This window comes from Carassius gibelio, chromosome A22 (assembly GCF_023724105.1).
Source record: "Carassius gibelio isolate Cgi1373 ecotype wild population from Czech Republic chromosome A22, carGib1.2-hapl.c, whole genome shotgun sequence".
In the NCBI taxonomy this organism is placed as follows: domain Eukaryota; kingdom Metazoa; phylum Chordata; class Actinopteri; order Cypriniformes; family Cyprinidae; genus Carassius; species Carassius gibelio.
Window position 1 is genome coordinate 827915 of NC_068392.1, and position 129083 is coordinate 956997.

Sequence of the window (129083 nt, forward strand, 5' to 3'; positions counted from 1 at the left end):
TGCTAATCACCTGCTAATCATGCTTACAACATGCTAGGAAAATGCTAGTCACTTGCTAATCATCCTAACAGCATGTTAATAACTTTGCTAATCATGCTAGTCATTTGCTAGTCATGCTAGCAACATGCTACAGACATGCTAGTCATGATAGCAAACATGCTATTCACTTGTTAATTATGTTAACAACATGCTAGTAACTTTGCTAATCATGCTAGCAAAATGCTAGCCACTTGCTAGTCATGTTAACAAACATGCTAGAGACATGCTAGTCATACTAGCAACATACTAGTCACTTACTAATCATGTTAGCAACATGTTAGTCAATTGCTAGTAATGCTAACAACATGCTACAGACTCGCTAGTAATGCTAACAACATGCTACTCACTTGCTAGTCATGCTAAAAACATGCTAGTCACTTGCTAATCTTGCTAATAACGTGCTAGTCACTTGCTAATCATGCTAACAACATGCTAGAGACATGCTAGTAACTTGCTAATGACCTGCTAGTCACATGCTAGCTTCAATCTTTCTGGCTAGGCTTTTTCAAACCAACTTAAAGTTTGACCACAAACTTTACTATCTAGTTTATTTTAATATCTATACATTATAATTCATCATTTATCAAATATTTGACCTATACAAATATTATATAACACAATACAATATATTATTACCTAAAATACTATATATATTAACTGTAAGACACCAGACAGATAAAAATACTCCACAGATGAAGATGCAGCTTGTCATTGTCTATCTGTGTTGTATTTTTATGGTTGTGTTTGATGCAGCTGTTCTCTGATTCTCCTCTCTGATCTCTCACTCTGTTTCTGTCTCTCTCTCTCTCTCTCTCTCTCTCTCTCTCTCTCAGCCCGTCCTGAACCGTGCAGGTCTTCCTCAGGGCCCGTCCGATCAGAAGGTTGTGGTGGTGACGCTGGATGATTGCGATAGTTCGATGGCGCTGCGCTTCGGTCACGTGATTGGAAACTATTCATGCTCCGCCCAGGGCAGCCAGTCAGGATCCAAGAAGTAAGAGCGCGAGTCCGATAAGCGCTAATCACTGGTAATAGCGTGACTGTGTAATGTTACATTGTTTTGTGGCAGGTCTCTGGATCTGACGGGGCCGCTGCTGCTGGGCGGTGTTCCCAAACTTCCCGAGGAGTTTCCTGTCCGGAACCGGCAGTTCATCGGCTGCATGAAGGACCTGCGCATCGACCAGCAGCTCATCGACATGGCCGGATTCATCGCTAACAACGGAACGCTAGCCGGTGAGGAGCTATCAGTGATTCATTGCGCTTCCTGCAACATTGTTTTCCCTTCATTAATGCATTACGTTTTTTTTCCCAGGATGCTCGGCGAAGCGTCATTTCTGCAGCACTAACCCGTGTCTGAACGGCGGCAGCTGCGTGAATCTGTGGGGTTCATTCCGATGTGACTGTGCGCTGGGATTCGGAGGACGGAACTGTGAGAAAGGTGAGCGAGCGTCACGTGAGCATCTGTTAGCGGCGGATTGGTCAGTAACGACACCTGTCTGTTCGTCTGTCTGCAGTGATGCCCAACCCGCTGCGTTTCCATGGTAACGGGCTGTTGTCGTGGCGGGATCTGGCTGTCATAGTAACGGTTCCGTGGCACCTGGAGTTCATGTTCCGCACGCGGCAGCCGACAGCGACACTGATACACATCAGTTCAGCACAACAACACAACCTCACCATACAGGTGCCATTAAACACATACTTCAGATTCATACTGTTTTACAAATGAGGGCGTTGTTAAACAGAGGTTTCACCAGCTTGAGCTCTCACACAGATATAAAACACACACACGGCTGAGCAGTTTCAGCCGCATGTGCACAGATGTGTCTACAGTGCCTCCTGCTGGCTGTGTGTGATACGACACCTTACACACACTAAACTGCAGTTTTTGTTGTTATTATTTTAAAAGAAAAAACTAAATGTGTGGAGTTTTTTTCTATGTATTTATATTTCCTGTTGAAAGTTGGAGTGGGATATTGATAAAATAATTTATACTTCATTCAATATTTTATATGAATACACTGTAATCTTACATATTATAATATATATGAATGCTTCTAGAGCACATTTGATTGGACAGATGTTTGTGTAGTGCTGTAATCAATTCCCATTCCAGTTTATATTTAGAACACTTTTCATGATACAAAATGTTTCAAAGCAGCTGTACAACATATGTTTCTACAATATATTTAATAGTAGCTTATCAGAGGTGATGGTAGTTACCAAGGGGCAACAGGTATATAAAAAATAGCAGAGGACCTAGGACAGATTCTTGTGGCACCCCATATTCTACTGGTGATAATAAAGATGACTGCCTGTTTAAATAAACATAGTTGTAGAGATTGGACAGATAGGATCTAAACCATCTTAGAGCCTGCTCTTGAATACGTGTATAGTTTTGTAATCGATCTATGAGTATTTCATGATCTATGGTGTGTGTGTGTGTGTGCGTGTGTGTGTGTCAGCTGAGAGAGGGTTACATGTTGACATCGGTTCAGCGCGGCGAGGACTCCACCGTGTCTCGTGTTGATGATGTCACAGTGAGCGACGGCCAATGGCATCATGTGTTGCTGGAGCTGCGAGGCCCCGGGACGGGCATCATAACGGCAACGCTGAGCCTCGACCACGGCCTGTACACGGTCAGACACCATACGCTTGACCTCGCCTTTAAATATTCAAATCTATAGTACATTATAGCCTAATACAATTAAAATGTTTTATAAACACTTTTCTAATTTAAATGTATTAATGAATATAATATAAACATAATGGGTATGTGTGTGTGTAGTCGTCTATGGATCTGGACTCTAAGCTGAAGGGTGTTAAACTGAAGACTGTGAGTGTCGGCGGAAACACAGACAGCAGGAATAAAGTCATCAGTGGATTCAGAGGATGTGTTCAGGTGATCACCACACACACACACAAACAATCACTCACACACACACACTCACACACTCTAACACACACACACAGATATAGAATCATCACATGTGGTTGTCTGCAGGGTTTTCGTCTGGGTGACTCCGCCTCGGCTCCCGTGTTTCCCAGCATGCACCAGGCTGATGTGGTGAACGTGGAGTCGGGCTGCAGCCTGCCGAACCCCTGCGGATCGAACCCGTGTCCGGCTCACAGCGACTGTAGCGACGACTGGGACACACATTCCTGCAGATGCCACAGCGGTCCGTCTCATTATAGTGATCCACATGTGATCAGTTTCTGTTTTGTATGATCCGTTTTGATGCAAATTTTGGTTAGTTGTATTATTTACTTGATTGAATTGAGTTTTTGTATTGTTTACACATGATGACAGGTTACTACGGCAACAACTGCAGTGATGCCTGCTCTCTGAATCCCTGCGAGCACCAATCAGCATGCAGCAGGAAGTCAAGCTCCGCCCACGGATACACGTGTAACTGTCCCAGCAGCTACTTCGGCCAATACTGCGAGAAGAAGTACGAGTGTTTCCTGACTCATTCACTGCGCTCTGATGACGTGTGTGTTAACATGAGTGTGTGTGTGTGTGTGTGTGTGTGTGTGTGTGTGTGTGTGTGTGCGTGCTCAGGACGGATCTGCCATGTCCCCGCGGATGGTGGGGTGATAAGTCATGTGGTCCGTGTAACTGTGACACAGCTAAAGGATTCGACGCTGACTGTAACAAGACGAGCGGCGCGTGTCGCTGCAAGGTACGATCAGACTCCATTACTGTGTTTATAGCTACTGCTTTTAGTTTGAAAATATTTATCAAAACAGTATTTAATCATTTATATTTATATGTTTTTATTAAATTGTACCTTTTTTTATTATTTCGATTTTATATTATGTAATAAAATATTATTTATTTAGAATTTGTTGTTTAATAAATATTATATTATACAGTGTATCAAACAATATAAAAGTAAATAATTTAACAAAAATACAATATACAATTTATTAAACGATATAAAATTATAATAATGTATTGTTGTTTAATAAATTGTAACATTTGTATTATATTCTTATTTTAACATTTATTTTTTATCATATTCTAATTTTATATTCTTTAATAAACTTTAGTTTTATTATTTTAATCTTGTAATATTAACATTGTTTTTTAAATTGTTAAACAAAAATTTAATTATACATTATATAATTAATTATCTTTTATATTTAGTACATTTTTAACTCCACTAAACTGTAATGACATTTTTTTAGTAAATATAATTTATATTATTCTATTAGTTTTTTTATGTGGTTTAAGTTGTAAAAAAATTATTGTTTAAAATTGTAATGTTGTTTAATGAATTTATTTTTTTACTTTATTTTAATATTGTATTATCAAATGTATTTTATTTTAATATTGTTTACAATATTTTAGAATTGATTATTTGTATTATATTATTTTATTTGAATACTTGACTGCTAGAGTGTTAGTGGTGTTCCAAAGTGCAGTTGAATGTGTCTGAGCATCTGTTGTAATGCGTGTGATTCTGTGGTCAGGACAATCACTTCCGTCCTCCCTCGAGCGCGGTTTGTCTGCTGTGTGACTGCTACGCCGTGGGCTCGTTCTCGCGAGCGTGTGACCAGGACAGCGGTCAGTGTCCGTGTAAACCGGGTGTCATCGGGCGACAGTGTGACCGCTGTGATAACCCCTTCGCTGAGGTCTCGTCCAGCGGCTGTGAAGGTCAGACTCTCAAACACACGCTCTCTTTAGACTGTCATACGTGTCCCACAATCCCTAAGTAATGTGTGTGTGTGTGTGTGTGTGTGTTCAGTCATCTACAACAGCTGTCCGCAGGCCATCGAAGCAGGAATCTGGTGGCCGAGGACCAAGTTCGGTCTCCCAGCGGCCGTCTCGTGTCCGAAAGGATCCACCGGGACTGCGATCCGTCACTGTGACGAACACAAGGGCTGGCTGTCACCGAACCTCTTCAACTGTTCGTCTGTGAGCTTCAGTAATCTCAAGACACTGGTGAGAATCTCCCGCCTCACACACACTTAGAGCGATACAGCGTGATCCGCGCGTCCTCACCTGTGTCTTCATGCCTGCAGTCGGAGCGTTTGGCTCGTAACGCGTCTCTGATGGACTCCAGTAACGTCCAGCAGACGGCTGCACTGCTCTGTAACGCTACGAAGAGCTTGAGTCAGTTCTATGGCAGCGATGTGAAGATGGCGTATCACCTGATGCGTGCCATACTGCAGCACGAGAGCCGCCAGCAGGGCTTCAACCTCAGCGCCACGCAGGACGTCCTGTTCAACGAGGTACGTGCGCGCAGCTGCAGTGCTAACATGCTACAATTTTAAAATGTTGCACAGTTTGTTTTTGAGCAAAGAAACCATCCATATTTCAGTTAGCTTGCCATTTAAATAATGCATAAACAACACACAGTTTTTTTAAATTAAGAAAACTAATCTGCATTTTAAAAGTAACTAAAACTAAACTAAAAGTAGTGACTAACTACATTTTTTATCATTGCAAACAATATTTCCTAAATGTAACATTATGAATTCCTGTTTAACAAAGCATGTATGCGCAGTTTTATCACTAACGTGCTACAATTACTACGTTGCGCAATTTTTCTTAAGTAAGGAAACAATGCATACTTCAGTTATCTCATTATTTAGCACAGAATAATGTGTAACTAGTTATTTTTATTAAGAATACTAGCATTCTAAAAGTAATGTTTCTTAAGTATTTGCAAACTAAAATTAGTGATGCAACCAACTACATTTTTAGCTTCGCAAACAATTTTCTCTCAGATGTAGCATTAGGAAGTCCTGGGTAAAAACGTATGCATGTAGAGATTTAGCGCTGATACGCTACAATTAACGCATGTTGCGCAATTTTTTCAATATTATTAAATGCATTATTAATATGCGTTATTTATACATTTGTATACTTCAAACCCAATAATTTTTATTAGGAATACTAGTCTGAATTTAACAAATTGCGATTTTTAAGTTAGTTATGAACTTAAAGTAGTGATGCAAACTAAATTTTTAGCAATGTAAACAATTTTCTCTTTAAGACATCTGACAAATGTGACTGTTTCACTGAGTGAAAAATATAATTAATAATTATAACATCTTATTGTGATTTAATTGTTATTATTTTTTATCATGAGTTAAATAAATCCACTTAAAAAACAAAAGAAATGGGAATATTTGAGGATTTTATTTGAACCTTTTCACAAGATTTACAGGAAACAATTATTCGTTATTTTTATTAGGAATACTAGATGCATTTTTAAAAGTAATTGAAACAAGTTACGATATTCTGACTTTGTGATTGGTCGTTGTGGCAGCACCTGATGCACGTGGGCAGCACTATATTGTCGGCGGACACACGTGGACACTGGGAGCTAATTCAGCAGACGGAGGGCGGCTCGGCAACACTGCTGCGACAGTTTGAGGAGTATACGAACACGCTCGCGCAAAACATGAGGAAGACCTACCTGAGCCCCTTCACCATCGTCACGCCCAACATCGGTCTGTTTCATTCCTTCACTGATTTACATACACACACCCTCCATCCAAAGCAACCGCCCTCGTACAAAATGATTGATGTGCCAAGAGTGTTTCTGATTGGCTAAAGATTTGCAGGCCACACCCACTCCCTCTTTTAGTCAATAATATTCATTTATGATTTATCATATTACACATTCACTGATATCTGTCAAAGGTAGTAGTGACATTTTATTTGTGATATTTAAAAAAAGTAATATGCACTACTACTTTGACATTTCAATTTATTTTTTATTCCTGTTATTCCATAAATAAATTATATATACATATGTGTGTAGTCATATATAATTTAATTGTATATTTTTACAATTTATTTAATGATTTAGATAAGTAAATCCAGCAGGATCTTTGAGTTTCAGATTTGCTGAAATCTGTCAAATCGGCTGAAGAAATAAATTATAAAATATTTTTGTTTAAATTATTATTGGTATATGAATTATTATGTAATTTTTTTATATATTTAATATTATTTAGTTAATTAAGTCTAGCGAGACCTTTGATTTTCAGACTGGCAAAATGTACTGTAACAGTTTTATAGCTTAAAAATCAAGAGAAATAAGAGAAATATTTGTAGATTTTATTTGGACTTTCTACATTAACATCTTTTTGTTCATCTAAAAACTACTGTTTCTGTAAGTTAGCTAAAGTAGTGTTATTTGGTATGTTTTTTGTTGAATGTTATTTTAGTTTGCAACCCCGTTTTTAATCAGTAGTTTTCGTGCCGTCTCATTCCAGTCATCTCCATCGATCGTTTGGAGAAGATGAATTTCGCCGGAGCTAAACTGCCGCGCTATGAGTCTCTGCGCGGGCCACGCCCACTCGACCTGGAGACGGCCGTCACTCTTCCCGACTCGGTTTTCATCCCCGCCCCTGAGGGCAAAGGTCAGCGACACCACAGTGAGTCAATCGCAGAGTCCGGCAGAAACCACACCTCCAATCGGAAGAGACGGCATCCGGACGAGCGCGAGCAGGACGCCGTCGCCAGCGTCATCATCTTCCACAGCCTAGCGGCGCTGCTACCTGAGCGATACGACACCGACAAGAGGAGCCTCAGGTGAGACTAGACTAGACCAGACCAGACATTCACAGAACTCACTGATTGATGTAACATTATGTGTGTGTGTCCAGGGTTCCCAAGCGTCCGGTCATCAACACTCCTGTGGTCAGTATAACGGTTCATGATAACGAGGAGCTGCTGCAGCACACGCTGGATAAACCAATCACGGTGCAGTTCCGTCTGGTGACCACTGAGGAGCGCTCTAAACCCATCTGTGTGTTCTGGAACCACTCCATAGTGTGAGTACACACTCGTACGTGTGTGTAGCGTGTTTATATGAGGAGGTGTTTGTGAGTGAGCTTGTGTTGTGTGTGTGCAGTGCTGGCGGTCCGGGCGGCTGGTCTTCTAAGGGCTGTGAGGTGGTCTTCAGGAACAGCACACACATCAGCTGTCAGTGTTACCACATGACCAGCTTCGCTGTCCTCATGGACATCTCCCGCCGAGAGGTGACACAACTCAACCTACACAACACTAACCTGATCAGAATTACATTAGTAACAGAGGGTTGGTCTATATATGTATACTGTATACACACACACACACACACACACACACCAGGTACTTCCTGTTCACGTTCTAAGTACTTCCTGGCCTGGACTTGTTGTATCCTTTGAGTCAGATTGATGTTCTTAGTTTCTCAACAGATGGGCGTAAACGTTCCCTGTGTCATTCAATCAGATCATTTTTGAGGGTTGATATGCAGCAATCTGAGGCTGAACGGATCTTGTTCCTGATTTGAAGCGAGGCCGGCCGAGTTTGGATAAATGATTGTTGTCTTTCAGAACGGAGAGATCCTGCCGGTGAAGCTGATCACGTGGAGTTCGGTGGGTGTGACGCTGGGCTTCCTCTTCCTCACCATCGTCTTCCTCACCTGCCTCCGGGCCGCTAGCAGCAACAAGACTAGCATCATCAACAATGGCGCGGCCGCACTCTTCATCGCACACCTCGTCTTCATCCTGGGCATCAATCAGGCCGATAACCCGGTAACACTCACTTCCTGTCTGTCCGTGTGACGTGAGCATGTGGAATGGTGCGTGACGCCCATCTGTCTCCCTGCAGTTCCTGTGTACGGTGATGGCCATCCTGCTGCACTTCCTGTGGCTCTGTGTCTTCTCCTGGCTCTTCCTGGAGGGGCTGCACGTCTACCGCATGCTGAGCGAGCTGCGCGACATCAACTACGGCCCCATGCGCTTCTACTACCTGATTGGCTGGGGCGTGCCGGCCTTCATCACTGGTCTGGCAGTGGGACTGGACCCCGAGGGCTACGGGAACCCAGACTTCTGCTGGCTCTCGCTCTACGACACCCTCATCTGGAGTTTTGCGGGTCCCGTCGCGTTCGTTGTGTCGGTGAGTGTTTACGTCCGTTTGCATACTCCTCTTAGGATATGCAGATTTTGAACGTTTGTGTTTCTCTCTCAGATGAGTGTGTTCCTGTACATCATGGCATCGAGAGCATCGTGTTCACTCGAGAAGAGAGATGTGCCGGGGTGAGTCTCGTTCTCACTGAATCTTGAAGTGTGTGTGTGTTTGTTAAAGTGTGTGTGTGTGTGTGTGTGTGCAGGGCGGGTCTGCGGTCAGCGTGTGCCGTGCTGCTGCTGGTGACGGTGACGTGTCTGCTGGCGCTGCTGTCGGTCAACAGCGACATGATTCTCTTCCACTATCTGTTCGCCGGATTCTGCTGCATTCAGGTACCAGTGATGTCATCAGGCGTGAAGCTGCATGGCAACCGCTTAGCAACGCCCTTGGGTTCCGGTGTGATTGTGTGTGTTCGTGTTTCAGGGGCCGTTTCTGTTCTTCTGCCGCGTGGTGTTTAATAAAGAAGCGAGAGACGCCATGCGCTACTGCTGCAGCAAGAAACGCCCCGATCACATGATCAAGTCCAAACCATCCGTGAGTCTGAGAACAACACTGTTATAAACACCATCAGACTCAAAACAACAAATCACCATTAGTTTAGTTTGAGCTATAAATTGTAAACACTATTCAAAAATACAAAACTATACAAAGCTATGGAAAAATTAGGAGACCATATGTACATTTACATTCTGTAAAGGTCTGATAACATTCCTTAATTTGAGCTTTTTTTGTAGTTTGTTTTTTTACTGCAGAAAATAACAATTGGTCAAAATAACAAATGTTTTCATTTCACCAAACACTCTTCTGAAGTTAAAGAATTGGTAATGTGTGGAGTAAAAGTGAATATAAACAAGTCTGAAAACATCACATCACAACCAATTATTATTTTTTGACCAATAGTCAAAAAATGCTCTAAATGAGACATTTAAAAAAAAAAAAACAGCAGTTTACAGAAAAAAAAAGCTTTACTCAAACACATGAATATACATTTTTTCAAGAATCTTCAAGTTATCTCTTAATTTTTTCCAGAGCTATATATATATTTGCATTTAGATTTCATATATATTCATATTTAGATTTATTAATTTTATACATTCATATTATTGCACACTATTTGTGCATTTTTTTAATTATTTTTCAAATCATTTTTTATTTTACTTACCAATGACAAAATAATATAAAATTACTATTTTAACATTTTATTTGTCAAATGCACAATGCAGCATTACTGTACAAAAAAAAAAAATTTTTATTCATATTTTGTCATTATTATTAGTATTATATTACATATTATTTTATCTATACATATATGCATGATCTCTTCATCTGTCCGTCAGGCGTTTATCTGTAACAGTAATCTGGTGGACGGACGTCTGTATCATCTGCCGTTCGCTGAGTCCAGTGTGTCTCTGAACGGAACCCAGAGCAGCAAAACCCATCAGAACTACATGCCCTTCAGCCTCCGGTGCACGCACACACACACACACACACACACCAACTTACTCACTCACTCACTCAAACACACACACAATGCACACACAAACACACACACACACACACACACACCAACTTACTCACTCACTCAAACACACACACACACACATACCTACACACCAACTTACTCATTCAAACACACACACAATGCACACACACACACAGACTCACACACACACACTCATACACTTTCAGTCACACATTCAAGTACACACATATTGACAGATAATATTATCTATATTTTAAGAGAACAATGAGGTTCAAACAAGTAATCAAGCACTCATTAATTATTGTTATGTTTTAGAGAAGACGATCTGAACAGCAGTCACCTGAGTCTGAGTGAACACAACACACTGTTCAAAGACAAAGAGCAGATGGATGGTAAACACACACACACACACACACACACACACACACACACACACGTGTATGTCTCACAGTGAGCTCACTGTAACCTCCATGTGTGTAGATCAGGACTCAGACTCTGACAGCGATCTCTCGGAGCTGGAGGACGATCAGAGCGGCTCGTATGCATCCACACACTCGTCTGACAGCGAGGAAGATGAGGGAGAGTTCCCGCAGGAGGAATGCTGGGAGAATCTGGCCACCAGCGGCCCAATCAAACCTCCCGGTAAGACCTCAGACGGTTCACTGACTCTGTGCTTCTGTTAGCGTGTCTGACGTCTGTGTGTTCATCAGATGTGTGGGACAGTGAGACCGCAGCAGCAGACGAGCGTCCGAAGGTGCAGACACTGTCCAAACCAGAGCTCAGAGCAGAGGATCATGGGACAGAAAACCTGCTGCTGCTGCTGCCCAGTTTACCGAACTCTACCGCGCAGCTGCACAAAGGTCAGAACTATACTACTATTAACTATAATTATAACTACACTCATACCAATAATTATAACAATAACTAGAATGATAACTAGAAATATGATTAGCTATGTGCTTCTGCCCAGTTTAAAGTGTGTTCAATTTTAACGCGTGACCGTGTCGCGCAGGAATCCTGAAGAAGAAGCAGCTGTCGCCGATCGCAGAGAGGAACGCTATAAACCGCATCCACAACCAGCTGTCTGGAGACTCCGCCTCCTCACGGGGCCCCTCCTCCAGTGAGGGCCGAAGGGGCGGGGCTAGGCGGGATCGTCTGAATGGGGCGTCGACAAGCAGACTGAAGAAAATGCTCGACAACGACTCGTCTGAATCTGAGTGAGTGATTCACATCCACTGATCCGTACTCTCATTGTGACTGATTCATCAGTGGCATCGTTGTCAAATTTATATTACAAAATCACAATTTCAATGTTTACAATATTTTCTTAATTTCTTCACACCTTATAGTTTAGCATGATAGCTGTGTCATAATATAGTAACATTTTACGATGAAACTCTAGCAGTATTTGCTACATTGTATACAGGTATATTGTTTTATATAAGTGCACTATATTTATGCTGATAAATATATATCCAACTTTATAGATAGAGCTGTGTGATAAGTTTACATTTTGCTATATATCCAATTATACTATATATCCAACTTTATATAGAGAGCTGTGCGATAATAGTTTACATTTTACTATATATCTAATTATACTATATATCCAAATTTATATAAAGAGCTGTGCGATAATAGTTTACATTTTGCTATATATCTAATTATACTATATATCCAACTTTATATAAAGATATGTGCGATAATAGTTTACATTTTGCTATATATCCAATTATACTATATAAAGAGCTGTGCGATAATAGTTTACATTTTGCTATATATCCAATTATACTATATATCCAACTTTATATAAAGAGATGTGCGATAATAGTTTACATTTTGCTATATATCCAATTATACTATATATCCAACTTTATATAAAGATATGTGCGATAATAGTTTACATTTTGCTATATATCCAATTATACTATATAAAGAGCTGTGCGATAATAGTTTACATTTTGCTATATATCCAATTATACTATATATCCAAATTTATATATAGAGCTGTGCGATAATAGTTTACATTTTGCTATATATCTAATTATACTATATATCCAACTTTATATAAAGAGATGTGCGATAATAGTTTACATTTTGCTATATATCCAATTATACTATATATCCAACTTTATATAAAGATATGTGCGATAATAGTTTACATTTTGCTATATATCCAATTATACTATATAAAGAGCTGTGCGATAATAGTTTACATTTTGCTATATATCCAATTATACTATATATCCAAATTTATATAAAGAGATGTGCGATAATGGTTTACATTTGGATATATAGTATAATTAGATATATATCCAACTTTATATAAAGATATGTGCGATAATAGTTTACATTTTGCTATATATCTAATTATACTACAGTATTGTTCAAAATAATAGCAGTACAATGTGACTAACCAGAATAATCAAGGTTTTTCGTATATTTTTTTATTGCTTCGTGGCAAACAAGTTACCAGTAGGTTCAGTAGATTCTCAGAAAACAAATGAGACCCAGCATTCATGATATGCACGCTCTTAAGGCTGTGCAATTGGGCAATTAGTTGAATTAGTTGAAAGGGGTGTGTTCAAAAAAATAGCAGTGTGGCATTTAATCACTGAGGTCATCAATTTTGTGAAGAAACAGGTGTGAATCAGGTGGCCCCTATTTAAGGATGAAGCCAACACTTGTTGAACATGCATTTGAAAGCTGAGGAAAATGGGTCGTTCAAGACATTGTTCAGAAGAACAGCGTACTTTGATTAAAAAGTTGATTAGAGAGGGGAAAACCTATAAAGAGGTGCAAAAAATGATAGGCTGTTCTGCTAAAATGATCTCCAATGCCTTAAAATGGAGAGCAAAACCAGAGAGACGTGGAAGAAAACGGAAGACAACCATCAAAATGGATAGAAGAATAACCAGAATGGCAAAGGCTCAGCCAATGATCACCTCCAGGATGATCAAAGACAGTCTGGAGTTACCTGTAAGTACTGTGACAGTTAGAAGACGTCTGTGTGAAGCTAATCTATTTTCAAGAATCCCCCGCAAAGTCCCTCTGTTAAAAAAAAGGCATGTGCAGAAGAGGTTACAATTTGCCAAAGAACACATCAACTGGCCTAAAGAGAAATGGAGGAACATTTTGTGGACTGATGAGAGTAAAATTGTTCTTTTTGGGTCCAAGGGCCACAGGCAGTTTGTGAGACGACCCCCAAACTCTGAATTCAAGCCACAGTACACAGTGAAGACAGTGAAGCATGGAGGTGCAAGCATCATGATATGTGCATGTTTCTCCTACTATGGTGTTGGGCCTATTTATCGCATACCAGGGATCATGGATCAGTTTGCATATGTTAAAATACTTGAAGAGGTCATGTTGCCCTATGCTGAAGAGGACATGCCCTTGAAATGGTTGTTTCAACAAGACAATGACCCAAAACACACTAGTAAACGGGCAAAGTCTTGGTTCCAAACCAACAAAATTAATGTTATGGAGTGGCCAGCCCAATCTCCAGACCTTAATCCAATTGAGAACTTGTGGGGTGATATCAAAAATGCTGTTTCTGAAGCAAAACCAAGAAATGTGAATGAATTGTGGAATGTTGTTAAAGAATCATGGAGTGGAATAACAGCTGAGAGGTGCCACAAGTTGGTTGACTCCATGCCACACAGATGTCAAGCAGTTTTAAAAAACTGTGGTCATACAACTAAATATTAGTTTAGTGATTCACAGGATTGCTAAATCCCAGAAAAAAAAATGTTTGTACAAAATAGTTTTGAGTTTGTACAGTCAAAGGTAGACACTGCTATTTTTTTGAACACACCCCTTTCAACTAATTGCCCAATTGCACAGCCTTAAGAGCGTGCATATCATGAATGCTGGGTCTTGTTTGTTTTCTGACAATCTACTGAACCTACTGGTAACTTGTTTGCCACGTAGCAATAAAAAATATACTAAAAACCTTGATTATTCTGGTTAGTCACATTGTACTGCTATTATTTTGAACAATACTGTATATATCCAAATTTATATAAAGAGATGTGCGATAATGGTTTACATTTTGCTATATATCTAATTATACTATATATCCAACTTTATATAAAGATAATTGCGATAATAGTTTACATTTTGCTATATATCCAATTATACTATATATCCAACTTTATATAGAGAGCTGTGCGATAATATAGTAACATTTTGCTATATATGTAATTATACTATATATCCAAATTTATATACAGAGCTGTGCGATAAGTTAACATTTTGTGATGAAAAAATGTCGTGTCCATGAATCAAATATAGTTTATATACGACAGATGCATGTTTTTCTTGCAGATGCTGATGAGTGACGAGGGAATGAAGAGGCGAAGAACAATCGTCCTGTTTCTCTCCGTTTGATTTTTTCCCACATTTCACGCGACAGTTGATCTGATTCTCCGTGCCAAACGCAGATGAGAATTGGACGTTTTTTTTTACATTTTTGTTTACATACTTGAAGCAAAGCACTTTTTTTTTATTTCTTTCGTCCTCTTGCCGCATCGAAACCAACAAAGAGGTTTTGTAAATGAGTGAAAATTTCAGGGAATTTCCTCCATGAAGCTGAACTACTGCTGGACTGAGCTGCTGCTGCTTCTGAACGAGCGATAAATGAAGGAACGAATCACTGGACGAAGCATGAGAAGCAAACGACTCCTGATTCAAGCCTTTCACTCGTGTTCACGATGCCTTCTCCACCAGCAGGGCCTTTATTTCGTACCGTTGGAGGAGAGCAACACTTTTGATACTTGCTTTTTGTAAATTTTGGGGACATTTTTATACAAACTTTTAAAAAGACTGACATTTTATAGATTAGCAATGATGTAAATGTGAATTTTAACCTGTGTTGTACAGATCTAAAACACGCTAACCCACCCGAGCATTTCATCTGGATCACATCTGCATGGTTTATTACGCTTTCACTGCGTAGAAACGCAAACATTTTATCGTACGATGTGCTGCTTCAGTCTTCTGAGACTCTCCAGACAGGTCATTTTTGGACTTCTGATAACAAATCATGCTGTACAGTTTATACATATACGGTTCTTCGCTCTGTGCTTTATTCTGGAAGAGTGTTTAAGCCATGGGATAAACATTTAACATTGTAACTTTTTTTTTTTTCTCTAAAAGAGTTGCAAGATATAAACACGCATTTTAAATTCTGAGATGTTAACTTATAATGTTAAGATTCCTGATTGCATTTTTTATTACATGTCAGAAATAAAAAAAAAACATAATTGTGAAATATAAACTCAGAATTCTTTGAAAAAAAATTGAGATGTAAACTCCGAATTCAAACTCGAGATTGCAATTTTGAAAAAATTAAATCAGAATATTAAGATTAAAAAAATTGCAGTTATATTTTTTATACTATTGTTGAAACAAAACACAGAATTGCGAGAAATAATTTAAATTACTTTTTTTTTTTTTATTCCATGGTGGAAACAAAAAATATTTGTTCGATGTAAACAAGTTTCAATTGTGAATGCATATAACTCACAGTTTTGTTGGGAAAAAAAATATTTGTGAGATGTAAACTTGCAATTTGAAATTTGGGAGACAGACTCACGAGTGGAAAGAAAACCGTCTTGAACTGTGAGATGTAAACTCCACAACCGAATTTTAGGAAAGAAAGTCAGAGTTATGTTTCTATATGTTTTATTCTGTGGCAGAAACGGCCTTCCATTCTTTCTCCCTGATTTCTGTGTGACTGGAAACGCTGTAAAACACTGACCTGAAGTAAATCTGCTGTTTGTTTGTAATCAGTAACGTCTGATTGTTTACTGATGGAGCGTCTGAGATCCGTGTGAAAGGGTTGTTCTGGGTTTCCTCGAGGTGTTCAGGACTCTCTTCTGCTCCTCTCTCGTCTCTGAGCGTCTGCGGTGACGGCGTCTTTACGTCTGTAAGATCAAGAGACTTTAGACAATCACAACATCCAAAAACATTTGTCTTAAGATTCTTTCTGAATTTTAAACACAGCAATTTGCTTTTTTTCCCTCCATATTTCTCCAAATCCTTTCACACCCAAAAAACTCCCAACTTTTCATGTTTATCTAAAAAAAAAAGATTTTATAGTTTCTTAAAAAAAACGTATTTCTTAAAATTCTAATTAAAAACTATTTTTTTTCTCTTATCAAAAACCTTTACATTTTTTATTTTAAACTTAACAAAACTTTTTTCTCTCATAAAATTTTTTTAACTTTTATTTCTTAAACTTCTTATTAAAAAAAAATCTTACAAATATATTTTTTGATTGTAAAAAAAAATCCATAATATTAAACATCTCATAAATGTTTTTTCTCTCATAATTTTTTTTTATCTTCAAAAACTTTTCATTTTTATCTTCTCTAACTTCATACACAAAAAAAAAATATCCAAAAACGTTTAATTTTTTATTTCTGAAACTTCATGTTTTCTCATTAAAAAACGTATCTCTTAAGCTTCTCAGTGTTTTTCTCTTTAAAATACTTTAAAAATTAAAAAAATAATATAATATATAAACCTCTCATCAAAAAAAAAAAATTAAACCCCTTTTTTCCTCTTTAAAAAACGCATTTCTCAATTGTTTTTTTCATCAAGGAGCAACACAAGACAAATGCTATCTATCTATCTATTAGCATACAGTACCAGTCTTGGCCACCAGGTGTCACTATAGCATGACATCTAATGCTTACACTGCTTTATCCCTCAATATCACACTGACATGAAGGTTTTGCACATTGTAATCAAGACACAATCAGATTGCACCATTAATATAGCAATCGTTGTCATATGTAACAACTGCAGTTGTTTTTTATGAGAAAAGTTGCAATTTTTATTACTTAATTTTGTTAAAAAAAAAAAAAAAGATTTTGATGAGGAAAAAGTTTTGTTAAAGGGATTTTATTATTATTAAAAAAAGGGAGAAAAGTTTTTTGATCTGCGGTGCTGCAGCTGCTTTCTAAAACCCAGATGATCAGATTAATCCTGTGTGACAAGTTCGTATGAATTCAGATTTAAACTGGACAGAAAATACCTTCTGAAATTCATCATGAAACTTCCACAAAGCTCACGCGAGTCTTCTTCGATCATGATCTGAGTGTGAATCCCTATATGGTTTAAAGGTGCAGTAAGAGTTTCTGAGAAGTGCTATTGTTTCTTTGGAATAAGATGAAACACACCCTTACCTTTAAAGCTCCGCCCCCAGAATTATGAACACGCTATTCGCACAACCGGCACATCCGGGAACGTAACTGTCAATTTCGTCACCACCCCTTTTTAGGGGAAATAAACTAGATTTCCCATAGACTTCCATACAAATTAGCGGCAAAAGGCAACGTCTGTACACAGCTGGCAGGCCAGAATAACTTAAGAAATCCCTAAGCACTACACAACTAAAGGAGACTGTAACCATGGTATTCGTAATAAAATTGTAGTAGTACAACCAATAGTGATTAAAAACAATAATTCTGATCAACGTTACCAGAATAAAGTCGTAGCATTGTGTGATGGAAGTCATAAAATATCAAAAAATAAAGTAAAAGTATAGAAATATCTAACAACGTTTAACACTTTAATCTAACATATTGTCAGAGTACGGCTGAGACTTACCTCCACAAACCACAGAGCAGAAAGATTAATTTCCACTTTTAGTTTTCACTTGAAGAGCAAATAAATAAGATTGCGATAGATATGAAACGAAACTCAATTATTGTTTTTGTTAATTCAGACAAGTCTTATCACGATATTGATCTCAATATTAGTGACGTTACTGAAATTAAAGTTAAATTAACATAAATCGTTGTCATACTGTTTGTTTTGGAAAAGTCTCAATCTCAGAAATCGTACGTTACTGACAGTCACATGCACGCGCAACAGATTCACGTGCGCTGAACAAATATTTAAAATAAACTTGCATATAATAATTAAAAAACGCCCTATATATACACACAATTCAATCGGACAACCCATACCAAAAATAATAAACACCCTTCATATCAAGTCATTACAGTACTGTAATAAATACACTGTCTAACAAGAAAATCAAGTAACAACTCACCTCAATCTGTGGGATGATGTTTTGTCCTGATAATTGAAAATGCTAATATAATTCCACCATCGGATCACATTTAATACACTTTAATAATAATCAATGAAATATACAGAGTGAATCAGTGCAGTGTGGCAGTGAATTGGTCCAAATGATTTTATTAAAAAAGGTAATCTCAGGATAAATGTAAACCAGTTTAAACACCATCTAAAAATCAGCGGTTCAGTTCATCTGTAACACAAACTCGACTACGAGTAAAACGCTCGGTTCTAGAGGATCTGTGACGAGTGCTGAATATGACACGCGTGATCGGTTTCGTTCAGAGGCAGACAAGCTACTTTTGTCCATTTTTTACACACAAACGAGCTGCTTTCCTCAGCGTCTCAGGAGGAGCATGCAGGGAAATGAGTGTCAGTTCGAGTCCTCCAGGTTGCCGCACAGGCGGTCCATGATGCTTTGCAGGCTGGGCTGGACGATGCCCATCAGGGGTCTCTGGGAAGGGTCTCCGTTCCAGCAGGCCTCCATCAGCTGCCAGCACTCCTCGTCAAACGTGGACAGACGCTCGGGACGCGAGCCTGAAAGCAGCACACACACACAGAGTTTACCCAGAGTTCACAGCGACGCGTCAATGCGATCCGGCGACTGGCGCTCGTTACCTTTCTTGACGTTGGTCCACAGCTGGTCTTTACTGGAGCATTTCTCAAAGGCTTCTGGGAGTTTGACGGAGCCGGAGCAGAGATACCAGAAGAGGATCCCAAACGCGTACACGTCGACCGAATTATCGTACTTTCCTACGCGAAAAAAACCCAAGCACACGTACAATCAGAAACTGTAACTACAGTAAGGTTTTTCCAAATAAACTTCATATGCTGTCAATCATTTTCATGGACCAATATAAATGGTTTTTTTTTATAATAATAATAATGAAAAAAAAAAATCAATCGTCAATAAAGCATTAAATGCTAAAAAGCTAATTTAGGCATCACAACATTATAATGAACAGTATGGATAATCGTACTGCAAACTGCTGAAGACTGTTAGATTAAAAAATGAAAGTGACCTGTGAAGAGTTCTGGAGCCATGTGGATGGGCGTCCCCACAATACTGCCCGACATCATGGCCTCGGGTTTACAGAAGCCCAGGTCAGTGATCTTCGCCCGGTTCTGCTTGTCCAGCTACACAGAGGAACACAAACACACTTTATAATGCTTGATGAGGGGATGTGAAACGTTCTGGAGCACTATGAAGGGTTATGAAGGGCTACAAAGCATTACAGAGCGCTATGAAGCATTATTAAGTATTATGAAGCGCTATGAAGAGTTATAAATCATTATGAAGCACTATGAAAAGCTATAAAGTGTTATAGGCATTATGAAGGACTATGAAGGGTTATGGAAGGATATGAAGAAAAATTATGAAGTGCTATGTAGAGTAATAAATTATTATGAAGCGTTATGAAGAGTTATAAATCGTTATGAAGAGTTATAAATCATTATGAAGCGTTATGAAGCACTATGAAGAGTTATAAATCGTTATGAAGCGTTATGAAGAGTTATAAATCGTTATGAAGAGTTATAAATCATTAAGAAGCACTATGAAGTTATAAATCATTAAGAAGCACTATGAAGTTATAAATCGTTATGAAGCGTTATGAAGAGTTATAAATCGTTATGAAGAGTTATAAATCATTAAGAAGCATTATGAAGAGTTATCATTATGAAGCACTATGAAGAATTATAAATCATTAAGAAGCACTACGAAGAGTTATAAATCATTATGAAGCACTATGAAGTTATAAATCGTTATGAAGCGTTATGAAGAGTTATAAATCATTATGAAGAGTTATAAATCGTTATGAAGAGTTATAAATCGTTATGAAGAGTTATAAATCATTAAGAAGCACTATGAAGAGTTATAAATCATTATGAAGCATTATGAAGAGTTATCATTATGAACCATTATGAAGAGTTATAAATCATTATGAAGCACTATGAAGAGTTATAAATCGTTATGAAGAGTTATAAATCATTATGAAAAGCTATAAATCATTAAGAAGCACTACGAAGAGTTATAAATCATTATGAAGAGTTATGAAGTTATAAATCATTAAGAAGCACTATGAAGTGTTATACATCATTATGAAGCACTATGAAGAGTTATAAATCATTATAAATCTTTATGAAGAGTTATAAATCATAAAGCAGCAGTATGAGGAGTTATAAATCATTATGAAGCATTATGAATAGTTATCATTATGAAGCATTATGAAGAGTTATAAATCGTTATGAAGCGTTATGAAGAGTTATAAATCATGAAGAGCTATAAATCATTAAGAAGCACTACGAAGAGTTATAAATCATTATGAAGCACTACGAAGAGTTATAAATCATTATGAAGAGTTATAAATCATTAAGCACTATGAAGTGTTATAAATCATTATGAAGCAATATGAAGAGTTATAAATTGTTATGAAGCATTATGAAGAGTTATAAATCATTAAGCACTATGAAGTGTTATAAATCATTATGAAGCAATATGAAGAGTTATAAATCGTTATGAAGCATTATGAAGAATTATAAATCATTATGAAGAGTTATAAATCATTATGAAGAGCTATAAATCATTAAGAAGCGCTATGAAAAGATATAAAGCGTTATGAAGGACTGTTCCTTGGACAGAACAACCTCCTGGACAGCAACCAATCTGGCTTCAAAAGTGGCCACTCAACTGAGACTGCTCTGCTCTCGGTTACTGAAGCCCTGCGACTAGCAAGAGCAGCTTCAAAATCCTCAGTAATCATCTTACTGGACCTGTCTGCTGCTGCTTTCGACACTGTTAATCACCAGATTCTCCTGTCCACCCTCAGAAAGATGGGAATCTCTGGAACCGCACTGCTGTGGGTTAATTCCTACCTCTCTGACAGATCCTTCAGCGTGTCTTGGAGGGGTGATGTTTCAAAGTCACACCACCTTGCTACTGGGGTTCCTCAAGGCTCAGTACTTGGACCACTTCTCTTCTCCATCTACATGACATCTTTAGGATCTGTCATTCAGAAGCATGGCTTTTCTTATCACTGCTATGCTGATGACACCAAACTCTACTTCTCATTCCAGCCTGATGACCCGACGGTAGCTGCTCGCATTTCAGCCTGTCTGAGTGACATTTCTAGCTGGATGAATGACCATCACCTTCAGCTTAACCTTACAAAGACTGAACTCCTGGTGATTCCAGCTAACCCATTGATTCATCACAACTTCTCTATACAGCTGGGCTCGTCAACCATAACTCCTTCAAGGACAGCCAGAAACCTAGGAGTTGTGATGGATCATCAGTTAAGCTTCACTGACCACATTGCTACAACGACCCGGTCCTGCAGGTTTGCCTTATACAACATTAGGAAGATTAGACCCTTCCTGTCAGAGCAAGCCACACAACTTCTTGTCCAAGCTCTTGTTCTCTCCAGACTGGACTATTGTAATGCTCTCCTGGCTCTTCCTGCATGTACTGTCAAGCCTCTGCAAATGATCCAGAATGCAGCAGAAAGGGTTGTCTTCAATGAGCCAAAAAAAGCTCATGTTACTCCTCTCCTCATCAGGTTACACTGGCCACCAGCAGCTGCTCGCATCAAATTCAAGGTACTGATGCTGGCCTACAAGACGACCACTGGCACGGCACCAACTTACCTAAACTCACTGGTTAAATCTTATGTGTCCTCCAGAAGTTTGCGCTCTGCAAGTGAACGACTCCTTGTGGTGCCATCCCAAAGAAGTTCACAATCACTCTCACGGACCTTTTCCTGGACTGTGCCCAGCTGGTGGAATGACCTCCCAATCTCAATTCGTACAGCTGAGTCTTTACTCACTTTCAAGAAACATCTAAAGACTCATCTTTTTCGCCTGCACTTAACCTACTAACACCAGTACTTTTCCTTTTCTTGTCTTTTTCATTTAATTAAAAAAAAAAAAAAAAAAAATTTATATACACCTGGCTATGCATTCTATACTAGACTGAGACTTGTCATGGCACTTGTATACTGTTGTTGTTCTCTTGTTGACCTGACTGCTTCTATTGTTCTCATTTGTAAGTCGCTTTGGATAAAAGCGTCTGCTAAATGATTAAATGTAAATGTAAATGTATTAAGTATTATAAAGTGCTATGAAGGGTTATGAAAGGCTACAAAGCATTATAGAGTGCTATGAAGGACAATAAAGCATTATGAAATGTTATGGAGTGCTATGAAGGGCTATAAAGTGTATGAAATTAAAAATTGTGCATGGTCCCTTTTCAAATAAATGAAGGGTTATGAAGTGCTAAGAAGGGTTATGGAAGGATATAAAGAATTATGGAGCATTGTGAAGAGTTCTGAAGTATTGAGCAGATGTTAGACGCAGTTCCTCACCAGGACGTTCTTCAGCTTGATGTCGCGGTGTAAGAGACCCTGACCGTGCAGGAACCGAATCCCCTCCACCACGTCCAGAGCGATCTGAAGACGCTCTTTCAGAGATAGACCGGCCTGAGAGAGACAGACGGGTCAATCACAACCACAGACGGATGAGCACACAGACCGCCGGTGTGGTGATGGTACCTTCAGTCCGGTGTAGAGGTCTCTGTGCAACCGCTCCATGATCAGCAGAACCGCGACACTGGAGCCGCCGCTGTACGAGTGATCGATAACTGAGCCGTGGAGATTCACCAAACGATCGTGTTTAGGCAGAGACCTGACGGACACAAACAACTGCAATGATTAAACTATAATAAACACAAATACTACTGCTATCTGTATTGAATTAAAAAAAAACAATAAATGTAATGGAAATGACTGAACTCTAGTGTTGTTACCGTGTGTAGTGGAACTCGAGCGCGAGGTCGTTCCAGTGTTTGTCGTCCGGAGGAACGACTGACTTCAGGGCACACGGGTGACGTCCACCCCAGTTATCACACAGATACACCACACCGTACTGACCCCGGCCCAGCTCACGGCCCATCTTCGGCTTCCCTGAGGACACACACACGGACTCAGACTCACATCACACACACACACACACACACACCGTGTGATCCGCGCGTGTGTGTGTCTCACCGTGCAGCAGTATGTCTCGCAGCGATCGGCTCTCCAGTGACAGACGGGCGAGTCGAGGGGCGTGATCCTTCCTGACCCGCAACCACAGGTCTTCAGTTCGCTCCAGACGCCCCGTGTGACCCTCCTCCAGCTGCACACACACACTCACATCAGTATATACACACACACACACAATGTAAATGATTAATGAAGGACTCACCTGTCGGAGCGAGGCGGCGAAGGCCTCGTGGGAGCTGTTGAGTCTGGTCCTGAACTGAGAGCAGATGCTCTTGGCCAGTTTAGGGGCGCTCAGGCTCTCGATGGCGTCCTGCGCGACCTTGCGCTTCCACTCGGCCGTGACGGACGGAGGATTGACCCACGTGATGCGGTGGATGATCTGAGGAGACACGAGCGTCAGCCGCCGCACCACACACGCCAGCGCAGGGCATCATGGGTAACCTACCTGTTTGATCTGCTCCCAGAAGAGCCGGGTGACGGAGGAGCCCGAGTGGAAGGTGACCTCCACATGATATGCTGCGTTCAGGATCTGAGCAAACAGCAGACATTCACTACACACTGAAGCAACGCACGGGCGTCTGAGACAGTCAGTGTGTCCCTTTACCAGAGAGTTCCTAAATAAATCTGAACACCTCCATGTACTGTATGCAGTGTGTGCTTTACCTGTTTGAGGTGGTTGGAGGTGACGTTGCTGCAGGACTCCGGTGTGCTCTTCTCCAGGCTGCCCAGGCATCTCTCCAGCGTCCCCACGAAGCTCTCTCTCAGGTAGTCCACCGAGCTGGTCAGTTTATTAGCCACGGCCTGATTGAGACGCACCACGATCAGGTCCTGGATCTGACTGATGCACATCTTGATGTCCTTGGAGCTCACCGGCTCGCCGTTAGACGATATGATGATGTCTGAACACACACACACACACACACACTGATGTCATACACTGACCGCTCTATAGTAACAGGAAAGGCTAGTGCCGCTCATTATCACTGATGAATTCCATATGACACACAACAACAGAACAACTATCAGTGGACTTCCCCTCACACACACACAGAGTCGCATTTGACCACAGCAGATCCACACACACACAAGTAAAGGGGAAGTTAACATGCTGTAAACTGATCTTTGTGTGTGTGTCTCTTTAAATGCAAATGAGCTTCTGCTCCCCGCCCACTTTCCAGACGAGGGCGGGGCCTTTACAGAGGCTGCATTGGTTTCTATGGCAACAACAAACAAACTATGAACTGAACTCATATTTTGCCCATTAAAGCATGAACTAACGATGTAAACAAAAACCTTCATGAAATCTACAAGACTTATGTGCTAACTGAAAAAAAAAAAAATAAAAAAATAAAATTGAAAGAAAAACAAGACTACAATAAAACGCCTCCAAAAGTGAATAAAATACAAGAGAAATGGGCAATAAAATGAACTGAAAGTTAATTTCAGTTTCAGACACATGCTTTACTATTAAACGTGAAAGCTTTCTGAAAACCTGACAGTGAAATAATGAACCCAGACTAAAACTACACGGAAAACCAAACTCAAGTGATGAACGAGAAATATAAAACTATGGTTCTGTTTTTCTAATGAACAAATCTAAAGTAAAATTAAAAAAACTAAATTATCAATGATAAAAAATATTAAATGTTTCAGAAATCATCAACGATTTAAAACTTAAAAAAATGATGTAAAATGTATTACGTTTATTTTAATAAATTCTATTTATTAACATTTATTAAATGACCAATGATTTAAAACTATTAAACACTTTTAAAATTGAAGTTAAGCATGCTAAATTGATGTAAAATTTTAAATGTAATTTTGTTTTTCTACTAACTAAACTAAAACTGACAGAATGACAACTAATCTAAATAAACTACAATTATAAATTAAACATAAAAACGGAAGCTAAATGAATAACATTACGACATTCATTTAAGACTTTTTTTTCCTAATGAAAAAATCTACAGTTAAAAAAAAAAAAAAAAAAAAAAAAGAAATAAAAGCTAAATTCATGTAAAATTTTAAATGTGATTTAAATGTTTTTCTAATGAAAAAAAAACTAAACTAAAAATAGCCACAAAATGATTTAAAACAATAAAACTAACATAAAAATAGAAATAAAATCTAAAAACTTTATTTAACCTTAAGATTCACTAATGAAAACTAATCCAAACTGAAGTGAAACTGTACAGTAGACATGAATGCAGAAGAGCAGACTGAATGAACAGAGCAGCGTTGACCTCTGACCTGTGAACTGCAGGTTAGCGGCGTCCTCCAGCAGCTGCTCCTTCATGCAGCTCAGCGTCTCCACGATCATGTCCTTCATCTCCTCCTGCTTACGGTTAGCGATGGCCATCAGAGAGCTGTAGAGTTCTCCCTCCTTCTCACGCGTGTACTCCAGCCGCCGCGGCGTGATCTGAAGATCCCTCTGCATGTCGAACGCCTGACACGACATCACGCATATGTGAGGAACCATTAGCCACATGCTAGTCTCGTGATTATCATGCTAACAACATGCTAATCATGCTAGAAACATGCTATTGACATGCCAGTAACTTGCTAATCATGGTAACGACATGCTAGTCACTTGCTAATCATTCTAACAACATGCTATCGACATGCTAATCATGCTAGAAACATGTTATCGACATGCCAGTAACTTGCTCATTATACTAGCAACATGCTAGTCATGCTAGTTACTTGCTAATCATGCTAGCGACATGCTAGTCACTTGCTAATCATGCTAGCAACATGCTATTAACATGCTTATGCTAGAAACATTATATCGAAATCCCAGTAACTTGCTTATTATACTAGCAACATACTAGTAACTTGCTAGTCATGCTAGTTTCTTGCAAATAATGGTAGCGACATGGTAGTCACTTGCTTATCATGCTAGCTACATGCTATCAAAATGTAACTTTCTAATTATACTAACGACATGCTAGTCACTTACAAGTCATGGTATTACTTTCAAATCATAGTACTGACATGGTACATGCTAACAAAATGCTAGTCACTTACTAGTCATGCTAGCAACATGCTTATGCCAGCAACATGCTAATCTAGCTAATCATGTCAACAATATGTTAGTAACATGCTAATCATGCTATTAACATGTTATCAACATCTATCTCATCTATCTACACTTTATTTTACAACTGCTTTAAATTCTCAGGCTAGGCTTTCTTTTATCTAGTTGTAAAATATTACCAGAATGAATATGATAACACGTAGTACTAGTTTAACTACAGCTACTTGAAGTGAACTTTAACAAAAGAAAAAATATTTTTTATTTCAGCTAGTTGCTGCTTTTATTTCTATATTAATCTTCTAATTATCATTTCAGTTTAGTTTTTTTTTTTTAAGTTTAGTTTCTCATAAAAAAAATAATACATTTAAAAAGTTTTAAAATCACTGGTAATTTAATTTTCATTACTTGTTTTTATTGTATTTTCTAATAAAAATTTGAAAATCAAAATGCATCTGTAATTGCAACACAAAAGAAAAAAAAAGAAATGTAACCCTGTTTCTATTTATATGTGATATATCCCACATAAACTAAAAGACATTGACTGATTTATTTTATGCGCAAGTAGCAAGACTTGTTTTTTCAAAACATTTCTAAAACCAGAAACAACTACATTGTTTTATTGTTTCTGAAAGAAGTCTCTTCTGCTCTCCAAGGCTGTTCATTCGACACCGTAAAATAGAGTAAAAATAGTGAAATACTATTCTAATGTAAAATATCTGTTTTCTGTGTGAATCTCTGAAGGGGGTCGCACACTGGACAAGAAGCGCAGCATTGCATTGATTATATTACATTGTGCAATATTCGATCATATCGTGCAATGCTGTCGACAGCCACCGAGTGGATTTACCAGGTCACAACCATCACAACACACTTCAGGTCATTAAATAGTGGAGTAGTGGACCACAAAAGATGAAGACGTGGAGGAAGATCGCGTTTGTCATCGGTTTTTCAGTTAAGAATGTCTCATTTTCGATCTGAGGTAAAATGTTCAGTGACAGTCCTTGGAAACGTTAAGAAATAAGCATAGCATAGCTTTTATTGAGCAAACAAATCAGTATTAGTAGCTACAGCATTAGAAATGTTGAAATTGCTTATAATACAAAACAATTGATGAATGGCAATCTAGAATGCTAGTGATAATCTAGACTAAATGGTAAAACAGATTATTTTCATTAATTAATGTTCAAAGCTAAAATATTATCAATTAAAATATAACAATAAATGAAGTTAAAACTCATTCATCTTGCTGCTCAGAACTTGATACCTCGACTTGTCCTACATGTGGCGCGACGCGACGCTGCGCTTCTCGTCCGGTGTGCAACCGCCTTTAAACTGTCATTTATTTCTGTGATGTGCCGCTGTTAGTTAATGTGATGAGTAGACTGAAGTTGGGCTTAGGTGGTTGTGTGCTTGTAGCGTTTCCTTGGTTACTGATGTAAACAAAGCGCTTCTGAACACTGCAGTGGGCGGAGCTTAAAGTGTTTCCTTGGTTACCGCTGTAAACAAAGCAGCGCTGCACTTATGAACTTTAATATGCTTTATACAGAGACAAGCTGAACAGAAAAAAATGGCATCTAAACTTTTCTAAAGACAAAGATAAACTACCACTAACTGAAACTGGATTTGAATTGTCACATATCTGAATAGATTTTCAGTTAATCGTTTCATCCCTACTGAAACATGACTATATCAGTGGCCAGTGTGAGGCAGGGTTGACCGTGTTGATCAGAAGCAGTGTTGTGGTCACCTGGTTGATGAAGAGGTCGAGGCAGCGGCAGTGGACGGTGTTCAGCAGCGAGGCGGCCTCCACCTGATGGTTCTGCAGCAGCTGTCGAGTGAAGGGCCCGAGCACACGCTGCAAACGCTCCAGACTCTCTCCCACAACACTCTGCATCTTCCCAGGCGTCTGAGCCGGAGCGCCACAGGCACAGTTTCCCGCCGCAGCGGCCACCAGCTCCAGGGACAGCAGCTGTCTGTGCAGGGCCCCGGGGTCCGAGGAGCTGCTGGGGGCCCGGATGAAGCAGACGGGGAACGGCAGAGTCTCACGCACCTTCTGCAGGTCGCTCACCTGCTCGGCGCTCAGCGTGTCTGTACTGACGGCGTAGAGGATGATGGGAAGGATGCCGCGCTTGCAGTCCTCCAGAGCCTCCTCCACCGGCTGGACGCCGCGGCACGGGAGCACCATGACCTTCACCTCCTGGACACACACACACACACACACACACCACATGAGCGCACTTTCATATATTCAAATGTTTATGCACATTTTTACACTTCACTTGAAAGGATATGTTCTTCTTTTGCAAATATTCAGATTTCAAATATAAAAAAATAAAAAATCAGTGATTAAAAATGTAATTATGATATTATATTCATACTTATGAATTTCACATTTTCTAAAATATATATACGACTTTATCCCTTCAATTATGACAAAACAAAACAAAAAAAATTGATTGAACATTGAATTACACAACTGTTATGTTATTTCAGGAGATGAGATTTCCACATCAAAAACAATTTTAAGATGCTCTTATTTTGATACGTGAAGTAGTATAAATTAAATTTCAACAACTGAAATTGTAAAAAAAGTATGATTAAAGCAAAAAGTAGTGTAAAAACAAGAAATAAAATAAATTGCATTAAAACAGCACTTAGTACTTTGTGTGTTTTCGTTAAGTTTTTAAACCACTTAATATCCACGGTATTTCCAGACAATTATGTTTACAGAATAAAGATTTTAACACTTATTTTTACTTTTATTAATGTCATTGCATATTAAAAAGCAGTATATATTTTGTCTTGGGCCCGGAGCGAGGGAGCACTGAACACCGTGTGAAATCAGCTCGAGCAGGTGAGAAGTGTTTCTCCTCTGGGAATCTGTTCAAGAAATATTAGACAGGGCGGGTCGAAGTTCGACTGTAAGATTAATCCAAAGCGGGCGCGTCAGAGCGAGAATAAAGAGCGCTAGCACACGAGCACAATAGAGTCAGTCAGCGCCGTCTCTGACACAACAGCCATAGAGCGCTCGAGTCTCTCGGGAACAAAGATGGCCTGCAAACACAGCCGCCGGAGCCCATCAGACCTGAGCCCAACAAAGATCTGATTCACACACCTCGAGAGTGTGTGTGTGTGTGTGTGCGTGCTTTAGCAGGAATTTCACTGCCTACCATCAGCGAACGCTCGGGGACCCGCGGGCTAATTAACATCTCTGTGCTAACATGTGTGTGTGCGGATCGAAAACAGACGAGGTTTCATTTGAGCGCAGACGTGATTCTAGCAGATGTGTGTGACGGCAAACATTCAAACTGCAAGAGAGAATCATGCAGAAACTCCTGCCTGAGACAAACACACGGTTCGAGTCTGATCTGAGACCTCGGTCACACTTTGATTTTGTGCTGGTAATTACCATACACTTGTGACTTTTTTTTTAATTAGATCACATTTACCAAATTGACTCAAGTCACCTTTATTTATATATTGGTTTTAACAATACAGATATCTAAGTAGCTTTACAGTATCAAATAGAGAAATAGTGTGTTGGTAAATGCAGAAAGACAATAAGAAGTCAGATTTTTGCAGCCTAAAATGACTGATTTTGTTGTGGTTTTTCTTAAAATTTTCCAATATATTTGTGCCATTTCTTAATGTTTTGCAGTGAAAATATACCACAGACAACATTCTTCCAACACTGTTATGACTTTTCTAACTTCGAGACCCACTGTAGGTCTCCAGACTAACGTTTGAGGACACCAGCACTAGTGAATTAAGATCTACAGAAGGGGGCTCCTGAATCTGAATGCTTCTCACAAGATTTCACAGAGATGTTGATTCTGTGGCGAATTCAACTGCTTTCTTCACACTGTATCTCCCAGCGCTGTGTACATCAGTGTTGCGTGATCGAGATCAGCCCGTGAATTCAGTGATCGCAAAATCGCTAAATCCTGGAGGATCTGACTAAAGGGTTCTGACTTAAGATCCGAGTCTGATTTAAGGCTGCTCTGACTTTGACTAAAGCGATCCGAGTCTGATTTAAGTCTGATCTGACATTGACTAAAGCGATCCGAGTCTGATTTGAGGCTGATCTGATATTGACTAAAGTGATCAGATTCTGATTTGAGGCTGATATGACTTTGACCAAAGCGATCTGAGTCTGATTTGAGGCTGATCTGATATTGACTAAAGTGATCCGAGTCTGATTTGAGGCTGATCTGACTTTGACTAAAGCGATCCGAGTCTGATTTGAGGCTGATCTGACTTTGACTAAAGTGATTCGAGTCTGATTTGAGGCTGATCTGACTTTGACCAAAGCGATCTGAGTCTGATTTGAGGCTGATCTGACTTTGACTAAAGCGATCCGAGTCTGATTTGAGGCTGATCTGACTTTGACTAAAGTGATCAGATTCTGATTTGAGGCTGATATGACTTTGACCAAAGCGATCTGAGTCTGATTTGAGGCTGATCTGACATTGACTAAAGCGATCCGAGTCTGATTTAAGTCTGATCTGACATTGACTAAAGCGATCCGAGTCTGATTTAAGTCTGATCTGACATTGACTAAAGTGATCAGATTCTGATTTGAGGCTGATATGACTTTGACCAAAGCGATCTGAGTCTGATTTGAGGCTGATCTGACTTTGACTAAAGCGATCCGAGTCTGATTTGAGGCTGATCTGACTTTGACTAAAGTGATTCGAGTCTGATTTGAGGCTGATCTGACTTTGACTAAAGTCATCAGAGTCTGATTTGAGGCTGATCTGACTTTGACTAAAGTGATTCGAGTCTGATTTGAGGCTGATCTGACTTTGACTAAAGTGATCAGAGTCTGATTTGAGGCTGATCTGACTTTGAAGTGATCAGAAATGAAAATAATTGGAGTCTGATCTCCCACTGATCTGAGTACGAGTTGACTGATTTGTAACTGATCAGTGTGATATCAGACTTATCTAAGTGTTTTAGACCTGTTGGAGTCTGATTTGGCACTGATCTTAATTTAATTAATTAATTTAATCTATGACTTGACATTTGACAGTTTGATACTAGATTATCTAAGACCAGTTATCTAAGTGTTTTTAGAGTAACGGGAGTCTGATTTGCAACCAATCCAAGACCTTAATGAGTCTGATGAGAACTGATTTGACTCTGATTTGAGTTCTATCCAAGGCCTAGTCTGATTTGAGGCAAATTCAAACCCAATCTGATCTGAACGCTGACTCAAGTCCCAGTTGAAGTGGAGTCTGATTCAGGACAGATCTGAAACTAATCTGAGATTTTGATACCAGACTGATCTAAGTGTTTTTAGACTAAAAGGAAACTGATCTGAAATGGAGCCTGATTTGAGACGGATCCTATCTGATCTGACTCTGTTATGACACTGATTAAAACTGACCAGAGTTGAAAGCGTTTGCTCAGAGTTGGAATAGACTAATCAGAATCTAATATGAGTCTGATCTAAGAGATCTGAACCGGTCCAAACACTGAGCCCAGTTCAAACTCTTTTCAGTCATGAAACAAACAAACTAATGAAAGAAAGGAATCCAGCCGTGACTGAATCCACCAAGTATTTATAGGAAGGTCCCGGGATACAGTTTTCCCATCGCCATGGAGACACCCAGTGGCCTTGTTTCCAGTGCTGGTCATGTGAAGTGCACCAGACCCACAGAGCAGGGTTACATAAACACCAGGAAAGGAGAGAAGAGAAGCTGATTGATGTTCCTGCAAAAACAAACCCCTCATCTCACAGAAACAAATCACATTTGACTTTGTTTTTGAGAGAAACGATGTGAGCCCCGCCGCCCCTGACCTGCAGCAGTGGGTGATGGAGCGTGATCTCCAGCTCGGCCAATCGCTGCGCAGGATCCTCACATTCCTGGATCTCCAGGTCCTCGAGTGGAACCGTGTCCCAGCGTCCGCAGTGAGCCGCCAGCTGATGCACCAGCTCGTACTGTCCCGGCAGAGCCAGGCTCAAGCGTGTCTGACGGCCATGTGTGAAACACAGCTTCCTCCTCCTGCAGGCCCCGCCCTCTGGCCCACAGGCCCCGCCCACCTCCGAGCCCAGGGGGAGGAGCCTTTCTCCCAGCAGGCAGTTGAGCAGCTGGTACCGAGCCGAGCAGTCCTGGCCCAGGACGAGGATGTAGGGGACTCTACCGACCACATTCTGCAGATATTCCTCCTCGTGACGCGGGAGCGAGATGCAGCTGATCTGACCTGAGACACAGAGAGACACTGAAGATTAACATTCATCACCAGTCAGAAAACACAATCTAATATTGCTATATTTTTCAGCCTTTTACGATATTTGATATAAATCTGGATATTTATGTATTTTTTTCTGAAAATAGGTTTAAAATTGTATATTGTTCCCTCCATTTCTTCCAAAGAATCATTGTAAAAACAAAAAATCATTCAAGTAAAATAAAGTAATGTTTTTCATTAAACGAATGTAAGGAAGAATCATGTCTGAACACATTTTAAGGGAAATTTCAGCTATTTATATTATATTTTTTTACCAAAACTCTTTTCTTTTGTTATATTTAGTAGATATTCCAATAAAACTGGAAGCCCATCAGTTTGGTCCAACCCCCCCCCCCCCCCCCAAAAAGTTAAAACTCAAATTAATCACTGTATCAAAGTTTTAATTGATTCACAGAATGAATCAAACTTACTAACCTGTTTTTGATATTAAAGTTTAAGTAATTAAAAATAATAAAACTATCTTTATGAACTAAATGCACAAATAAAAAGCACATTAAATTCCCAATCAGGATTATTATACTTTAATAAAACCATAAAAAATATCTTTAGTTGAAATAACATTAAAATCAAATATAAAATATACATAGCCTATATAAAACAAATATAAATAAATATTTAAATATTCAGCTTGTTGCGAAGACAACATTTCTATTTTTTTTAGTTTAACAAAATAATTGGAACTGAAATTTAAAAATAAAACTATGCAGACAAAAAAAAAATGTAAAGGAAACTTGGGAAATACATCGCAAATATTAATAACTATAACAGTATAGTAAAACACTGCATATATATCTATGTGTGTGTGTGTGTGTGTGTGTATCTCTCAGGGATATGGAGAGCACCCCTGTCGGACGCTGATCAAGCCGAGCTGAAGTTAGCGAGCGTGGAGCTGTGCTGGAGAAAGCAGGCCCAGAACAACAAGCGCAGCAGCAGTGTGGAGTTATCTGTGTGTCCTGAGGCCTGCATCTCATGACCGTCTCTGAGCCGCTCACAGAGACGCCAGTCATTCAGGTTATTATTAGGAAGTGCTCATAATCCCAGCGCTGCTGAGTCACTGCCTTATACAACAGCCGCTCACCGCGCAATCTGTGCCGCACGCTATCAGCCCACAACCATGATTCATGCTGCGCCACACAGATCAACAACAATGAGTTTTTACCATTCATTAGTGCTAATTCGCAATTAAATTGTAACCAACAAAATGCTTAGTGCAAAAAAAAAAAATGGAAAAATGGAAATAAATAAATATTCTACCGTCTAATGTTGGTAGCCGTTGTTTTAACCCAGCCATGACTAACAAAAGTATACGATGTTATCAGCTCATTAAGAAATACTAAACATAGGGAGGTTCACCAATTTTCCACTTGGTACACTTTTTACTCCTGTTATCTCTCATCTAATTAATTTATCATTTGAACAGTGTTTTTCCTGCTGCATGGAAGCAATCCATTTTTAAATCTGGGGACTACAGACCAATCAACATAATGCCAGTATCCCAAAGATTGCAGAAAAGGTAGTTCTTGAACAACTGAGATCTTATCGCACTACAGCTAAGAGTGGTTTACTCTGTAACTCATTCTACTGAAACAGCTACTTTACATTTAACAGAGCAAATACTGTTACCGTAGCTAAAGTGGTAGAGCATTGCGTTGTCAAGCGCAAGGTTGGGGGTTCGAATCCCGGGGAGCACATGTTAGGAAAAACCGTTAGCCTGAATGCAATGTAAGTCGCTTTGGATAAAAGCGTCTGCTAAAATGCATAAATTAAATACAATCTAAACTTGGTGGAACAGTTGGTGCTATATTTTTAGATCAGCGCAAAGCCTTCGACGTGATTAATTACAACGTTCTTCGCTTTCTCTTATCCAAGTTACAATTTTCATCTGGGGCTTTAGCATGGATCTCCTCCTATTTATCAAATAGACAGCTATTTTAATTTAAAAAAATTAAAGGGGTTCCCTCTAATAACTTAAAGGTACAACGGGTGTTCCCCAAGGATCAATACTAGGCCCTTTATTGTTTAGTTACTGTTCTTTTTTTACTCTGATGGGATGTGTATAAGTATAACTGTATTGTACGTGTTTGTTGTTTTGTTCTTATGTTTATATTACATACCCAATGGACTACCATTGGGTATGTATTACCTCCCAATGGACTGCAGATGAAACTAAACATTGGGTAAATTCGATACGATGCATGAAATGGAAATATTTATGCATATGAAATTGCACATGGTCACTTTACAAATAAATGTTAATATATATATATACACACACACACACAAACGTGTAAGGTTGCTCATTTGCAATTAAACAATTAACATCGAAATTGCGCAAAAATAAATAAAATTATAAGATTGTTTTGTAGCATTTTGCACTTAAATGATTTAGAATTTTGAAATAAGCAATGAAATTACTCAAAAAAACATTTTATACGTTTATAAGTTAATAATTTGCAATTAAAAGTTTAACTACGTAATTGCCCAATTTAAAAAAATTATACATATATGAAAATTTAAAGTTGCTAACTCACAGTTAGGGTTGCAAAGGGGCAGAACATTTTTGGAAAATTCCTGTAAACTTTTCTAAAAGTTGAAAAAAAATTCTAAAAAGTTTCCAAAAATTTTAGAATGTTTCCGGAAATTTACCAGAAATGTTCTGCCTCTTTGCGAGTCTATTTGCAAGTACATTTATATCAAAGGAACTGTGCAAAAATAATATATATTTTATATATATATCCCCACGCACACACACCAAAATAAAATAATGCAAAAATAGCAAAATAATGCTAATGCTAAAAGTAAATACAGTTTTCTATACAGATTCAGAGCTGCACCGCAGGAATGTTACAGCATCAAAGACTTGAAGACATTGTTTACAGCAGATTGAAGCAGCGATGAAGCGCATGAGTGCTGTTTGTGATCATGAGCTCCTGCAGGATGTGTGTTTACATGCAGCTCATGAGGGCGTGGCCAAAGCTTCCTGCGCCGTGATTGGTCAGAACAAGCCTGAGCGCGAGACGAGCTCTGACAGGCCTGAGGATCGGGACGCACATCAGGATAAATCACAGTCCACAGAAACACGAAAATAAACATGTGGGCTCCAGGGAAAGGGCAGGGGTCACGTGAGACGGGTCAAAGGTCGCGCTGTGAGACGTCAGCGAGTCTGACATGAGACCAAGCACTGCTTCAGTCTCTTCTCTGCGGCTGATTAAAGCACACTCAATGATTTGATTGAGAAACCAGAGGAAACTTGCGTCAGACGAGCAAACTCCTTTACAGGAAAGAGGACAAACACACACTCTCACACACACCTAGACACACACTCTCTCTCCCACACACACACATACACCAAAGTAACTACACCGCACACACACCTGCTCATATTTCTAACACTAATTCCTCCACATGACACTGATGAGAAGTGAACCAAAAATGTGTTTACACGCCATCAAAATAATATCATAACAAAAGAGTCAAATATAATAAAGATTTTTCTCTTTGGGTTTGGTGTCAATATGAGAGTCGTGATTTTCTGATGTACATCTGACAGCAGAATCAATGCGAGTTCACAAGTGTGTGTGTGTGTGTGTGTGTGTGTGTGTGTGTCAGTGTCCTCATTAAAGCACTGTGGAGTATTTAGTTCTTGGTTGAGCTGAATGTGACTCTGTTCACGGCTGTTAAGCTGCTTATTTCTGCTCTAAATCCTGTTTGAGACATTTTCTGCTGTAAACTCCAAACCTGAGAAACACACACACACACACACACACACACACACACACACACACACACACAGAGAGAGAGAGAGAAACACACACACACACACACACACACACACACAAGCAGAGATCTCTGATAACCGATATTGACACTTTGATCCCTGGTTCACTGGTCATCTGATAACAGACCTACTGATTATTGACTCGATTCATATTTTTTTAAGTCTTTAAATCATGTTTAGAAATGTGTAGCTTTATTAGAGAGCAAACTAGGGAGCTACGGTTATATATCAGTCATATTTAACTAAATAACACAACACCATTAAACACACGGAAAATATTAATAAATAAATACTGAAATGCCTAAATAATAATTATAGATATTATGCTTTTATAATTTTAGTCACTTATTGTTATTAATATTATTTTATAATTATAGTTTATTTATTGATAATATTGATATTTCACCAAGTAGTTTATGTTTCAGGTTTGATGTGTTTTCGTGTATGGGGTGTATGTCTCGAGCTCCGGGTCTCTCTCTCACACACACACACACACACACACACACACACACACACACACACTCACCGGCGTCCGGGGCCCCGGGAGACGCGCTGCTGCACGCGTTACTGTGGTTCTGTCGGATCTCTCGGAAGAAGCTCACGGTCTCCTTCAGGTTCTTCTTCAGGAACACGTTGTGTTTGTTGTAGTGGCTGAAGGCTCGGGTCAGATCTCTGACCAGAGGGCTGTGTTTCTGCGGGTTCTCCATCCTGACCCGGGGCGAGTCCGCGTCACACATCCATCCGAGCTCCCGCGGGTTCTGCTGAGGCCCGATCACTGAGCCGAGCCGAGCCGAGACAACAACCGGCGGTGTGTGTGTGTGTGTGTGTGTCAGTGCATCAACACACACACACGCTCTCACACACACACGCGACAGCCGCCGCCCGGTAACCGGGCCGATATCGGCGCTCGGGAGGCTCGACGGATGCGGTTCGGATCGGTAGCACACACTCTGGCGGACTGGAGGCCGAACCGGGTCGCTGCTCGCGCTTCGCGGATGTCCGGCAGCTTTATCCCGCGCGAGCGAGCGCCTATCATCGATAATCCCGGTGTCTGCGCCGGTTCGCCCCGGGAATCTGTCACTTTTCAGCCGAAATGCGGGAGTTTTTGCGCAAACAGCCGCTGCCCGTCCAATTTGGCGACGCGATGGGCGGGGCGCGAGTGGTGCATGCTGGGAAATGCAGTCCGCTCAACCTAGCGAACACAAACAAAAAAGACGTAGAAAAAATACACTATTGGGACTTTTTTTTAATTGTCTAATACATTTATTTTAAAATCACTACAGAGCCCTCTCTAACTTTATTTATTTATTTATTTGTTTGTTTGCGTGTTCGCTGTGTGTAAACATTAGCATCCAGCTAATCTGTATCTTCATTCTTAGGTTTAGTTTCAATGAAACAAAAAAAATTGAACACAAGTGGAATTGTCACAACCTCCTCTTCTTGTCCTGTGAAACAAAGGATTGTGGGTAGACTGTATAAAAAGGTCATATATCATATAAATGCTGTGATGCATACTCTACAAGCGTGCAGTAGTCTGGCGGCCTCTAGTGGTTTAGATCCGACACTGCTTCACATCCCTCACAACTTAAATCAGTGCTATTGTGATTATTTACCACATTTCTGTTCTGTTTGCATGAATATGCCGTAATATAAACATAATTGTGCAATACTGTTGTAAATCATCAGCTGCAAAGATCACAAAAAGATGACTAATAAACAGAATAAAGAGCGTTATTTTATTGATAATGGAATCCTACATGATGTTTTATATGGAAGCAAATAGTCAGGACAGACGCTATGTTGAACGCTAGTTTTTAGGAGTTCAATATGGCGTTTATGGCGATTATTTACAAAAACTCTTTATTTTTTAATTTTTATTAATTAAACAATATTGAACACGCTATACTTCAATCTCTCGCAGCCTCGTTTTCACACCGTCCTAATCTACGAATACAACGAATGAAGTATTGTTAACGGGTCCTTTCTGATGTAAAAGTTGACATGCTATGCGAATTCCCCTAAAATACCACTTCCTGGTTAAACTTTCAGTTTTATTAGTGAAGCCGAGTGATGAAATGGGAAGTGTGGAGAGTACATGAATAATAAACAATCTGAGGCACAGCGAGTTTTAGACACGCCCACCTGCGTTCATTCTGAACGAATCTTTAAAGTGACTCGCGAAGAACGAATCGTCTCGGGGAGTGAATCGTTCAGTCGCGCATGCGCAGTAGTCTCTGTACTGGAGTTCGTCTAGTTCACCTGTCATAATAGATTAATAATACAATTTTAATTAATTTAGTTTTTTGAATATTAAAGAAGCCAAACAGTACATTCTTAAGAAGCAGAGAGAAACCCTGGAGCACACTGTGATGGATAACATTAGAGAATTCAATCCAAAATAGCTGTGTGTGAGGACAATCCCAAAAGATATATATCAGTTTCATTAGGGTCACCACTAAAGGAACAGCTTGTACCCGTGTCTGATTTAAACATTTTCAAAAACACTTTAGCTGGGTGAAATCTGTTTAATAATTTGAATAAGATTTCTCTAACCTTGTTAGTTATTATATATTCTGAATACAGAGTCCATACTTGTTCCAATCAATATTATCACCACATTCCTCCAATAAGACACCACATATCGATCTAATCTTATAGTTACGTAATGAAGGATGTGAGAAAAGCAGTTTTCCTACTGAGATTTCAGATGGGTCTAAAGATAAAGATAAAGTGCTGGATGATATAATGAGTCCCTTAAAAGCAGAACAGCTCCTTTAGGAATAGTGTTCATGACAATGGAGGATTCTGGAAAATTACATTTACAAAAGAATTCTTTGTAACTTAAAATAAGATCTTCTGAGTTAAAAAAACTGGGAAAACAACCAAAAAAATAATAAATAAATTAACATTTTTTTAAATGACTCTTTTTTAATTTAGAAAGTGTTCTTCAAAGAAGAGAATCTAGGAAATTAACCCCACCATAATCACGTGAGTTCATTAATAAATACTCTTTATTACCTTTGTTACAACATTCAGTGTATAGAAAATAACTATCATGACAGAAATTCACACATTTATAATCTGTAAGAAGAAAAAAAGACACAATTTGAGACCAGAAACGCAGTAACTGTAAGAGTAAATAATAATTATAATAATGATGATAATAATATGCACCCGTTTGTAGCGAAGCGTGTAAATTAATTTCTCTATACAATGATGTCACATAACAAAAGACCGAACTACAGGTTAAAGCCTTTTATACAGTCTTATTATTATTATTGTTATTATTTATTAATTATAAACATTAAAACATTAACAACAGGCCAAACAACAGGCAGTATACTTAAAATCATAAAGACAAAATAATAATAATAATAATAATACCAATAATATACACAGATTTGTTGCCAGGTTATGGGTCTGTCACGTGATGAAGGAACGACTCGAACCCGAAAGACTCATGAGAGATGAACTAATCAGTTCTGTTTCCGGCTCAAACCCGAACACTGGTCAGATAAGAGCTGAGGTGAACTAATCACAGAACCAGATAAAACAATTAATTAATCTTTTCTGTTTCTTATATCATTATAGTTTTGTATTGTTTGTAGTGTGATCAACGTTTGCGTGCTAGTATTAGTAGACCTTAGCAAAGTAACACTTAACATTTTAATTATATTTGATCAAATTAACCAAATGACTCGAAAAAGATTCGGTCATTTAGATGAACGAGACTCAAAGGTCCGAGTCGGTAAAATGATCCGAACTTCCCAACAACAGACCGCAAGCGCGAGGGGCGGGGCGTCGCTGATCGTAAGCCCCGCCCCTCGCGCTTGCGGTCTGTTGTGCAGTGATGGGAAGTTCGGATCATTTTACCGACACTGGACTCATGCAGTCGCTGGGGACGCGCCGCTCGCCGCACAGTGCCACCTGCACGCGCACATGAACGCACCTCTTCTTCTTGCTCTTCTTCCTCCGCGCGTGTAGCCGCTCATGGAGTGTGACGGGACTCCGGGCGTCGCGTCCGTCAAGCGTCAGGCGGTGAAGCGGCACCATCACAAACACAACCTCAAACACCGGTACGAGTTCCTGCAGACGCTCGGGACAGGCACGTACGGGCGCGTGAAGAAAGCCACGGACCGATCCGGGACACCGGTGAGAGCGCGCTCACATCATCACAGCGGGCACACGCTTACACTTTATATATATAAAAATGTATACTAATAATATTATTTCAATATTAATAATACAAATCTAATTTATTTTAAACTAATAAAAAAAAAAATACAAATCACATTTATTTTAAAATAATAAAATATTTAGAATAAAATCTAAAAATATTTTTTCTGGAGTTTGTGGACGGTTTTTGAATTGTCCTGCAGGTTTGAAGCAGTGTTTGTGCTGCTGTATTATGAGTGTGTGTGTGTGTGTGTCTGTCAGGAAACAGAACAGGTTCTGAGGACGAGCTTTAAACAGCCCTGGGCTCAGTCACTCACACACACTCCTCAATCATCTCTGTTTTAGGATCTTATCACATTGTTATTTTTTAGACATTTGTTCTTGCATTTTAAAACTATTTTCATGACAATTTATCACACATAACCTTAACTTATCACTGTAATAATATCTCTTTAAAAAAAACTAAATTGTAGTTATGTTTTGAAAAATATTAAATTAAATCACAAACATACTATGACATGTAAATATTTTGTATTTTAGTTGAGATTTATATATATATATATATATATATATATATATATATATATAATATTATCTGCTGTAAAATTAGTTTTCTTATCTCAGATGCACAAAACACACTCCATTTTGATAAGTTAAATAAAATATTTTTTTAAGCATAAGTCTAAGACATAAAACCAGGTGCTATTTATTATTAAATCAAGCTTGTTTTAAAAATCTGTATTTCTAGAATATATGACAATGAAACTAATATTTCTGTAGACATCTGCAGTTAAGCTTGTTTTTCTTAACTCGGAAACATAAAACTAAAATTGATGTCTAAAACTAGAGAAGTGTTTTTACTGAAATTATATTTAAACAGAAATTTTAATATATTTAAAACATTATATTAAATATAATTTCTTTAGGGTTAAGTTAGGGTTCTAACCCTAACCCTCTTTTTTAAAAATGATATTTTACTCTAAATAATTATTCAAATCTTTTATTCTCACCAACTAAATGTCTTATTTTAAGGATATTTAAGTGTATTAATCCATTCATTTATTAATTAATGTGTAAATCACAAAAGCAGACAGCGATACTGATGAAGATGTTGGTATTTGTGTGCTGTAACGCTGTAGATGGTAAGAGTGTTTGTACTCTAAATCAGCTGCTAGTGTCTGACCTCGCACAGAGAAGCAGGAAGCACTAGTGTCCTTCAGGAGCGGTTCCTTGCTCGGGGCTTTCCTCCACTACAATAGAGCTGGGGCTTTAGTTTGTTCAGTCCAGCAGGAAATACTTCTTCTTCTTCTTCTGAGGAAAGAGAGAGTGAGTGAGTCACAGATAACAGACTGATAACTCTATTCATAGATGTGTGCCGCTGAAACCGAGATCTTAGGGACTTTAAAGGGTTGAACCAGTCCAAATCTGTGCTGCTTTCACATTGGTCTTTTATTAGTCAAAACTAAAACCATATTGTATCTGACCATCAGCTTCTGATTAATTAGGCAATGTCAAGTTTTGAATGTTAACTTACACCTTATTACCACATTTACCCCTTTTTTATTATTTTTTATTAAATATTTAAATTATTTTTTAATTCGAAAATGTAGAAATTCTTTGAAATGATACATGTACAGTATATATTTTTTCCCGTTTTAATTGAATTTATCAGAACACATAATCTGAGAATTACAAGTATTAATCTAATTTTTACCTCACCATAGCTCAAAAACTGAGCTTATTTATTTCTAAAAAAACAACATGAATGAATTAATTACAAAAATAAAATAAAATCTTGCTTGAATTTTCACCTTCAGATACTCATATATTCATGTTCATCAACATACTCCAAACAGCTGAATCTTTTTTTCTAAAAGTCTTTTTGACCCTTATGGTGCTCCATACCCGGCTCAGAATCACCCAAACGTTTGAAATGGTTACATCTCTGAAAACACATTAGTACAAACGAGTAAAACTAACTGTTAAAGGAGATGCAGTGTTTCTAAATGTTTCTGTGTCAAAGCAGACGAGAGTGTGACGTGTTTGTCCATCTGTTGCTCACCGGTGACCTGTGGAGACACACACACACACACACACACACACACTGCTGGACGTCTGCATGCTGGTATGTCAGGCACGCCTAGCGACACACACATTCCTGCATGCGTGCACACACACTCAAAAATTACACATACACACACACAGACACACACCACTCACTTTCACACACACACAGACACACACACTCACTCACTCACACACAAATACACATTCACACTTACACATGCTCACACACACACACACACACACAGACACTCTCACACGCTCACTCACACACACAAATACACATACTCACACTCTCTCACTCACACACACAAATACACACACTCACACTCACACACACACACACACACACACACTCCCTAACAAATTCACATACTCACACTCTCTCACTCACACACACTCAAACAGACATACTCACTCACACTCTCACGCTCACACTCTCTCACACACACTCACAAACAGACATACTCTCTCACTCACTCACACACGCTCACAAATATACATACTCACACTCTCACACTCACACCCTCACACACAAATACACATACTCAATCACACACACACACACTCAAACAAATACACATACTCACTCACACTCTCACACTCACAGACATGCTCACTCTCTACTCATTCACACTCTCACACACAAATACACATACTCACACTCACTCACACACGCTCACAAACAAATACACACTCACTCTCTCACTCACACACAAATACACATACTCACTCTCTCACTCACACACAAATACACATACTCACTCTCTCACTCACACTCACTCACACACAAATACACATACTCACACTCACTCACACACGCTCACAAACAAATACACATACTCACTCTCTCACTCACACACAAATACACATACTCACTCTCTCACTCACACACACTCACACACAAATACACATACTCACTCTCTCACTCACACACACAAATACACATACTCACTCTCTCACTCACACACACTCACACACAAATACACATACTCACACTCTCTCACTCACACACACAAATACACATACTCACACTCACTCACACACACAAATACACATACTCACTCTCACTCACACTCTCTCACACACACACACACACACACACACACTCCCTAACAAATTCACATACTCACACTCTCTCACTCACACACACTCAAACAGACATACTCACTCACACTCTCACGCTCACACTCTCTCACACACACTCACAAACAGACATACTCTCACACTCACTCACACACGCTCACAAACAAATACACATACTCACTCTCTCACTCACACACAAATACACATACTCACTCTCTCACTCACACACACTCACACACAAATACACATACTCACTCTCTCACTCACACACAAATACACATACTCACTCTCTCACTCACACACAAATACACATACTCACTCTCTCACTCACACACAAATACACATACTCACTCTCTCAATCACACACGCTCACAAACAAATACACATACTCACTCTCTCACTCACACACAAATACACATACTCACTCTCTCACTCACACACACTCACAAACAAATACACATACTCACTTTCTCACTCACACTCACACACAAATACACATACTCTCTCACTCACACACACTCACACACAAATACACATACTCACTCTCTCACTCACACTCTCACACACAAACAGACATACTCACTCTCTACACACTCACTCTCTCACACACAAATACACATACTCACTCTCTCACTCACACTCTCACACACAAACAGACATACTCACTCTCTACACACTCACTCTCTCACACACAAATACACATACTCACTCTCTCACTCACACTCTCACACACAAACAGACATACTCACTCTCTACACACTCACTCTCTCACACACAAATACACATACTCACTCTCACTCACACTCTCACACACAAACAGACATACTCACTCTCTACACACTCACTCTCTCACACACAAATACACATACTCTCTCTCACTCACACTCTCACACACAAACAGACATACTCACTCTCTACACACTCACTCTCTCACACACAAATACACATACTCACTCTCTCACTCACACTCTCACACACAAACAGACATACTCACTCTCTACACACTCACTCTCTCACACACAAATACACATACACTCTCACTCACACTCACACTCACAAACAGACATACTCTCTACACACTCACTCTCTCACTCACACTCTCACACACAAATACACATACTCACTCTCTACACACTCACTCTCTCACACACAAATACACATACTCACTCTCTCACTCACACTCTCACACACAAACAGACATACTCACTCTCTACACACTCACTCTCTCACACACAAATACACATACACTCTCACTCACACTCACACTCACAAACAGACATACTCTCTACACACTCACTCTCTCACTCACACTCTCACACACAAATACACATACTCACTCTCTACACACTCACTCTCTCACACACAAATACACATACTCACTCTCTACACACTCACTCTCTCACAAACAAATACACATACTCACTCTCTCACACACAAATACACATACTCACTCTCTACACACTCACTCTCTCACAAACAAATACACATACTCTCTCACACACAAATACACATACTCACTCTCTACACACTCACTCTCTCACACACAAATACACATACTCACTTACACTCACAAACAGACATACTCACTCTCTACACACTCACACTCTTACAAACAAATACACATACTCACTCACACTCACACACACACACACACACTCACACTCTCACGCACTCTCTCTCACACAGACACAGACACACACACACACACACACACTCACAAAAGAGGGCGAGAGACAAACAGCTCACGGTCTGTTGATGATCAAATATCAGTCTGATTGTGTCACAGTCACTCTCAGTATGAAAAGGTTACATAAGATCCGTCTGACGCATGATTTACTCCAGAATATTTACAGTTCCATGCTCCAAATCCAAAACATGAACAAGAACAAAATCTCTAAATTAGGGATGGGCGATAGTTCATAAGAAAATTTAGTTTGATATGTTATAGATTAATTAATCTTAAGTGATATATTATTATAGTATATCAATATAATAAACAAATGATTTTATTTAATTATATTAAGAATGTAATATTTCTAAATATTGTTTAAAATTGAATAACCATTTAATGGGTAGTAATCAGTGGAATTAATTTTTTATGTTAAATGTGATTTTATATTTAGTCATTACCTTGACAATCAATATTAGTAGTTATAATATAATTAACATTTAATGTTACATATCAAAATTATTACTGTCATATTTAATAAATATATTAAAATTAACCTACGTTGTAAATATACCATTAAATATTTTAAATATTTAATAATTGTGTAACGAGTAGTTACATGTTGTTAAATGTTTGTTATTTTAATACAATTAACACAGTTAATAATAGTTAAATACATTAATAGGTTTATTTCATATTTAATAAAAAATAATATAACTATCAACCTACATTGTAAATATTGTGAGGATTTTAATGCTTTTAAGTAAACAGTGCTCTAGTTGACTTTATAATCTGATATTGATTGAATATTTTATATATTTTCTTTTACTATATTCTGACTAGTCTTCACTTTCTTTGTGCGTGTGTGTGTGTGCGCGTGTGTGTGTGTGTGTGTGTGCGTGTGTGTGTGTGTGTGTGTGTGTGTGTGTGGTTCTCCAGGTGGCTGTAAAGTCGATCCGTAAGGAGAAGATCCGAGACGAGCAGGATCTGATCCACATCCGGCGTGAGATCGAGATCATGTCGTCTCTCGCTCATCCTCACATCATCAGCATCCACGAAGGTACACATCCACACGGCACGCAAAGCTCTTTGTTCTCATTACGCAATCGAGACGAACCCCAAAATCCGCTTTAGTGTGCTTCAGCGCACCACAATGAACCTCGTTAACCACAAAGCTGTCTTTCTCTGAATGCTGCCTACAGTTACTGATGACTGGTGTGTTTCAGTGTTCGAGAACAAGGATAAGATGGTGATCGTGATGGAGTACGCCAGTAAAGGAGATCTGTACGACTACATCTGTGAGCATCAGCACATCTCTGAGAGTCAGGCCCGACACTTCTTCAGACAGATCGTCTCTGCGGTTCACTACTGCCACCGGGTAACACACTTCAACATTTCAAAATTCTGTTCAGTTTTAATATTAATAAATATTTCCGATAAATACTTCTAAATACTCCTGTTAAGTTGAAATACTATAATAACTGTAATTAAAATGACAAAACTATAGACAAACTTAATGATAAAAGCAACAAAATTACAAATGTAAACTGAATTAAATTGAAAATATAAAAATAAACAATAATAAAAAATTTCAATGATATTATCAAATTTAATAACATTGCAAAAAAAGTTTATTTATTTAGTCATTTGGCAGACGCATTTATCTAGAAAATAAAATAAAATAAAAACTTTTATTTTATTTTTAAGTCTTTAATTTTCTATTTGTTAATATCGGAGGTAAATTAAATAAAATTAAAATTTCTGTTGTTTATTTGCAACATTTCAGATTGTGTTCAGTTTAAAACCCATAAAACTAAGTTTGAAAATAAATTACAATAAAACGAACTTGAAAACGTAAAAAAAAAAAATAATTAACATAAAATTAAATCAATTCAAAATGTAAAACACTAATTCTGATTTACTCATTTAAAATAATTTAAAAAAAATTATAATTGTATATTAATGATACTAACATGCTAGTATTCTGCGGTATTTTACTCGTTATTGTAGTAGAAGCCATAGCCGCAGTTTTAGGGTTTCACCCAACAGTCCGTCTTAACAGGTATCTGTCAAAGGTCAAAGGTCAACATGACTAAATATTAGTCCAACGCCATGTGAGCATTTCTCAGAGTCTAAAAGACTAGCCAAAGTCTCACTGAGAGCGCAGGATTGCATAACACACATCAGCCTCCGCATGACTGAGCAGCGGGTTTCACACAACACACACATCGAGAGCGTGTGAGGAACACACACACACACACACACACACACACACACACACACACACACACACACACACACACACACACACACACACACACGGGATGGTGCTCAACCAGACAGGCTCTGGTCAGTGCAGAGTTTAGCCTGATAATACGGAGACTTGTGAGACTTGTGAGACGCAGGCGTGGCTGCAGTGTTTGTGTCGCGATGTTAAATGAGGTGAAGCGCGACAGCTTCTCCCTCCTGCTGAGAAACACAATCATGCATGACTCGCATTCCAGCAAATCACCCAAAAGCTCCCGCCGTGTCCTCATTTAGAGATAAAACAGCAGGTGATTACACTGAACTCTGGGGATTTCTGAGTCTGCGTTACATGAAACTGAAATTTAAAAAGTCGAGTTCCCTCCCAAATCCAGACAACGTTGATCGCTGGATCATTTAGTAAAGCGATAACCCACGGGGAAACCCTGACTGCTTCTATAAAATAAAAGACGGCAGTGTTTCGGTTGGCAAACGACGCTAAAACTAGAGTATTAACCCAACTGTGTGTCACTCAAAGTCATCAGATCTGTTTCACCAAATACAACAGGTGTACTTTTCTAAATACTTCTGTTTTTCAACAGAACGGGATTGTTCATCGTGACCTGAAGTTGGAGAACATCTTGCTGGACGATAACTGCAATATAAAAGTACGTCGGGAGTTGACGGACTTCATTTAATTTGTGAAGGTTTTACTAGTTTATTTATAAAAGAGCAGCAGAACAAATGTTTGTTTTAGTAATTAATGGATGTGGTAAACCTGCTCCTAAAGGAGCGTCGTCCTGCAGAGTTTAGAAACACACTTGTCAGGATGCTCCTCATGTTCCTGAAGAGCAGCGGTTCCCAATCCTGGAGAACCCCAAACACTTCCGAATCAAACACACCTGATCCAGGATTGGGAACCACTAGCTTTGGGTTTCATCGGGAACGGAGATAAACTCTGCGGGATAGTGTCCCTCCAGGATGTTTTCTCTTTCATAGTGTGCTTTAAACGTTATCTCTGATACTTCTGGGTTATTACAAAAGAGGCTGTAAAACAAACACCCGATCGAAACTATCTACTGAAATCTACTTTCAGCTATAAACTAGATGAGAAGCACTGATGGAAACCACGGTGTGTTTTTCAGATCGCTGACTTCGGGTTGTCAAACTTGTACCAAGGTGACAGGTTCCTGCAGACGTACTGTGGCAGTCCTCTGTACGCGTCTCCGGAGATCGTGAACGGCCGGCCGTACAGAGGACCCGAGGTGGACAGCTGGTCTCTGGGGGTCCTGCTCTACACCCTCATCCACGGAGCCATGCCTTTCGACGGACACGACCACAAGAACCTGGTCCAGCAGATCAGCACTGGAAACTACCGCAAACCCAGCAAACCTTCTGGTGAGGCTCTTAGACGATCCATGTTTGCCCTACACTTAAACCGAAACATGAAACTGTTCTCCTGTGTGTGTGTCGAAGGTCCAGACCTGGCTCTCTAAAGCATACCATATAACAGTTTTATAGATGGAGCTTATCTATTCCTAGAAGATAACATTCAGAATTACGTGGTTTCGATCTGTTGATAAGTCATAAATTTGAGTTCCTCTGGGACGGCTAAGTTCTCACCGCTAGCAGCTTTACCTGGTGACCTTGCTGTTGCTCACATGGTTCTTCATGCATGTTACTACATGAACTCTTCTTGGCAAGCAGTGTCTCCTCTTACCCATTTCAGGTCTTGGAGTCTCTACATAGCTAATGAGATGAATCAGGTGCGTTTTATTTGGGCAGAGTTTAAAGAGATGTCCATTTGGTGTGCCTCCAGGAACAGGGTTGGGAAACTGTGCATTGTTAGCGCTCCCATTAGTAGTCAAAACACTGCATCGCTAATCATTTGCAGAGTTACATAAAACCGTGGACACACCCGCTTTGCACTGCCGACAGTTCCTCACATTGCTAGCTCTTACCGTAAAAGCATGACTTCCAGAAGCCACAAACCAGTCGGTTAGCATGCAGCTTTGAAGTCAGAGATGTTGTGGAACAGGGATGTCCAGTCCTGCACCCGGAGGGCCACTTTCCTGCAGGGAATATCTCTTGCCACACCTGAACACATGGAGCTAAACTCGACTGGAAGGTGGCCCTCCTCGTGACATCCCTGTTGTAGGCCATACATGTGTAGCATCAATGCTAATCCTTCTTGTTGCTCCACAGATGCGTGTGGTTTGATCCGCTGGATGCTGATGGTGAACCCCGAGCGTAGAGCTACTTTGGAGGAGATCGCGGGTCACTGGTGGCTGAACTGGGGCTATCAGCTCCCTCTGCTGGCTCCGAGTGAATCTGCAGCTGTGCATCAGGAGCCAGGACAAGCGTCCGCTGCGTGTCCCACCGGTGGCCCGACTCGTATCGCAGACTGGCTCCGCCGCACGTCTCGCCCGCTTCTGGAGAGCGGCTCTAAGATGCGCTGCCTGCTGCGGACGGGTGGGGAACCGGTCCAGAGACAGCGCTCCATACGCCGCTCACGCAAGGAAAACAACGTCTCGCAGACCATGCAGGAAGCTCCTCGTCCGTCTAAAGGGATTCTGAAGAAGCGGGGAAGTCTTAAACAGAGAGCGCCCGGTGACCCCCAGGCTACACCGTTGGAGGAGAAGAGCCAGAACACTTTGGCTCCACCGGTCCTGCCTCCACCTCCCAAAGGGATCCTGAAGAAGCCTTCGGAAGGAGAGTCCGGCTATTACTCCTCTTCTCCGGTGTGCTCCGGACAGACTCTTGGGAAGCCGTCACCGGTGCCGCACCGCAAGGGCATCCTCAAACGCCACAGCAAGTTTTCCGGCGGCCTGGAGGAATTCGGATCGCTGGACCAGCTCGCTCCTTCCTCTCCAACAGTGGTCCACAGATCCCGACCGAGCGGCGCGGTCAGCGAGGATAGCATCCTCTCCTCGGAGTCCTTCGACAGACTTGACCTTCCTGACCGAGAGATTCCCGTCGCCCCGGTGGAGCGGCCAGCAGCTGGACGCAGGATGAGAGGAAGCGTGTCCGCTGACAATCTCCTGGACTTGAGGGAAGAGTCTCAGTATCAGGGACACTGGGACATGGCCTGCTACCACGCTGGAGTGTCCGATAGCGTCTTCTCAATTTCTAACTGTGAAAACGTCACTCAGACATATAAACAAGCCTTGGGAGCGACCGCTAGCTGAAACACACAGCGACTGTGATGTTCAGAATCTGTCAGAGATGGAAAAGGGAAGTGTTTGGTAGCGAGGAATGTTCTGGAGCATGGTTTAGAGGACAGGACGTCCTTCGTTTAGGACATGCATTTCATTCTGGAATCAGAGTTGCATTTGCAACATGCAAAACATTATACTTTGTTTGGGGAAAGTGTCTTTTATTTGGTCAGCTGCACTGCTTCCAGTGATTAGTTATTCTTTGAGATGTCTGTGGTTTTTAAATGTTTAGGGTGTCGGCTAATGAAAAAATCCAAAGATGACTCGTGATTAAGTTGTGAATTTAATCAGTTTTAAAGGTGAATGCTGGTGGTAGACTGCAGAAATCTCCAAGAACACGTGAAGACTTTACAACGTGACATTATCTGCTCAGAGTTCAGGATGCTATAAACCACTGTTTCAGGGTAAGACACTTGAATCGTGCAGATAACAAGCGTTTAAACGGCTTCAGTTAGTAGCATGGTAAAATACACTGTGACCTTTAAGAGCAAGCTAAAAGTTATCCTCAAATTGAGAAACGTGTTAAAATGGTGCGATCTACTGCCATCTGGATGTTAAGAACGGTGTGCTTCATACGATGTGAGAATGGTGTTCAGTGTCATAGCGGGTGTTGATCAGCAAATCTAACATCTTCATACAGTATTTGTGAGTCTGTAGTTTCATGCTTGAGATAACTGGAGTAATGAGGGGTTTTCTTCTGTTTGGTGTCATATTCTGTTCAAGTTTATGCATGTTTGTTTGCCAAAGTGCCTGGTTTATCTGCCCTGATGTGTCTTTGAATCAGTGGAACAATAAAACAGCACAAATGAGGTGGAAAACTTCTTAAAATATTATTTACGTTGCCAGTATATATCATAGTAGTGTTCCTCGTCTATGCTGTTAACTTTTACATATTTTATCTTTAAAATTGACAAAGTATTTTAATAACATGTCCATGTGAATGAATCATGTGTGAAATCAAGTACACGTTTACAGCAGTGTGTGTGTGTGTGTGTGTGTGTGTGTGTGACAGGGCGAAGGTTTGGTCACAATGCAAATATTTGGTTGGGTGCAGAACATTGGTGATATTAAGACTAACGAGAACATCGTCAACAAACGCTAATGTAGCAGAACGTCAACAATAAGAGAAAAGGAAGAGTCCCTTCTTCTGAGTGGCTCAGATCGGGGCCCCGCCCTCAAAACAAAACCCACCAATCGTATCACAGCAACCTCTCATCAGTGAATTTGCATAAATGATTGGTATTTTTTCTTTTCTGAAATTTGTTTATTCTTATTTCTCAAAACTGTCAACCTCATTCACAGATAAACATGAGAGGAATCGAGGTTATCATTACAATTTAGAAATAATAAATAATGTTTATTACAAATTAAAAATAAATTAACAAATATTTTTTTACCTAAGAAAATAATTGTAAATAAAGTATTATGTAACAGTTTTCAGGTTATTAAATAACGTTACTGTATAAAAAATAAAATGTGATTAAATTTGTTTCTTATTAAAAAAAACTTATATTATTCATTAAAAAAAATGTAATAAAAATAATTTTACATCAATTGCTGGATCAATTTATATTTCTTGCCTTAACTAATTAATTTTTTTTGAGGCTTTGATCCTGAAGCTCAGTTCTGATTTTTTTTTTACCACTTTTTAATGTATTTAAAATAAATGGCAGATAAAAATGTTTACATATGAATAACAGCAGCTGAACCCAAATATTTTATTAAAGATTATCCTCATAAAAGTTAAATTATTATCAGTCAGAACATCCACATGCTCCAAAATGTATTAATACCCATGACTTAAATTAAAAATAATATATGAAAATAAAAATGAAATATGAAAATAAAATTATAAATAAATAATAAAATTATTCTAAGTTTATATATATATATATATATATATATATATATATATATATATATATATATATATATATAGTTTTTTTCTTATGAATCAAAAGTTCAGTTAGAAATCAAGTAATAAAAATAAATACATAAAACCAATTTTAAATAAATTGCTAAACTAGTCTCGGTTCTGATTATTGTGTGAATAATGATGTATTTAAAGGAAAGCGCAGATAAAACTGAATAACCAGATTCCGGCTGATTCTCAGTTCAGACGGCTCCTCAGGAAAGTGTGTGTGTGTTAGCAACCGTAACTAAGTGTTTCTGCAGCACAGAGCAGATGTGAGGCTTCAGTGAAACCAGAGACCAGACCAACAAAACAAAAGAGCATCGACCCGCACACAAAGAGAGGATCAGAGAGCTGCTGACACCAGCGGGACACTGTGTGTGTGTGTGTGTGTGAGAGAGAGAGTGTGTGTGTGTGTGTGTGTGAGAGAGAGAGAGAAAGAGAGAGAGAGAGAGAGTGTGTGTTAGATTGTGTGTGTGTGTGTGTGTGTGTGTGTGTGTGTGTGTGAGAGAGAGTGTGTGCAGCACCTCAAACTACCCACAAATCCAAGAAGTATTTAATAACTATATAAATAATAATAATTGTTATTATTAAAAAAAAAAATATATATATATATATAAAATTACAAAAGCCAGGGTTATTATTAAATAAATAAATAATTAGCTGGTTTTATAAATCAGTCAAATATTATCATAACAAAAACTAAACCATTATATACAAAAATAAAAGTTCTTCACTTGAAATAAACATGACAACAAAATTACAACTTTAAAATTTAAAAGAAAAAACAAAATATAAAAAATTTATACAAATTATTTTTAATATAAATAATATTAAAATAACACTGATAGATGCACTGATTATGATTGATGAGCAACACTGAAACTCACTGCATTAATATAAGTATTATTTATATACTGTTATACAATTTGTTAATATATTTACTTAATTTTTTTATTTATTTTTAAACTGCTTCAAATGCACGACAGGTTTAGTGTTTTTTATATTTATATTTAGCATTATTTTATTTCAATGTTTTTTTTTTATTTCTATTTAGCTTTTTTACTTCAGTTTTAGTTTTAGTCATTTTAATACTTCAACTTATTTTATTTTTAATTTACATTAAAGTATTTCATCTCAAACTTACATTTCCTTCATTCAATCAGAGTATAAAAGTGGCAAGCAGTAAAAAGCGTGCATGTATGCTGGCTTTTGCAGCTAATATTACCCACAATGCCTTGCATAATGAACGAATTTTACAACTGTTTAAAATAAACATGAAAAAAGTTCAGAGTTGGCACAGCAGTTTTCCCAAACCTAAAAGAGACGTATAGCTCGAGCGGGTCACATGACATTACTCCGAGACGGTGAAATCACCAGATCAGTGTGATTCAAATCACTGAATCAGAATATGATTCATTAGAAATCATCAGACCAGTGTGATTCAAATCACTGAATCAGAATACGATTCATTAGAAATCATCAGATCAGTGTGATTCAAATCACTGAATCAGAATACGATTCATTAGAAATCATCAGATCAGTGTGATTCAAATCACTGAATCAGAACATGATTTATTAGAAATCACCAGATCAGTGGGATTCAAATCATTGAATCAGAACATGATTCATTAGACATCATCAGACCAGTGTAATTCAAATCACTGAATCAGAACACGCTTCATTAGGAATCATCAGATCAGTGTGATTCAAATCACTGAATCAGAACACGATTTATTAGAAATTACCAGATCAGTGGGATTCAAATCATTGAATCAGAACATGATTCATTAGACATCATCAGACCAGTGTGATTCAAATCACTGAATCAGAACACGCTTCATTAGGAATCATCAGATCAGTGTGATTCAAATCACTGAATCAGAACACGATTTATTAGAAATCACCAGATCAGTGGGATTCAAATCATTGAATCAGAATACGATTCATTAGAAATCATCAGACCGGTGCGATTCAAATCACTGAATGAGAACATGATTCATTAGAAATCATCAGACCAGTGTGATTCAAATCACTGAATCAGAATACGATTCATCAGCAATCATCAGATCAGTGTGATTCAAATCACTGAATCAGAATACGATTCATTAGAAATCATCAGAGAAGTGCAATTCATATCACTGAATCAGAATACGATTCATTAGAAATCATCAGATCAGTGTGATTCAAATCACTGAATCAGAGCACGATTTATTAGAAATCACCAGATCAGTGGGATTCAAATCATTGAATCAGAACATGATTCATTAGACATCATCAGACCAGTGTGATTCAAATCACTGAATCAGAACACTCTTCATTAGGAATCATCAGATCATTGTGATTCAAATCACTGAATCAGAAGACGCTTCATTAGAAATCATCAGATCAGTGTGATTCAAATCACTGAATCAGAAAACGATTCATTAGAAATCACCAGATCGATGCGATTCAAATCACTGAATCAGAAGCCGCTTCATTAGAAAACATCAGATCAGTGTGATTCAAATCACTGAATCAGAAGCCGCTTCATTAGAAAACATCAGATCATTGTGATTCAAATCACTGAATCAGAACACTCTTCATTAGGAATCATCAGATCATTGTGATTCAAATCACTGAATCAGAAGACGCTTCATTAGAAATCATCAGATCAGTGTGATTCAAATCACTGAATCAGAAAACGATTCATTAGAAATCACCAGATCGATGCGATTCAAATCACTGAATCAGAATACGATTCATTAGGAATCATCAGATCATTGTGATTCAAATCACTGAATCAGAACACTCTTCATTAGGAATCATCAGATCATTGTGATTCAAATCACTGAATCAGAAGACGCTTCATTAGAAATCATCAGATCAGTGTGATTCAAATCACTGAATCAGAAAACGATTCATTAGCAATCATCAGATCAGTGTGATTCAAATCACTGAATCAGAATACGATTCATTAGACATAAAAATATTCAAATGTGTCAGCATACAATTCACAACCATTAATTTTTTTATCCGAATTGTGAGATTTATTTTTCTATGTAAAAGACATTTTGAAAAATAGTTTCTCTATTCTCTATACCCCACCCCATTAATTCTTCATTAATAAAACCAAGATGATATAAATTTTTATAATTAAAATCCCATTTCACTCATCATGGAAGTAAAATGAATGAAGAACTACAACATTCCATGCCGAGGTTTAGATCCACACGACCGCTTGAATAAAACCAAACCATTCTGAACTTTATATAACATGATTTTATTACCTCGTAACTCAAGTTTTAACCAAGTTTAGTCCAAAAATATGAACATTGCAGAACTGCAAACAATGTGAAATACACAGTCGCAGACTTCCTGTGGCTGTGCTGAGTCTCAGTCGAGGCTCATGGCGGGTGTAGCGTCCTCCAGGTCACGTGACTCTGCGCTCTGCAGCTCGCGCCGGATCTCCGAGGAAATCTGCACGTGTGTCTGAACCTTCAGCAGATCCAGCAGCGCCTCCTTCTGTTCGGAGGACAGATCGGCTTTGTAGCGCTGCACCAGCGTCAGCAGGCTCTGGTGCCACAGCACGGGCAGCATACGTTTGTCCGCACGGAACGACAGGAAGTGCGCGACCAGAGCGTCCAGCACGCGGAAGGGCAGAGCATACTTCTTATCCAGCAGCAGCCGCAGGAAGATACTGTTGGCTCCGTTGTACTCCATCTCTGCGATTTTCAGCATGGCAGCACTGCAACGCATGATGGCTGATTAGTAGCACGTAAAAACTACAATTATGAGAATAAAGTCATATCATTGTGAGATTCAAGTTGTAATATTTTGAAAATAAAGTCAGAAGTCTCAAAATATTACGTCTATAATCTTTCAATGCTATGACATAATTCTCACAATATTTCTCAAAATACTAAAGACTTTGCTACAACTTATTCCGGTAATTTTTAATTTATCATCAAAATATTACAACTTTCATCTTGTTTTCCTACGACTTTGTTTTGGTAATTAAAATATTTTGACTTTAACCTCAAAATATTACTAGTTTAATTATGTAATTTTGAATTCATCATCCAAATTATTTATAAATTCAATCTCATAGGAATTTATTCAATATGGACTTTTTTTCCATAATTTTAAATTTATTAAAATACTTTTATAATTTCACAATTCTATGACTGATTTAGCCTTGTATAACAATTTAAACTTGTAATTTAAAATTTGTTCATAAAATATTACAACTTTTATCTTGTTTTCCTCTGACTTCATTATGGTTATTTAAAATATTACGCATCGCTACGACTTTATTCTCAAAATATTACAAGTTTCAAAAAGACGCTACGACTTTATTATCAAAATATTACAACTTTCGTCTTGTTTTCCTACGACTTTGTTATGGTCTTTAAAATATTACGCAACGCTACGACTTTATTCTCAAAATATTACAACTTTTGGCTTGTTTTCCTACGACTTTCTTATGGTCTTTAAAATATTACGCAACGCTAAAACTTTATTCTCAAAATATTACAACTTTCATCTTGTTTTCCTACGACTTTCTTATGGTCTTTAAAATATTACGCAACGCTAAAACTTTATTCTCAAAATATTACAACTTTCGACTTGTTTTCCAACGACTTTGTTATGGTCTTCAAAATATTACGCAACGCTACGACTTTATTCTCAAAATATTACAACTTTTGTCGTTTTCCTACAACTTTGTTATGGTCTTCAAAATATTACGCAACGCTACGACTTTATTCTCAAAATATTACAACTTTTGGCTTGTTTTCCTACGACTTTCTTATGGTCTTTAAAATATTACGCAACGCTAAAACTTTATTCTCAAAATATTACAACTTTCATCTTGTTTTCCTACGACTTTCTTATGGTCTTTAAAATATTACGCAACGCTAAAACTTTATTCTCAAAATATTACAACTTTCGACTTGTTTTCCAACGACTTTGTTATGGTCTTCAAAATATTACGCAACGCTACGACTTTATTCTCAAAATATTACAACTTTTGTCGTTTTCCTACAACTTTGTTATGGTCTTCAAAATATTACGCAACGCTACGACTTTATTCTCAAAATATTACAACTTTTGTCTTGTTTTCAAACAGCCTGTGAAAAAAAAACCATGTTATTTCAGTGCGTTTGACAACCGTGTGATGTTTTTAAAGCTGGTGATGTTTAAGGTTTTGTTCACCTGGAGTGCAGCACAGGGATGGAGCATCTGGTGATGATGCTGCCGATGATGATGGCTTCTCTCAGAGTACATGTGCCTGATTCACACAGCGGCAGCAGGATTCCTGCGCACACACACACACGCACACATCAGCACAGACTGGATTTATTCAGACTTTGATTTCACTTCTATTTTTGCCATTATAGATTTAATTCTAGGGAAGTGAATAGGGTAAAAAAAGACATCTATTCTGGATTATAATAAGTTATGTTCAAACATGCAAATGAGGAACTGTCTTATTAAATATGTACTAATTTATAAAGACATTGGATAAAGTCAGGTTCATAGTTCTGGTTTGATTTTGTCGTCATGTTAGAGTTAAAGGTTTCTCCAGAGAGGATTTTGGATTTCTCATTTGACAATAAATCAGAAAAAAAAAACTGACATACAGACATAAAACAAACTAACTTTGACCGTGTTTTTAGGAGTGAAATGTTGTATACATCAGTGTGAATGAAATGTGAACAAACTTTCAGAATATAGAGAGGAATAAAACTAAGGTTTGGTGTTTGTAACTGCTGCTGAAGTGGAGGAAAACCCTAGGTTAAAAATAACACAATTACAGTCATTTCTGAAGTTGAGTTTCGCTCTGTTTCGCCTCTGGCATGTGTTAAATACTACAGTAATGATTAGTTTATCAGTCACACCAGCATAATAAACCACCAGATCTGGTCTGTTCTGGTGTAAGTCACCAGCGTCCTCTAGTGTTCAGTTACAGTACCTACTCTAGTTTACTGGGAATATGCTGATTAGAGTTGAACTAAATACCTAATTCCCCATAGAGGCCAGTTATAAATATTATTATTATTTATTTTTTTATCATACACAAATGCATTGATTTACTTCAAGAGACCTTTATTAACCCACAGGATCCGTGAGGAGCACTTTATATGATGGATGGATGCACTTTATTTTGCTTCAAAATCTCAACACCCATTCACTGCCATTATAAAAAGCTTGGAAGAGCCAGGATGTTTCTTAATATAACTCTAGGATAGCTTGATACTGAGTAAACAATGGGGTAAGTTTTTTTCATTTTTGGATGAACTTTACCTTTAAATAGATTTGTTAATATGCATTGAACTGAGCTGTTGATAAATATCAGATGAGTTGGCGCTGCCGCTCACCTTTGAACCAGGCTCCGGGTTTGAAGAGCGCTTTCTTCAGCGCGCTGTAGAGGTGAAAGTTCAGCCGCTTGAACTCGGCGATGTCGTCTCGGATCCTGGGCAGCAGCACCAGATTGTAGAAGCGCTGAGCCATTCGCTCCTTCAGATTAGACGAGAAGATCCTGCACGGACACCAACAACACAAGTGAGCGAAGACAGGAAGTGACACCAACACAAGCGCAGCGGTCTGTGCACGGTGACCTCTGACCTGGTGGCCTGGTACATGGCGGCGGCCGTCCACGTCTCCGGCTCGGTGAGGTACAGCACCTGCTCCCAGTTGGACAGAGCCGGGATGATCTTGAAGGCTTTGGGAAGTTTCCCGCTGCGGTATTTCGACAGGACCTGCGGAGGGAGAGTGTTAGCGCTGGCGGAGGACAACTCAAAGCACTCAATATTAGCGCTCGCACCTTGTTGACGCCTCGGTACACCTCCACCACGCGCGGGTCCAGCTGAGGAGCGGCGCATCCAGACACCTCGGACATCACGGTGCCCACCTCCGTCTGCTTCTCTGTGATCTTCTCCATGATGATGTCAGCTAGCGTGCGTCTGCGGAGACACAAGCCGTTAGATCACGTGACGCGGCGTTCATGGACTCGCCGTGGATGCGTGTGCTCACCTGAGCGGCGGGTTCTTGTTCATGAACATCTCGATGGCCTTCTCGTCCTCAGGGTCCACGTCCACCTGGTCACCCGTCTCCTCCGCAGGGTCATCAGCGCCCAGCGCCGGCCACTCGTCATCAGAGTCTCCATCCTGTGTGCTCGGACCTGAAACCACCAGCAGTCCACCGACGCTTTATACATCGCTGTCTACACGATCTGATCACTGCGCTTATATAGTTCATCTGTCTGTAGATGATAAATATCTGTCTGTCTGTGTCTATATATCATAATATCTGTCTGTGTGTCTATATATTATAAATATGTGTCTGTGTCTATATATTATAAAAATCTGTCCGTCTGTGTCTATATATTATAAAAATCTGTCTGTCTATATATTATAAATATCTGTCCGTCTGTGTCTATATATTATAAATATTTTTCCGTCTGTGTCTACATATTATAAATATCTGTCCGTCTGTGTCTATATATTATAAATATCTGTCTGTGTCTATATATTATAAATATCTGTCTGTGTCTATATATTATAAATATCTGTCCGTCTGTGTCTATATATTATAAATATTTTTCCGTCTGTGTCTACATATTATAAATATCTGTCCGTCTGTGTCTATATATTATAAATATCTGTCTGTGTCTATATATTATAAATATCTGTCTGTGTCTATATATTATAAATATCTGTCCGTCTGTGTCTATATATTATAAATATCTGTCTGTCTGTGTCTATATATTATAAATATCTGTCTGTGTCTATATATTATAAATATCTGTCTGTGTCTATATATTATAAATATCTGTCTGTGTGTCTATATATTATAAATATCTGTCCGTCTGTGTCTATATATTATAAATATCTGTCCGTCTGTGTCTATATATTATAAATATCTGTCTGTGTCTATATATTATAAATATCTGTCTGTGTCTATATATTATAAATATCTGTCTGTGTCTATATTTTATAAATATCTGTCTGTGTGTCTATATATTATAAATATCTGTCTGTGTGTCTATATATTATAAATATCTGTCCGTCTGTGTCTATATATTATAAATATCTGTCTGTGTCTATATATTATAAATATCTGTCCGTCTGTGTCTATATATTATAAATATCTGTCCGTCTGTGTCTATATATTATAAATATCTGTCCGTCTGTGTCTATATATTATAAATATCTGTCCGTCTGTGTCTATATATTATAAATATCTGTCCGTCTGTGTCTATATATTATAAATATCTGTCTGTGTCTATATATTATAAATATCTGTCCGTCTGTGTCTATATATTATAAATATCTGTCCGTCTGTGTCTATATATTATAAATATCTGTCCGTCTGTGTCTATATATTATAAATATCTGTCCGTCTGTGTCTATATATTATAAATATCTGTCCGTCTGTGTCTATATATTATAAATATCTGTCCGTCTGTGTCTATATATTATAAATATCTGTCTGTGTCTATATATTATAAATATCTGTCTGTCTGTGTCTATATATTATAAATATCTGTCCGTCTGTGTCTATATATTATAAATATCTGTCTGTGTCTATATATTATAAATATCTGTCCGTCTGTGTCTATATATTATAAATATCTGTCTGTGTCTATATATTATAAATATCTGTCTGTCTATATATTATAAATATTTGTCTGTCTATATATTATAAATATTTGTCCGTCTGTGTCTATATATTATAAATATCTGTCCGTCTGTGTCTATATATTATAAATACCTGTCTGTCTGTATGTCTATATATTATAAATATCTGTCTGTATCTCTATATATTATAAATATATGTCTGTCTGTGTCTATGTATAATAAATATCTGTCTGTATCTCTATATATTATAAATATCTGTCTCTATGTCTATATGTTATAAATATCTTTCTTTCTGTGTCTATATATTATAAATACATGTCTGTGTATATAGATCATAAAACTCTATCTATAAATAAAATACCTTTCTGTGTGTATATACAATAAACATCTGTTTGCCTTTATCTTTAGACTACACCGACTCAATATCCTTAGTAAATATTTGTCTATAAATCATAAACATCTGTCTGTTTGTCTATATATCATAAATATCTGTCTGTCTATATATTATAAACAGGTGTTTGTCTCGGTATCATAAATATCTCCATGTCTCTATATCATATATCTCTGGTCAGGTGAGGGTCACCCAGGCGGGTCGCTGGGGGTCTCCTGGTCTGTGGGGTGAGTCCCAGCTCGCCCTGTAGTTCCTCCTGCTGTATTCGGGCCTGCTGGAGGATCTTTCGGGACAGTTTCTCGTCCACATACTCCTGCTCGTCCTCGCTGCGGCCTCGGCTCTTCACGCGTCCGCTGGAGCGGAGCGAGTCTCCCTGCAGGATCTGATCGGCCAGAGACAGAGACTTACTCTTCGGCACCTTCGGCATGATGACGGGGATTACTCGAGCAGTTATTAGTTACTTTAACTCCGGCTTGAGCTCATGACACGCAGCTGAACGCCGAACACACGTGTGTCTGAAGCAATGGCGCAGTGTGTGTTTGAGTGAGTGTGAGTGTGAGTGTGTGTCTGTAATGCTGATCTGAGATCAGATGAACCAATCCAGCGCTGATCTCAGTGTTTACGCGGCGCTCATAACAGCTGATCTCAGAGCGGCGCTGCGTCACACTGTTTACTTCCGCTCAGCGCTCGGTCCACACGAGATACACTGCGCTCAATCAATGTTTCAGCGCGTCTGCGATCATTTTATTGAAGTATAAAAATAATTTTAATTATTTCTGTATTGTCCGATTAAAGTTTTTCACTGTAACTAAATTTGTGTTATTCTGGAAAGCCGGATTGACCCGGAAGTAAATACCGGTTCGCGGAAGTTCGCGCCAAAGAAATGGGAGTAACGTGGTGAGAAAAACACTTTTGTTTTTATATTATTGTGCAGTAAGTTTAGTTTTTAAATGGTTCGATTTCCTTTTCCGGTGCTTATAAATTATTCTAATATCTTGAGTGGCTTTGGAAAGAAACAAAAAGCTCTTCGTCTGTCAAAAAAAATTTTTCTGTAAAAGCTGTTGTCTTTATGATGTAACGTAAATAAAACAAACATTACTGTGCGTTTTATAAGGGAAATTTACGTCAAAACATTTGTTTATTGTTCGGAAATTGCTAGCCATTTCTAAGTGAAAATACTTATGTATATATATTACTTTTTTGGCTGATTTTGTATTTAAAAGCTTTAAAAATTGACTTATTGCAATAAGTATTCCATCAAACTAAAATAAAATATTTTAATACAAATTAAAAAAGAAATACATATAATTTAATAGAACATCTGAAAGATACAATTTTAAATTTGGCAAGTAATATTTTAATATATTATTACTTAGTTTATTCATAGATTATGAGTTTGTGTTTAATGCATTTAAGGTAAAATATAAATGTAAGGACATATAAACTAAGCCTTTTATTTTGTTTCAAAATAGCTTTTAAATTTGCTTTATTGCACAATATATATGTAGATTAAAGAGATCACATGATGACAATATAGAGATATATCAATTTAATATTTTAGCAGCTCATTAACACAGTGCTATAGACTTTACAGTTTCAGAATGTTTAGGTAATCTGATAGGTAGCATGATAATGTGTGTGTGAGTGTGTATGTGTGTGAGTGTGTACTGATTGATGTGTGTGTGTGTGTGTCAGCGTGTGTCAGGTGCCGGTGGCGGAGGGCAAGAGTGTGCAGCAGACGGTTGACATGCTCCATAAGAAGCTGGAGCAGCTGGGAGCCGTCAAACAGGGAAACTTCTGGGTGGACTGCGAGACGTACCACGCCACGGGAAATGCCACTGGTGAGCGCAGCACTCCGCCGTATGTTACCATAAAAACCAGACCATACCTACCGCGTGTTTCCTGTGTGTTGCAGGTCAGCCGTCGAAGCTGCTGTACGTGATGCATAACTCGGAGACGCCGCTGAGCAGCATGGCTCTGTTCGAGGGCGGCCCGGGTCTCACCGCCGACGCCAACTTCGACGTCCTGATGGTCAAGCTCAAGAGTCACTTCCAGAACGCCAAGGGACATAAAGTGGAGAGCCGCGGCACGCGTTACCGCTACTGCGACTTCCTGGTGAAGATCGGCACCATCGCCATGAGCTCCAGCGCCAGAGGCATTTCAGTCGAGGTCTGAATGTGTTCAACAGATCTCGTACGAATGAACTGAGATTCATTAATAACTGTCATACCAATTTATTAAAATTGAAGAAAAAAAACATTGGAGCGACTGAAAACAGACATACGAAAAAAATAAAGTTTTCACAAAAACTTCATACCTGCTATTAAACACAATCATTTAAAAATTCATTCTAATTCAGTGCGAATATTATACTCCAAAGATATCTGATGACAGATAAAAACATTAACAGCCAATCAGCATTCTTTAGACAAAACTGCAGCGCGCAATTAGAATAAACAGAACATTATCGTGCATTGATGTAGATGCTAATATAGTTATCATTAGTTGGTGTGTTTATAATTATAGTTATCGTTATTGTCTTTTGGCATGCGTATGTTAATATTGTTAAATTACAAGTGATCGTTATTGTCTGTTGGCGTGTATGCGAATATCATTAATTGGTGAGTTATCGTTATTGTCTGTTGGTGTGTATGCTAATATTGTTAATCGCTGAGTTATCGTTATTATCTGTTTGCGTGGACTCTTTTATCGTTAATTGGCGAGTTATCATTATTGTCTGTTTGCGTGTATGCTAATATCAATAATCTCGGAAATATCGTAGAGCACGGATGTAAAATCGTTAATTGCTATTGTTATCGTAACTTTCTGTTGGTGTAGATGCTAATATCGTTAATTGGCGAGTTATTGTTATTGTCTGTTGGCGTGGACACTAATATCGTTAATTGGTAAGTTATTGTCTGTTGGGATGGATGCTAATATCGTTAATTTGTGAGTTATTATTGTCTGTTAGCATCTATGCTAATATCATTAATCGTTGATTTATCATTTTTGTTGGAGTGTATGCTAATATCGTTAATCGGAGAGTTATCGTTATTGTCCGTTGGCGTATATGCTAATATCATTAATCGCGGAGATATCGTAGAGCACGGTTGTAAAATCGTTAATCGCTATTGTTATCGTTACTTTCTGTTGGTGTGGTTGTAAATATAGCTATCGTTAGTTTATAGTATATAGTTATCGTTGTGGTGTGAACGGACCTGTAGACTATTCCAAATTCATTAACATTACAGCAGCATTAATTCATGGTCACGCGTGTTGTTGGTTAGGTAGAAACAATCCACACAATTATTATTACTGAATAACAGCGCTCAGAGGTGCTTGATACCGTGCAGTGACCGTGGTTTTGTGTCTGCAGGTGGAGTACTGCGCCTGCGTGATTCCCGGAGACTGCTGGAACCTCATGAAGGAGTTCATGCAGAGTTTTCTGGGCTCGAGCACACCCGAGCTGCCCACCGTGTTCACCAGTAAAGCCGAGGGTCTGTATGCACCGGTGGACTGCATGGACACCATGAGTCAGTATCTGGAGCTCTTCGGTAAAGTGCGCAAACAGCAGGTAATGCAGGGCACCGGCGTCCGCTGAGAACTGAACTCAACCTGCGCAAACGCCGAGTCTGGAATCTAACGATAACTCCTGCGAGGAGCCTCTGAGAACTTTATACGAGCAACAAGAGCATTTCAGGAATGACTGATTCTTCTTTACTGTTTGTAAAGCATCCTTTGTTAGTCTATTTGTGGCTCTGAATGCTTATTTTCTGTGTTTACACTTGTATTTGTGAAATAAACTGTTAAATTTGTTTTGTAATCATTTTATTGAAACAAAATGAATGAGTGGTATTGTTACATTGTTATTGGAATATGTAAATATGTAGTTTTCTTGATATTTTGAATTAAATTTTTTTATTCATATTTTTAGCTTCGGTAATTGTATTGTCATTTGTCATTTTTATTAGTTTGAGCTATTTTAGCTCTCCAACTTTAAGTAAATGAAAATTAGAATTGTTGCTTTGGCAACTAGCTAAAATAAAATGTAACGGAATATAAAGTAGATTTTTATGTTTATTAATAATAAAAAATATTATGTATTTTTTTTTTTAATGCTTTTAGTAAATATTAAACCCTGAATCAGTCAAAGCTTTGAAACATTTAAAGACCTTTTGTTTCAAATCTAATACTTGGTTTTAACTAATCTTGAATAAATTTGAATGAAAAACAAAATGTGTAATGGGAAAAATAGAGGTTTGCTGCTTAAATCTCTTAATTGACCTAATAAACCATCTCAAAAACAAACACTACAAATTAAATTGAATTGAAAATATGAAATTTTAGTGAAAACGTGTTGAAAAATGGATCATTATACAAGTTAGTATTGTTTCTAGTTGGATTCGCTTCTTTCAGACCACGTTTGACTACTTCGAAACATTATCAATTTACGAAACTTCAATTGGTTAAACTGAAACAAAAACCATTTCTGAGAAACTTGTGCTGAGAGGCAGTTTCAAACCACCAAAACAAACATGTTTAATATGAGACACTCGTTAGATCTAAGATTTATGAAGGCCTTTATTCATTGGTGTTTGTACAGGGACAGCACATTTGCATTTACCAAATGCAGAACAGATGAAGGGGCAGATGATTGGCTAGAAAGACCAATTCATTTGAATATGCATGAGCAGAACACACCGTGGAGCCACATGAAATCAGCCTCAGCCTTCAATTACTTATGAGCTTAAATCACAGCGATGTATTAAACTGGTATTTATGATTATTTCACATAGAACAAGGACACATGCATTGAATTGCATCTGCATCAATTGGGTACTTTAAACCGCTCCATTAAGCATTAAGCTCAGCACATTGATGAATACCTCATGTGTTCAAACCTCATTTCTTTACAGAGGATGATTTTATATTAATGTTGCACGTAATTAAGTGATTCTGAGAGTTTTGTGCACTCTCTTGCGCCTCGATGTCATCAAACATGGGGCAGAAATGTCATCAAAACGATGTAAAGAAAATAGCCATTTAATGGGTTTTGATAGCCTATGATAGAGTTAGTGTATCACACAAAAAAGATTATTGTTTTTCACAATATCTGCATGATCATATATTTAAAATAGGCTAAACAACAAGTTTCGGAGTAGCTTCAGACACAAAATTCTGATTATAAAACCAATAGTTCCGCTCCTTGATTCTGATTGGTTGAAGCTGTTGTAAATTACTGTACAAAGTAACATTCACCTTTGTTTACTTCTGTGTGTTGCTCGGCAACCACTATGTTACAACCACAACTGTTTCTGGAGGAACTACATTGTTTGGTGGAAGAATACTGTTTTTATTAATATCATTACACTTTATTTGCTCTGTTTTATTTTGTGAAACCTAACTGCTTATATGGAATGACAGTATTAAAAAAGCAATAATCCCTGTGAAGCTGTGGTTTACAGTTAATTTGCGTCGTGCTTAACTTAGCTGTTATAAATTCACTGTAGACCACTGCTTCTTGGGGATTATAGATTTTAAAGAAAATAGTGGATACATCTCAATTTCCAAAAATTGACCCTTATGACTCTTGGTTTTGATCCTAAACATCCTGTTTATCATATTATAATGACCGTTTAATATTACATCTGAACTTTAACTGGCCTAGACATGAAGCATATTAATAGAAATATAAGCATATTAAATTGTTTGTGTATTTTGTGTTACTTTATCATGTCAAAGTTGAGGACAGTTTTAGTATTTAGATATAGGGCCCAACCATAACCTCAAGCCTGGGGGCCCCAGGCCCTTTAAGACTTGCCCTGACTGAAATATAAATCTATATTCAACTATGGATTCCCCCAACAGATTTTACTGGATCTTAAGTCGTCGGATAAAACTCTACATCCAAGTCGCAAAGCATGCTGGGTAAAATATGCAGTATGCTACTTTACCATGAACTGCAAAGTCCATACTAGAAAATTTGTTCACACATTTGTTTGGAAACCATGTTATCAGTGTTAATTTATATGTGCTTGCTTATAAAATGTTAAACAAACATATAAATAAATAATAATCATGTTATGGACAAGGTTAATCTGTTCAGCTGACCCCGCCTCCGGAGCTTTAAAACATGACGGAACGATGAGCGACTCGCCGTCTCGACCAATCAAAACACGGTCAGCATGCGATTGATCGCTCCTCGGCCAATCAGAGCGCAGTGACGCCGGCGCTGGGCGAGTTCGGTTGAGACGAAAATGGTGACAGCTTGCGCGTGCGGATGATGGCGGTAAATAACAGCCGAAAGCGAGTGTGGAAAAACACGCAAATATTAGCCGTCATTTAACTCGTCGGAGGCATTTCACCGGCTGTTCCGTGGAGGACTGGCGCCGGGGGCCGTTTGAAACCCGATCGGTGGCTGTGCAGGGAGAGTTTATCCTGTGGCTGCGGCTCTTGATGGTTTTTGTTCAGCGGGTTTAAAGTAACGGATCTCTCGCGCTGGTATAAACACGCACACAGACACACCGAGCGAGCGCCGGTACCGGAACCCCCCGGATCCGCTGCTGCCGCGTGTCTCCCGCCGGAGCGTCTTTTGTTCTGTGAGTAGCGCTATAGCGGGTTAACACACACACACACACACACACACACACACACAAACATTCAAACAACAGAGACAGACACACACACTCATGTAAGTGTACACACACTGCATTGTGTGACAAACTCTCAATATAATGAAAAATATACATTTCAACATTTGTATATATAAATATATATTCACAAATGCACTCTTACATATATACAAACACATCAAAGAAATCAGTTCAGGAACAAATCGAATCCAGGTTCTGTTTACGATCAGGATGGAACCATTTAATGGCACTGATTTGTGAGTTCATGTGTTGTTCATCCACAGTTCTCATTCTGCACGATGAAGTCTTTTACACGGTGCAGCGGCGGGACACTTCTGCTCCGATGCTGAAGCTCACGGTTTCTCACAGTGAGTGATATTACTTTAAAAAGTGGTGCGTTACATTCACACAGTCATCGTTGACAGCAGTGATGCATTACTTGTTTGTGATAGTAACTTATGTCACGATTGTAAACATTGTTATTTTCTCTTGCTCTTAGGGTGAGTGCGGTCATGGCGTGTGGTTCCTGACTCCGAGTGCTCATGCGTGTTGGGAGACATGGATCGCTGTAAGCATGTGGTGCGGTTCCGTCTGGGCCAGGGCCACTCCATCCTCAACCCGCAGATGTGGCGCTGCGTGGACTGCGGCACCACGGAGTCCGTCTGGGCTTGTCTGAAGTGTGCTCACGTGGCGTGCGGCCGCTACATGGAGGAACACTCCCTGAGTCACTACCAGATGACGCAGCACCCGCTAGCCATGGACGTACGTGAACTGGACGTCTTCTGTTTCGCGTGCAGCGACTACGTGTTGAATGATAATGTGGAGGGCGACCTGAAGCTCCTTCGGGGGGCGCTATCTACCGTCCGCAGCCCTGGTCAGCGCTCCCTGCGGTCGTCGACGTCTGATGGTGGAGTTAGAGTGCGCGAGGTTGTGCGGGACAGCGCCATGCAGACGGCGTTGTGGCACCGGCGGAAAACTGTCCTCCAAAGTGCCTTGCGCTGTTGGAGGAGCCGACAGCAGGAGCTACACCGGGAGCGCGAGGAGAAGCAGGAGCGAGAGCGAGAGGAGAAGCGCAGACAACGCAGGGAAGTCAAGAAGCGGCTCATGGGAGAACTAGCCAACGTGCCTCCGAGGAAAAGCGCGCGGCTGCTCACCCAGGCTCCTCGAACGACTCTCGCACTTATTCCTCGGAAGTTCCGTGAACCTCCGGAACGACTCCCTTCGGCTCCCAAACAGTCCCTGCTGTCGCTGTCCAGCAAGCCCCTGTCACGCAAACCACTTCGTAACGCGGGCCGCCTGCACCGGTATCACTCCTCGCAGACGTCACGACGCAGGAAGCCTGCGCCCGGAGTCACTGGATTGCGCAACCTCGGGAACACGTGTTACATGAACTCCATTCTCCAGGTGCTGAGTCACTTGCAGAAGTTCAGGGAGTGTTTCCTCACACTGGACCTGTGTGAGACCGAGGAGCTGCTGGCTAAGACCAACCACTCGCAGGGAGCCCTCAGTGCGCTGGGACGCATGGGGAGGGCGAGCGCCGGCACCTTCTGCAAACAGAGCATCACACCTAGCCTGAGCTCGGCAGAACTGGTGCAGCCCAAAGAGCCGCGGTCCTCGGCTCGGCAGCAGATGTCACTGTGTCACGAGCTGCACACGCTCTTCAGGGTCATGTGGTCGGGGCGCTGGTCTCTGGTGTCTCCGTTTGCCATGCTGCACTCCGTGTGGAACCTGATCCCGGCGTTCCGTGGATACGACCAGCAGGACGCGCAAGAGTTCTTGTGTGAGCTTCTGGACAAAGTCCAGCAGGAACTGGAGTCCGACGGACCCAAGAAACACATCCTGATTCCAATCACACAGCGTAAACTGTCCAAACAAGTCCTTAAAGTGCTCAACACTATCTTCCACGGACAGCTGCTCAGCCAGGTGACGTGCAACTTACCCGTTCTGACCCGTGGTTCCCAACCTTGTTCCTTGAGATCCCCCAACACTACTAAATTAAACTCTTAACAATTTGGGTCATCGCCTTTTTAATAGAGACTCTAATTTGTTTGTGAATGGAGATTGCAAAATGTGCAGTGTTGAAGGGCTCCAGGAAGGTGTTAGGGATCCACTGGTTTAAATGTTTTGTCTTGTTTGATTGAATAAATGCATGTAGGACTAAATAACTTGCAATAATCAGTGTTTTAAAACCGAACCTGCAGGTAACGTGTCTGTCCTGCAAGCACAAGTCGAACACGGTGGAGCCATTCTGGGATTTGTCTCTGGAGTTCCCAAACCGATACCACCGGATGGAGAAGCCCAGAGCTGCGGCGTGTCGACAGAGCTGCTCGCTCTCAGAGATGCTCGCCAAGTTCACCGAGACGGAGGCTTTAGAAGGCTGCATTTACGCCTGCAACTTCTGCAACAGTAAGTTGCGTCTTTCTTACAGACATCAAAAACTTGTTAATGCATTTATCTAAATCTCTTGCATTTTCAGGAAAGCGGCGTAAATCATCCCATAAGCCCCGGTCTCTTTCGGAGGCGTGTAAGCAGTTACTCATCTGCCGTTTACCTCAGGTGCTGCGGCTACACCTCAAACGCTTCCGGTCAGTCAGAACACCTCCCGTCTTTTACCTTGACTCGTTCGTTAGATGGAAACAGGGCCGTCCAATCCTGTTCCTGCACGGTTTAGCTCCAAACACAACTGAAGCAGCTCTTCATGATCTTCAGATCAGATCTGGTTGGAGCTAAACGGTGTTGGACGTTGGTCCTCCAGGAGCAGTATTGGACTCCCCTGGTTTGAACACACCTCATGCTAACGATCCCCTCCACACTTGTCCAGGTGGTCCGGTCGCAATCACAGGGAGAAGATCGGCGTCCACGTGGCTTTTGATCAGGTCCTGAATATACAACCATACTGCTGCTCGGACGCCGCTCTGACGCCACAGAGAGAAGCCTACACCTATGACCTATCTGCTGTAGTGATGCATCATGGGAAAGGCTTTGGCTCAGGGCACTACACGGCCTACTGTTATAACACTGAAGGAGGTGAGCCATGGTTTCAAACTAGCGAACTGCGCTAGAGTCAGCTCAAAAACAGTTTAATGTAGACTGCTCACAATTGGTGTAAACACAACCCTCGGTGTAAGCAAGCAGCCTGCATGCTTCACATTTCTTTCAATGCATTTGCAACAGACAAATGCAAATTTTACTTTATGCATGTTTTGGCAGTAGAAGCAGTACTTTCCATTAGCCAAGGTCTGTTTTTGGGGTAACACAATCGACGCAAGTTACAGAACAAGATTAGTTTTATAAAGTAACTAGTAATGCATTACTTTTAAGTTAGTATAGATAAATTTTAGGTAATTTTATTGGTGTACCTCAATGTACCAATTTGTTGTGCATGGTTTGCCACAGTAATGTGTTTGCGTTGCAGGTTTCTGGGTTCACTGTAACGACTCTGAGATGAACGTGTGCAGTGTGGAGGAGGTGTGCGGCACTCAGGCCTACATCCTGTTCTACACGCAGCGCTCCTCTTAGACCTGTCTGTCTCTCTATCTCTTGCTCTATTCTCTCTCTACCCGTTTCTCTCTTTCTCTCATTGGAGGTCTGTTCCTGACATCAGCAGTGAGACTCAGAGATCGATTGGCCTCTGCTGGCACAGTCACACTTTACCCAGGGCATTCAGGACCAAACTACACTCACCTGCAGAGTCCAGAACAGCAGGGACACACACACACAGCTGTCGGCGAGAGACACAGATGGATGCTCATCCTGGAGAGAAATGCCACAGCAATATGATCATCACACACTCTGAATCAGGAATTCTTCACCTTTGATACCACGACTGTTTTCTACTCTCTTTCTATTCGGGACAAAATTCAGGAAAACAGAGAAAGCCTCTTCATTTACATCAGTGGAAAATGACTGAACAATCTTATGACGCTGAATGTCTAGTTGTTTTTTGTGTGTAAGGGTGTGACTGCTGACCTCTGACCCTTGACCTTTGTCCTGTATCATGAGAGCACCTGTTATCAACTTTATTGATCTTGTGGGATCTTTCTGATGATAGTGAATAAAAAAAAGAAAATCCCTGAATTACTGTCTGCTTTATATTCTATGCACTTTGAAACTGATGAGTATACAGACAAACAGGTGTTTGAAATCTAAACTCATTTAACCATCTTGTTTACATATTATACATGCAGATGTATGCACTCACAATAGGCATATACAAGGAATATTTGCATGTTTAAAAATGAATGTTTAACTTTTAAATGACTTTAAAGTATTAATCAGAATGTTACACATTATTTTAAGTTGAGAAAAATCTATTTTAAAAAAATGTTTACCTGCATTTCCTGTTCACTAAGATCATGTAATTATGTGTTGATAGGTTAATGAAAAATTTATTTCAAATTAATCTCGGAAGGTACTAATATATTTTAGGTAACATTTGGTTTTTGAAAATGAACATTTTAGTCATGTTATTTTAACCTGAAACCTGTTAAACGAGTTTATGGTTAACTACCTATATCAATAATGATACAAGTCACTGTTTAACAACACTAATGAAACAGTGTGTAATTAAAAATGTATTTACATATATCATTTAAATGTTGTTGAATTTAAGTGATTATCTGGCAAACACCCCAGAAAAGAGGAAATAATTCACTTAGTTCTGTGGTAACCTCCCGTCTCAGTCTAAAAATTTTTCAGAATAATTTATATTAATACTCTAATAACATTGTCGAATCCAGTGACTAGATCTTCAAAATCGCTGATTTTAATTGTTGAGAACAGTTGATTAAACTAGTCTCTTGGTAGAATACGTTTTAAACCAACCAGTCAAATTGAGACTTACCCTTACGAAATCTCGCGCCATTTTAGCATTTAAATTCCCTCAGGCGGGCAGCAAAACGGTCCGTGGACGCGACTATATGGACGACTGATTAAGGTAAATCTATTTTTTAAGATAAAATGTCAAATGATTTATGTATAAACAATATTAAAGCGCTTATCTTATAACATTCTGATATTAGCAATTCTGTCCTCGTTCCTCTTTCCTAAACACAGTTGATCAGATCAATCTTTCTTCGCTAAAGTTTTACGGCAGATGGCAGACCAATCTTATTTGCATAATATTAATTAAAGGAAGCTGTTTCTCATCAGACATATAATGAAGTGTGTAAGACCTCCATCTGAGCGCCAGGTGGCGTCCTTATGTCGATCTTTCAGTGAATCCAGTAGATTTATTAATTGCAAATAAACCTGCTGATTTATAGAGCTGGATTAAGTTTGACAAACTCCCAATTATCAGCCTTCGTAAGTGAAAAGAAAAGTAACATGCTGTGTTGTGGTAAAAATTCTAGATCATTATATATCTAATTTTGAGAAGCAAGTTTATGTGGACTGTGTAATCCATCCTGGGATTAATGAATTTGATCTGGATTAAAATCAGCATCTGGTTAACCGAAGCAGATTGTGGCACCAATGCAAAAAATATGTTCACCAAAATTATAAAAAAAGAAAACAAATTAAAACAAAAACAAAACTATATTTGCAAATGTATTTATTAAGAATACAGTGGTGTTGAGATTTAGCAAACGTGTAGAAACATGGGAAATATGATCATGCTAACAGTGAGAGTTACACTACAACTGTGTTTACAAAAATGTTCTGATGACAGATGTAGTATTGATTGTTGACTAGTGACGTTCCGTCTCTGCCTTTGCACTCAATGTCAAATATCACTTAACAATACACAAAGTAAAATGCCAATGACCTTTTTTCATTCTCTTCTTTAGTGAGATATTCCATATACAACAGAGTTCCACGGAGACAAAACAAACAAAACGCAACGCATTTGAGACAGTTTTGGTATCAGCATGAAAGATGTTTGGATCTGAAATGTGACCATGTATTGGTATCTAAGTCATGCATCAGCAGAACACCATTCTCTGGACTAATTTCTTGTGTCTGCACAAAGAACCAGTTTTAACATTCATTAGTTAAAGTAAAAAGTACCCCAGTGGTCTAAAAAAAGGAAAGAAACCCATTCAAAAGGAAAAGAAAGGAAATGCAGAGCCATGTCGACCAGGCTTGGGATTCAGACAGCACCATCTTCAGGCCGCATCTCCATGGATGGATCTTTCTTATTCATCCTTTAAGGGCCCTGTCCCAAATGTCACATTTCATTTGCACTTATGGTGTCGCGGACTTACAATCGCCGCCACATGCACGTCTGTCCATTAAGTCCACGAGACTGTGGGCTGCACGATAAGGGCCAAAATTATAATCACGATTATTTTTATCAATATTGAGATCACGATTAATTAGCACAATTATTTGTTGATTTTAACCCAAAAAAATTTTATTGTCACACAAGCTAATTACATTTACTGCCTTCACATCCATATTGTGCAACATTCCTGCTAATGTACAGATATGTGCATCAAAATAAAATAGGTCCTCTTATTCACCAAAATTCAGTGAATCTCCTTAAAGAATAAATAAAAATAAATTAAAACAATAAAGAAAATGTAGCAAAACTTCAACAGGGCACTATTTTACATTTTACAATGTGTAAATATATTTTAGGAAGCAAAATATAAACTTAAGTTGTACCTGCATAATGGATGTGAATAAAACTAAAACTAAAATATACAATCAATAAGAAACAAATATTCTATAACAGAATGTAACCAAATAAGAACATTTCAAGGCAGAAGAACTATGCCGAAAAGAGTACTGTAGTTTACAGGTTTTTGGAAAGAAACACTAGCCTGTCAACATTTTCTGGCTTGAGGGATGAGCGAAGGCAGGTCACCACATTCCCCCCTGTGCTGAACACCCTCTCAGAGGGAGAACTTGTAGCCGGGATGCACAAGTATTTCTTTGCCAGTTTTGAGAGACGTGGGAAGAGTCTCTGATGTTCCCTCCACCAGTCTAGCGGGTCTTCCTCACTGTCTAGGTTACCTGATTGTAGGTACGACTGTAGCTCAGAAGATATAGCTTGTTGTTCTTGGAGAGGACTGAGTCTTTGTGTGGCTGCCCCTGCTCCCTCAGCAGTCTTGAAGAAACTCCCCAAGGTCTTTTTCTTTTTTGTAGTGGGTGCATCCTCAGCAGTCTCACCATGGGGATCAGTTGTTGGGCCCATCTCCTTGAAGAGTAAATAAGATATGATTAATAAATAGCCCTAATAATCTAAACATATTCAACACTCATTTCCAGACATTACATTAAGCCACTGGATTTCATATCATTTTATTCCACTTAAAAGCATTAATTTATCATATATTCTGCAATTATATACATTTACTTACAGCCATGGCTGCAGGTGCAGTCCTCGCCATTTCAGAAGTCAGTCTGGCATGAATTGGTGCAACATTGTCCTCACTGACGTAGCTGAGCTTGAACCGTGGATCTAGTGCAGAAGCCATATCAAGCAGTTCTTGTGTCAGAGGGTCATTGTATTTTTCATCCAGATAGCTCAGGATTTTTGTCTTGATGGTGCAGGTTAGGTCTGTCTCATCATCGTTCACTTTCAAGATGGAGGATCTGAAAAGGTGGAGGACTGGCTTCACAAAGGAAACGCTGACATACTTCTCACTGGAAAGCGCATCAGTAAATTCCAATAGAGGGCTGAGGGATTTGTTTATGGCCTCAAGGACATCTGTGTCCTGCCATGTAGGGATGAGGTGTCTGGCTTTTCTGTCATCGGACAAGACCTGAGAAATCGCCCTCTGCTGCTCCAGGACTCGTGCAATCATTGCTTGCCTTGATCCCCACCTTGTGGGACACTCAGTCTTCAGTGTATGCTCTGGAAGCTTCAGTTCTCTTTGTGCCTCCGTAAGCTGCTTTTTACGTCGCCAGCTGTAAGAGAAACTGCTTACCAGCTTTTTGCAGATACCCACTGCTCGATCAATCCGAGGATCTCTCATTGCATTCTCTAAAAAAAAACATGAACAAGTCAAATCATATGTAAAATTAAACCACAGATTTGATAAACAACCCGAATCATATTGTTCAAGATTAAAGTTAGTTAAATCTTATGTCAGACAACATGAGTAAAACTGTTTGGTTTTGGTTTCTTAACACTATCAGAAATAACAGTTGTTGTTATATTAAGCTGCTATTGTTCAACTCCAATTAATAATCACAAATAGCATATTATTTCAATTAATTATATATATATTTAATTAATATACAATTATTGTAATATTTTTCTTTAATATATATATATTTTACTTAATATACAATTCTTTAAATATTTTTTTAATATAACTTTTACTCACCTATTGCTAGATGGAGTTTGTGGCCAAAGCACTGAAGCCTAGTCCAATTATTTAGAGAAGCTGCCTTCACCACATTAGCTCCGTTGTCTGTTGTAATGCAGACAAGCCGATCCTCCTGCAAGCTCCAAGAGGCCATCGCCTCCCTCAGGCCCTGGGCAATTGACTCTCCCGTGTGATCTTGCGGGAAAAAAGATGTTTGCAAGCATCGACTCTGCATTGCAAAATCCTCATCGATGTAATGAATTGTCAAACTCATGTACGGATCCATTGTCCTGCTTGACCACAGATCCGCTGTAGTTGCAAAGTACTTTATATTGGCAAGATCACGCTCTATTTCACCTCTGCGTTTTCTGTACATCGCAGGTAGTGCCACCTTTGAAAAATAATTACGCGAGGGGATCACGTATCGTTTATCCAGAGTGTTGACCAAGAATTTGAAGCCTTCGTTTGTCACCGTGTTTATTGAGCACATGTCTTTAGCCAAATGAAATGCGACTGCATTCGTTATTTCAATGTGTCTTTGGGAGGTGGATGGGTATGGTGATGCGCTAAAGAGGCTCGCTTCGATGGATGTCTGAGTTGATGTTGTGGGATGATTAGTCTTTGCAACGCATTTCTTGGCCCTCATACATTCATCGTATTGAACTTTATGGTGTTTTTTTAAGTGGTTAAAGAGGTTCGTTGTGTTGCTTTGTGGTGCCAAAACAACTTTATGACACTCTTTGCATATGACCTGTTCTTGTTTTGTGTCACTTGCCTGAAACCCAAAATGTTTCCACACAATGGATGACGATCCGATTCTCGGGACAAGCCCCTCGGCCGCTCCCTCTGCTACGTTAGACATTTTTTCTTTGTTAAGATAGATTATAGCCTCCTATCTGTTGTGCTATTTTCCTCACGCTACTCCGTCTTCTGTCTGTGACTGTCTACATCTGTAAACTGACTGAGCTGCTGCGCGGTGCAGGGAACAACTCTGATTGGTGCATGGACGCACGTGATCAGACAGCGGCTTTACAGCGCGCTAGACTGGCTTTAAAAAAAAAAAAACTTTAATACAAAGTGTGAATGAATGACGCATTTTAAATATCGCTCGATCACGCGAATTTGATCGTGGGAAGCCAAAATCGTGATCGTGATTAAAATTCGATTAATTGTGCAGCCCTAGTATGTCCCATTCATCGTTTTAGCTTTCAGAAGGGTGCAATGCCCCCTATGTTCCCTTCAATGCACACTTTTGCTGAGTTCGCACTGGGACGAGCTCCACTGCAGACTTCTACCAAACAGTCAAAGTGGCATTACATCACAAAAGTGTGGACTCAAAGGGAGCCGTGAGGGTTTAGGGTGTGATTTGGGACAGGGCCAAGATCTCTCCCACTTCTGGTATGATGGGAGGATGTGTCACAGTTCTGAACATGTATTTTGTTCATGTTCTTCAGCTGGGCAGCAGGCAGAGCTCCAGCCAATCCCAGTGTTTCCACAGTGTGACCAGGAAGAGCGCGAGGGCGAGGGTGGCGCCGACCCGGGTGCGTGTCTTCATGAGGGGCGTGATAAAGTTGGCTATGGTGGAGACAAACACCAGCAGTACCGCCATCAGGGCCAGGATGACGTTGATGAGTTTCCCCAGCAGGGCTCGGGCATTAGCGTTCTCCACTCCCTCCAGCTGCACCACCTGCTGCTGTTGCTGCTGCAGCTCCAGTTTGGTGATGCGGGTGAGGCACGACTCCACTGCTTCCTGCAGGCAAACACACACACACACACACCTGTGTCGTAACACTCAGAAGTGCCCAAAGTCATTATAATTCAGAGTTTTTACCAGGGGTGTCCAATCCTGCTCTTGGAGAGCCGACGTCTTGCAGAGATTAGCTCCAGCATGCACCAAAACCCCTGCATGGAAGTTCTATCACGCGCTTACAGTCTAGCCGCTCCAGGGGGTTTTAATTCCTGTTGAAGCTCTACAGGACAGTGGCCCTCTAGAAGCAGGATTGGACACTCCTGCTCTTTAAGGTTTGGAGCACGGCACATTTGCGCACTCTTTGTGATTGTTGGTCACCTGGATGTCCCGTGCACTCTCGTACGACTGGTACGCCACCTTCTCCTCCATGCTGGCCAGCTCCTGCTTCAGATTGCTCATCTCGTTCTGATGGAGCTCCGTCAAGTCATTGAGTTGCTCTTCCAGACGCTCGTATCTGGAGGAGAGAGGGAAGAACACACCTGAAGATCTGGCTCTGGAAAGCGTTGGATCTGCTGTAGGTGTGGTCTTACCTGTATCGCTCCTCCTGCAGGCACTGGGTCATGTAGCTGTAGTCGCTCTGCAGCTGCGCTTTCATGTCCTCGATGGCGTCCTCCATGTGCACCTGACTGACTTTGATCTCCTGGAGGCCTTCCAGCAGGGCATCCCAAGAGGAGGACGAGGACTGGTGGTGGTGATGATGGTGGTGGTGATGTCCATCCAGTCGCGGGCTGCCTATTGTCGCTCCCGCCCCGCCGGAGTTGCTTCCACCCGGTGACCCAGAAGTAGCGCTGGAGCACTCGTCATCGCTGCCGTATTTGGGGCTGGAGACCAGCGTGGCGCTGCCACTCAGAGCTCTGGGCGTCTCCTCCGTGTGCCCATCCTCCAGAGAGTCCTTCATGTGGGCGATGTTGTCGGCGCTGCCGAACTTGTTGCGGATGAGACTAGCGAACTCTCGGGGTTTCGAGACGACGGCGGTGTGCGTGAGCGCTGAGACTCCACCCTTGACTCCTTCCACTACTCCACCTCCGAAACCACTGATTCCCGCTCGCATATTGGCACGTACGTCCTTCAGCCCCTGCTGCATGTCCCTGAAGACGTCTTTGGGTTGCCGCGCAGGACCATTCTGCAGAACAGGGATTAGATGTCACTACTCTGGAAAATGCAGTTGGAAAGAGCACGCATGCTTGTGAACCTACCTGCTCGATCTCTTTGAGCTTCTTGTGGTAGTGCTCAAGCTTCTTGTACAAGTGTGCAATAGTCTGTGCAGACTTCTGGTTCTTCTTCTCAAACACATGTTTGATGCGCGACGCCTGCTGTTTGTCCGCATTATTGGCCAGTTTAAGATACTCAGCCACATTATCGTCACGGGCTTCCTGTTCCACACGGATCTGTTCGGTGATCTTCAGGATCTTCTGCTGGAGGTGTTCCAGCGCCACTCTTGTTCTCTGGACCTCGCCGCCTGCCCCGTCTGACCCCGCCTCCACGCTGATGTTCCCGTCTGACCCCCCATGGCTCACGGAGGGCGGTAGACTGAGAGTGGACACTTCGCTTTTATCCAGCTGCATGTAGACAATGAAAACATGAGCACATGAAGCGGAGTAGCGCGGTCATCCTAACTGAAACATGAGACATGCACATAAACATCTGATATGAAACCACATGCTAATTTTAACACCTCTGTCGTGTGCAGCAGATGCACGAGTGAGTGTTCACATCTGTTTACAAACTGAACAGAATCTCACACACTCGGAGTGAGATACACAGAGCGTGACCCACTTTCATTCGGAAAAATATCTCTACGCACACATCACACTAAATAAATAAATTAAATCTGCAGAAGAGTACTCATATTTCAGTGTATGGAAACATTAACTATGCACCTGTAATCGTTAGTAAAATGCAACAACGCAATTCACTCCCAAAACATTCTGGATGAATGCATGTCACGCATACACATAAGAAAAATCTCAAGAAAATCTCATCCTGCAATACCTCATCTGGAAACCAATCAACATGCATGAAAAGATGCATGGTCCACTACCGTTACAGAGCCCTGACGCATATGTGTTCAGAGTCGCACTGACACAGCAGGGTTTCACGAGGGGTTACTTGCAGGCCATGCATCTTCACATGCATGCAACAGAGACACAACAGCACACTAGAATGCGTGTTTCTCTGAGACAAGGTTTCTTGTAGTCATACACACGCAGGACTCTTCTAAAGGTTAGTGCGAATAATGCATGTGAATCTGAGTCATGTTACCTACCGAGAGCATGCGCATGTGTGCGATATACAGGCCTCTGAGAGATGCATGTAGGTTGGTGGACAGAAAACACACACACACACACACACATACACATGCATGCATGTGAATCAGGGATGTGTGTCAAATCACAGTGGGCGAGTTGAACACATGAGAACAAGTCTGCAGCTGACTTGTGACATGCAGAACAGCACGTGAAGGAGAGACAGACGGGTGATGATGGACAGATGGATAGATGGATGGTACAACACAGGAACAGAAGATTAATGCACAATAAATTACCATGGTCTTCAGTCCAGGGTTTGCAGGTTGACTGCAGACATGTGTAAGAGGGCCATATCCCTCCTGTCTCTCTCTCTCTCTCTGTCTGTCTGCGCTCACCCCACCCCTCTCCTCTAGCTGTCTATCTCTCGCTCCATCCAGTCTGTCATGGTTCATGCTAGAGACAGTATCGGCTGCGGTTTCGTGTCTCTCATCCTTGTCTCTCCTGTGTTTCACGTTAGATTCTTGTCTCTCCGGCCGTGTGTTTGTCTGAGTGTTTCGATGCGGCTGCGGAGCAGAGGGGGAGGGGAGTTCAGCGGAGCATGCGTCACACACACACACACACACACACACACACATTCACACACTGCAGCATTTACATGTACACTCTGTGTGTGTGTGTGTGTGTTTTCATTGTGTGTTCATGAGAGCACGATTGGGGAGTGTGTAGATGTGTATTTTTTCAGTTATAAACACATATTTACTGAGTATGTAAATGTGTGTGTGGGGGGGGGCAGAAGGGGCTGATGGGAAACGCTGATGTCAGTCTCATAGCAACACACTTAACGCACAGTGTGTGACGAGCATCTGAAGTGGTAAATATCAGAGTAAATTACACAATAGGCATCTGTGGCGTTCGGTTAATTACAACATAAAATAAGATTGATTCGCTCCCAGTGTGCTTCTGTACACTAATTGGAAACGGAAATGCACTTAATGCAAAAATAAAAGTATGAAATACGCAAAAGTCAACATGAAAAAAAAAAATGTATTGAATTAATTTGCATATTAAATATGAAAAAAAAAATTTTAAGACAAATTTTCAATTCAGAACTTGCTCCGCCTCCTTTATCAACCAACATTACCTAGGCAACTTTAGCGTTAAAATGGTTACTAATAATTGAATTTCTATGAAGTCATTCAATGTTTCCTAAATTTAGCAAATAGTTAACATCGTAGTTTAGTGCCATCTAATAAATTGCGATACAGTAAAAATTTACGTTTAAATTATTTTAAGACCAATATAATTAACTTGAGAAATGGCCGATTAGGTAACTTTGCTAACGTTTCCATTAATTAATGAAATATTACATTTTATGTCTGACGTTTTATTATGGGAATGTTAAACTTGAATGTTCTTTCAACATACAAGTACTAACATAAAAAAAAAAAAAACGTATTTTATTATTTTTCAGTAAAACTGTTCCATGAATTATGTTTTTGTGCTAAAGTTTTGAGAGCATTCAGTCAGTGTTACTGTAAGAACATTACCAACTTATTTTTGGTAAGAATCAACAGACTGAATATTTAGAGGAATATTATTTGTTCATATCAATCACACACACCAGAGTTTCTGTTTATAGACGGCTTTACTACAAGAACAATTAAATGTCTATCTACAATACAATATTTATCCATAAAATAAATACATCATATATTCTGAGCTCTTTAACAAAAACAGACATGTGAAAGCTAGACTACTCAAAATAACAAGTGCAATTCTCCATCAACGGCGAATAGTCTGGATATCTACAGGATATTTACAGACAAGTCACAGAAATCTACAAGTAGAGAAGAACGATCACAGAACAGATTCAGTAAATGTTTGCTGAAACTTAACACTCAATTAGCGAATGTAGAACGCTTAGTGTTCATATCTGTGATTATGTTTATTTCAAATAAACGTTATGTTACTTGTATTTCCTTAACTACAAGTAAAACTGAGAGTGTTTGTAAATATGCTGTAGATGCAGGGGCAGTGTTCACGGAACGCAAACAGAACAAATTCTGTGCAAATTCTTCATTTAAACATTCATAAACTAATTTAACGCAATTTAAATTTAACGCAACTTACAAAGAATCTGTAGAGATTTCGATCAGCTCGTGTTTTGCAAACGACGCCCAAGTGTTTATAAATAAATGTTGTAAAAACATAATTGCAGTTCCTTTACGAGAGTTGTCCGAGAACATCCAGGCGGATAAGAAGGGTTTGTATTATAAATAACTATATCTGTAAAAAATAACAAACAAAAAAATAAATAACCTTTGGCACCAAATGTAAGTTAAAAGTAGCTACAAGTATTGTGCAATGAAGCAATACATTTGTATACATGCACACCGAAAAATCAGTGTTATAATCGGTCATGAATCGGGATTTAAAAAAGATTTTAACACATTCTCTAAAACATTATTAAGCATAAATGTTAACCGTTGACATGCAAACATATAAACAGGAAGAGGAACGACAGAGAAACAATTTCTCAGTCAAACAAAAACATGATGGAAGATGCTAAATAAGTTGTGGAACAGTCCGCTGTGTGTTTCTTGATTCGGTCCATGACCCCCGCACAGATCCAACAGTGCGACTGCGACAGAAAACTACTATTAATGATTGTTGAGAGTTCTGGAAGAGATGAAGGGAGACGCCAGTGTTGAAAAACAAGATCTAGTGAGAAGCAGCGGTGGTTTACATCAGTTCTAGTGTGTCTGTGTTCCTCCTATGAAGAGACGAGTCCTGACGAGACACACTAGTGTTCCTGAGTGTGTGTGTGTGTGTGTGTGTGTGTGTGTTATTGTCCTGATTTGCGGGGTGTGGCCACCTGCCTCTTCTTCGCCTGATAGAAGTCTGTTTGGATAAGAGAGGAGATAAGAATGCTTTATTTTTAGTCAAACTCTTATTCACGTCTCAAAGGCTCTCAAAGCATCCAGGTCATATTTCACTCCTATTTTAAACTATTAACTATTACATTTAAAATATTAAAATTAAATATCACATCATTCATATATTAACTACACACACTTCTGTCTAAATTCTGATGCAAAAAAAATTATAAATAAATTATGCATTCATAAATGTTTAGTTGTAATTTTTTTTCCCCTCATAAATTCTTCAATTCAGCAGTAATTACAGATTATTGAATTTGTTGCTAAAACTGAAACCATAAAAAGTTGCGGTGATGAAAATATGAAACAAAATAAAATATAAATATTAGATGAAAAAAAAGAAAAAAATATATGTTTGCGTTGAAGTCCTAAAATTAGTAAAAATAAAGCTGAAATAATCTTAAAGATAAAAATACTTAAAATTAAAAAAGTTAGTTATTTAGCTAAATTCATTGCTTAGTAAATTAATAGCATAATTGCTGAAATCTACTTAATGACCAAAACTTGTGTTAAAATTAAAATGATATAAAAAATAAAGCTAATTTAAAATGAACTTAAAAACATTAATATTTTAACAATGTCTTAAAGGTTCTAAACATAACATTTTATTTGTGCTACATATCTACAGAAGTGCGAGATTCGTCCGTAAACGTGTCTCGTTAGGCTCCGCCCACCTCACCTGTGATATTCGTCTGTTTCCTCTTCAGCTCTGACCTCTTTTCTGGCGTTTTCTCCACATCCTGCGGGACGGTGCTGAATCTCTCCGGGGTTCTGAGGATGTTCTCTTTCCCGCGCGGTTGCACCTCCCGAGAGCCGCGGTACAAGACGGGCAGCGTTTCCTCGGACACGCCCTCCCACAGGAAGTCTCCGCCCTCCAGAGGTGTCTCCGAGAGGAAGTCGAAGCTCCAGCGGCGGGATGCTTCCTCCAGGTCCTTCCTCAGAGTGTTGAGGTACTCCAGCTGGAGCTGCTCATGATCCACCGGACCGAACAGGTTCCGCCGCGTCCGGCTGTTCCCCAGAGACTGCAGGATACGCTTGTCCATCGCCATGAGCTGAAGATGCAGAAACACACGATTATATTCCCTGGACAATATCAGAGTAGATTCAGTGTCTCAGTCTGAGAGTGAACATCAGCAGAAACGCAGTCCTGTCTGAGCATCTCTGTCTCTGTGTGCTGTATTTAAAGGATGGAGTGAGTCATCCTCATGTCTGGGCAGATCTACAGAGACATGTGTGGACATGTTCCTCTGGTCAGTGTAGTGTCTGACCAGCAGAGGGAGCCGCACTGGAGTCTCTAAATCATGCCTACAAATATAATATAATCGTATAATAAATTATAATAAACTATTATAGTTTTGTGACTTTAAATATATATATTTAAAATAATAAAAATTACAAAAGAATGTAAAATAACAGAGCGGAATTAACATTTAAATTAAAAAGCTAATTTCAAATATTAATAAATACTTATGTTATAAAAAAACAACAACAACCGTTCATTTCCCATCATATATGACTGATGTCTCACAGTTAATAAAATGTTTTTGTGGCTCAACAGTCACATTTTATCACAAAAACATTTTATTAACTGTGAGACATCAGTCATATATGATGGGAAATGATCGTTTTTTTTAATTTATTTATTTATAAAATGTATCCAATAAAGAAATAAGTTGTGGTTCTCCGGGTCCGAAGTGAAACAACAGCTAAAATAACTAAACTACATATTGTACATATAAATACATATCAATTATATATATATATATATATATATATATATATATATATATATATATATATATATATATAAATTTATAGTAAAAAAAATCTAAATAATTTAGCCAATACATCTTCCATACTGAAACTTTAATTAACTTTTTTTTTTTTTCATCATTCATGAATTACATCATGACGTCACGGGTTTCGCTCACGCGGTTCTGATTCCCTATTGGTTTATATGACGGAACGTGTAGCTCTTTCCGAGAATAAATTCAAGACGGCGGCGGGAAACCGAGCGTTTGTTTGATTGGTCAGAAGCCACGCGGACACGCCCACTCTCTCCTCCGTCCACGTGAACGTGAAGCTCGTGTATGCCGGTGAATCAAATACTACTGACATTTCACCTCACAATAACATTCAAACCGCGATCAAACATCACTCTGTCACGAGCTGTTCAACTCACAGAGAACGCTTTCAGTCAGAGTTCGTCTTCATCAGTTTGATTTACTAGATTATGTTAAAGAAACTCTTAAGAGACTACAGACTAGTTTTATCTTTAGTTTGCATTAACCCAAACTAACAGTTTACAGGCAAACGTTATGAAAAAAATATATAAACATGCGACTTACATGTTTTAGCAGAAGACTGTTGAAGAGACTCCTGTTCGCAGGATAACGTCAAGTGTTTGAGATCCTGGACGACAGAATCGAGTTTAAAACAGAACTTCAGATGAGTCTTGAGGCGAAAGTGTCGCAAACAGAAGAAAGTGAGTGTTAAAGTCAGTCCTGGAGCGTGTACAGTAGATTCGAGATGCTCTGCTGCTGTGACGGGACTTTCAGAACTTTATGAACTACGATGGGCGTGTCTACACTGTGGGCGGGGCCTCGTGAGAGTAGCACGTGGACTGGAGCCCGGTAAACACATGACAAAACGTGAGCGCATTCCAGGAGATCGGCGTCACAGAAAAGATCAGAATCTCCGCCCAAAACTGACCTATTCGTTTTTAGTATTTATTCTATACTACATTAAAAGCTACAACAATAAATAACCAATTATCAAGTAAAAAATAATAAAATACAATATTCTGTAACAAAAGTGTGCGCGAGAAAGCCCCGCGAAAAACCAGCAAGTCACTCATCCATGAGTCACCAACCAGAGTGTGACGTCACGGAGCGAAAGCGCGGGTAAGTTTGACGGTCTGTTCATTCATTCGGATCTGGTCATTTTAAACGAGCCTTTCTTTGATGAATTAACGCGACTCAGTTAAACTACAGTCATATGAGCTCTCATAAAATGAAACATACATGAAATATCTGAACTTTTATAAACTAATGGATCAAATCAAAATAACTGGTAAAATGGCAGATGATGTAAAGGTTGATGATCCATCATCATCCACGCCTCTGTCAGCAGGTTATATAACGTGTTCAGAAAAGAGCATTTCAAGACATTGACAATCACCACCCTGAAGGGAAGCTTATGTAACAGGTTATCTCATGATCGATGACCTTAGAAACCCGGGTGACTGGGTAAAGAATGAATGAATGCCGGTATTTGAGAAGTAGTTCAGTCTGAATCATTAAATCACTAACAAATGCGTTAATCAAGAAATTTACTATCATTGACTCAGCCTCAAGTAGCTCCAAACCTGTATAAGTGTTTTTCTTTTCTTTTCTTTGCTGAACACAAGATATTTTAAAGAATATTGATTACCACACAGTTGAACCCCATTGACTACCATAGTTTGGAGCAATGAAAAATGCAATGTAAGTCAATGGTGACCAGAAACTTGAGGGTGTGTAAACGACGACAAAACTTTAATTTGATTTAAACGAAACACTTATTTTTCACAGTAAAGTGGACAAAAAAAAAAAAAAACAATATAGGCCAAAGCATTTTGTAATGATTTTTTAATACAGATCAACATTATAAACAGTACAAACACAAGGAAAAAATAAAAATAAACAAGAATGAAAGCCGTTCTCCATTTTATCCTGATCGCGGAAACACAAATCAAACATTCACGGTCGAGCTCAGCGCATCAGGACCAATCAGATTCACCGCCAAAAACACAAATAAAAAGAGAGTCTTAAAAGTGAGATGGAATGCCATCGCATTAAAACTGCAAACACGCACAACCACGGCTACAGAGAAACAGAACCGCTAAAATAATGTTAATAATAATAATTACAAAAAAAAAACATCTGGGGGACTCCAAAAGTCTTTTCCAAGTTTTTCCAACATGATCTGTGCAGAGGTTTCCATCATGACGGTCTTCTCAGCACCAAAGTTCACTTCCGTTCATTAGATCTGGAACGACTGTAAACAAGAAGATCAGGAGTGTTTGAGGTCATTTCCCACTGTAATATTTCTTCCCAAATTTTCTTTGAATCAACAAATTAGGTAGCAACGTTCTTCTAAAACATCATCTATGGTAACAACCTTAAGTGTAAAATTACAATTTAAGTAAAGTTTTGACGAAAAGATTTACACAATGATAAACCTAATTCTATGAAAGTTAGTTTCTGCCACTGAATAAATTTAAAAACCTAATTGCGACTTTTTTCTCAAATGTATGACAAACTCAATTATGTGAAAAGTCAGAATTGCATGTTTATTTCCATTTAATTCAAGTTTAAACCTGACTTTTTCATCGCAATTTCAAGTTTATCGCAACTGAGAAAAGTGCAGAATACTTTCTGCACAAAAATACTGATATAAGCACTATTTGTTAGTCTTTATCCATCGTCCAGAGATAAAATGAAAATTCAACTATTCATCTATATCAATTGCACAAGTTTTGATAAAAGTTTGCGGAGTCTCTTACCTCCTTGATCGGGAGAAAGATCGCGAGAGTCTGTGGTTCCTTTCGCGAGACAGCGATCTCTCCCTCCGGCGCTCTCTGGAAAGAGATCTAGACAGAATCCAGAATTAAACATTAAGAAAGCGCTCACAAAACCACGCGAGAAAGCTGCGCGACCCGACGAGACTCTTACCTGCTGCGACTACGACTGAGGCTCCTCCTCCTGGGCGATCTAAAGAAGAGAAGAGGCAGACAGAGTGAGCGCACAATCAACACACGGACGCACCTCACAAGCCCTGAAACTAACAGTCAAACGCACTCTTCACGCCCTGATACAGGCGTGGAGTGGAGACCTCGCAACACATGAAGCTCGCTTAATAAGAGCGTTACGCTCCAGTACACAGAGCTACAAAAGTAGTGCACTAGCAGGAGAAACTCAACAGAAACGCACTGCAAACAACCCCACAGAATGAAGACAGTGAAAGAAAGCAAGAGCAGCTCTCAAAGCCCACGCTGCTTCTGTAACCTGAACCTCCGCTTGGGCTCCCCATCAGTCTGCTAGCCTAAGCTTAACAACGTCTGTCCAGATCTCATACCAACCCTGTTTGTTTCAACTCAACAGGAGATTTCTCCTCATCTTACATCTGTATTCAGCATTAAACTGTATGAAGCAGGAAAAACTTACTAGTCTTTTTGGTTTTCAACAAGCTAGAAAAGGCGAAGGGGAGGACGGCTGGCGGCCGGGGAGCAGAATTGGCGGGAAAGTGCAGGCCAGATGCTGCGAGCTGATTAGCTGGCTTGCGGATGGGGGCTGGATGTAGTGGATTTTTCCTGCTTTTATTGGTTAGCCGAAGGCTGTTGCTGGTGGTTTGTAGTGTAGACATTGGGGAACGTAATACGCTGATTGGTCAGGAATGTGAAGTGGGCCGCTGACGATTGGGTGTTAAGGTTGGAGGAGGAGGAGCTGCTGACAACGACATGCTCAGGAACCAATGGGCTGGTGCGACCTGATGACTGGCCACGCCTGGGTCATGTGACACCAACCCAGCCAGCTGATTGGGGCACGCTGGTCACATGATGCTGAAAGAAGACTAGTAGACTGACTCAGAGGGTGGTGAGGAGAGGCATGGTGGTGACTCTGCAACGGGGTTCATTTTTATTAATATAGCTGATAAGAAAATAAAATAAAAACAACCTTCATGTAAAGTTAAGTCAACAAAAGATTGCATATTCCAACTATTACTAGAGCCGAGCAGATTACTGAAAACTAGCGACTGTGCTTCGACGTCCAATTCACAAATTAGCAATATTGAAATTAACGCTGGGGTCAAATTTCAACCCAAAATCAAAAGAAACAAAAAAGGTTTTGTGCATTGAGAATTAACCACATTTTTACATAATATCTCATTCATCACTGCTGTAATTCTCATTACAATCTCACAAAGATAAATAATAATTTATATTATGTCAAATTTGATTAATGCAATGCATTTATTCATTGAAGAACCACAATTTGGGCTAGAAAATTCAACCCGGAAACTTTTACAAACTGCCGATGAATTAGTAGAACAAAATAAACATGAAGCCCCGCCCCCAAACAATTAAAAACATACAAACAAGATCATACGAATAAGCCACAACGTTAAATATGAACGTGCGTTGGATAATCGTTACAGCAATGAGAATTTGGGTGAAAAATGTGCAAATTCACAATGCACAAAAACAAGCCAAAGCGTTTAATTTTGGAGTGAAACTTAACCCCAGATATTTCCTGATGGAATTAACCTAATAATCACTTACTGGCCTGCATTTCAACAAAATGTCAGAATTTGAGAAGCCCAGTCTAATCACTGTTTAATGGTTATCAATGACAATGAAGATGGAGGAGCTAAAGATCTGCGGCATACACTGGTCAGAACCGGCAGAGCCTCCAGGACTGGTGGGGGGGGGGCAGAATCAGGTTAGTTTCCTCTGGAACACAACCTACGGAGAGACAGGTGAGTGGGAAAACAGGTTTACCTGCGCCTGGGGGCCGGGCTGCGTCTGCGGTAGTCATCGCGTCCTGGGCGTCGGCTCCAGGACGGAGGTGGACCCCGGTTACGAGAGCGCTTCTCGCCATTGGACAGCTCCACCCTCACTCGGCAACCGCAGAGGGTCCTGCGTGATGACGTTGACAACGCATCGTTTAGCACAGACGTCGTTGGGTAACTGCTGATCATTAGCGTGCGTTATAATCCACACTCACCGTCCGTCCAGCTCTCTGACGGCGTCTGTAGCATCGCGAGGATCCTCAAACTCAACGAACGCAAAACCAGGAGGGTTCCTTGCCACCCAAACGCTCCGCAAGGGTCCGTAGTAGCCAAATGCCCTCTCCAGTTCAGATTTATTTCCATTATTTCCCAGATTCCCAACGTACACCTTACAGTCCAGAGGGCAGTCGCGATGCATGGTCTCAGTCTGCAAAACAACACACAGCAATTCAGTTTCACACTCATTTCAATAACAATGTCAAGTATCTCCATAAAAAAACAACAACATGGCCTTATCCATATAATGGACTTCAATGGGTACCACCGGACTGAAGCGCCACAGGAATAAAGCTTTTACCGAAAGAAATCATCGCTTATTTACTTGAAGAAAAAAAAAAGTTAACAATTATGTTTTTTAACCACAAATGCTGTTCTAGCACTAGCTGGACTTAACATACAATTATAGTTGTTTAATGTCGACTACTAAAACTACCAAATTTACCAGTTTTAACAATTCAAAACGTCAATTTATTAAATGTGCGTCTTTTGTTCGCTGCTCAAAATGGCGCATGTCGATCACACGCGATTGAAAACAAAACACTTTCGCACACAAACGATCGCTTTCGCAGGAAAAAAAACAGTCTGGAGCCGGTTTAGATACAGTTATGATGGCTGTTAAACTGATAGTTGTAATTAAGCAAAACTTCGCGGTGAGCGGCTAATCCGGATCAACGGTAAAATGGCGTCTGCAGAAAAAAAAACACAACTGCGGTGAAAACGCAATTCCGTTTACAAACGCTAGCAGTTAAACGTGACAAACATCAGATTCGCGCACACTACAGAATAAAAATAGCGCATAAAATCCGATTTACCGTGAACGTCGCCTTTTTCTGACTGTGTGTGTTCGAGACCCGGATCAGATCCGCTCCGAAATGGCGCCGCGCGGAAATACAGACGCGCGCACGTAATGTACGTCTGGACGCACGCTTGTGGGCGGAGCTTTAGACCACGCGTCTGTCAGCCCCGAGAAGCAAGTATCCTGTAGGTCCCATTAATCCCATTAACAATCAAAGACCTAAACATTTTAAAGCAAATACACCATTGTTATATACAAAAAAAAGCCACAGTGGTGTTTAAACCAATGTTGATTAAACACAACTGATGTGATTATTCAATCTATGGCTAAAAAGGAAGCTATTTTTGAAGGAATAGCTTGCCTAGTTCACTTTCCAGAATAATGGAAATGAAGATATTTGCTGTGGAAACTCAGTTTTTGGTTTCATGTACTAAAGCACTGAAATCAATCATGAGACACACAGAAACCAAAGGTTTTGCTGTAATTCATGTCAAACCGAATGCACCCTCATGAAAATGAACAATGGTTTTACTACAAATAAAGCCAATAATCCATGGTTATACTATAGTTAGACCATGTTAATCAAAAAAATAGCCATGGTTTTGTCACACTATAGGAAAACTGGTTATACAGATGGTAATCAATAAACCAAAAAACAAAAACAACATAATATACTCTTTCACAATATCCCATGGTTAATTTTTCACAAGAACAGCGCATCTCAAAGAGCTAAATTTAGACTGAAATGGAACATCGTACTTTAAATTTGAGGTTGTCGCTCAGAAAACCCAATCATATGACTTCAGAAGACTTGGAACATAGCGCACAAGTCTACTTTAATTGCATTTTAATAAGACCTCTACATGTTGTTTGGCAACTGTAGGCCAAAACACCTTCTTTCACTTCTGGAGAAGAAAGAAAGTCATACAGATTTGGGTGTAAATGGTGACAGAATGAGAATTTTGGTAGTTTTGTGGGTTTGTGGTCATCTGGGCAGTTGCTAATCAGAGATGTTTTACTGTGGAGGAATCATCATCACATGTCTTCCGCACATTTCTCACCATTAGAAACCACATCCGAGACGTGTTGCTAGTGCTTTGAGAGTCTTTAGCAGCGCTGCTGATGTGGAAACACGCCAGCGATAATGCTTCGTTTTGAAGTTCTAGCGAAAAGGCATTTTAACTAGAACACCAGAGGCTTTATCGACTGGGATTCCTTTCCACAACCAACCAAATCTCAAACCTCTCATGCTTTAAGTTGAAAACACAGCCTGATTCTCATTTCTGATGAGGGCTTGAAATCCAAAAGACCTCAAATTTCAATCCCAGCCTTTAAGAATGATAAACGGAATGAATCTCAAAACAACGATGCACCAGTGGATTGACGTGACGCATCCATTATAAATGCAACCAAGGCATATCTGATAACTGGGGCCAGAGGAGAAGGCGGAGAAGCTCTTCAGACACTGCGTGAGGTCATCCGGGGGTCTATATAAACCCTGGGATCTGACCGTCCGTCCGTCAGTCCGTCATCTGCAGGAGAACAGACGGGGAGCGAGACAGCACGTGAGTACAGCTGCTCAGACGCAGAAAGTCACCAGTGATCTGTGTCTTAGTTTTGTTCTGAGTTGGTGTTTTTGTTCTTCAGATCGAGGCTTTTCAGTGTTTGGATGATGGTGAAGACACAAAGATCTCAGCAGCGCGTCGCTCTCATGATACTGATGGTGGTCGCAGCCGTGCAGAGTCAGGAGAACCAGAGGTTATCTATCTATCTATCCATCCATCTATCTATAGCTATGTTTCCATCACCCTGTTTTTAACCACATTTTGGAATATCGCATCAGAAACGAGGGATACATTCTTAAAAATGCTGGGTTGTTTCAACACAACTTTGGGGTCAGATATTGACTAAAGCAACTTTTAAGTTAAAAATTTAATGGAAAAATGTAACCCGATGTTTAAATTAGTCCATATCTCACCCAAAGTTGGGTTGAAACAACCCATTATTTTCTAGAGTGGAAAACGCCAATCCTTAATTTGCAAAAATGTATTTTTTCGAATAATGGGAGATGGAAATGCATTTGCTGAATAAATTCCTCAATGGCCATCAAACAGTCATGTGACTAAGGGATGGCATAACCTGACCAACCAGCTGACCGATCTCAATGGTCAAAGTATTTCTGTAAAACTGCCTCACGAGACGTGTTTACACCTCAGAAAGCAATGAGTGCATATATTTGTGGCCTAACGGTTAGCGAGTCTGACCCGGAGGTTGTGGGTTCGAGTTTTGGTATCAGCATGGAGCTCTCATCCACCCACAATACCAGGACTGAAGAGTGACCTTTGACCCAGTGTGTGTACTTATTATCTTCAATGGCTTCTCCTACATTTCTTAGTGATATTTAGCACCAGTTTATCAGGATGTGATGTTACTCATTGACTCGGGTACTGATTCGCAAGGGTTTTATGCAATATTCCAGTTTTGTACGTTCATTGAGCAAATTTGGATGGAAACCCTGCATATTTTTTATCATGTATTTGTGTCATGATGGTGTTATACGTTTTTTTTGTTCTGCAGCTCAGCCCGGGAGAGACAGCAGCAGCAGGAGCCACAAGAGGGCGCTGGAGACGCTGTTGAGCGACATGTTCAGACCTCATATAAATATATAAATATAACACATATAAATCAGTTTCGTGTGCTAGATAACATGCTACTTTGAAATACACCATGGTACTTTTTTGTGTGGAAGAATTGATGTTGGTATGTATGCTTCGAAGGGTTTCAGATATATAGTAAATCCATCCTTGCTAGTATATTTGTTTATGTGGATAGCAGAACATATTTTTTATTTATTATATGTGTGTGTGATTAAAAATGCTTTTCAGTAAACTGATGTCAGAACTAATTTTGGATGAAACGTTCAAATTTTGTGATTTTATCATTCATAAAACATCGCACACACATTTGTTTTCCAAAATAGTGAAGGTAGTGCATGTAATTTATTTAGTTATTGCTTGCACGATATTTCCAACTATTTCAAATATAGCTGCAACATTATTTTCAGTTTACTAAATCACATTTCACAGTGTTCGGTATGGATTTGAACTCTGACCAGCGTGAATATAAAATGATAAGCTAAAGTTCAGAATATAAAACTGTAGTATGAAATATGAAACATGTCGCACCAAAATAGAATGTACACGCAAAGTGACTCATTCAAACATAAAACAAATTGTTAAAAAGTATAAATCCTCTTCACAGAAATACAGGAAACATAAAAATACTGATTGAATCCGTCAGTATTCTAGTATTTCTCAGGGTGTGGACGCAGAAGGAAAAAACAGTGTTTTTGGCACACATTTCTCTCTCAATAACAAACACAGTCTTCACTTCTGGAAGTGTTCGTCAGCTATCGCTTCCTTATCCTGCAAAAAATAATAAACAAAAACAAGAAAACAATTGCTTTATAATCGACAAGAATAGGTTTGAAATACTCTTAAATATTCTAACATGCTAGTCACTTGCTAGTCATGCTAGCAACATGCTAGTTACTTGCTAGTCATGCTAGCAGCATGTTAGTAGCATTCTATTTATGCTAGCAACTTGCTAATCTTGCTAGCAACATGGTAGTTACTTGCTAATCATTGCTAGCAACATGCTAATCATGTTAGAAACATGTTAGTAACTTGCTTATTCTAGCAACATGTTAGTAGCATGCTAATCATGTTAACACCACGTTAGTAACATGTTAATCTTGCTAGAAATGCTAGCAACATGTTAGCTACCTGCTAATAATGCTAGCAATATGTTAGTAGCATTCTAATCATACTAGCAACAAGATAATCATTCTAGCAACATGCTAGTTATTAGCTAACCATGCTAGCAATATGCTAGTTACATGCTAATCATGTAAACAACATGCCAATAGTGCCAGCAATATGCTAGTAACAGGCCAATCATGTTAAAATGTGTTAATCATGCTAGAAACATGTTATCAACATTTATCAAAATTTTTTAAATAATTTTGACTTTTTTTTGTTGTTTTCTTTTTTAAATATGCCTATAGTTTTTATAGTTTTTCCAATACATTAAGTCAGTTTTATTATTTTAGGTAATTTTACACAAAGCTAAACTAATTGAAATGAGAAATGTTACCTTGTCAAATATACCTGAATTAAATTAAATTATTTTCTCGATAAACTTTTATTTTATTTCAAGTAACAGAATTATAATTTTTTTAATATTTTAAGCGTTAGTGGACTATAATATCCCGGTTTCAATGTCAATAGTTGTGTTTGTTCGTGTTTGTGTTTGTGAATGATTGTCTCTTACATCACTGCAGGATGTCAGCCAGTTTGTCTTGGTAATACTCGTAGTTCTCCTGGCAGTCCTCCCACGGCATAAACGTCTGCTCGTCGTTCTCCACGAATGTGTCCCAGGTGTAGGTGAAATCCAGCGGCTTCATCATGCGCAGTTTGCAGCCGGCGGCCGCCAGAGCCTTTAGCCCCGCCTGGATCTCAGGCTCCTCCCACTCGAAGAGCCGCGCGGAGTAGATGGACAGATGGAGGCTCTTCCTGGCCTTCAGGATCTCGGCCAGCTTCATGGCACAGGCGGAGCACGGGCTGGACGACATGTACCAGGTGATGGTGTATTTGAGGGCGGGGTCGTAGTTGGGCAGCACCTTTTGGAAGAAGGCCTCCTCGGCGTGGCCGCTCACATGCTCGTCCTCGATGAAGCCCCTGAGGAGCCCACTGGCTCCGGGCCCCTGGTCCACCAGGTAACACAAGAAGGTTTTGTTCCGTCCAGAAGAGTACTCCACATTCTTGAACTGGAACTTGAAGAAAAACGGGTCCATGCGATCCCTGTGGACACGAGGGAGTGAATTTAAAAGTGTGTTACATTTTCAAAGAATAATGTCCACCTACACAGTCTTGTTCATATTCTGAATTAGGAAACTATTATAATGCTTTTATTATGAAATACCATTTTGCAGCGTGTCAGTCTCTTCTGCTTTAATACCACTTATACAATGAATTACTAGATAAAAAAGTTAATCAAGACAAACTTTTGGTTGGCTTGAGAAAGCCTAACCTGAAAGTTTCAGGCATTTGTAAAAACCTGAAGTTTGAAAATTTAGATGGATTAGATCAGGGGTTCCCAAATTTTTCAATTCAAATGTATTTATCTCATTAATAATGCAGACCAATCGAACCTTTTAGTAAGGAAGTTTCTCTGAGACCAACTCGTGCGCACCCACGCTTCAAAACACTTTTTAACCTGCAGACTAATTGCAATTTTAAAAAATCACACTAAGGATATTGCTATAGACAAGTGTGTGTGTGTGTGTGTGTGTATGTGTATGTGTCATTGAAACGCAAATTTAGCTGCAGCCAAGTGACTTTGTGCAACCCACAGTTTGAAAACCCCTGGATTATATAGATGTTGATAACGTTTCTAGCATGATTAGCATGCTTTTAACATTATAGGCCTGTTACTAGCATATTGCTGGCACTATTAACAAGTAACTACCATGTTGCTATCATGATAAGCAAGTTGCTAGCATGGATTGCAAGTAACTAGCATATTGCTAATATGATTAGCAAAGTAACTAGCATGTTGCTAACATGACTAACAAGTGACTAGCATGTTTTTAGCATGATTAGCAAGTTATTAGCATGTCGCTAGCATGTTTCTAGCATGATAAGCATGTTCCTAGCATGTTTGCTAGCATGTTTGTAGCATGATTCGCCAGTAACTAGCACATGCTAGCATGACTAACAAGTGACTAGCATGGCGTTAGCATGATCAGCAAGTGACTAGCATGTTTCTAGTATGATTAGCAAGTTACTAGCATGTTGCTAGCATGACTGACAAGTGACTAGCATGGCGTTGGCATGATTAGCAAGTGACTAGCATGTTTCTAGCATGATTAACAAGTGACTCGCATGTCGCTAACATGTTTCTAGCATGATAAGCATGTTAATAGCATTTTGCTAGCTGGGTGGGTGGTGCAGTGGATAAGATGCATGCCTTTTGTGTGAGAGACCCAGGTTTGATTCCACTGTGAGACACCAATGTGTCCCTGAGCAAGACACTTAACCTCTAGTTGCTCCAGAGGTGTGCGACCTCTGACCTCTGACCTCTGACATATATAGCAATTCTAGGTCGCTTTGAATAAAAGCGTCAGCTAAATGAATAAATGTAAATGCTAGCATGACTTACAAGTAACTAGCATGTTGCTAGCATGACTAACAAGTAACTACCATTTTATTAGCATGATAAGCGAGTGACTAGCATGTGTCTAGCATGTTTTATGCATGTGTATTATGATGTGCCGTTTGATTTGGAATCACTGTACTATAGTAAATCACCAGCTGACAGGGTTTACTGTAGATCACATGTAAAGAACCGAACGAATCTTGAATCAAACTGAATCATGACTGCTTGTGAGTCAGAGTCGAATCGAATGGTGGAGTGTGTCTCAGTAGCCAGTCCTAGTCTGTGTCTCTGAGGGGTTTCTGTGGATGTTTTAACAGCTCCTCCACCGGCTGACAGATGGAAGGGCTATTAGGGTTATAAATACCCTCGGCGGGGGCAGAACTGTATTCTGGGACTCTGATCCATATACAGAGACAGAACCCACGGTCTGTGCCAGATCAACCTGATTCAACTGTAACAAGCACCTGCTACGAGATGATCCACAACAATTCACAGCTTTAATGTGCCGACAGAATCAAGCTCATCAGCGATGGGTTATCAAGCACGTTAGCTTTCATAAACCTCACTCGGAGATGGGAACATCCGGACTAAACGAACACCTATCAGTACTGCCAAGAGACGAACATAAGTCAGAGACCGGCGTGTGAACTCTGAGATGACGAGAGACGCTCCACTTACGTTTCACAGCTCTAGACTCTAGACTGGGTGTTTAAAGTTGGTTCTGTTGGACACCAGTAACGTTCTTGATGTTTCAGGTTCTTTAAAGCACCATAGGGGTGTTCTGATGTTATGTTTCGGCTGGTTTCTTCTGGTCTGGGAGGATTATTCAGACTCACCCGCTGATGATCTCAAACGGCGGCAGCTCCATGGGTTCTGGTTTCTCTGTGTTCTCTCCGTTCTCCACCGGCGTGTTCTCGGCGTTCTCTCCTTCTTTAGGAGGTTTCTCCTCTTTCTTGACTTCATTTTCTGCTCGGTCTTTCCTCTTGACGGTCAGACGAGAGCTGACGGCTCCACTGCTGCTACTCTTTCTGTCAGCCATCTCTGAAACTCAACACACACACCTCAGTATTTATAACAGCACTAGTGTGTGTGTGTGTGTGTGCAGCTGTCGGTCGGTTCTATTAAAAGAGCCTCTGGTTGTAGAGATGACAGTTAACTGAGATCTTACACAGGACGTATATCCCATGCACTGCAAGTCAAATGTTTGGATGCTTCTTGCTCATATAAATTTGTTTTTTTAGTTTAAGCACATAATAAAGGGTAAAACCTCCTCACATACAGTGTGAAAAGCATCCCATGATGCACCTCATCAACTAGAGTTTGGAATCTAGACGCAGAGGCTCAAAAAGAAGAGAGTTTTCATTTGTGTCACGCTTTCATCACAAACTCATTCCCAGAGTTACATTTGTGATATTTAGGAGTTTTCATTAATGCACCATTACTTTTACACATGGATAATAAGTGGCAAGATGGTTTTTTTCAGAATTGTGTGATATAAACGTGCAATTCTGATATAAAAAGTCAGAATTGTTAGATAAAAAGTCACAATTACCTTGTTTTATTTTTTTATTTTGTGGCAGACACAAGCTTCCGTAAAATGTTCCTATATGGCAAAAAAGTAAAAAATAAATAAAAAATAAAATACATTTACAATAATGACCAAAAATATATTCTCAAAAATATGTTGCAAAGTAAATATAAATAAATATATTTTCTACCAATATATTTTAGGCCACATTTGAAGAAAAACTCTTTTTAACATTTAAAAAAAAAAAAAGAATATGTTTTGCATTTTTTATTAACAATATTACAATACATAGAAAAATGTAACATTGATATATCATTCTAAATTTAATTTTTTACTTTAGGCCATTTCATCCGCATTCACATTTATCCTAATAGAGGTTACTGCATGATTTGACTATATTTGATATATTTTGAAATATATTTTGGTATGAAGGCTGAAACTTAATATATTTTATATTTCAAAAATACATATTTCGTTGTGCTTCACTCATATATTCAGCATATTATTAAAATATATTTTGGCCAAAAAAAAAGAAAAGAAAAAGGACAGTTTTTCATAAGTCTTATTTTCGATAAAAATATTTTTGAAACACTTACTTGAGAAGCAACAAAGATATAAGACTTATTTTATTTATAATATCTTGATATGCACAGGTGCGTCTGCGAGAGACCTGGAAAACATCTGCTGTGTACAAACATCTGACAGACGTCTCTAACATGTTGGTTTTACATCATAAACATTGAAGACATCTTCTAAACGTCTGTTCGACATCAGATAGGAAACGTCCTGTAGACGTATCGCAGATGAGTGACGTCACTCACACTCGTGTGGCGTGATGCGCGCGCTTCACCTGATAATCTCCTGTCAGTCATATAGAGTTAAATAAGCCATTCTCCCTCGAGGTGATGAAAAATATTCATAAACTGTGGCTTTGTGTCACTGTACAAACAGACACGCTGGGTTAGTGTTCAAGTTGACTACAGATTAGACTAGCGAGATCACCCGGAATAGCTTCTAAATGTAATTAAGTGCTCAATATGCACGCGGTTTATTATATTCGTCGTATTGCTACACACACACAGACATAAAAATGTATGTTTTTTTTTTTACCAAAATACTAAAATTCCTTTAACATAATATTTACTTGACATTTCAGGGTATTTCCAAAAATTATTATGGTAATAAAAAAATTGATAAAAAGTTAGCACCACCGATACGCTACTTCCTGGTACATTTTTTGTAAGTCTTAATACCTGTCCAAAAGTATGTTTTTTTGTGTGTCCAGCAGTTTGATGTTAGTTGTAGTTCCCGGATGTCTCCGGATGGTGGCAGGAGTTTCCCACTAATAAGACTCAGTGCATCTCTCATTAACTTTATTAACTAACCTATAGAGTCTGGAGTAGTTATTCACTTGACAGAATGAATTCCATGCTGTCACACTGACCTTCCTGCTTTACTAGATGTGGTGAATATATAACTGACCCCAAACAGACTATTGTTTTTCATCACGCCTGGGACTTCCCATTGATTTCATGTAAATGTGAGAACTTTTTTTAATATGAAGTTAGTCATAATGGCTTCAGACTAACTTAGAGCTTTATTCATGAATCATTTGTTTAAATGGAGATTTCGTATGATTTAGTTCTTTACAGCCAAAGGTAGAGCTCATCGTGACGTCAGGAGAGGAATACCTTTACCTTTTAAAGATGCGTTATCTTTCACATTTTAAATATGACCTTAATAACACTGATCTAATGTTGTTTTTCTGTCCCTCCCACGCAGTTGATTGTATCTATTTATTCCCTTATCGCTCTTCTGCAGAACTGAGGCAATGAAACAACTCAAGTCTGAAAACAAAGAGCATCTTTATTTGATCACGTCCACAGCATGTTCTCTGGAAAAACAAGTTATAACAAAGTTATATTAGTCAGGATCATTAGTAAATAATGAGGAGCTCTTCAAATGGACCTTTTCAGAGTATTTCAAGGAATTATTCAAGAGTTCTGCCCTTACAGACAAACACACATGACTGTATTCACACTTTATAAGTGTTCAGTCTACATGATGCGAGGCGGTTAGAGAGGGGCGACAGACGCCTCTGCGCATGGAAAGTCTTACGGTCTTAGGAATCATTTAACTTCATCTAAACCTGTTCAATTGCATTCCAAGACATCTTTCCTACAACATTCATCAGAGCGACGTCGACAAGAAACGGAAAAAGGGCTGCACTTATGAGAGGAGGGAAAATGACTAGAATGACATGGAAACATCTAAATCTGGATCACATGGCTATCTGCTATTTTTAGCACGGTGGGTTAGCAAATAACGTAAAAATAGAAACAGGAAAGCCAATGCACTTATGCATGGTAATTGATGATTACCATTCACATGTAGTGGTGTTTCCCCAGTGGTCCACAAAATGACACGCAAACACACTTTCTGCTGAAATGGATTGCTTTAAACTTGAGGTTGAAGTGCTTACATCACTCGCTGTCATTATAAGCCTCATCCACAACAACAGAATGGTGTTTACCATCACCTACATCTACTACAGAAACACTCAGCCATGTATGAAGACCCAAAACACACACACACACGCACACATAATCTCGTACACACACACACTCTCTCTTTCACACACACAGAGAAACACATTGAAACCTGTTATAGAGTTACACACCTTCATCGACAGAAAATATTATCAGAAATGATTCATCCCTTCAGAAATAGATGAAAGAATGGGTTAATGTGTGTGTGTGTGTGGTCATGGAAATAGTGTGAGTGACATAGTATTTGCTCGCGTTTATCTATGAATGTATGTTAGCTGCCTTGTCATGTTTCAAGTTCATGTTTCAAGGTCTAAAAAAAAGCTATTCTCTGAAAAAAACAAAAGGGGAGAGCGGCCAAGCGAGAGAGAGAGATATTCGCTGGAATTTCCCTCCCAGTAGCTCACCTGGCCACGCCTTCTCATGCATCTCACCTGGCCACGCCCCCTTTCCCCCGTTCTCGCCCTATAAATTCGTGAGGAGCAGGTGCATTAACAAACCTTCTGAGACTCTGAACAGTGAACCTCAAACCGCTAAAGACAAAGCCTTACTGACTGGATTATTACTTAACCAACACTTAAAGTGATTTTATCTGGAAACCAAGCTGCCTTTGTCCACCAAAACTGGTAAATAATTTTCCTTTTAAATCATTCATTTCCAAGCTAGTTTCCTTAAAAAAATTTAATATTTCTGATTTGCGGTTTTAGATGGAAGTTAAAAATATTTGTTCCTTATCTTGCAGAATTCTCATGGCGTCCAGCGAACTTAGTCTAATTCTCAACAACGCCAATGCCAACCTGTACCCATCTGAACCGCAGGCCAACTTGTTGAGCATGACAGCGCCGATGGGCAGACCACCACATCTCTCAGAGATGACCTTCAGCAGTAACAACGACAGCATAATGGGTAAGAGTTCTTCAACATACTGCTTACTTAAGAATAAACGAGCAACAGCTCTAGAAATCTGTATGTTTTTGCATGCTTGAGATAGCTCCCATCACCCCAAACAAAGCGACCAGACACGTCGATAATCTCTCATCCCTGAAGTCTGACCTCGGTTTCTGACTCTTAAAATCATTAACCGAGGCAATGTTTACTTTGGCCTGTAGTAGACACGCAGGAATGTTTTCTTTATGGTCTTTCATGCAATGCAGTCATTGTTGACACTAAAGGGTGTCAACACAACAGATAGTTAAACACACAACAGTAGCTCAGGCCCTGGAGACAGTCAACCCAAGCGGGTTTTCTTCTATTGTTATGGGCATCTACACCAGGGGCTGGTTTGGGTGATCTCAGGTGTGAATGAGGCTAAACACTGAACCTGTTCTCCAGCAGGCTCCTGGGATCTGGTGGACCCACAGATGTGGACAAGGCAGAATGTTCTGGAGTGGATTGGCTTTCACGTGGAGGAGAGCAGGTTTGATGCCAGGCTGCTGAATATGAACTACTGCGACATGGATGGGATCACACTGTGCACAATGCCAAAAGAATCTTTGATGAACATGTTTGGACCAGTGCTTGGTGAACGGCTTTACCACAATCTGGAGACACTAAAGGCCAGATATGGTGAGCAATATAGACTAAAGAAGCCTTTTGTTTAAATAGTTCAAACTTTGAATGCATTAACACCTTTGATTTGTTTGTGTCTACAGCTACTGACCTGTCTGAGACATGCCTAAGTGAATCCGAATTAGACTTACTAGACAACATACTGCAGAACTCGTTTCCCTACATGCACGGACCGAGCCTCGGCCCACTTCTGGAAACGGTGGTTGTTCAGCCCTCAATCCCATCAGGTGAGAGGCAAATAACACTTTGCAACTTTTCGACACAACTCCAAACCATAGAAAGCAGTATCCAATTAAACATCCTTGAAGTAACATTTGGCATTCTCTTTGCGCAGACAATTCGGAGAACAGCTACAGCTACTTTGATGAGTACACCAACCAGCTGACTCCAGAGAGCGACCACGGCTATGACTCTCTAACTGAGAGCTTCCAGAGTTCCCACACTGGTGAGTGTTACTACTAACTCTACTAATCCATTGAGGTCAAGCCTCCCAAAGTTCTCCTGAAGTCTGAACGCTCTTTTTTTTTGGTATGTCCTCTACAGGTAGCTTCCTGAACCCAAGCTCACCCGAGTCCAACAGCAGCGACTCCGACCCAGAATACTCAGAGATGCATTACTCCACCAGCACTAGTAAGTTCCTCCAATTCTTCTTTTCCAATTCTGCTCCTAAATGGCTACCTACCTGCAGAAGCTAGTTTCAACCCAAGTCAAACACAGCTGAACCAGCTAATCAAGGTCTTTACTTGGCAGTTACAGACAGGTTGAAACCTAACTCTGCAAGGTGGTGGCCCTCAAGGAGCAGGTTTAAATGGAATGATAAAGTAGGGAGTACCCAAATATACCCATCTAACATTTTTCTGTTCTTATCCACAGAGAACTTTGTAAAGCAAGAGTCAGTAGAGACAAAGAAGAGAGGCAGAGGACGACCCCCAAAGCCCAGGGATAATGAGGGATATGAGCACTTCATTCAGTCCAAAAAAAGCAAACATGGTGAGTACACAGAACTCTAGTTTGAAAGAGGTACCTAATGCTCAAGATCAAGTAACGATAATCCATACTAAACTAGAATCTACTGCTCCATTGCAGCTCCAAGAGGAACCCACCTTTGGGAGTTTATCCGGGACATCCTGGTCCATCCGGAGCAGAACCAAGGTCTGATGAAATGGGAGGACCGCAGGGATGGTGTCTTCAAGTTCTTGAAGTCCGAAGCTGTTGCTCAGCTCTGGGGACAGAAGAAGAAGAACAGCAGCATGACGTATGAGAAGCTCAGTAGAGCCATGAGGTAAAAGACAATTCTGGGATCAAGAGTTTTTGTTTTTTTTTGGGGGGGGGGGTGTTTCTGTGGATGCTAGGACAGTGGAATAACCAGAACTCTTGCTCTTTCCTACAGGTATTACTACAAACGAGAGATTCTAGAAAGAGTGGATGGACGGAGACTCGTCTACAAGTTTGGCAAGAACTCCACTGGTTGGAGAATAGAGGAGACTGGATACTGAAGTGGACCTGATGGAAGAGGGTCACTTTCAGTCAAACGTAGAGACTTTGGTCTCCTGCTAATGAGGAACTTTCGGTTGCTCTGAAGATCCTCTCTTTAGAAACACACTCTTTCCAGAGGGAAAAGGTTTCACAGAAACTGTAAGCCAGAGTTTTGGCTAAAGTAGGTTTTATGAACCTGTAAAAGTGGCAATTGTTTGGTTCGAGTGGCACGCGGGCGTGGCCTGGATCAGATAGTATTGCTACATCACTTAAAGACACTATGTAAACACTTGTTCTACACAATGATTGAACTGTGAGAGAATGTAAAGCTTTGTTAATGCTCTCTGGTATTGGGAAATGAAGTTTCGTGTGTAGGTATATTTGTCAAACCATTTGTCAGAGCAGACTAACAGAAGAACATGTCGGTGGTATGAAGTGTCTGTAAAGTTCATATCTGGTGTGCTGATTGATATTTGTTCTACCGTATATACATTTATGTAAAAACTATATATTCTATGTAATACTTTTCAATCGAGGACAAATTGTGGCATTGAAGATTCTGCTCAGTTTTTCTGTGATTTTTTTTCAAGTCACTGGATAATGTGTATGAGGTTTACCTCTCAGATATTATAACTATTATGTATGGCATATATTTGCTATTTTTTGTATACGCCTTTTCTAAAATAAAATTTCTGATTTAAAAGTCGTGCATTTGTGCCTCACCTTCTGAACTATGTTCCACTCAACCTTATTTCAACATTTACTTTATGATTCCTGAATTTGCTCAAGTCTTCTTATCAGAGATCACAGATGTGTTGTTACGTGACTTTCGAGTGAAGTTCAAAACAAATATGCAGCAGAATGCGGGGCGAATGCTATTTCTATGCATCTCAGTTGCATGAAGTGCAAACAGGTTAAAAATGCAGGTCAAGTTTCAATGCAAATCAAGAACTTCACTACAGAATGATTCAGATGATTTTTTACTTTAATTCCAACACGTTTCTTCATCATGTTTGAAGTCTTGCTGGTGTTTTGGTGAATTTTATTTATTTATTTATTTTTTAGATACATGAAGTCAGTTATCCTTGAGTCCACATAATAAATAACATTATTTTTACACATTTAAATGTGATTTCAAATACAATAAGGTATATTTTAAATGTGTATAATGAAAACAGGACTCATTAATTGGCTTTTTCGTGCTGTTGTTTTGTTTCAAGAATATAATTTCGAAACAGCGCATTTGATGTAGTTTGACCATTGCTTGAACTTGATCTAATTTTTCATAGCAGGTTTAGTTTTGCATTTTAGAGCACAAAGCAACAGTTGTTTAGAGGTCCGGCATTCAAATACACACGTTGCATTTGAATTTTGGATCCACATGCAAATAGACGCAGCTGAACAAGACAGAGAACCATCATCTAAATTCAAAGCAGTAAACAGTCTTTGAATTATTTACATTTAATACCTGTGAGAGCTGCAGAAAAGTAGTTTATGAGCTCAAAAACACTTTATTCTAACCTGGAATTAAGGTAATCTGAGATGGTAAATCTGATGGTCTTGAACCAGACTTATTTTACACTAGAAACCAACAAACCATCTCAGATGACTTGATCACCAGTTACTAAATAGAGAAACTTCACTCCTGAATCCTTATAGCATCATTATGATTGGTGTGTTATTATGAGGTCTTAAAAAATAAAAAACAAAAGAATTAATTTGTATATCACATAACCCAATTCAAGTGTGTTTCAGGTGTGCGCTGTTATACTTTCAGTTTTGAACAATACACACCACTATGCGCACGGTAAACATCAGGGTTTTTTTTCAGCTTGACCATGACTCTCATGACTGACATTCTCTCTACACTAATAAAAGCACTTTGTCATGGCTGAAATTACAAACAAAAAAAATATTCAAGTCGAGAAAGTTTTTCTGATAAGCCAAGCCCGAAAGAGAGCAGGAAATGCCATTAAAGTCATCGTTCACTTCGCCCTGCGGCCTCATTCTGCCATTATCCTTGACAGTTGCATTCAGTGCATTACGCTTCGTGACGCATTCATTTAAATACTTTTAAATGCATGCTTCATTCACAGCATTGCTGCAAGCTGCACTAATGCTGCATTAAATGCTAACTTTCTACTGGCAACTTTCTAGTTTGGGTAAAACTATCATGAATTGACCCATAAAGAGAAGCTGCTGAGTGTGACTAAAGTGCATGAAACAGAAAGGAGTTTCTGACAGGGATCAGATAAGAGCTTGTGTGTGTTTACTGTGCTCGCTGCCACTTCTAAAATGCCTGTCGAGTCTTGTTTGTTTGAAACGCCACATTTTTCCACAGTTCTCAGGAAGCTGCGATGGTCATTGTGTGTATGACACATTTATGCCAAATGAAACCCGAGAATACAATAGAAAAATCATAAAATTGTTATTCAGAAGTTTTAATGCACCAAACATTTACTTTTATAGGAGTTAAATACACATACAATAAGTAAAATAATTAACATTTTTGTGATTTTATTGTAAAATGACTGCAAAAATGTGTTATATTTAAAAAAAGTTGTTACATATATAATTTATACAATTATATACAATTACAAATATTAAAATTATGCATAACTAATATACAAATAAAACATTTTATATTTAATAAAAAAAAAATGCTAAGAAAATCAGGATTGTTGGTGTGTCTGGGTGTTTCGTCTGAGTAATACTGATGTCCAGTAAATTAAATGATTCATTAAACAACATAAAATGTTGCAGTCACATAACTAACTAGGTCAGACTGTAAACCAATCAGATCAACAACAAAAACAGCAGCAGTAGAAAAACTGGATTATTATTGAGTCAGACAAGTGCTAGTATCAAAACATATTTTAAGATATGTGAACTACATTTTTCATTTTGCCTTATTTCAAACATGTTTTTCCAAGTTTGGTTTGCTAGTCGTTATGAGGTGTGATCATGAAGCTCCGCCCACATCCTGTCACTCCCATTATGATCTCATCGCACTGATTTGCATAAGTATGCAGGGATTTTCCCGCCTTCTCCCCTTTAACTTCCAAGTAAAATCCATGTAGATCAACAGCTCTCCCACACATTCTCTGTCTCACACACACACCTAGAGAATAAACTCAACAGTGTTATAGTTTGATATAAACCTAAAAGTTCAAGATTGGATCTGTTTTGGTATGTGATGATTTGTTAATCATTTCATTTCCAGTCAATTTTTGGTATTGATGGAGTGAAACGCCTGGCACGCTTGCGTAGAGAGATCAGCGCGGGCCAATTATTTATTACTCATGTAATAGTAGCTTTTGTTCAAGGATAGAAACCCTTTGTTTGGGTTTCAGTAAAAACACATAACACACATGCCTTTACAGTTCAAGAAAATAAAATAGGAGTTACGCAACATCACATGCAGGCTGCGGTTACATGACCTCTTTTAAATGAGCAAATTATGCAATTATATGCAAAATAACCATATTTATTTGACATATGTGTATACAAACCCGATCCCAAAGAAGTTGGGACACTGTACAAATTGTGAATAAAAACAGAATGCAATGATGTTGAAGTTTCAAATTTAAATATTTTAGTCAGCATACAACATAGATGATATATCAAATGTTTAAACTAAGAAAATGTATAATTTTAAGGGGAAAATAAGTTGATTTAAAATTTCATGGCATCAACACATCTCAAAAAAGTTGGGACAAGGCCATGTTTCCCACTGTGTGGCATCCCCTCTTCTTGTTATAACAGTCTGCAAACATCTGGGGACTGAGGAGACAAGCTGCTCAAGTTTAGGAAGAGGAATGTTTTCCCATTCTTGTCTAATACAAGCTTAGGTCTTCTTTATCACATCTTCCTCTTTATGATGCACCAAATGTTTTCTATGGGTGAAAGATCTGGACTGCAGGGTGGTCATTTCAGTGCCCGGATCCTTCTTCTACGCAGCCATGATGTTGTTATTGATGCAGTTTGTGGTCTGGGATTGTCATGATGGAAAATACAAGGTCTTCCCTGAAAGAGACGACATCTGGATGGGAGCATATGTTGTTCTAGAACTTGGATATATCTTTCAGCATTAGTGCCTTTCCAGATGTGTGAGCTGCTCATGCCACACACACTCATGAAACCCCATACCATCAGAGATACAGGCTTCTGAACTGAGCGCTGATAACAACTTGGGTTGTCCTTGTCCTCTTTAGTCAGGATGACATGGCGTCCCATTTTTCCAAAAAGAACTTCAAATTTTGATTCGTCTGACCACAGAACAGTTTTCCACTTTGCCACAGTTCATTTTAAATGAGCCTTGGCCCAGAGAAAACGCCTGCGCTTCTGGATCATGTTTAGATATGGCTTCTTTTTTGACCTATAGAGTTTTAGTCAGCAACGGTGAATAGCACGGTGGATTGTGTTCACCAACAATGTTTTCTGGAAGTATTCCTGAGCCCATGTTGTGATTTCCATTACAGTATCATTCCTGTATGTGATGCAGTGCTGTCTAAGAGCTGAAGATCACTGCATCCAGTATGGTTTTCCGGACTTGACCCTTACACACAGAGATTGTTCCAGATTCTCTGAATCTTTGGATGGTATTATGAACTGTACATGATGATAACTTCAAACTCTTTGCAGTTTTTCTCTGAGAAACTCCTTTCTGATATTGCTGCAGTATTTTTCACCGCAGCATTGGGGGAATTGGTGATCCTCTGCCCATCTTGACTTCTGAGAGACACTGAGACTCTTTTTATACCCAATCATGTTCCCAATTGACCTAATAAGTTACAAATTGATCCTCCAGCTGTTCCTTATACATTTAACTTTTCCGGCCTCTTATTGCTACCTGTCCCAACTTTTTTGTAATGTGTAGCTCTCATGAAATCCAAAATGAGCCAATATTTGGCATGACATTTCAAAATGTCTCACTTTCAACATTTGATATGTTATCTGTATTCTATTGTGAATAAAATACAAGTTTATGAGATTTGTAAATTATTCCATTCCTTTTTTACTCTGTACAGTGTCCCAACTTTTTTGGAATCAGGTTTGTATAATCACGAAATACATATGTGTGTGTGCATCAATTTATCTAAAGTTATGATATACGTGTCACATTTTGTTTTAGCTTAGCAAGGTTTAGCTGGTTAGCACGGGTTAGTTAGTCTCTGCTGGTAACTGCGTCTTTCTCCATTGATGTCTGTTCAAACATAAACCTGTCCGCAGGCGACATTTATTTCACTATATTATGAAAGGTGACGTCTGTTTCTAATAAAAACACCTTGAATAGAGTCATATGGAGTTTATGGGATGTGTTAAACATTTGCATTTTGGTCCCACAGAAGAAAGGTCATGGAAAGACATGAGGATCATTGATGACCATTTTCTGTCACTTTAATAACAGGTATAATATATTTAATTAAACATTATAATATATAAAATACAATTCTTTGCAATGAACATTTTCAGTCGAACGGAAATCACATTATTAGTTCATCTGCTGTCTATTGATTATAGAAAGGATCATAATGACTAACTATTGATCTGAAGGATGCTGGTAAATGAGTGGACGTCATGAAATCCTGATAAAGACTCGCTTCTGTTCGTTGAGCTCATAAACCGACGCTTTATGATGTCAGATATGATGTCATAAAGGTCAAAGCAGCATGTTTAACTGGAAATGACACACACACACACAACACTGCAGTGTTCAACATTAGGAAATGTTTAGGTTGATATAATGACTTTACTCCAGGAATATACTCTTGAAATGTTGGGAATAAATTCGATTTTTACAATATTTTACTCTTCTGCTGACCAATGCTGCATTTATTTGATCAAAAACACATTGATGATTTACTGCTCAAGAAGCATTTCTGATTATTATCAATGTTGAACACAGTTATGTTTGTGTGGAAACTGCGATGCATTTTATTTTTCATGATTCACAGACGAATAGAGAATTCAAAAGAACAGCATTTATTTGAGATAGAAATATTTTGAATTGTTATGCATGTCTCTATTTAATCAAGGAGACATTAAATCAATCAGAAGTGTCAGTAAAGTATTAATTTGTCTGTGTGTGTAGTGATGAATGTCTGTAATGTGGTTCTGTGGACTGGTTGGTCTGGTCTGTCTGATGTCTTCATCACTCAAACCGCTCTGAGCGTCTCTCTGTGACGGTTATCAGACTCCTCCATTCATCTGCTGAGACTCCAGCTTTACTGAACTGAGCAACGCTTCAGGAATGACAGCGACACACACACACACACGCATACAGGTGAATGCCCTCTTCAAACACAGCTCTTGTTGTTGATCAGTTCAGATGTTTAGTTAGAATCAGACGTCTAATAAAATGATTTAGCGCACAAACAGGCCGAGCCCTCACTTCCTCACGTGTGCGTTAGTAAACATTCATCAGCGATATCAAGCGTTTATGGCTCTAATGTTGTTCTGCATGATCGAAGTCACTGACCTGCTGAGATGAATCTGATCAACACACATTTACACACGCTCGAAAAACACTCAAAGATCAACATCACAGCGCCACATTATATTCTTATATTCTCCTCAAGATCAGCCTGAACTGCAGAGTAATACACTTAAGCAGGGGAGGATTACAGTAAAAATTACAGTAAAAATCAGTTTACAAAAACACAAACATTACATTCAGAAGCTTGTATGTACTGCACAGTAATCTGTGAAAGTTTTAATCTATCCATCTATCGGAGGACGATTCTGAGAACATCCTCAGAAATACAGTAAAATTTAATCTATCGTAAAAAACAAAAGTTGCCTTCATTCAAAAACAAAAAAATAATAGCGCTTTTTAAAAGTTACATAAATGTTTGGACGAAGCTCTCTCAAAGTAATGTTCACTGAATTTAATTAATATTTGATATACATCGTAATAAGCATTTTTAGTAAAAATAACGTTTAATCACGACACGAAAACTAGACGTTTCGACATTCTTACGATATTACAAATAAATGTCCAAATACGGTTATATTTTGGGTGAAAATAAAGTTAGAGCTTTAAATAATGTTAATATCTCGACAAGAAAACACTATCGATTTAGAAAAATATCAAAAACGTCATTTCCACGATGTTTGTATGAGCTAAAGTTGTTAGCTGGGTATTAGCCATCAAAGCTCACATACTGAACACTTAGCATTATGCTAACGTTTTGTAGTTTTTTTAATGTGTGAAGGAGTCAGCGTGAGATCAAAACAAAGGTTAGCAGCGGTGTGTGTTAGTGTGTGTGTGGGTCACACAGTCGTTAAGTAATTAAGGTCAGCGCTCTTCCAGTAATCATTGGAGTGTGTCAACAAGTGCTTTAATTGCTTACTGACGCGTCTCACTGACTGGAAGTCATCAGGGCTTGTTTATCATCCGACAAACACACGTCACATGCTAGCGATCGCCAATTAGCAACTCACTCTTTTGTGAGATTCAGACTACATTCATCTGGGGTCAGAGGTCATGTGTTTGGGTTTAATATAAAGTCATTAAAGTCTGTGGAAGTGAAGGGTAAACAGGGGTGCAGCCGCGGCTTCACGTTAAAAACAGTTTATCAGTCAGATAAATCAAATGATGCACGTGAGCGCTCGGTAAACACGCCGCAGCAGGGCATGCTGGGTAACCGATGAGAGACTGGCACACTGATGTTGTTTTGAATCAAGCTGTTGTTACTGTAAGATATCAGTGTTGGTGGATTACTCTTCCCATGATGCTCCAGGATGAACCGTTGTGCATACTGCTAGAATACAAACATACAAGCGCTAAAATACAAACCTAAGAGTTTTAGTAGCATTGATTAAGTTATTATAGTTATAAATATTTTGAATTTAATATACTTTTATATATGTACATTTTTAGCTAGTTTATTGTTTTTTTAAATTAGTTTAGATTTAAAAAAATAATTGTAGCTTTAGTAATTTCTTCCTCATTATTAATACTTTTTAAAATCATTACAGTTTTTAATAATATTTTTAATTATTTTACATTTTCATTTAAATTTTGTAGTTATTTTACTCAGTATTTTTAAACTATAATAAGTTTTAAATTTATTTTTCATTAATATTTTGATATATATATATATATATATATATATATATATATATATATATATATATATATATATATTTATATTTTTTTAACTAATTTATCAGTCATTACTAGCTATTACTAACTAGTTCATTATTATTTCTTAGTTAATTATTTAAATTTGAATGCATTATCAATATTGAGTATTTTTGTCAGTTCTATTACTTTTTTATGACTAGTATAAATTGTATTAATGTTATGAATTACTTATTTTTTATATTATCCACCATCATTTTAGTTACAGTTTAATAATTAAGTTTTTTTTTCACTTTTAATCTTAAAGGTTTTGTTTTCATTTTTGCGTTGACCTGTTTTCACTTAAATTGTATCAATATTGTTTAGTACAATGCAAAAAAAAAAATTATTCTATATTTTTTTTTACATTTTATTTTTTCATTGTGTTAGTTTATTAAGTTCAACTAAATGAAAATGAGAACTATTAATATATCATTAGTGAAAATAGTTATTACTATGTTTTTATGGTTTAAGGCTTAAAAGTCAAAATGATGTAACTTTTGGGTTTGCAAACTTAACCTCATCTGTTTAGTGCAAGGAGTTGTGGGTAAAAAACACGAACAGATGCACACAACTCCTGCAGAAATTACACAGGCCTTGCTAAATCTGACAAATAATGCCTGTCTGAATCTAGTACACTATGGAGTAAAGATGGCATTTAATCATTGTCTAGAGTGGATCTGAGGCTTTAACCTCTGAACCAGAATGAGAGCGAGCGCTGACATCAGGCGCGGCCAATCAGAGCGCAGGCTCCGCCCACAGGGCGTGGTTTACGGGCAGCGCTCACACACTTTCCAGTAAGAGACGTGACCCACAGCGATGCTGGAGCGCCGCCAAACACACCTGTTCGACAGGTACACGAGTGTGTGTGAGGATACACACCAGCTCACATTTCATTCACATCATGAGGCTACGGTTTTAATTAAATATAATTACAGCAGAAAACCTGAAGAACCGATTACATCTGCGCAAGTGTGTGATGCAATGCATAAAGCAAAATATAAAATAGACAAAAAAAAAACAAATAAATTATATATATATATATATAAAATAAAACCATAAAAAACAATGTTTTAATAAATCACACAACCAGAGCAGACTGCATGACCATGTATCCCACAATGCAATGCAATTTAATAAAAAAAGTAAAAAAAAAAATATATTTTTTACTAGTAATGAAACCGAAAAGGATAACGTTAAAACTACATATTTTTTTGCCAAAATGTGTAGCACACAACCAGAGCAGATGGCATTAATATATCCCACAATGCAATGCAATTTATATAAAATAAACACATTAAAAATTACATTTCTCTCCTTTAAACAATGTGCATATTTATGAAACAATGTAAATATAGTATATTTTACGCATTATATTTTATAAATAACATGCATTTTGTTATGCAAATTATTTTAATAAAAAAAAACAAAAATGCATGCAAAAATTGTGTGCAACAATAATTTATGAACAGTAAATTATTGTATACAGCATTTGTTATAAGTTGTAGATTTGCAAAAAAAAAAAAAAACTAAGATTATTTAGCCTAATAGATGATTTTTTTTTTGCCTAATTACACTTACAGCTTACATGCTACTTATATTTCACACTAAATTGCACCTAAAATAATTTCTGTATAAAAAATATTACACACCTTTATGTGTCTGCAACGTATTCGATGAAAGTTATTATTGAAATTATTCTTTTTTTTTTTAAAACACTAGGAGAATAATCGAAGGAAATCACGCAGTTCTTAAATGTGTGTGTTTTTGACAGAAAGACTGAAGAAAACATGTCCGAGAAATGTTTCTGTAACCTTTAAATAACGTCATAATCAACGTCTTCTGCTTGTGTTGCAGTGGCCCTACAGTCTGCAGTGTGTAATAAACAGCTGTTTTACTCGGCTCTGCTCGGGTCAGATTCAGCGCAGGCCTGTCGTATCCTGGCTTCATGAATCCACTAAAGACACACGAGACGTTAGTGAAGAGACATGATGAACACACACATGTTCTGCATGTTCAACTGAAACGCTGTTTATTTCCCAAACCAGTTCTGGTGTAAATATGTGGTTTTTGACTTGTTGACACACTTCGAGTTCACGTTCAAGAGCTGATCTGGATGAGCAGAAACCAAGTGGCACAGACTGGTTTAACTGGAGTCCAGCAGTCACGGACCAAATCTCACCAATCTCACAAATGTGTTTGCTGGGAAACCAACAAATGAAATCTGAGAGATATGATTTATTAGGACTGAGTCATTGTGACTACACTCGCGGCTCACGGCTTTAACTTGGGGTTTTTGTTATTAAAAATAACTAAGCAAACTCATCTCAGGTGACTAAAAGTAACAAGTTTTATGCAATGCATTACTTTTTATAAAAAGTAACCAAGTACCACAATCAGTTACTTTATGGAGTATCGCGATATTGTAATGCATTCGTTTTCTTTCCTCAACACTGGTGGAGACCATGCAAAATAATTGAGCAAATGCATATGAAATGAGTGTAGAGATATGAATGTGATTTGACTATCAGGTGTATGACGGACTGAGGGTTGCTCAGGTGAGCTCAGGTGCTGATCTGACCTGATCTCATGTACAGAAACCGTGGAACCGGTGCGTCCGGTCGAGCCGGTTACTGAACACAAGAGAGAAAGTGCTGGGTTTGACAATAGCACTGGAGTCTGACAAACACTTTAATCACACACAGCTCTCGGGTCTCAGGGTTATCATGTTCTGGTGCATCAGAAACGGCGCGACACTTCAGTGTCTGCAGAAAGAAGCCAAGTGAGAAAACCTTTCAAGATCAAGCCACATCATCTGAAGAAACTCAGCTCAGAGCTCACACACAGCAGATGATCTCAGGGTTTCTGGTGCATTACTGCCCCCGTGTGGACAAACTACACCTTACCACATATACATGTGTGTGTAAATATAAAGTAGCTTTTTTAAATCAAGGTTTAGTTTGTTAGCAGTTTTACTATGTGCTTCTATTAATTTGATTAGTATTCTTTTTTTTTTTTTTTTTTTTTTTTTGTAAATTGTAGTACCTCAACTTCAATAGAATCGAAATAAAGGGTTAATTAGTCATCCCTGAATGAATTGCTTCTGTAGTCGTTTTGCAAACATTACGGGAACGTCCCTTTTAAACATTCTGAAAACAACGAAACCTAAAATTGGTTCAGAAAATAAAAAAAAGGTTTCATGAATGACACATAAATGTGTTTTTAGAACGATCACAACGCGATTAAAGACCAGATAACTTTGAACAAACGTTCTATTAACATTGAGACAATGCTTTTTTCGTTCAGCTAAGTTCTATTTAGCTTTATGTTTATTTCAGTTTCAGTAAATTTACTTAAATGTAATCGAAATAATACAATATTAGATTAAATGTTTTAAACCTCATTCATTCCTGCATTCAAATTTTTTTGTCCTTCAGGTTTTGTCATTTAATATTGTTCTTCAAAAAGCTTTGTAATAGTTTAGGTTAACAATAGCAACACTGATCTGCTTTCGTGTTTTCGGTGCTGATTGTGAAAGTGTGTCAGAATTACCAGAGTAAAAATAGCCCTTTATCGTCACACTGGTCAGAATATTTCACAAACACAGCTGATGAAGATGGAGACGTCATTCTCAGCTGCACACAATAGTGAACACAGACGGGAATTTTCTGTCTAATTATCTGAAAGTTTATCAGTGCCTTTGTGTCGTAATCTCATTGTGTCCAAAGAGAGAGAGTGAAGAAATCCTGAGGTCACGACACACCTTCACTCGGTTCTCGATATTAATACTTTTATTCATCAAAGACAATGAATCAATCAGAAATGACAGTAAACACATTTATAATGTTACAAAAGATTTTCAAAGGATTTCTGTTTCAAATAAATCCTTCTCTTTTGAACTTTCTACCCTTACGAAAAATAACCATGGTTTTATTATAGTAAAACTGTAGTAACCCATGTTTTTTTTGGCGTATTGACTGCCATTTGTAAAACCACAGATTTACTACAAATACCATGGTTAAACTATGGTTAATATAGCAAAACCATGGTTAATTTGTGGTTACCATGGTTTAACTACAGTAACCATGGTTTTTTGGTTTTATTTGTAGTAAAACCATGGTTAATTTTCGTAAGGGTATTCATCTGTGAATCCTGAAAAATAAAATGCATCAGTTTCCACAGAAATATAAACTGTGTTCAGCACTGATAATAATCAGAAATGTTTCTTGAGCAGTAAATCATCATATTATTCTGATTTCTGAAGATCATGTGACACTGAAGACTGGAGGAATGATGCTGAAAATACAGCGGAGCATCACAGAAATACATTACACTTTAACACAGATTCACACAGAAAACAGATGATTTACATCAGAATAATATTACACTGTTTTTACTGTATTAAATAAATACAGAAGAAACATTAAAAAAAATTACAATATTTCACCAACCCCAATTTTTTTTAATGATTAACTTCACATTTCAGCCTTTATTAATTTTTTAAGAAGATTGACAAAATTATTGTATTAATTTAAACAATCAATCTATTATTATAGCCTATCAATTAGGATAAATAATATATATTATATGGTTTTAATTGGTAATTTTCTTAGAAAAAAAGGATTAATTGGGCTTCTATATAGAACCATAGGGTTCTTTACTCAACTCCAAATATCCTTTTATGCTAAAAAGGTTATATAATGACAAGAAAGAACCCTTTTGGCACAAATGTTCTTTAGGCTATTATTCATTCATATATTACATTATTCTGCAACATTTTGTATTTGTGATTAAATTATTGTTTGTAGTAACTTAATATCACATTTAAATCATGCTGATTTTTGGAAAAGAAACTGAAATGGCACTCTTCGTGTGATATTGATTATTTACATAAAATGACATACATTTTCTAACCCCCATATCTTGAATTTTCTGATCATTCACATGCATTCATAAATACATTTAAATACACAGAATAATGCAGTGAAAGAACGCACTCAAACTGCACACGCGCACTAGTATGACTTCATCATGTAACTTGCGTGCACTTTTTAAAATGATTCGCGATCCCGCTCCGAACTCGCAAACGGACTCAAATGATAAAATGATCAAATAACTGTAGTTTACAAATCCATGGGAACGGATTGCGAAAGTGTGCGCGCAGATTATGAATTCGTGGGTACAGATTCAAAATCTGAGCGCACCGAAATTCGTGGGCTAGGATAAGACATTCGAACCAGAAAGACACAGCTTACATTTGACTAAAAGGTTTTTGTCTTTATGCTCAACTAAAGTGAAATAATGAGCATATTTCCACTTTGAGAAACTCGTGTTGCTCTCGCCTTGACTCGCGATGACTGCAGCACTTGAATAAACGGAGACACGCCCACAGTGCGTCTTCGTGTTTACCGTGGTCGTGGGTGTATCTCTCTATTAGTTTTATTGGATCTTAGTGCTGCGTTTGACACAATTGACCACAACATTCTTTTGCATAGACTTGAACACTTTGTTGGCATCAGTGGAAGTGCATTAGCATGGTTTAAATCGTACTTATATGACCGCCATCAGTTCGTAGCAGTGAATGAAGATGTATCATATCGATCACAAGTGCAGTATGGAGTACCTCAAGGCTCAGTACTAGGGCCGCTACTCTTCACACTTTATATGTTACCCTTGGGAGATATCATCAGGAAACATGGTGTTAGCTTTCACTGTTATGCTGATTGATACACAGCTCTATATTTCCTCGCAGTCCGGTGAAACACACCAATTTGAAAAACTAATGGAATGCATAGTCGATATAAAAAATTGGATGACGAGTAATTTCTTACTGCTAAATTCAGAAAAAACAGAGGTGTTAATCATAGGACCTAAAAACTCTACTTGTAATAACCTAGAACACTGTCTAAGACTTGATGGTTGCTCTGTCAATTCTTCGTCATCAGTTAGGAACCTAGGTGTGATACTTGATCGCAATCTTTTTGTAAAACTGCATTTTTCCATCTCAAAAATATATCTAAATTACGGCCTATGCTCTCAATGTCAAATGCAGAAATGTTAATCCATGCATTTATGACTTCAAGGTTAGATTATTGTAATGCTTTATTGGGTGGTTGTTCTGCACGCTTGGTAAACAAACTACAGCTAGTCCAAAATGCAGCAGCTAGAGTTCTTACTAGAACCAGGAAGTATGACCATATTAGCCCGGTCCTGTCCACACTGCACTGGCTCCCTATCAAACATCGTATAGATTTTAAAATATTGCTTATTACTTATAAAGCTCTGAATGGTTTAGCACCTCAGTATTTGAATGAGCTCCTTTTACATTATACTCCTCTACGTCCGCTACGTTCTCAAAACTCAGGCAATTTGATAATACCTAGAATATCAAAATCAACTGCGGGCGGCAGATCCTTTTCCTATTTGGCGCCTAAACTCTGGAATAACCTACCTAACATTGTTCGGGAGGCAGACACACTCTTGCAGTTTAAATCTAGATTAAAGACCCATCTCTTTAACCTGGCATACACATAACATACTAATATGCTTTTAATATCCAAATCCGTTAAAGGTTTTTTAGGCTGCATTAATTAGGTAAACCGGAACCGGAAACACTTCACATAACACCGTACTTTCTACATCATTAGAAGAATGGCATCTACGCTAATATTTGTCTGTTTCTCTCTTGTTCCGAGGTCCCCGTGGCCACCAGATCCAGTCTGTGTCCAGATCAGAGGGTCACTGCAGTCACCCGGATCCAGTACGTATCCAGACCAGATGGTGGATCAGCACCTAGAAAGGACCTCTACCTCCCTGAAAGACAGCGGAGACCAGGACAACTAGAGCCCAGATACAGATCCCCTGTAAAGACCTTGTCTCAGAGGAGCACCAGGACAAGACCACAGGAAACAGATGATTCTTCTGCACAATCTGACTTTGCTGCAGTCTGGAATTGAACTATTGGTTTCGTCTGGTCAGAGGAGAACTGACCCCCAACTGAGCCTGGTTTCTCCCAAGGTTTTTTTCTCCATTCTGTCACCGATGGAGTTTCGGTTCCTTGCCGCTGTCGCCTCTGGCTTGCTTAGTTGGGGTCACTTCATCTACAGCGATATCATTGACTTGATTGCAAATAAAAACAGACACTATTTCAACTGAACAGAGATGACATCACTGAATTCAATGATGAACTGCCTTTAACTATCATTTTGCATTATTGACACACTGTTTTCCAAATGAATGTTGTTCAGTGCTTTGACGCAATGTATTTTGTTTAAAGCGCTATATAAATAAAGGTGATTATATAGGTCACACAATCACTATTCAATTCATACATTAATCTAAGTTCTTGTTAAAGAGACTCAAGGAGGAATAATAAGGTTGAAATCTATAAAGTTGACTCTACAAAAAGGCTATGTGAGTACATATTTAAAAGCTTCTTTTCTAAAGATCTCTATTGATTCATGCTGAAACTATTTGTTTTATGCGTTTCCATCTTTTTTGATACTGTCTTTACACAATTGACTATTGACACAAAAGGCCTGCTAAGTTTTTTTTTTTTCTTGTAAGCACATTTATTATGTTTTTGCAATGTCAAGAACAGTTGTTCAAAGATGAAAACGGTCACCTACCCCGAGTCCTCCATCATTAACTACACATCTGCTTTCTTCCTCCCCTTTAGGTGGCGCAAGACTTCGACCTGTTGTTTGGAGCCGAGACTTCTTCACAACTCCTTGAGAAATGGGATTTCCTGAAGACCAAAGTAATAGAGCAAGCCAAGGACATCAGCAAGAATAAAATAATGATAATAATCCAGAAAGAATTTCATTATCGATTAGTTGGGTCTGTGACATCACTGTGTCACACAGTTACAGTCAGTGATGTCACGTCACGATGATGTAAAACACATTTCTGTTCATAAAACGCATCTGAAAAACAGAGCAGAGGTCGCAGAGATAGCTGCTGCAGGAAAATTGCACAATATGAACTCGCGAACTGACTCAAATGATTCGCGATCCCGCTATGAACTCGCGAAATGACTCAAATGATTCGCGATCCCGCTATGAACTCCCGAACCGACTCAAATGATTCGCAATCCCGCTATGAACTCGCGAAATGACTCAAATGATTCGCGATCCCGCTATGAACTCGCGAAATGACTCATATGATTCGCGATCCCGCTATGAACTCGCGAACTGACTCAAATGATTCGCGATCCCGCTATGAACTCGCGAACTGACTCAAATGATTCGCGATCCCGCTATGAACTCGCGAACTGACTCAAATGATTCGCGATCCCGCTATGAACTCGCGAACTGACTCAAATGATTCGCGATCCCGCTATGAACTCGCGAACTGAGTCAAATATGATTCGCGATCCCGCTATGAACTCCGGTACCGACTCAAATGATTCGCGAATCGCGATTGTCGTGTTTCTGTGAGTGAGGCGGAGCTCAGCTGCTGCTCGTTATAACTGACCACTCAGTCGGTCCCGAATTATTTAATATTTGCCTGTTAATTTTTTCTTTTTCTATTTTGAGCGAATTTGAGTCTTGACATGTCAAAGGAGAACAAAAGCTGTGAACACAAGAAGGGTCAGATGTGTTCTGCGAGGTCCTGCAAACATACTGGCAAAATGAGGTAAGAAAATCGCTATCTTTATTATCTTTTGAAAATAGTAAAGTATAACCAGAGTTTACAAATGGGTAGCATAAAGGACATGTAACCTGTAGAAGATAAATGGTGTCAGACCCTCTCTAGTGGTTACGCAGGTGAATCACTAAATTAAATAAATATTACAAATAAATATATACAACAATAAATATTCTTATTAGAATAAAACTGCCTCATTTTTTAACGGTAGAGCTGTAGCTGAATAGTTTGGCCTACTACGCTGCTGAAATTTAATGTTGGTCATTATGGTGGAACTTAATATTTAATAACAAATATTTTCTGAAGTGGTATTTGGTATAGAAAGTTTGAGAACCAATGGTTTAAAGAAATGGTATAAAATGAAATCCTGCTTTTTAAGAACTTTTCAGTAAACCATTTCTTCTTTCCCCTTGTAGAGTCATCGAGGATCCAGTTTATTCTTGAAACATTGGTAAGAAATTGTTCATCTGCTACATTGCACTGTCACTTCTGCTAGAGATGCTTTGACCTTTTGTGATAGGTTTTGATTGTACTTCGTTTAATAAAAATGTACTTCATTTGATTTGACTTGTTTTTCTACACTGTAATGTTAGTGTTCTGATTAAAACAGTGTAACTGGGGGCTCTGAAAACACTGCTTATGAATAATTTGTGAATTGTAAACTTTCATCTGAATACATTTAATAAATGTTTAATGAATAGTGTTGTCCACTTTGTTTCCAACTCCACTGTTACTGAACTGTAAAGTGAAAATATTGTGTGATTTATTTTGCATTCAGTTTTCAGTTAAATATATTTGACAATATCAAAGTTATTGTGAAACGTTGTGAACATGCCTAAACTCACTGGTTAAATCTTATGTGTCCTCCAGAAGTTTGCGCTCTGCAAGTGAACGACTCCTTGTGGTGCCATCCCAAAGAAGTTCACAATCACTCTCACGGATCTTTTCCTGGACTGTGTCCAGCTGCTGGAATGACCTCCCAATCTCTTTACTCATTTTCAAGAAACATCTAAAGACTCATCTTTTTCACCAGCACTTAACCAGCTAATACTAGCACTTTTCCTACTTTTCTTGCCTTTCATATAAAAAAAAAAACAAAAACAAAAAAAACTGTCTATGTGTTCTGTACTCGACTAACTTAGACTTGTCATGGCACTTCCCATACGGAAAGGTCATATATTCACATAGATGTGAAGCACTGTTAAATATATTGAAATATATTTTGAAAATACATAGACTGCATGTGTGTGTTTACATAGACTATTTGTGAAATTATATTCATGCCTCAAATAACTTTGAATCAATGTGTTTTTGTAGTGCAGCAATGCGTTTAGTTTCTACACTGTTTACCATTTTTAAAGCTATTATATTAAATAGATCCTATGTTCTAATTCAGTTTAGGTCTACTATCAACTTAAACAATATGTTATCAAGTGTCTGGACAAGTTTATATGTAAACGCTGTGTAATGTGTTTGATCCGCGCGCGTTGAACATTCGAGGCGCATTTAAACTGGAGTGGAGGGAGTTACCATGGAAACGGGGCAGCAGCTCAACTGACAAGTAGCAAACTTCCTCCTCTCTAACGGTTGTTTTTACTTCTTTCAGGTAAGTTTAGTCCCTAACATTACACAAATAATACATACAACCTTTACTGACACTTTCTTACATGTAATTGACACGCTACTGTTGAATATTTACTTTACAGAAATGGTTCAGTGTCATTGGGAATAAGTCCATTAGCATCACAACCGTGAGCTAACAGAGGCTAACTATAAGAGGTAAGCTAGCTATAGATTTGAACTCTTCTTTATGAGAGTTTGGGATTTTAATCACATTATGTGTAGAGGAGTGTTTTTAATAGCCTTGTAAACGTTTTGTTGGCAATTTGTTAATGGTTGAATTAAAAAAGCAAATTAATTTAACCTAAAAGTATGCACTGTGCTGTTAATTAAGGTTGCCAACTGTTCCATATTACATGGAATCATCCTGTATTTAAGGCATCAAAGAAGCATTATGAAAGCTATACAGGCCGCAGTTTGTCCCGTATTTAAAGGGATAGTTCACCCAAAAATCTAAATGATGTCATTAATAACTCACCCTTCATATCATTCCAAACCAGTAAGACCTCCGTTTATCTTCTGAACACAGTTTAAAATATTTTAGATTTAGTCCGAGAGCTCTCAGTCCCTCCATTGAAGCTGTGTGTACGGTCTACTGTCCATGTCCAGAAAGGTAAGAAACACATCATCAAAGTAGTCCATGTGACATCAGAGGGTCAGTTAGAATTTGTTGAAGCATCGAAAATACATTTTGGTCCAAAAATAGCAAAAACTACGACTTTATTCCGCATTGTCTTCTCTTCCGAGTCTGTTGTGAGAGAGTTCAAAACAAAGCAAATGCTCCGTAATAGATCTAAGCTAACATGAATAGTGCTAGGTCACATAATCCAAATTAACCCAGACAAATTGCTCTATACATTCAATGAAACCAAAATAACATAGATTTTATCTGTTTAAGCTTTAACAACTGATACACCAAAAAAAGGGAGGGGGCGGGCAAAATATATATGTGTATATCCATATACCTACGCATAGCCATAAACAACTGTAGATAACCCAGGGCCAGTATTACAGAACAAATGACCTAATATTATCTACCTGCAATCATTAGACTGATCCTGGACTCACACTGACCACTCTACTTACAGATCTTTTTAACAAAGTCACTGGCCAAAGAGGGATCTTCAAAACACCACAAAGTGCCATCCGGCATAGTGATTTTAAGTGTGGCAGGGTATAGAAGACCAAACTTGACCTCCAGAAAGGAGCGCAGACTCCATTTTACTGTAGAAAAGGCAGAACGCTTCTTGGCGACAGAGGATGTGAAGTCTGGGAACACAGAGATCCGTTTGTCCTTGTAAAGGAGTGGGGAAGACTCGCCTGCTCGTCGTAGAATAGTGTTACGAACAAACAAAAATGCAACCCGAATGATAAACGCTCAAGGTTGGGATCCGGTCGCTGGTTTGTTCCGCAGAGAGCGCTGAAAACGATCAAGTAACGGTTTTTCTTCCAGTCCTAGTAGATCCTGTAGCAAAACTGCAATAAAATCCTTCTATTCCCTCCGGTACACCAGCCACACGAATATTATTTCATCGAGATCTACTTTCCAAGTCTTCGCACTTATCATCCAGACGAATCACCTGAGCGGATAACATGGTGACGGTAGCCTCGAGTTCAGTTATACGGGAGCTATAGTCGTTAGCGGCCTGCTCAAGATCCCGAACTGCCGCTTCATGAGAGTCTACTAATCACTGAAGTGGTTCAATTGAGGCTTTCAATTCTCCTCTAACAGACGAGATCTCGGAGTGCAATCCAACAGCAACCCATTTTAGATAAAAGATCGTTCTTAAGCATGTCCATCATGGCTTGTATCCTAGCATCCAGAGTGCTAGCCGCGCTGCTCTCCTGTTCCGGTGTTTCAGAATCAGGCAGAGGCGCTGTTTTACGCCCTAGGTTGAAATAATTAGTTTAAACTGTCTTCTTACTACAGTAAAAGCAATCGCAAAAAGTTATATTGAAAAAGGTACAACAAAATTAATATAAAAGTAAATTTGCCTCGGAGCTAGTGGAGGACACGTCTACTCTTCACCATACGCCATAGCGCCTCCCAAAATCCCATACAGACATTCTAGCTAATAGATTTAGTTTAGAATAGCTGACCTTTACTTCGATATTTAAGGTTTATACTCAACATTTTACTAGTGTATGTGTACAGTACTCTTTCAATGTAGTCTGTGACATGTTATTGTAAATTTAAAGAGAGGGATGTTATTCGGTTCTTGAGACTCCATCTTTAAAAAAAATCAATCAGATCAGACGACTAGGGTCGACTGGCAGAATCATGAAGGTAAGAGTAATAATAGAGGTGTGCAAAGGAGCCAATATCTGTAGTAATCTCAGAATTATTTGTGTCTGAATTTGTATTTAGAAAAATGAAATGGACAAAAATTATCTTGATAAAATGTTTCATTTCAGTCATATCATATCGGTTTATATATTCATTAAATGTCTGTAACACCTCCTTTTCTTTTAAAGATGTTACACTGAGGGGCTTCAACAGAAATTTGAATAGTACTGAAAATTAACACCACTTCATTAGACAAATATTCTTTCTTTTCCTTTTTCTTTATTCCCACCAGTGTATATATTTAATTACCACCAAAATAAACAATAGGGCTTGGGCGTCGTGACGTCATTACTTGGCGTGGCCACCACGTTGACAGCCTCCTTTACTGCTACTCGGACTACTGCGCAGTGTTTAGACATACTCCTCTCATCCGTGTGTCTTAATTTGATTAATTAAAAATCTATTTCAACCATGGTAAACCGTTGCTGTATTGTAGGGTGTAAATAGCGCAACACATAATCGCCATGGGGAAAATAAAATGAGAATGGATTAACTTTACACCGCTTTCCTGCTTGGAGGCGCGGCGGAGACCATAACATCTGAATATTCATTTATATAGCTTAAGTAAACATTGAAAATAAGGGAAATTTCTTGATTTACTCATCCAAAATACCGGAAATTTCAACATTCATCTTTTTGTTGCTATCCCTCTGCTGACATAAAAAAATTCGAACTACAAAACTGCTGCATTAACTAACGTTAAGCGATTTGTGAAGCTAGGTCTAACGTGACTTTAGTTACAGATTGGCGTGAAATCGTGCTCTCACAACAACCACGCTATCTTAAAAAGCCCAACATCACGCTAAGGTTGCTTTCAAGTAAACAAAACGATGCTTTGAAAACAGCGGTTTCGCTGGAAGGACAAGGAGTAGCAACAGGACAACAGCACAGAGACTTGACAGGTCCGATTGAAGAGCTAACGGGATATTTTACAGGAAAATACCCATCCATTCGTGAACTATACATGAGACTCCAATGACTTGTAGCTTCGGAACTATTCTGAAGTGTAGGCGCTCACAAAACAAACAAGGTAGCCGAAGATATCTATTATGCAAAAATGCGGCAGCAAATCTCCTTCGGTACTCCACTATTTGTTGGGAATTTCATATGGATCCAAACTGTTAATAGTGCCGATTTTGTCCACATACCGGTCCCTGGCATCCATATTTTGCGTATCCCTATAAATCCCACAACCTTTTCACGATTTTACCATCTTTTCTCTTTCTCCTAACTCTGCTTCTTCTCGTTCAAATTGATGTATGTTTACATTCGCGAGGCTGCCAGCAGGACCGCCACGTCCCAGAATGCAACGCGGCGCCCAAGACCTATAGAGCAGTCTTTGTCTCTGTTCATATGCGTTATCAAATAAAGAAAACTTAGCGTGCAAGTCCAGTCTTTCGGTGAGATGAGATGATGATGATGAATCCACAAGGTTATTTGAGTGCGACGCAATGTTATAATCCCTAATCCAGTGAGAGAAGTGTCGTGTAGAGTCAATGTTTGCAGTTGAAGGCCATGCGTCGTAGCTTCGCTATGCTATGGATGGTAATCCACAACATCCAAACTATGCTTGCACACAAACACAGTAAAACAAACGCCAAGAGCATGAAGGACCAATGGTAGTCAACTGAAATATAACATTCTTCAAAGAAAGTCTTTTGTTTGAACAAACCCTAAAAGTTCTCAAATTATGACTTCCAACGAGTAAGCAGGTATCAGCAGTTCCACCATGAGGTTTCCCTCTACCAAACGAACTCACTTGCTCTCTGACTACCAGGCTGATATCCTGTAACAATTACTCACTAGTGCCCTCAAGCGGCTGCTAGTGGTATTACAGCTTGCCAAATCTTAAGGCAATAGACAAGGAAAATACAATATAAAAGCCAAGTAACACTTACCCTGTTACATGTCTTTCCTGAGGTAAGTGTAAAATTGCTTGACATTATTGCTTTCTGTTTTGGCAACCAGGTACATCACAATGTGAATTACTTTTTAACGGATTAGTTCACTTTCAACTGAAAATAAACACAGTCTGAGATATATTAATGAATATCCTGACGAATGTTCACTGATTTTAATTTCTAATTATAAATTAATTAGTCGCATTTAAAAACAGATTTTTATTGTTGCATTGTCACGGTTATTTCAAATTTTTATTATAAATTGTTCTTTAGTCTTGTTTTTAAAACATTTTAATGTTGTATTATGCTATTATTATTTATTATCATAAATTGCTAGTCTTGTTTTTAAAAAACATTTTTGTTTAATTCTATTATACTATTGTTACTAATGTAATTTTCTGTGATTTTAATGATTTATCATCAATTGTTAGTCTTTTAATTTGTTAGTTAGATTTGTCTTTTTTGTTTTACTAATATTCAATTCAAGTTTATTTGTATAGCGCTTTTTACAAAACAAATCGTTACAAAGCAACTTTAAAGAAAATTATGTTTCTACAATATTTAGTAGTAGCTAGTAGTTTGTGCACATTTGACAGGATTCTAGAAAAAAAAAAAAAAAATAATAATAATACAAGACGTAGTCAGCTAGACGATGAACTATCAATATTATTAATTAAGTTACTATATGATGCAGTCACACATGTAGCAATATTTGTTAGTTCTGTTGTTGATTCAGGGTTAGCATCATCTGAGGTCCTCTGAGGGTCAGCATCATCTCTTCTCAGGTGTTCTGGATCCAGACTGGAGCTTGTGTAAATCCTAGTTACCACGGGATGAAGATCCCAGCAGAAACAGAGAAACACATAGAGACATCATTAGCATAGCTGCTGATCCAACAAAGTAAAATAAGTTTAACCCAAGCTAATGAATAAAAATGCACCTTTGATCAGATGCAACTACACTCACAATTTAAGAGATGCATTATTCGAATGCTTGGCGAAAGAGATGTGTTTTTAATCTAGATTTAAACAGAGAGAGTGTGTCTGAACCCCGAACATTATCAGGAAGGCTATTCCAGAGTTTGGGAGCCAAATGTGAAAAAGCTCTACCTCCTTTAGTGGACTTTGCTATCCTAGGAACGACCAAAAGTCCAGTGTTTTGTGACCTTAGGGTGCGTGATGGGTTGTAGCGTGGTAGAAGGCTAGTTAGGTATGCAGGAGCTAAACCATTTAGGGCCTTATAGGTAAGTAATGATCATTTGTAACTGATACGGAACTTAATAGGTAGCCAGTGCACAGACTGTAAAATTGGGGTAATATGATCATATTTTCTTGACCTCATAAGGACTCTAGCTGCTGCATTTTGGACTACCTGTAGCTTGTTTATTGAAGAAGCAGGACAACCACCTAGAAGTGCATTACAATAGTCCAGTCTAGAGGTCATGAATGCATGAACTAGCTTTTCTGCATCAGAAACAGATAACATGTTTCGTAGCTTGGCAATGTTTCTAAGATGGAAGAATGCAGTTTTTGTAACATTGGAAATATGATTTTCAAAAGACAAGTTGCTGTCTAATATGACACCCAGATTTCTGACTGTAGAGGAAGTAACAGTACATCCGTCTAGTT

General features: G+C 38.9%; 11 protein-coding genes and 1 long non-coding RNA gene across 16 annotated transcripts in view; 6 read left to right on the forward strand and 6 right to left on the reverse strand.

Annotated features, from left to right (window-relative positions):
* celsr2 (cadherin, EGF LAG seven-pass G-type receptor 2) overlaps positions 1 to 16222 on the forward strand; it is a 38066-nt gene extending 21844 nt beyond the window's left edge. Inside the window, exons 6-32 of the mRNA XM_052539548.1 lie at positions 873 to 1030; positions 1106 to 1269; positions 1349 to 1474; positions 1551 to 1717; positions 2499 to 2672; positions 2822 to 2935; positions 3038 to 3212; positions 3344 to 3485; positions 3596 to 3716; positions 4510 to 4693; positions 4785 to 4981; positions 5062 to 5271; positions 6315 to 6498; positions 7270 to 7588; positions 7663 to 7830; positions 7911 to 8037; positions 8374 to 8574; positions 8651 to 8938; positions 9011 to 9078; positions 9153 to 9279; positions 9371 to 9481; positions 10285 to 10412; positions 10746 to 10822; positions 10911 to 11072; positions 11141 to 11290; positions 11443 to 11647; positions 14760 to 16222. Of these exons, the coding sequence (XP_052395508.1) occupies positions 873 to 1030; positions 1106 to 1269; positions 1349 to 1474; positions 1551 to 1717; positions 2499 to 2672; positions 2822 to 2935; positions 3038 to 3212; positions 3344 to 3485; positions 3596 to 3716; positions 4510 to 4693; positions 4785 to 4981; positions 5062 to 5271; positions 6315 to 6498; positions 7270 to 7588; positions 7663 to 7830; positions 7911 to 8037; positions 8374 to 8574; positions 8651 to 8938; positions 9011 to 9078; positions 9153 to 9279; positions 9371 to 9481; positions 10285 to 10412; positions 10746 to 10822; positions 10911 to 11072; positions 11141 to 11290; positions 11443 to 11647; positions 14760 to 14766 (4254 nt within the window). The 3' untranslated portion in view covers positions 14767 to 16222. The remainder of the gene's footprint in view (positions 1 to 872; positions 1031 to 1105; positions 1270 to 1348; positions 1475 to 1550; positions 1718 to 2498; positions 2673 to 2821; positions 2936 to 3037; positions 3213 to 3343; positions 3486 to 3595; positions 3717 to 4509; positions 4694 to 4784; positions 4982 to 5061; positions 5272 to 6314; positions 6499 to 7269; positions 7589 to 7662; positions 7831 to 7910; positions 8038 to 8373; positions 8575 to 8650; positions 8939 to 9010; positions 9079 to 9152; positions 9280 to 9370; positions 9482 to 10284; positions 10413 to 10745; positions 10823 to 10910; positions 11073 to 11140; positions 11291 to 11442; positions 11648 to 14759) is intronic.
* Positions 16223 to 18630: 2408 nt separating this feature from the next.
* dstyk (dual serine/threonine and tyrosine protein kinase) lies at positions 18631 to 37796 on the reverse strand. The gene is made up of 14 exons (XM_052539038.1): positions 37163 to 37796; positions 32407 to 32810; positions 28351 to 28800; positions 25817 to 26012; positions 24230 to 24465; positions 24012 to 24095; positions 23769 to 23945; positions 23570 to 23699; positions 23329 to 23485; positions 23075 to 23207; positions 22889 to 23002; positions 19550 to 19664; positions 19146 to 19280; positions 18631 to 19064 (listed from the first exon to the last, which is right to left on the reverse strand). Exons 1-14 carry the CDS (start codon positions 37371 to 37373, stop codon positions 18901 to 18903), a joined length of 2706 nt encoding a protein of 901 aa, XP_052394998.1. The 5' UTR covers positions 37374 to 37796; the 3' UTR covers positions 18631 to 18900.
* Positions 37797 to 40490: 2694 nt separating this feature from the next.
* LOC127942976 (NUAK family SNF1-like kinase 2) lies at positions 40491 to 51908 on the forward strand. Its single transcript, XM_052539039.1, has 6 exons — positions 40491 to 40788; positions 46571 to 46691; positions 46858 to 47009; positions 48478 to 48543; positions 49021 to 49273; positions 50081 to 51908. The coding sequence occupies exons 1-6, from the start codon at positions 40627 to 40629 to the stop codon at positions 51061 to 51063; spliced, it is 1737 nt and encodes a 578-aa protein (XP_052394999.1). The 5' UTR covers positions 40491 to 40626; the 3' UTR covers positions 51064 to 51908.
* A 4340-nt stretch (positions 51909 to 56248) lies between these two features.
* On the reverse strand, positions 56249 to 62651 carry bysl (bystin-like). The gene is made up of 7 exons (XM_052539164.1): positions 62210 to 62651; positions 60020 to 60167; positions 59811 to 59949; positions 59612 to 59745; positions 59365 to 59525; positions 58199 to 58301; positions 56249 to 56729 (listed from the first exon to the last, which is right to left on the reverse strand). The coding sequence occupies exons 1-7, from the start codon at positions 62442 to 62444 to the stop codon at positions 56378 to 56380; spliced, it is 1272 nt and encodes a 423-aa protein (XP_052395124.1). The 5' UTR covers positions 62445 to 62651; the 3' UTR covers positions 56249 to 56377.
* A 102-nt stretch (positions 62652 to 62753) lies between these two features.
* On the forward strand, positions 62754 to 65832 carry med20 (mediator complex subunit 20). The gene is made up of 4 exons (XM_052539165.1): positions 62754 to 62914; positions 63713 to 63858; positions 63933 to 64186; positions 65394 to 65832. The coding sequence occupies exons 1-4, from the start codon at positions 62901 to 62903 to the stop codon at positions 65616 to 65618; spliced, it is 639 nt and encodes a 212-aa protein (XP_052395125.1). The 5' UTR covers positions 62754 to 62900; the 3' UTR covers positions 65619 to 65832.
* Positions 65833 to 68227: 2395 nt separating this feature from the next.
* On the forward strand, positions 68228 to 72726 carry LOC127943054 (ubiquitin carboxyl-terminal hydrolase 49-like). 2 transcript variants are annotated; one of them, XM_052539167.1, is made up of 7 exons: positions 68228 to 68616; positions 68934 to 69042; positions 69149 to 70572; positions 70851 to 71055; positions 71126 to 71234; positions 71471 to 71676; positions 72065 to 72726. In XM_052539167.1, the coding sequence occupies exons 3-7, from the start codon at positions 69208 to 69210 to the stop codon at positions 72166 to 72168; spliced, it is 1989 nt and encodes a 662-aa protein (XP_052395127.1). In that variant the 5' UTR covers positions 68228 to 68616; positions 68934 to 69042; positions 69149 to 69207; the 3' UTR covers positions 72169 to 72726. The 2 variants fall into 2 exon arrangements, with proteins under 2 accessions (XP_052395127.1, XP_052395126.1); XM_052539166.1 differs by having other exon boundaries at positions 68934 to 69017.
* Positions 72727 to 74183: 1457 nt separating this feature from the next.
* LOC127942555 (transmembrane and coiled-coil domains protein 2) lies at positions 74184 to 81494 on the reverse strand. Of its 2 annotated transcripts, XM_052538346.1 has the most exons (7): positions 81203 to 81494; positions 79854 to 80216; positions 79188 to 79780; positions 78976 to 79111; positions 76926 to 78657; positions 75954 to 76579; positions 74184 to 75790 (listed from the first exon to the last, which is right to left on the reverse strand). In XM_052538346.1, the coding sequence occupies exons 1-5, from the start codon at positions 81356 to 81358 to the stop codon at positions 78358 to 78360; spliced, it is 1548 nt and encodes a 515-aa protein (XP_052394306.1). In that variant the 5' UTR covers positions 81359 to 81494; the 3' UTR covers positions 74184 to 75790; positions 75954 to 76579; positions 76926 to 78357. The 2 variants fall into 2 exon arrangements, with proteins under 2 accessions (XP_052394306.1, XP_052394305.1); XM_052538345.1 differs by lacking the exons at positions 78976 to 79111; positions 79188 to 79780; positions 79854 to 80216; positions 81203 to 81494 and having other exon boundaries at positions 76926 to 78360.
* Positions 81495 to 82532: 1038 nt separating this feature from the next.
* On the reverse strand, positions 82533 to 86521 carry LOC127943101 (cyclin-dependent kinase inhibitor 1-like). 2 transcript variants are annotated; one of them, XM_052539291.1, is made up of 3 exons: positions 86194 to 86521; positions 84525 to 84897; positions 82533 to 83807 (listed from the first exon to the last, which is right to left on the reverse strand). In XM_052539291.1, the coding sequence occupies exons 2-3, from the start codon at positions 84892 to 84894 to the stop codon at positions 83752 to 83754; spliced, it is 426 nt and encodes a 141-aa protein (XP_052395251.1). In that variant the 5' UTR covers positions 84895 to 84897; positions 86194 to 86521; the 3' UTR covers positions 82533 to 83751. The 2 variants fall into 2 exon arrangements, with proteins under 2 accessions (XP_052395251.1, XP_052395252.1); XM_052539292.1 differs by lacking the exon at positions 86194 to 86521 and having other exon boundaries at positions 84525 to 85112.
* A 936-nt stretch (positions 86522 to 87457) lies between these two features.
* Positions 87458 to 91633, reverse strand: LOC127943100 (serine/arginine-rich splicing factor 3). Its single transcript, XM_052539290.1, has 6 exons — positions 91489 to 91633; positions 90613 to 90824; positions 90387 to 90524; positions 88561 to 88599; positions 88392 to 88478; positions 87458 to 87883 (listed from the first exon to the last, which is right to left on the reverse strand). Exons 2-6 carry the CDS (start codon positions 90813 to 90815, stop codon positions 87856 to 87858), a joined length of 495 nt encoding a protein of 164 aa, XP_052395250.1. The 5' UTR covers positions 90816 to 90824; positions 91489 to 91633; the 3' UTR covers positions 87458 to 87855.
* Positions 91634 to 92022: 389 nt separating this feature from the next.
* Positions 92023 to 94365, forward strand: LOC127943102 (uncharacterized). Its single transcript, XR_008149546.1, has 3 exons — positions 92023 to 93037; positions 93120 to 93230; positions 94050 to 94365. It is a non-coding gene; the product is annotated as an uncharacterized LOC127943102 (long non-coding RNA).
* Positions 94366 to 94435: 70 nt separating this feature from the next.
* On the reverse strand, positions 94436 to 98758 carry LOC127943246 (C->U-editing enzyme APOBEC-2-like). Its single transcript, XM_052539564.1, has 3 exons — positions 98528 to 98758; positions 95805 to 96334; positions 94436 to 94897 (listed from the first exon to the last, which is right to left on the reverse strand). Exons 1-2 carry the CDS (start codon positions 98728 to 98730, stop codon positions 95806 to 95808), a joined length of 732 nt encoding a protein of 243 aa, XP_052395524.1. The 5' UTR covers positions 98731 to 98758; the 3' UTR covers positions 94436 to 94897; position 95805.
* A 3473-nt stretch (positions 98759 to 102231) lies between these two features.
* On the forward strand, positions 102232 to 105516 carry LOC127942581 (ETS-related transcription factor Elf-3). 2 transcript variants are annotated; one of them, XM_052538389.1, is made up of 9 exons: positions 102232 to 102391; positions 102508 to 102671; positions 103098 to 103331; positions 103418 to 103561; positions 103669 to 103779; positions 103878 to 103964; positions 104208 to 104324; positions 104421 to 104616; positions 104725 to 105516. In XM_052538389.1, exons 2-9 carry the CDS (start codon positions 102515 to 102517, stop codon positions 104828 to 104830), a joined length of 1152 nt encoding a protein of 383 aa, XP_052394349.1. In that variant the 5' UTR covers positions 102232 to 102391; positions 102508 to 102514; the 3' UTR covers positions 104831 to 105516. The 2 variants fall into 2 exon arrangements, with proteins under 2 accessions (XP_052394349.1, XP_052394350.1); XM_052538390.1 differs by having other exon boundaries at positions 103101 to 103331.
* Positions 105517 to 129083: the final 23567 nt, after the last annotated feature.

Coding starts and splice junctions, on each gene's coding strand:
- dstyk (XM_052539038.1), bottom strand. CDS start 37,373: ATGTGTGACGCGGACTCGCCCCGGGTCAGGATGGAGAACCCGCAGAAA. Junction 32,811..37,162: donor TCCCGGGGCCCCGGACGCCG/GTGAGTGTGTGT, acceptor TCTGTGTCTCAG/GTCAGATCAGCTGCATCTCG. Junction 28,801..32,406: donor TCCATCACCCACTGCTGCAG/GTCAGGGGCGGC, acceptor GTGTGTGTCCAG/GAGGTGAAGGTCATGGTGCT.
- LOC127942976 (XM_052539039.1), top strand. CDS start 40,627: ATGGAGTGTGACGGGACTCCGGGCGTCGCGTCCGTCAAGCGTCAGGCG. Junction 40,789..46,570: donor CGGACCGATCCGGGACACCG/GTGAGAGCGCGC, acceptor GTGGTTCTCCAG/GTGGCTGTAAAGTCGATCCG. Junction 49,274..50,080: donor CAAACCCAGCAAACCTTCTG/GTGAGGCTCTTA, acceptor GTTGCTCCACAG/ATGCGTGTGGTTTGATCCGC.
- bysl (XM_052539164.1), bottom strand. CDS start 62,444: ATGCCGAAGGTGCCGAAGAGTAAGTCTCTGTCTCTGGCCGATCAGATC. Junction 59,950..60,019: donor AACAAGAACCCGCCGCTCAG/GTGAGCACACGC, acceptor GTGTCTCCGCAG/ACGCACGCTAGCTGACATCA. Junction 59,526..59,611: donor GCCATGTACCAGGCCACCAG/GTCAGAGGTCAC, acceptor GTGTCCGTGCAG/GATCTTCTCGTCTAATCTGA.
- med20 (XM_052539165.1), top strand. Junction 63,859..63,932: donor CGCCACGGGAAATGCCACTG/GTGAGCGCAGCA, acceptor TGTGTGTTGCAG/GTCAGCCGTCGAAGCTGCTG. Junction 64,187..65,393: donor CCAGAGGCATTTCAGTCGAG/GTCTGAATGTGT, acceptor TTGTGTCTGCAG/GTGGAGTACTGCGCCTGCGT.
- LOC127943054 (XM_052539167.1), top strand. CDS start 69,208: ATGGATCGCTGTAAGCATGTGGTGCGGTTCCGTCTGGGCCAGGGCCAC. Junction 70,573..70,850: donor ACGGACAGCTGCTCAGCCAG/GTGACGTGCAAC, acceptor CCGAACCTGCAG/GTAACGTGTCTGTCCTGCAA. Junction 71,235..71,470: donor CTACACCTCAAACGCTTCCG/GTCAGTCAGAAC, acceptor ACACTTGTCCAG/GTGGTCCGGTCGCAATCACA.
- LOC127942555 (XM_052538345.1), bottom strand. CDS start 77,769: ATGTCTAACGTAGCAGAGGGAGCGGCCGAGGGGCTTGTCCCGAGAATC. Junction 76,580..76,925: donor CAAACTCCATCTAGCAATAG/GTGAGTAAAAGT, acceptor GTTTTTTTTTAG/AGAATGCAATGAGAGATCCT. Junction 75,791..75,953: donor CTGCACCTGCAGCCATGGCT/GTAAGTAAATGT, acceptor TTACTCTTCAAG/GAGATGGGCCCAACAACTGA.
- LOC127943101 (XM_052539291.1), bottom strand. CDS start 84,894: ATGGCGATGGACAAGCGTATCCTGCAGTCTCTGGGGAACAGCCGGACG. Junction 83,808..84,524: donor GAAACAGACGAATATCACAG/GTGAGGTGGGCG, acceptor TTATCCAAACAG/ACTTCTATCAGGCGAAGAAG.
- LOC127943100 (XM_052539290.1), bottom strand. CDS start 90,815: ATGCATCGCGACTGCCCTCTGGACTGTAAGGTGTACGTTGGGAATCTG. Junction 88,600..90,386: donor AGCCCGGCCCCCAGGCGCAG/GTAAACCTGTTT, acceptor TCTCTTCTTTAG/ATCGCCCAGGAGGAGGAGCC. Junction 87,884..88,391: donor TCTTTCTCCCGATCAAGGAG/GTAAGAGACTCC, acceptor TCTTGTTTACAG/TCGTTCCAGATCTAATGAAC.
- LOC127943246 (XM_052539564.1), bottom strand. CDS start 98,730: ATGGCTGACAGAAAGAGTAGCAGCAGTGGAGCCGTCAGCTCTCGTCTG. Junction 96,335..98,527: donor CCGTTTGAGATCATCAGCGG/GTGAGTCTGAAT, acceptor TCGTGTCCACAG/GGATCGCATGGACCCGTTTT.
- LOC127942581 (XM_052538389.1), top strand. CDS start 102,515: ATGGCGTCCAGCGAACTTAGTCTAATTCTCAACAACGCCAATGCCAAC. Junction 103,562..103,668: donor TCAGCCCTCAATCCCATCAG/GTGAGAGGCAAA, acceptor CTCTTTGCGCAG/ACAATTCGGAGAACAGCTAC. Junction 103,965..104,207: donor GCATTACTCCACCAGCACTA/GTAAGTTCCTCC, acceptor TCTTATCCACAG/AGAACTTTGTAAAGCAAGAG.